Source organism: Polyodon spathula, chromosome 2 (assembly GCF_017654505.1).
Source record: "Polyodon spathula isolate WHYD16114869_AA chromosome 2, ASM1765450v1, whole genome shotgun sequence".
NCBI lineage: Eukaryota > Metazoa > Chordata > Actinopteri > Acipenseriformes > Polyodontidae > Polyodon > Polyodon spathula.
In genome coordinates this window covers 81,712,142-81,820,932 of record NC_054535.1, presented here as the reverse complement: position 1 = coordinate 81,820,932, position 108,791 = coordinate 81,712,142, and the positions used below count along the sequence as shown (strand labels likewise).

The window sequence follows — 108,791 nt, the reverse complement described above, 5'->3', positions numbered from 1 at the left end:
TCGACACAAAGAGTTGCCTCGCTGGAAAGGTGTCTCTCCCTGTTCAGGTTGAGAGAAACAATCAGCATGGAGCTGTGTCAGCGCATGCTGGGGCTGATGGCTGCCGCCTCACAAGCCCTTACCTTGGGTTTATTACAACAGAGACCTCTACAGGCCTGGTTCAATGCCTTCGCGTTACATCCGCGGAGAGACAAACGCCGCAGGTTGACGGTATCCCGAACCTGCTGGGAAGCACTATGCTGGTGGAAAGTTCCAGCAAACATCCGCCAGGGTGTTCGCCTGGGTCCTATCTTCCGGAGGGAAGTGGTTACGACCGACGCTTCCAACCGAGGAACCGCTGGAGCGGTTCAGGGACCCGCGGAGTGTGGTCAGGACCCTGGAGGTCAGCCCACATCAACGCTCTGGAACTCGGAGCAGTGGATCTCGCCCTCCGGCACCTCTTGCCAGTGCTTCTAGACAAGCACGTGTTGGTGCGGTTGGACAACACCACGGTTGTGGCGTACATCAACCGCCAGGGTGGCCTGCGGTCCCCCCGCCTTCACCGAATGGTAGCATGGCTGTTGCTATGGGCACAGCCGCTCTTGACCTGCGCGCGGTTCACCTACCGGGCAGAATCAATTACGCAGCAGACCTCCTATCCAGAGGAGGCCTTCTTGCAAGAGAATGGTGTCCCCACCCTCAGGTGGTAGAGCGCATCTGGGAATGGTTCGGCAGAGTGCAGGTAGATCTCTTCGCTTCGCAAGAGACCACGCACTGCACCCTATGGTTCTCGGTGAGGGATCCTGACAGCCCTCTAGGAGTCGATGCACTGGCTCACTATTGGCCACCAGTCCTCCTATATGCTTTTCCACCGACTCCGATGCTCCCCGCCTTCTTAGAGAAGGTCAGAGTAGAGCGAGCAACAGTGATTCTGAGTGTGGTTCCCGAGTGTGGTGCAGTTACTGCATGGTCAACCTCGGGAGCTTCCCCTGCGAGCAGACCTATTGTCCCAGGCCGAAGGTCGGCTTTGGCACCCGAGCCCCAAGCTCATGCAGCTATGGGCTTGACCCCTGAGCGGGAGCGCCTGTCAGCCTTAGGGCTTTCGACAGCAGTGATCTCGACCATTCAGAGCGCCAGAGCTCCCTCTGCCAGGTCGCAGTACACGTACAAATGGCAGTAGTTCCAAGATTGGTGTCTGGCTGGGGGCCATGTCCCAATATCTTGTCCTATGGCAGTAATATTGCAGTTTCTGCAGAAACTGTTAGATGAAGGGAACTATCCCTCTACACTTAAGTGTATTTAGCCACCATATCAGCCTGCCATGTACGCATTGACGGATTATCACCGGGTTGCCATTTTTTGGCATCTCAGTTCCTTAAAGGCACAAGACGCTTGCGACCTCTAAGAGTGACCAACTTACCGTCATGGAGCCTTGACGAGGTGCTAGAAGCCCTGACCAAGGCACCATTTGAGCTTCTCCACTCAGTGGATATGAAGCTCATGTCTATAAAAACCGTGTTTTTGCTGTTGGTAGTGTCAGCAAAACGCATCAGTGAATTGCATGCACTGTCAGTGCACCCTTCATGTATCTGTCCTACTGCCTAGAATCCTCCCTCTCAACAGCTTGGGTACACTGTTCCCATACGTTAATGGTTATTTTCGAATTGAAAGGGAACGATAGGTTGCGGATGCAACCCCGGTTCCCTGAAAGAGAAAATAACTATTAACCCGCGAGGTCGCTCCAGAAGCCTTCTCGGCCCAAAGAGCAAAAGAGAAAGAGAGTCTCTGCGCGCTGCGTATAGTAAGCTCCCAGGGGAGCGGGCTTACACGGCAGCTCGCACAGAGGCCTATCGGCAGCTTTGCTATAAAGCTCAGCCAATCCCTACTGCCTGACGGCAATGTCCCATACGTTAATGGTTATTTTCGAATTGAAGGGGAACCAGGGTTGCATCCGCAACCTATCGTTCTGCAGAAATTCAGGCTCGCTGCAAAGCCATGAATCAAGCTCAGTACAATACTATATCCAGTGCTGCTGGATAGCTACCGACTGCTGCCCCCCTGAACATTGAGGCTTTGTTTTACATTAAAACACAATAACAATGTTATTTACAATTATGGAGGATATAATTGTTAATCAGTCAATATTTGTTTTATTTAAGCTATTTCAATTTATTAATAAAATAATTTAAAATTAGTTTTATTTAAATGGCAATGAAAAACATCAGTTTATGAGTAAAGGAAACTGATCCTTTTAAATGCAGTAAGGTGAGTAATAAACTGGCTCCATTGTGATTTAGCAGTTGGTTCAAAGAATTTAACAACAAATGCTGGATTGTAGATAAATATAAAACTATAAAGAGGGACCAACAGGTAGGACCCAGAATCCAGAAATAGGAAAACAGGGTTTTTATGCTGTGTTGTTTTTTAGATGATAATAATAATAATACCAACTTATATGAGATGCAGTAACTGTATCAATTAAATATGCGATTAGAACCAAGTTAAATTTTTTTTATCTAAAAAATAATCGAGATTCATTTTTCTTTAATCGTTGACAGCCCTTATATTCACGTAGAACAGATGGCATTTGAGTATTTTTGGTTTGCTTGCAAAGTGAAATGCAAATCTGACTTGATCTGATATAACAGTAATGTCATGTTCTAAAAAATTTTGCCAAAAGATTAAAGATAAGCAAACTAAAGCCTTTTGGAACACATGCAAAGTTTTTTTTTTTTTTTTTTTTTAAACTGAAAATTAGAAAATTCCATGCTCTAATTTCCTCAAATTTTGCATTGGCTAAAATAAACCAGATTATGTGGTCATGAAAATGTTACAACAACAGAACAAAAAAGAGAGTGAAAAATATTGCCATAACATACATGCCACGATCACTGACATGAGTTTGTTGAAAACGGGTCAGGTGTGGATGTTCTTGTCAATTGCTTGATTTGGCATGAAACAATAGTACTGAGGTTACAGCAGTGTGACCTTGAACTTACAAATGCATGGATAAGCACCAAAGAAATATTTTCGAAATACAGCTTGTTAGTATGGATATTCAGACATTAATTGTACACACAAATATATATATATATATAAAATCTTGGCACTCAAACCCTTGCTTTTATAACACATTCACGCTTTGTTGTTGCTGATTCCTGTATGGTCTTGCTGCAAATCCCTTTTGAAACACTGCTGCAGTTGGTCGGCTCTCTGTATGCACGTCTTGGGTTATTAATCTGTTGGGGGAATTCCGCCAGTCATTTCACTCCCCACCACTCTCACTGTGTTGGAGGACGCATCAGTTTACTTTTACTCTCATTATTCTAATGTCATATTGCATGAAAACGAAACTGCCTCACAGCCACAAGGGGATTTTTAAAACAAACAAACAAAAATCAATCAATTAATTAATTAATTAAAGCCTGTTCTATAACAACGTTCAGGAAACTTAAGACAGTAGTGGTAGGTGGTTTAATTACTGAATAAAAACAGAGGACGTGTGCAAATATTAGGTAATGTGGCGCTTCTTGAAGACATGCACAGTAACAGTATCCAAATGTTACATTGTCATGTAATTGTCTAGAAACATTTGAGGCGAGACTCTTCACAACGCTGCACATTCCGTGCTCGGCTAAAAAGAGGGTCAATGTGGATGAATACATTCTATGTTGTGTTTTCTCAGTAAGGGACCTGTAGCTCACTGCAGATGTAAGAATAGTGTGAATATCCTGTCTAGTCAAAGTTAAAGCAAAATAATTACCAGTATGCTTGATGAAGTCATAAATTGCACGTTGTCATTAAAAACTTTCATACTTACTGAAAATCCCAAGATAAAATTCAATCTGAATTCAAGGGGAGGATATTTTGGCAATTAAACTCAAGGGTCACAAGATGATCTTATGCCCTGGCAGAGATGGGATTGTACTGTGTTTTTGAGTGACGTGGCATTGGAAAGTGTTTGAAAAGGGTCGTAAATTAACCCAGGATGTCTGTAGCTCAGTTAAAACTACATTTAATAATGAATCTATAATAATAATAATAAAACAAAATGCAAAGTTGCATTTTCCAATACAAGCAGATGTCATATCTCAAATGAAAGGACACAGGATAAAAAAATGAAATGGCCTAGTTTCTAAATAACCATTTATTCTTCATAAGACTGGTAATGTAAATACCATAAAATAGTCTTTGCAAAGTAAATGTGTGCTTAGTGTTACACCTGCTTATTAACATTTATAATGTTACTATCTGCCACAAGATACTCTGGCAAAGCTTTAATAAGCATACAACATCTGCCATTGAGACATGACGAGATATGAGGCAGGGGAACCAGAGGACAAGCTGCTGGATTAAAATGCTACAGCTGTGGTTTCTCTGGGGAGTGAAGTTACAACCTGGGAAATGCATTGTATTCCTTGGTGACAACGTGATTATATATGTGGTACTGTGCCACTTCACAGCTGGTTCACGATTAATTGGGCCTTTCCTCATTTCACTGTCATGTCATTTGAAATAACAATACAAAACTATATCTCCCAAAGCTCAATACAAAAAGTAAATACACTTCAGCAGGTTTATTCCTTCACTGCCTTTGTCAAAATGGAGGTGTGAAGAAGGATGGACTTCTGTAGACATCTATCTGTTGGTTAGTGTAGTTAAAGAAGTAAAGATGTTTTCCTTCAATAAAAAAAACTTGCTGCTAGGATACACCACTAATAACAATTAAAACGTTTTTGACCAAAACAATGTTATGCACATAAATAGTGTTTAATCATATTCTGAATCACTTGATTCGTTGTCCACCATTACTGCTTTACTCTCAATGGTTTATTGTAATATTGTGACCAGACATAAAAAGCACATGTTTCTGTCAGTTGGTTATACTAATTACATATTTTTGCTAACTATTAAGGTTTATTGGAATAATTTTATCTGTAATATACAATGTAATTCTTCCTGCTATGATGAAATTGAACAATCAAGTTTACACCATAAAAAGTAGATCATGATATTTAAATGTGATAAAAACAGTTTCCATTTTGGTCAGAAAACAGATATATAAAGAACTCCTTTCCCTCAACGCTGTAGCTCTGAGGTGGCTGCATGGTGGACCTGCAACGTGTAAAAGAAACGGTCAGCTGACGGCACACGTTTCGGAGGACAGCGTGTGTTTGTCTTTGCCAGTCTCGAGTTAACGCTGGGGTGGTAGAGATGAGCTTAGCCTAAGAAATAATTGTTTATAATAATTGTTAATAATAATTTTAAAAGATTAAAAAATATAATGTACCAGAAAACTATGTCCTGTCTTAAGAACAGAATTGTTGAATGAACCCGAGATTCTGCTTCATGCACTGCAGCCCATCGGCTTTGAGCAGAATGTATTGTATGCATTACTTTGTTGTTGGGATCAGTGAATGCCCTGCAGAGATGTGTGTGTGTGTGTGTGTATGTGTGTGTGTGTAGTAGTAGTTGTAGTAGTAGTAATATTCTTCTTATACATGTAATCAGATCGAATCTTTCCTTCATTTTATTGCAACCTTACAATACAACTGTAGAGAGATAGCAGTTAATTAATTGAGCCACTTACCCAAAACTCACAGCACCTCTCAGCATCTCAATAGCTTTGTGCCAGTTGTACGATTGTCTTTGGTTGTGAATACATTACAGAACGGCTCAACAAAACCCCCTAAGTCAAAGTATTTGAGCTGCTTTGCTAAACCATTTCATGACTGCAATTGCTTATCCAAAGCTGTCATTATAGGTTTCCATCTGGATACATAGATTGTTGATCAGTGTAATTAATGGTGACTTACGGGATCATGGATATATCTAAGATGTTGCTGCAGTTGGAGGTGAAAAAAGTACTTTTGTTTCTTAGGCCCCAGTGATCTCCACATTGAATGGGAGAGGAGTGGAGATAAGTTAGAACACTTTATTACAGAGCAAAAACACCTGCTGCTCAGTGGAAGAGTGCACTTGATCAGCTGGGTAAGGGATACGTTATTATATGATGCCCAGTATAAGTGCACAGCCTCAACGCGATCAAGAAACGAAACATCCAAAGTCCTATTCCTTTTGGGAAGTAAAGGTCAGTGATTTAATATTTACTACAACATTACAAACATCTTTTGTTAGGATTCTGATATCCAACATATAATTTTTGATGTCAAAATCAATGAATAATAATATAGGTAATGTGTGTTTCTGTAACATTAATGGGTATTTTATGCAAATACATGAACAGCAAAAAAATACTTTAGTGACTCATTCATCTCTTTGAGGAACTATAGGAGAGTACTCGGTGTGATTATGTCAAGCAGTATTATATAAGGATCTGGCTGTATCAAAGTAGTTTACTGGTACATTTCTTACCAAATCTGTGATTACATATGGTTACCTGTATTAAGACACCATTTCGAGTAACCGTACAAATTCAAACATTCACGAAGTTGTGTGTTTTAAAATGTTTTTTTTTTTTTTTTTTTTACAGATTGTTACAAATGACTTTGGTTTAAGGTGCAATCAAATTAGTTTCATGAAAAGATTTCCTTATGTGTATGTTTACATTACATCACTGAGAAGCAACATGATGATCTAATATTTCCCTATAGATGCAGCCATGGAAAATAGCTGGTCAAGAGAATTCAGTAAATGGAGAAGTTCCTTAAGTGACCATGAGAAACTGATACAAAGTTGGGAGAAAGCATGGGTATGCATTAGTTGTGCATGTAATTTCTGTTACTTTGGGGGGGGGGGGTGTTCTAATAGCTGCAGTACCCATTCTAACTGACATGAAAGCAAGCTAGATTGAAATCCTCCTGAACTAACCAGACACGTTTTTACAAATATAACTGCACACTTTTTTTTGTTGTTGTGAGTATATTTTACAAAGTCAGATAACCCTGAATTCATTCAAACTTTACTCTGTGGTCTGAAATTACTAAAAGGTTCAACTCTTGGTAAACATACTAAAAAACAAAATGTGTTTTTCTTTACATTTTTGTCATGCAATTTAATATTTCTAACTTTAAACTGACCCAATTGGCAGTGGATAGTTATACTTTGCAAAGTTGCAATGCCGTACAAACTATGTATTTGTTTTCTTTTCTTTAGGAAAGCTGTGACCAGGATGATGTATAGTGCTCTCAACAAATTCCAATGGAACTGGAAGAGAGAAAAAAAAAAAAAGCAAATTTAACTCTTTGAACACTGCTGACCTCTAGAGAGGACAAGGGAAAGCGACTCAACAGATACCAGTTCACTGGGTCTTCCCTATGCCCCTATTTACTTTGCTTTACTTCTTTCCATTTCAGAAACCCAAACTATTTGATTGGTTATGGTCGGGTTGTCTTTTATAGTAAGTTTCCTTGTGCTGAAAGAGTTTAAAAACAGTTGGTATGGAGACCAGTCTAGCAATACAAAGTGCCTACCATCAACTGATATTTTGTTGCTTGTACCACATAAACAGATATTTGCTCTGGTCTCTACATTTACCAAAAAGTTGTATAATGGGTGTATTTGCACAAATTATATGACTATTGCACATGCACTGTGGATTAGTTAATTGCCTTAATTGGACTAGTCAAGGTTAAATGTGTAAAATCTTAGGGACAGTACTTTTAAAGGGAATTTACACAAACTTAGGAGACCACCTACTGCATGTCTCTTAATGACACTGGTGTAGTCAAGTCGGAATGCCATTCCGGTACTTTTTTTCTATAGGTAGAACCTTGACTTAAGAATTAACTTAAGAGTTTTTACTGATTCTTTTGAAAATGCTTATAGCGCTTGACCAGTCTAATGAAACGATCTATTTTCCGTGGGGAAATACAGTTAGTCTTTCCATTGAATAGGCACTAGGAACAAAAAGAAATCCTTGCCAATTCCCTACATACCAGTTTTGATGGTACACTCTGAATCTGATTCTCTGATAACCAGCATGTACTTTAAATGTTTGAGAATGGGACGTGATATATTTAACCAATAATGACTGACTGACAGAGAGCATTTCCTGGCCGTTAATGCCCTGGCTCGGAAAGTTGAAGGCACAAGGCATAAGTTTTTTCTTAACAAACAAATCAAACATTAAAAAATCTAAATACAGTTTAGTTTTTAATTTATTCAAGACAGGGAAAATATTTCAGACCATGGCGTTTCGTCTGTTTTATTGAAAATTTGAAAATAAATTTTAAATGGGTAAATACAACAAACGGATTCTATAACTAATAGTATTATTAAACAAATTAATTTATTTTTAAAAGAAATGAATTAGTACAAGCACATGTCTGCCCTGCACCTGCTGTAAAAAAAATTCTACAAGGCTAGAAACACTGCCTGCAGTTCCAGACCCTGCCACGGGAATCTCCATACTTGTTGCGCTCCCCTGCCATTCCACATGGTGCCCCAGTCGAGGCTGGATGCATCTGTGGTGACGACCTCTCTCCTGGTAACACTACCCCCAGCTCTATGCCCAAGCGTAGGTGAGCAAGCTGTGTCCACCAGGACAGTGCCTGCAGACAGTGCAGCGACAATGTCAGCAGACAGCCGCGGTTCAATGTGGGTTGAAAAACCCTGCTGTTGAACCAGCCTTGGAGAGGGTGCATGTGCAGAAGACCTAAGGGGAGGGCCTGGGAAGCTGCTGCCATCTAGCCCAGAAGCTGCTGAAACATCACTGTGAGCTTCTTGCTGAGCTGAAAAGCTTCAGACAAGCCGTTATTCTCTGCAGTCTGTCCTCCAACAGAGTTGACAACATGGTCTTGGAATCCAGACACACTCTTAAGTAGGAGGCTGTCTGAAGGCGTGAGCTGGCTTTTTTGAATAGTTCATTGACAGACCTAACTGGAACAGATGATCGGAACAGTTTCACGTGAGCCCCTGCCTGCGCTGGAGATTGTGCACAAATGAGCCAATCATCCAGCTAATTCAGCACTCTGATGCCCTGGAGTCTGAATGGGGCCAGAAAAGCTTCCATGCCCTTTGAAAATGCACAGGGGGCTAAAGAGAGACCAAACGGTAGAACTTGAAACTTGTACGCTGTACCTTGGAAAGAGAACCTGAGGTACTTCCTGTGCCCTGATTTTATTGGGATGTGAAAGTAAGCGTCTTTTAAATCCACCTAAAGTGAACCAGTCGTCTGGCCTTATTGACTGTAACAACTGCTGTATGGTTAACATTTTGAACCTCCATCGACTCAGATATGGGTTGACCTGTCTGAGATCGTGGATTGGTCTGAGGCCATCATCCTGTTTGGGCACCAGGAAGTACCTGGAGTAAAAACCTTCCAAGTGAAGAGGATGAACTGTGCAAATAGCCTGCTTCTGCAGCAGGGCTGTCACCTCCTGAGACAAGACCAATGTGTGTCGTAGATCCATGACTAATGTTCTAATCACACTCCGAAATGGAGGAGGACCGTGTTTGAATTGTAGAGAATAACCGGTCTCTACAGTATTGAGCACTAAAGGTGTCCGAGGTGCATGGCCGCCAGTACAGGTGACTCCCTGAAAAGGGGCCCTGGGCCTTTGGCAGCAAATTGCTAGGGCTGCTGCTTTGCCTGAGGCTTTTGCCTTCGCGCTTGACAGCAAAATTTATTGAAGTTCACCCTTTGTGCAGCCGTGGGTTGTATTGTTCCCCCTCTGGCTTTAGCAGGAGCCAGCTGTGCCGGTCTCTGAGGCTGCTGGAACCTTGGTCTCCAGTTTGGTGCCAGTCTACGTACTGGAGGCGGCCTCTTTGGAAGCAGGTGAACCAGTTCCTTTGTAGACTCCTGCGCCCGATGAGAGTGCTTCATCATGTCATCTACCGCAGGACCAAAAGTGTGTCCTGGAGTAAATGGGCATCCAGCAATGGTGCCTTGTCACCATCCCCTATGCACACCTGAGACAGCCAGAGCTGACGTCTTGCAGCTACTAAAGCAGCCAGATTCCTACCCACTGCTTGCCCATTGAATTTTGAAATATTGATAAGGTTTATTCACCAGCAGCAGTTCCTTGAGCTGCAGTGGCGTGGTTCTGTAATTCTGTGAAAGAGACTTCAACAAACAGCTCTGGTAACCAAGATACTGTTGCAATTACCCAGCCGCACAGCAAAAGCGCCAGCAGAGTAATCCTTTTTAAGTGTAATTTCAGAAATTCTGCATTGCTTATTCGGGCAGGTTGCATTTTTATTTAAAAGTGCTAACTTTGGGGCTTGCAACAATGATGAGATAGCGGCATCTACTGGTGGAAAATCAGCCAAGCCAAAACTTTCCATTTGTTATCTACAGGCCATGGAACATCCCTGGCCTTTTTTATAAGTAACAAAAGCTCAGCTGATAATGACACATGCACTATAGGTGTAGCGCCATCTTAGTCACCCTCCTCAGAGGGGAACTCTTGATCAACTGCCTCCTCAGAAGCAGCGATAGACAGCAGATCCTCTTGCCACTCTGCATGTACTCCTGCCTGTGACTGTAATGGTGCAGATGGAGCAGCTGTACACAATGCGGCCACGAAACAGCTCAGCTGTGCACAGTGCAGTACAGTATTATGGGCAATGCACAGTATACACAGTACGGTATAAACAATACGGTACAGTACTAATGACATATAATTCCCAATGTACAGTATATACAGTCAGTATATAGCACGCAGTAGCCCTGGTATGGGGTACGGTATAAGAACGGTGCACATGGTATGGTACATTGCAGAGCACGGTCCACTACCATTACAATAACCTCGTTCGCTAAGAACGGTAGTAGATCAGTGACCTACAGTTAGACGCAATATGCGGGGATTCCCAACTGTATAGCTTTTGGCTTAACACAACACAGCCCTAAGACTGGAGGAAGCCTGCTGTCACGATGGCAGCCCTCGCAATGGTACTGCAAGCAGAGACCAGAGCAACAAGGAAACACTGTGGGAAGGACTGCATGCAATCAGACCCAAAGCAGAGCTGAGCCCAGCAACTGCTTAGTGAATCGGAAAGGTAACTTCATTCATTGTACAAAGTACTGGCAGGAACGGTACCAGGCCTGACAGTAACCTACAGTTACCACTGGAGCGATAGAGGGATCCCACCTATAACGCTTTTGGGCTAACCAATAGATCGAAACCCAACCCATACATGATAAAAATAGCCACAACATAACCAAACCACCAGAGACAACATTTACCTGTTAGATACTTTTAAAACAAGTCAAATTTGGCTAGAAAAACACCTATCTGGAATATAGCAAATATTTCTTTAGAAATAATTGATTATTGGGGTTTTGTATAGATACTTGTAATATTAAAGCAGTTAACAATATGAATTTAAAAACAAAAATATAATAAACACATTTTTGAAAAAAGCAAATAACTAGTACATTTTTTTTTTTTTAAATGGAATAAATACATTTTCTTAAAATGTTTTCACCCATGTGCAGTATCCACATTCCAGCTGTATAAAGTATGTGTAAAGATGGGTGAAATTCTCAGCAAACAAGTGCATGTACTCATGTGTACTGCTGGGTATAAACATTTAAAAAATTGAGACTATTTGAGTGCCAATTAATAGATACTTAAAAAATGCATACATATTGGTACATGATGAATATAATATAAGCGTATATAACTGATGTAAACGTTGGGTTACTTGCCATAACCCTGGTTCCCTGAAAGAGATGATGACCACCAACCAATACTATTAGGATATGCCTGCCTTAGGTAGGTATTCGCTGAGCATTTTATGTCAGAGCTGCTGATAAGCCCCTCCAGGGAGTCCCTCTTACCGAGGGAATACGTAGTCGATTTGCGGACCTTGCTTCCTCTTTTGCATTGAACCTGTGAATGCAAGTGATACGACCTCGCAAGGTTTGGTGGTTGTCTTCTCTTTCAGGGAATCATGGTTACGGTAACCTAACATTCCCTTTCAATTCTAAGACAAACACCAACCAATACTTTTGGGGGGGAAAAAAGCCGTCGTGAGGGAGCGTGAGTGGACAGCATTTGAGGGACGCCTCATTACCACAATCTAGTGTTGGTGGTGTGTGCGTACAACCTCAAGGACCCTTGTACCTAATAAAGGTGTATAGGGATCTACCACATTAAGTCGGTAGAACATGTTGAATGTATGAGGGGTAGCCCAGCTAACCGCAGTACAAATGTCAGTCAATGAGGTACCTCGAAAGAGGGCCCATGACGCAGCCACACCTCTGGTAGAGTGCGCGACCACCCTCCCAGGTGGGGTTAGGCTGGCATTAGTATATGCAGTCGACACTGCGTTGAGGTGTCTCAGGTCTAGAATTGGGAGAAGGCATGTGGCCTTTTTTAACTAGAAAGTATGCGTAATACAAGACGGATGGCTTATCTGAGTAGTAGTTTCTCGTCTACTTCATGAAGGTGTAACCGTGATCCCTCGAAAGGGAGGTCCCATGCGGAACTGTGTATGTACAGTGGTGAGCACCCAGGAGTCCAAGGTGCAATTGTGCCAGTATTGCAGCTGATATGTGAATGCACACATAAATACTGCACAGTCACACTCAAATGTCCCCAGCCATTTAAAGTAGAGATATCAAAAACACAACCCAAGTTTCAAGAAACCACTGGGGCAGCCTTGACCAGCACAAAGCAAATAGACACAACTGTAAAACCAACGGGGGTCAAGGTTGCCCAATTGTTACTACTATGTTGGTGTGTGTTTTTCAGATACAATAAAAGCAGATCATGCACATTTGTTTTGTGCTGGGCAAGGCTGCCCAAATGGTTTCTTGAAACTTGGCTTGTTTTTGATATCTCTACTTTAAATGGCTGGGCACTTTTGACAGCTTGCTGTTTTTTTCACATTTCCAATGTGTTTTTGTTTCAGATACAGTACATGTGTAATAAATAGAAAATTAATATCCTCTCTACAGTACCTTCCTTAGCATAGATAGCTGACTAAGACAACAACAGTAAATTAACTGGTAGAGGAAGAAACTAGAAGATTCATCACAGACCAAGTTATTTCACAACTTTCCCCACTTCTACAGGTTTTCGGTGCTATAATGTGATATACCAGCAATTGCTTAAAAAAAAAGAAAAAGTACTAAAATCAGGAACTTACTTTATGCAGTACCTATGATGAACAAAGGACTCAACACAATCATTACTGAACAACCTTCAGTATTCAGATCTTAGTCAGTCACTTAACCCATTCAGGGTTATGGGAAAAGCAGACCACGAGGAAAAGTCAGATAGTTCTTACTGCTGCACTATGATGAAGCATGTGTTCGGAGCCTGTTGTGTTCTACAATTTTTTTTTTTAAATAAATCTTATAGTGCTAAACAGGCTAATGTAAACCATTTTAAAAAGTTTAAAAAGTCCACAGGTTTTGTTTGTTTTTTTCCCCCCCTCCACATTATGTGACTTCCCCAGTTTTCCCTGCCAACTTAGTGTATCCATTTACTAAATCAAATGTTTTCATTTTAAAAGACAGTATCAGGTACTACATTAGGGTAAAGCAATCCCATTGGCTTGTACTGCCTTGATCATTTCCTCTGAGAGAGTAATGCTGTCCCCAGTCCTGCTCAGCAAGTTGTTTAGACCCTGAAGACACAGATGCGGTGAAATTACCTTCATGGAAAGAAAAGGAAGCATTTTCTTTAACCTAGTAGTATCAAAAGTCATGTGTTTCTTTCAAAATTTCACATTTGAGACATACACAGTGAATAAAAGTGCAAGACAGGTTAGATTTAAGATAGATTTTAGAAACTCAGATCTGTCAAAAGGGACAGGATATACAGTATTAGAAAATTATACAAATAAAAATACCAAGCATTAAGTAGTGGTTTCAATCTTCTTTAAATGTATCTTATCATTTAATAGAGCAATAACATCTTTACATATTATCACATTTTGCCTTTGAATACCTGATAGTGATGTTTCCATAATTAGTTCCAGTTAATTCATTTAATAAAGAGAAAGGACTTTACTAGGACACCAACTCCATGTGCTTTTGCTATATATTAGTAATTCTGAAGAAATAAGAAATATAACGGAATACACTAATATATAATTGCTTCAATACAATGTCTCCAAATTAACCATACAAGTGTGCAGCATGTTAAATGAATGGAACATAATCAAGTACGAGAGATTAATTAAAAACAAATTTGTTAAATTACCCTGCTCTTTTTTTCATTACTTATATATACTGAGCATCAAAGAAGCTTATCACTTATATCTGAGCACTAAAAGAAATGTATCACTTATATTTGAGCATCAAAAGAAACTCATCACTTAAATAAAATTCACTAGATGTGATCGCAAAATAACAAACTGTTTTAGAGCAGGTGCAGTGACTTTTTATTGTGATTAACAATTTATATCATCGGCCAGTGTTGTGACTGTTGGTCTCCCAGGTCATGAACTGTCATTGACAGAGTGTGTCTGGTTATACCGTCTCACCAGGTTTGAGAGTGCTGGCTATGAGCACCCAAGACGGCGAGCTACAGTACACTGCCCTTATCCAGCCTCTAACACACTGATTGCATGAAGGTGTTGATCTCTTGACAAAAATGGCATTTTTTTTTGTTTTTTTCTGTGATTTTCTCTATTGCTTTTATTCAAGATTGCAATTCAACAGCCGAAACCACTCCATATCCAGTGTCCAATCAACTGTCTCACTAATTAGGTGATTAAGTGCATATGCTTTAGTCATAGTCACTCAAGCGTGTTATGGTCAAGAATGAATGATCGAGTGAGTAAAAAGAAACCAAAAACATTTCGTCAATGTCCATCAATTATACACCTATTTCTTTCCGAAAATAAATGCATTATAATAGTGATAAGTTTCTTTTGATGCCAGGTATGTAACACTTTTTTTTTTTTTTTTTAAATTACAAAATTTGAATTAATTTGAAGTTTGAACCCCTATGGCTATGGACAAAGGTTTTGCATCAGCAGAATTTTTGGACTGACACAAATTAAAAAAAAAAAAAAAAAAAAAACTATGAACATAATTCAGATCTTTTATTTACATCATGTAATCAATGAAATGATATCACAAAAAAAAAAAAAGTCTTCCAGAAGTCATACGAATAGTACAGTATTTCACATTGAAATGTCACATTTTTTAATTGTGAGTTTTTCATTTAGTATATGGAAAACTACAAAGTGGTATGTAATTCAATATGTTAATGTAACATTATTCAGCAGGTTTCATTCAACTGTGAAGCAAAGCTAGTTAATTCTATAGGTTGATGCAAAACTTTTGGCCATAGCTGTAGTTTAAAAAGTCCAGTAGGTGATGTACAGTAGTAAGACTCATCAGCTCTCCACATTGTCATCAGAATGCAGTTTTAAACTGCAGTTTAGGGTCCCGGTAGTCGTGTCTTCAAAGTTTAGAAATTGAAAGTTACACTCATTTTCAAGCATTTTCTTCCAAGTTTTTACTATAAAATGAAAGAAAACAATTGATTACATTGAATAGAACATATATATATATATATATATTAGTAGAATCTAATAAATGTGATAAAGCTAACAAAAATGTCAAGACATTATAGGGTACTGTATGGTACAAGTGGACACCCAACTAATTGCTTAGCTGCTCTGACCTTCAGTGGTTTAAAATCATTATATCTTACAGAGCACCCTATAATAAGAATTAAACAGTATAGCCAATTTTAATGTGATGTCATTTGCATCAGATAAAGAAATATCACATCAATAAAGGTTTACAACATATTAAATATGGTTATCATAAAAGCAAAATTCTCAGAGGATTAACCTTGCATATTAGATCATTTAGCTTCTTTACAAAACAACCATATGATATTCTATACAGTAGATTTCTTAATAGGCTGCAGATGCTTGTGTACATAATTCTTCATGTTCTAAACTTCTGAAACATACTGTATTCTGGTTCATCAGATTCAGAGGTCGGCTGAGCTGTGTCCTGCAAGGCAGGCAGATTTTGGGGAAACTCATCCTGGTCATCATATCCTTCACCTTTCTCCAAACTTGCAACCATCGCTTCATAAGCGTTCCTGGCTTCAGACGAAAGTTCAATGGTTTTATGAAAATGGTCCTATAAAAAGAACATATACCCTCTTTACTGGTACGGATGGGTTACCTACCACAGCTCTGTCAATACGGCTTTCAGTTTTCTATATTAATATTAATAGTGGGTGGGGGTGGGGGTGGGTAGATGACAAAATGTTATTTACTTAGTAGGGGTGCACAGATAATCGGTAGCCTATCGGCATGGCACCAACAGAAAAGAAAAAACACAAATCTGCTATCGGCAGTTTTTGTTATTTTAGCTGATAATGTACACTTACACAGACATTCATGCTTGAATTTCTTCCAGCACAGAATTTAATGTTTGGTCAGGCGCGCTTACTAATGACACAAGTACACCAAGACACAAATTTTCCCCGACTAAAATGCAGTAAATACGTCTCAAAATAGCGGTGCTTAGATTTTTTTTATTTTTTTAAATCTTTGACGACAACAATAGGATAGAGAATTGTCTGCAGAACAGACTTGATGCTACATTAACTCCAACGATGAACTGCTAGTGGAATGTTATTCTGATGCCTAAAAAAATAAAAATTGGTCGAATTCTAAATAACATTGATAGTTTAAATTGTTGATGTAGTTTAGAGTACATGTAGCCTAGACAGTTACCAGACTAACATTCATCCTAAATAATGCTTTGTAGTTGGTTTCAGGCTGACAAAACCGTAATAAATATAGGTGTATTTATTATTCGTAAGAAAATAGTAATAACCAGGCAAATTATTGTTCAAGTGCAGCATCAATGCGGGGTAGTTACAAATCTGCCACTACAGCAGCAACGGCAACAATCTCCCTAACTTCCAAGGAGTTATGGGCTCTCTAAACATTAAGTGGGAATTACCTTTTGTAATTTTTGTTTATCTTGTCTGTTTACCTTAATCTGCACTGGTTGCGGGTGTATTAGGCGGCATTTTGAAGCTGGACTTGTTTACTGTGCATCTTGTTTAGTAACAATTTAAGTTGGGCTGCAATTTTAAGCAGTGTATGCTTAAAATATGAATTTAACGAACGTTGTTGTAGTTGATATTGCGTAGGCTAATTTGTTTTCTACTCTTAAGTACAGGTTGAAGTTATGATAAGCAGCATTTGACAGCAAGTGGCTATAAAAAAATTTCACATTTTTTTCTTCTACAGAACTGTTTTTACTAGTACAAATACAAACTGTTATTTTTGTGACTGTTGTAAAATAACTGTATAAATTGCTGACAAGCACAAAATATAATACTGCGTTATTCTTTGTATTATTTTTCTGTAGTAAATGCAACAAGTAAACAATACCTGTTCGTTTTTGGTCAAATACAACAAATAAACGATATCTTAAATGTTTAACATAAACTATTTTATAATTATAAATGTTAAATATAGGCCCCATGTCGTCTTCTAGTAGTTTACCTGCACTGTCTATTTATTATCAGCATCAGCCGATATGGGTAGATAACCAAAGGCTATCGGTATCGGCCAAGACAATCTCATCGGTGCACCCCTATTATTTAGGTAATAAGTTTTATTTGAAAAATTGCAGCGTTTCATAAGTGCATTTTAAATTATTGAGCATTCTCTTTTGTTGAACTTACCTGGGCACCATCGTAACTGAAAATACCTACAACACTAACGGGCACAGCCTTATTTACACAGCGCCCGAGGGTTTTCCGAGCGAGAGCAAACACAAACGGGACATTTTGCTCACGGCAAGTGTCAATAATAGTGTGCAGAGCTTCATCCAACCCCCCTGTCAAAATGAAGAAAAAGTAGTTGAACTGGCAGAATCAAATATTCAAATCCATAAGACTGGTTTGTTTTTGGTTACCTTCCATGAAAGCTATTGGCCTTAATTATTAGTTTGCATGTCCTCCCATGATAAAGCACCCTATTGTAAGAATTGTTATCTGACTAACTATACTTGTATTTGAATGTGTCCCTTCCATCTCAAAATTAATTTATCTAAATAAAGCAAAACTACTAACACCTTCAGATTCCTGCTTTTAGTAAACAAATCTCCATGTTTAAACACTTCCAAGTTTTTTATTTTATTTTAGGAAACCGTTTATATTCCTGTTGTCAGCCCCAGAATGGAAACTACCTTTGGACTGTACTCTTTCACAGTTGGGGGAGATGATGACACACTTCAGTTTTTTGAGCTTTAAGTGCTTAAGGACTTCTCGGAGACCCATGACTAGCCTGCGCTTCATCTTGGCTTTCAGGGGGTCCTTCAGGTACAAGCGATCTTGGAAGCGTACCAGCTCCTTCAGCAGGTCTATCACAGAATTATCAATTTCTTTACTGAGGACTTGGCTGCAGTACCTAGACGCATTTAAAAGAAAAAATACAACTCCAAAAAGCATTTCAAAAGTTAAAATTTGATGATGATTCTCACTAATAATGAATTGTCACAAACCAGTCAAGGCATTTGCTGGCATTGAACAGTAAGAGTAACCGACAAAGAAAGTGGCGTTTTGTTACTTTTTGCACCACTTGCTGGGAAAAACAAGTTTGTCGGTAGCATGAGAAAGTAGATCACCCAAGATCTTTATCCACTCACTATATCTATCTGTCTATCTATCTATACACAATTATTGGTTAAAATGCTAGTATTCAATGGAAAATGATTCATACTCTCTAAATCTCCTGCTGTGTATTTTGGGCCTTTTAGAGCCAGCCTGGTTCTCAACAGGAGTCAGTTCATCGGTCTTCTTTTGCTCTTCTTCTAGCTGATCGGGCACATCAGGAGTGCTTTGACCATCTGTAAAATCTGCACAGGAAAATAACATTTGTTGTTTATCCCCGATACCGGTTACACTGCCCAGCAAGCACAAAGCATTATATACAAGATACATTATATCTCCTTTGGTGAAGTGTTCTATGTAGAGACAGAAACGAGAGCCCTGAGTGTTCAATTGTATGTGCAGATATCTCAATTATCTCTGGTGGATACCCAAGTTGTTCAGATACCTGTGGTATTTAAAGATTCATGACCCTCAAGTTCTTCTTCAAACTGCTCCTCATTCTGTACATTTGATACTGCGAGTTCAGTTGCTGGATTCAGTCCCTGTTCTTCCAGTAACCGACACTGTTTCCTTTCCTCCCTTTCCTTTAAAATGATCTGCAGTGTAAAATCAGAAGTATTTCAAATGAATAAAAATCTGTTTTGGAACAAAAACAAAAGTTTTCTTGGGATTAATTTCCCCAAAGGATTAGTCTTAGCAGCCCTATCCTTTCTGTATTTCTTTACAGTTGACAAAAGAGATAAAATGAACCACCAGTTTTACAAAGATGAACAAGTTTAAAAAGTACTTTCTACCTTTAACATGACAGCCAACAGATGTTGACTAAATTCCAATAATATTTTTTGCATATAGACATCACCGTGATGTATACTTTGCGCTCCAGTGGTACTAGTAGCATACATGGAATAAGTTGCCGTGAAAGAACAGTAACCAAACAATGCTTTCTTTATTTGTATTAATGTACCAACAGCAGCAGTACACAAACTAACCTTTTTCAGAGGTGATGGTTTCTTAGCTTTTGGAACCTCCCTCTGCTTGCCTTTCTTTACCAAAGGACTTGTGGAATCCAGGGGGTTGTGAGCCACTTTTTCCAGCTGTCTGGGGTGTTTCTTCTGCACCAAGGGATTTTTAGGAACCATTGGAAGTGCACCTCCAACTGGAATTAAAAAAATAATAAAAAAAATCAGAAACACACAATGAGAACTGTTTTTTTTAATTATTTTATTTTGAGAATACCCGGAATTTCATATGGCAAGTCACATATTCCCCATTTGAACTACTTTACATGTTGCACTACTGGCCTTTGGTATGTACCAGAAGGAATGCTGTCTGCCAGGTCGGCTTTGACACTGGCTTCTACAGCATTTATACATAACACATTTCCACGAATATAATGAAATAAAGAAAACGCCACACAAGACGCACACTCAGCACAGAAAGTTAATTAAGCAGAGGGGATTACTACTTTACTATTATCTTTGACAATCCATTATTTTTGGCTTGGGAATATGAATATGATGCAGAAGCAAGCAAAATATTACCCTAATGCAAAATTCCACGCAACCCCACATAATGACATTCCATGAAGAGGTTTCAAAAGCAGACAACTTGCTTTTTTTCACAAAAAAAACAAAACAGCATATCATTTACAATTTCGTGCCCACCTGAGAGTACTACTGGTTTTGCATCCTGCTTGGATTTCTGAGCTTGCTGTTTTCGTTCCAGTACCTGTAGCATGTCACCAAGATCAAACTGCACTGGATTGTTGCTCTTTTTACCACTTGTCTTCACAGCTTTCTAAACAGAGAAAAAACAAACAAAACACAAAGGATATGTCAATGTTCATTTTAACCTCTAGCTGGTGACTGAAGTATGAAGATACATCAAATAGGTACAAATACATCAAAATCTAGAAGTTTTAAAACAATACATTTAACGTCAATAGATATACAGCTTTAAATGACAGGCTATCATCATACATTGCCTTTAGTAACAGCATTTCACCACAAGACATACCCTTTAAATGTTTTCAGTTAGTACGGAAGCACACACCATCTTGAAGCAACAGTGAGTTTTCTTAACACTGACATATGCTGCCATCTTCTGGCAGACAATAAAACTGTCCACCCTTGTTTTAATATAAAGATCCAATTATACTTGAAATAGTATTATAGACTAAACAAGTTTCATTAAAGCCCAAGTAACACATTCCCTGCTCTTCATGAAGAGCATGTTTAGAGGCTGTAAGCTTCTTTCCTACAGACATGTACTGCACAACTGAAAATTAAAATGGAAGCTGCTATTTTAGTAGGGCATTTCTCTTCTCTCCAATTACCTGTACTATCTTTGTTTCTGTAGTGTTACAAATAGCCTGACTTGTTGGTATCTTTGCAGTCTTTTGGTCTTTTGATGACACGACTCTCTCGGCAGTTGAATGAACAGATGTACCAACACAACCTGTATTGTCTGGTATCTGGAAAACAAGGAGGAACAAACAGAGAACACGTGAATTAACTTTATATAAGAGATTATACAAGTGTCTACCTTTGAAACTACATATCTGTTAAATTAGATATGTATGTTCTGTTTGTTTATTATACATTGAAGGAAAAAAAAAAAAAAGTGACCCTTTTTATTTCAGAAATACTAATTAGTGGTGCAACACAGCTCAAAATATGGGGAACTGTGCTCTTTTTCTGAGAAACTGTATTTGGCACACTTACTGACCCAACAAGTAATTCCTGATATAGTGCCAAGCACTGCATGGAAACCACCATTATATAATAAAAATGAAAACATCGCCATTATAACCAGCTGAAGTCACTTATTACTGCTGTACTAACCACATAAGCTGGTTATTTCTTATTTTTAGTGCTATGGAATCTAACGGCACACTTTACTGACCTGTGTTGTAAGATGGCCTCCGATATTGGGTTCATGTAACTTTCTCTACAGATAGTCACATATACAAACTCACAAAGATACATGTAGAAACTTGAAAGAAAGTTATATGGCCTGTTACACAGCATAGCTTAAGTATTAAAACATGAAGATAAAGTATCAAATGAATTAACTGGAGTCTTAAGTTGATTTCTGCAACTTAAGAAGCAATTAAGGAGAACTTTAACCCTGTGCCGTCTACGAGGTATGATCATATTTGGGCAGAACTATATGACAACGTTGTGTTAAAGCTTGTAGTTTGGTAACCTGAAGTCAGAAATTAAAACCCAATATATCAACAGAAAGGCATTACGTAGACCTTTCCAATGATATATGTTTGGTTGTGGGATGTGTTATAGTTGTTTGTATATAACCCACACTTCCTAAGAAATATTAATTGTATAATAATATTTGTAAAACATACAAAATGTACTATTTTTTATAAACTATGTAGAAAAAAAAGAGAATATAGGAGCTGCGCAAATTTTATAAGGATTTCAAATCTGAAATTAGAATTGAAATTGCTTATATAGTTGCAGAACTATACAGGGTTTTGAAATGCGTGTATTTTACAAAAAAGAGCCGAAATGGCGAATGCAGGTCATCTGTGAAATGTAACTGGAAACGTAATATTATCTTGTTTGTGATTTTATTTATCTGTATAGAGGTAGCAATATATATCTCACACAAGATGTTGAGTATTTTTTTTTTATTGTTATTTAAAAAGAAAAAAATCTTGCGAATACAGTATGCTACTGTATTGGTAAAAAAAAGAAAAAAACATACTACCAATAAAAAATAGCTAAATCATAATACAAGTAATAACTACATCTAAATAATTATCCATTGTTTTACATACACAGAAACTATGAAAAACGTAGGGAAAGTACACTAATAATTGAAATACTCAGATGAATGCAACTCGTTTACATTAGTTCTGCCTCCGCCCGGAGAAACATTTTCAAAAATAAACAAATAATTAAAATAACAGTAAATAATTAAATAAATAAATAAATAAATAAATAAATAAATAAATAAAGGGGGATCTCACGTGTCTGTAAAGTAACTTAAAAAAACTATTAATTATTCCCAATTCTTAGATTTTAGATGGGTTATAGATCCCCTTCTAAACAGGCATTTAGAAGGCGAGACAGACGTTTCAAATGTGCGAGTATCCCATTGAAGTCAGCTGTAATAGCTGATGCAAGTTAATCATCCTTGTAGTTAAAACAATGTGTGTGTGTGTGTGTGTCTGTATAATATATATATAATCTCCCCCACACACCCCTAAACCAATTACATGGAGACATTCACCATAGTCATGGCTATGACTCAATGGGGGAAAAAAAAAACAAATAACCATGATTGCTAGTTGGACAGCAGAGAAATGATGTGTTTTGTAATCAACATCACAGTATCGAAATTAGAGCACATTGACAGCAAAGGGTTAAGTTAAGGTGTTACAAGCAACTGGCCACTGGGCTGTATATTCTGTGCTGACAGGTGGTAATTGCAGCACTTGGTTCCCATGGTAACCAAATCAAACTCAGTTTGGTAAATACCTGTAAGTATTAACTGTCTAGTAATAACCTGGGAAATGTGGAAAATGTTATAATTCTAGGTTACAGTACAGAATTTTTGGTCTTAGCTGCTCCACTAAAAGATAATACATCAGTCAACATTAAATATCAGATTTGATAATTAAATGAAAATAGCTTGTCTATAGTAAAGAAAAGTAAACTAACTGTATAAAAGTTATTTAAAATTGACAGTTAAATAGAATAAAGAAATTAGTGCAGGCCCAGGGCACTGCCAAAGATAAATAGGTCATTTAAATCAACAATTCTGTTTAACACCTACCTCATGTTGCTTCTTTGCAACGCTGCTGCAGAAGATGCTCTGGTTTGCAGAACGATGTGCTTTGTTAGTATTGCCAGACGCACCTGCCAGATCAGGGAATTCATCCTCGTCCTGTTACAAACACAAAACACGCAGCATCTTAAAAGAGTAACAACAACAAATAAGTATTCCGGTAGTACTGAAGTGCTCATTACATTTAAACTTTGATGCAAGATATTTTTTTCAGGATTCAGGCTTCTTTATAACCTGTTTATTACAGCATTACTGTATTTGTAACCGTTCCTTAGAAAGGTTTCATTCAATTTAACTTCTAACGGTGGGGTTTAAATTTACCCAACAATTGACTTTACAGCTGTAAATGGGAAAGCAGTCCTTTTCCTATTTGTGTTAGCATTGAGAAGCAAAGCAACATGTTACTATTAAAAAATTAATAAAACATTGCATGTTACATGCTCTTTATGTTACATGATTGGTTTCATTATCTAAACAATGATAGAATTTAGATGAATCAGTTAGGTTCAAAAGCTCAATAAGTTCCTACTGATTGCAGGAATAGGTTTTGGGCTTGCTTTTTGCTAGTGAGCTTACCACCACCCACAGTGGAGGGTCCAACAACAGCTGTGCTTTAATTCTGTGGACGAGCATTAACTACAGTAGCTGGCAGAGGACAAACTTGTCAAATATGACTGTGGAAATAACTTATAGAAGTAAAACTACTGTACTGTCCCCTTAATTTAATTTAAAAAAAAAAGACTGGGGAGGTTTTTTTTAAAAAGCAGTTGGTGGCTATGTGCTCCAGCTACCAAGCAGGAAGACCTAAAGCAAGCTTGGGAGTACCAGCACGTGGGACATGATTCATGTTATTTAGGGTAAACTAATTTACTCCATACATGCAAATACACTGAACTGAAGTCTACAGTTCTAAATGTACAGCTGCTTTCCCTCCTACCTCAAACTTAGGCAGCTCTTGAACTACAGCTGTGGTCTCTTCGGGCACTGGAGCATTGCCTGGTAGCTTTGGTTTCTTCCTTTTCTTCTTTTTTTTCTTCTCAGTGGGTTCTTCCATGTCTCCTTCACCTGGTTTCTGCTGAGTATAGAAATTGCATGCAGGCTTCAGGATTAGAAACAAACACTAGTTCTGCACCAAGCCCTGGAGTTCAAAGCTACCCTGGAATAAGTCCCATTTGTTTCCATCAAACTTGGATGCAACCCAAAAAATGTAAACTAAACAGTCTGCATAAAATAAAATGTAACTGAAAAAGCAAAAACGCCAAGTTGGTAAACTGTTAAATAAGCAATATCCAATTAATATTTATTTAAATAATCTGAATTCTGTATTATTAAATTGGCTTAAATAAACTATACGTACCTTCAGGTGGTATGGCCACATGGACTGCCCTAAATAGCAAGTTACACTCTATTGTGTAAAGAACAGCAGCAGTCCCCGTGTGATATTGGAATGAGATGGGATTGTGTATAAGATCAGTTTTAAAGACTAGGTGGTGCAGACAGAAATGTAGCATTATTGTTACTTGTTAAGGGCCACCTGTTCAGAGATTTAGCAAGGTCCTGATTGCTATATTCCTGGCAACTGACTTAAAATAATGTACACTGGCAACGTTGCAAGTTATGGGATGTCATGGATGATTGCTTTGGGAGTAGAGCAAGGGCCATAATGGATTTAAAAAAAAAAATTATAATAACACATTAAAATGTTCCATTTGTTTTTGTTTATCCACCCTTCCCTCTCAATCACAACAAGCATTTGCAGTCACAATTTAATTTTAAATTGACTTGATTACCATCTTTTTGAATCCCTACATATACACATTGTGTTTATTTAAAAAGAAGATTTAAACCAGTTTATCTGAAAGGTCCAGTGGGACAGACAGATAGTCTATCTTTACCTGTATAGCTCCTGGTTTTTGTTTGGGATCTGTCACACTACGAGGCAATTCTTTTGGAGCAGGCTTCTTGGGTGGCAGTGAAGCAATGTTAGCCCAAGACGATGCAGGACGAGAACTAGGCAAGGAGCTCTCCGAAGACTGGGCTGCTAAAATTAGACACATACTCTTTTTAAAGCACTTGGGAGTATTAGTTACAGTCCCATCCAAGACAATGACATGCCTTAGAAATAATAATCACAGGGGCTTAAAATGTGTACATTGCACATTACATTGCATCATAAACTAAAGATTGCACATGGTTTTTTTTTTTTTTTTTTTTTTTTTTTTTTTTCAGTGCCCTCCATAAGTATTGGGACAGCAGAGTCAAAATTGTTATTTTTGCTGTACACTCAAGCAATATGAAAGTATAATTAAAAGATGAATGAGGCAAAAGTACAGAATGTCACCTTTCATTTCTGGCTGTTTCAACACACATGTGTCTTACCAACTAAGAATAACAGCACCGAGTTCCATCCCCCCATTTTATGTGAGCATAAGTATTGGGACATTTGGCTCACAGGTGTTTCTAATTGATCAGGTGTTTCCTGTTGCATTGACTGTTCACACAAAGAGCTGTGACTGTGTAGTCTCAGTTCTATCCTTTGCTTTTGCCTTTGGAGTCTGCGTTTGGGTGTCAGTTGGCATAATCCAACATGAAGACTAAGGAGCTGTCTATGAAAGAAAAGCAAGCAATTTGGATGCTAAAAGAAAAAAAGAGGAACCCAATTAGAACCATAGCACAAAAAGTTGGGCATTGCCAAAGCAACAGTTTGGAATGTCCTGAAAAAGAAAGAAACCACTGGTGTCTTCAACAATTGGCAACAACCAGGTTGGCCAAGGAAACAGCAGTTTGACAGAACAATGACCAGAGCTGTAAAAAAAAAAAAAAAAAAAAAAAAAACCCTTGCACAAGTGTCAGTGAAAACACCAACAACCTCCAGAATGCTGGGGTAAAAATGTCAATCTACTGTTCGCAGAAGACTTTGGCAGCAGAATTACAAAGGCTACACTGCAAGATGCAAACCTCTGATCAGCACCAAAAACAGAAAGGCCAGATCAGAATTTGCTAAAAAGTTCTGGAACAGGGTTTTATGGACAGATGATACGAAGATTAACTTTTATCAAAAGAGATTAGAAGGCAAAAAAGTGTGGAGAAAAAAAGAACTGCAGATGATCTAAAGAATACCACCTTATCTGTGAAGCATGGTGGAGGTAGTGTCATGGCAGGGGCATGCATGGCTGCCTCTGGAACAGGCTCACTCATCTTTATTGATGATGTAACGAATGATGGCAGCAGCAGAATGACCTCAGAAGTGTAAAGAAGCATCTTGGCTACCGATGTACAAGGAAATGCCACCAGACTCATTGGGCAATGCTTCACAATGCAACAGAAAAATGACCCAAAACACACTGCCAATGCAACCAAGGAGTTCATCAGGGGAAAAAAAGTGGAAAGCTCTAGACTGGCCAAGTCAAATCTCCTGATTTAAATCCGACTGAACATGCACTTCATTTGCTGAAGAGGAGACTGAAGTCAGAAACTCCACAAAACAAACAGCTGAAAATGGCTTCAGTAAAGGCTTGGCAAAGCATCTCAAAGGACGATACCAAGAGTTTGGCGATATCAATGGGTCGCAGACTCGTTGCTGTTATTGCATGCAAGGGATTTGCAACTAAATACTAACTTTTATACTTCTTCCATTTGCTTTACGTTGAATTATCCCAACACTTATGCTCACATAAAATGGGGGGATGGAATTCTAAAAGTGCTGTTATTCTTAGTTGGTAAAACATGTACTGAAAATGAAAGAAATAAAAGGTGACATTCAGTACTTTTGCTGGATATTCATTTTTTACTCATTTTTTTCATATTGCCCGAGTGTACAGCAAAAATAGCAATTTTGACTTCATTGTCTTAATACTTATGGAAAGCATTGTAAATGGTACTGTATTAGTTAGGCTGGCACAAGATATTACTTTAAATTCAAAGTACTTGTTACTGCAGTACAAAGTGCATGCAAAACATATATTGTTTAAATCCTTATGTGGTGCACTGGATGTACACCACATGAAAGATTTAAACAATTATTTCATTAGTTGTTTAGCCACTTTAAATGGAATGCTTGCTTGTACGTTATAATATTCATCCTCCCATTCCTACCTTGCAATGAAATGGAATGTGTACTTGAATCCACATTTTCATTTGTAGAATTTTGTGGAGGGAGGGCAGTTTCTTCTCTTCTTGGAAGTTTATTCTAATAAGACAAATTATCAGTTTTTCATGAAACAAACAATGTAACATATACAGTTATAAAATGTATAAGCAACTAGGATATTTAAGAAAGAAATACAGTGTGTTGCCATAAAAATTCTGTGTTCTGGTTCTGTTAAGTAAAACCTGGACAACTAAAAAAAGAATAATTCTGATCATACTTTATTAAAACAAACACATACTCACTGAGGCCACTCCTGACAGGTTAGTGAGATCTGAGTGAGAACGCAGTACATTGCTGTCATTGTTAAAGTAAATGAATGTTATAATATAGTCTGAATGAAAACCATGTTTAATATAATAACCACCTTATTTGAATGAGGAAGCAGTGTGTCTGGTCTAACAATCTGACTGTGGTTAGTACTCGATGGTAAAGCTGAAGCCCATGTTGATTTAGGATTGTGTTGGACTGACTGAACAGGGCTACAAATGGCAGAAGTCTCCAGTTCAGGAAAATCTGCAAGTGTAACTTCAAATGAGTCAGCCTCCTTTGGATGAGTTTTAGGTTTTCGACTTCTATCTGGAAAAAAAACAAAAAAAATAGAACTTCAGTTTGCAGGGACAATTTAAATAAAAACTGAAAAAGGAATCAATACTTTTTGTGAACATGTGTATCTTGTGATTAATAAAAGCAGCAGAATAAGCAGAACTGCATATTAAATTGTGAGGACGTCTGCCTGTCCTTACATAATGTCACTTACCTGTTTCCATGTACATAACGTGGATGTTGGTCATGGTGATCTACTTTTTCCACTCAAAGCTACATTTGTATTGACAGCCATGTGTAAGAGAAATATTACAGAAAAATTGGATTTGCTCAGCGTGGAAAAGTACTGGCATCTCGATCGCATAACCTTGTATGCTTTGCTTAAGATATTGCCTGCCATGGAAGAGTACTGTAATCTTGCTCCTATAACCTTGTACGCTTTGCTTAAGAAAGTTTTGCCTACATTGCAGGTGCAGCTGTGAGACAATGGATAATAAGATGAGCTAGACTTGTCTTTTTTTTTGCTATACACACAAAACAGCCATTCTGTTATTTGCTTGCTTAGCTATATACCACGTATGCATAGTTATAAATTGTTTGCCTTATATGCCAATATCTGAATCATCATTGGCTAGCCTTCTGCCTTACTGATAGTTTTAAGGTATATAAGAAACTGATCCAACTCTATGTTGGAACACTACTCGATGATTATCTAGCACCCTGTGTGCTGAGAGTGTTCAGTTTGCAAACTTAATAAATAAAGGCCTGTGTGTTTGGAACTCGCAGTCTCTCTTTATTAGAATTTCCATGACACATGTTGGGGAACATCATTACTAATCCTTGCAATCCATTACATCAGAGCAGCACATACATATTTCTCTGCAGTCGTGATGTCATTATGCATTGGCAAACAGCTCTGGGTTTGTCATCAACAGGTCTGGTCAGAACAGGCAGCCAAGACAGTATTTAGTTAAACATATGGGACTGCTCTTTTACCCAATGGTTTCATTCAGAACAAGCAAGCCTATTTATACCCTAAATAGCAGCAGACGTTTACCTGATGTAATCACACCTGCTTTCTGTGGGTTTACTTCACGCAAAGATACATCAGCTGGGTTTTTATTTGATTCCTGTCCCCGAATGCCAGATTCAAACTTTGGATTTCGTGCCTGTAAATGAGATACAAAGGAAAGATTTCTGGCAATTTCTACATATCTAAAGAAATGCATGTTCTTGAAACAGTAAATGCTAAAACAAATACATTGTGTAGCGCTGAACAGAAATGTGTTTCACCAATTATCTGAATGTCATAAACAGACTATTGCAAGAACTATGAAAACTGGAGAGGACCTTTGATGACTGCACAGAGGCTGAAAATTCCCCTGATGAATCACATGGCCCTTCTGTGTTCTTGTTTTGTCTGGTGTTACTGCAATTTCTGGTGTAGCCATCTCTATTTTGGAACGAAGCATGTGCACGCTTGTTTATTGCAGGCTTCGCAGAGCAAGGAGGAGAATATTCTGCAGCAGAGGTAGCTGCCAAAGACAGTGCAGAGAGATTCTGTTGAGATCTGTTGCAGTTGATGTTCTCTGTGTATATCTGCCTAAGAAATAATAATAACAAAAACACATTAAAAACACAAGCACTGCTCAGGATATAAATATTTATTTACATGGAACAGAACATCCAGTACACTTAGCATTTGTACGTTTTTGGCTAAACATGGTCCTTGGGACAAAGCACTACCGGAGCAGAAAGGTTGAAGCCAATCGAGTCACAGTTGCAGATTTATACTGTGCCGAGGCTCAAACGTGACTCGTAATAAAACCTGGATTGGCTTAAACTGTTACTTCAAGTCTAAAAAGAGTATAAGGTAGCTGGAGGTTTAGTATAAGCTTCTATCCAAAATCAGTGTGTTTTTTTTTTTTTTGTACAAATATTAAAACATCCTTTTCCAATAAGATTCTATGTTTGAGATATATGTCACTTTGTGATTAGAGTCTGGTATCTCAGATTCTGATGGGTTTACACGCTTTAAAATAATTCTTAAAACTGGAATGAATACTGGCCACCACACCCGTCCTCCACTCATTGCAAAATCTCGCTTTCATTTGGAGTAGTGTTTTAACTTCTACTCCTTAATTTAAGACCCTTTGTTCACATGTTCTCCTCTTTACAGTATCCACACCTCTCTCATGAACTGAGGGTACCACCTTCCTGGTTAAAGTCTCAGGAGAGACATTAGGCCTATGTCTATTTTTGTACAGTTACCTTTATCTTGACAGGATTTGAAACATCCTCTTTTCCAATATTTAGGCATGAGGTGTTAGTTGGGAAGGCACTAATTACATTTTCAATAACTAATGATTCAAATGAACTAAAACATTAACAATTTTTGGAAGCTAGCAAAACCTAAACCATGTACTGCAACAAAACAAAAAAGTACATTCTGCAGATACTGCACTTACTCTTCTGCACATAGCCCCTGGACATATGGGTTGCAGGTAGTCAAGTAGGGGGGCAAGACATCTGCTTCTGGGGGTTCAAGTGTGCTTTTGTAACAAATTTGCTTTGGAACAAAAGGTTTAACATCAGGCGATAATTTGCTTCCCTGTGGGCAGAATATTATACATTTTAGGCTTTAAATGTACAACTGTTCACATAAATTACTGTGTTATAAATGTTTTATAATGGTGTGCCCCGCATAATACTGTTATTAATAAAAATATGCACTGTTGACATTACTATACTTTTTTTTCTAGAAATGTCTAAGGTCAGGTATTCTAATATATTGTAGATAGTTAATATGATAAACTCTAATGTCCTTGTAAATTCTAGTAAATGTTGATGAGCTGTTGCTTGGAAGTCCTGATGGTAAAACACAAACATAGGTTTGGCAATTATATTCGTTTAAGAAACCGTAAAGCGACTTTAAAAGTTGCATAAGCAATTCTTCAACCAGCCTTTTGAACTAGGGTGACCAGTTCAGCACAATTGCCGGGATTTGAAACAGGCTTGGCACTCACCTGAAATCCCTAATCTATTCTCTTTTATCATACTGATTGTTAACCTTTGCTCCCCATCCACACTTACATACTTTTTACCGAAAGCATGAATGTTCGTGAACAATATTTTAGAACACACGCAAAATACCTGTACAATAAAAGTACGCAAAGGCATACTTTTAAATTGATATCTACATTAAATCACAAACACCACGGTAAACTTGGACTTTTGTTTTCAGACGAAAACTGAATATTAAAAATGACAGCGTCACAATCTACTTCTAACTGTGTTACTGTAAATTGATCGTTTCTTAATCCAAACTAATCTAAAATCGAATTTTAGTAAAGAAAATAATATCTTCACAATACCATGGACAAATGATCAATTTACCTTGGTCTGTGCTTTCGATGCCATGGTTTTCACTTAACTACTACAAATCCGTAGTGAAATAGTGAAACCAAAACGCCATTCCCTCGTCACCTCTATTAAGTTAAATAGCCCTACTTACAGTCACAAACATCCGTGTTCCTCTGCTCGTGACTACGGCATGCTGACAGGCACAATCTGCGTGCTAGAAAGGAAGCTTTAAAAAGCGGATTGACAAGAACCAATTGAAAGTCTACTGGCAGCAGCCTTTTTGTATTACCATATAAATCATACTGCCAGTAGTTTAACTCCGGGGCTGGTGAAAGACCAATATATCTAGAATAAGAGATCGGCTTCAGTGAATTATAGGACAATAATTTCATCAAGTGTTTCTGTGACGTCACAAATTATGAGACTGGGCAAAGGTCGAGTAATTTATAAACTGTCCGAGATGGAATTGTTTTCCTGTAACTCACTGAAGAAGCCCATCTATTATTATTATTATTATTATTATTATTATTATTATTATTATTATTATTATATGGATACCCCTGTGATGATAATATTATAGAAGCGAGGTTCAGCAGTAGAGTTCGTTTTTTTTATCGTAGCGTTTCAGTGCTGTACAGACGTCTATGTCGTTATCCGTTCTCCAGTTTTCCTGAGATACGAATTTTTTTTTTTTAAGGTATTCTCATTTTGTTGATCATTAATGAACATTTCTGTACTGTGGGTGTTTTCGAGTGACTGAAAACAATACATTTTGTGTTCGAATTGAGGAGCCGAATGGGTCAAAGTTCAATCACTTTTTAACGTCACTACTGTGATATTGTGTTTTTTTTTTTTTTTTTTTTTAAGAATGTCTCAGGATGCAAATAATAGCCTTCATCGAGATTTAATCAATTTAATTTCGTTGTCAGGGGCCGATTTAGGTATCTTTGACCCCGGGACATCATTTTATAAAAATGAAAAATACATAACCCTCGCTGCCGGGTCGCACCCCAATGCAAGCATATGGTGAAAATACTGTACAAGACTAATCGAAAATATACTTTACAATCAACTTTAAGCTGAGATACACACTTAAACACATTAAAAAAAAAAAAAAAACAAAAAAAAAAACAAAAAACATAAAAAAACTCTAAAGGAGGAATATGAAATACGATCGATCAAACACTAGAGAAACAAATTGTATACAGGGTTGTAATACTATATACTATAGAAGTGAGAGGTCGTTATTACCGCCCACCCCGTTTCTCCATATGCTCATCAGTTAATGACTTGTATACTCCAGCGACCAAAATGTCAATGCCAAAATCATTTTAAAAAGATATTTTTTATGTTAATTAATGTTAAGAACGTATTCCATAAATGTGATCATTCAAAACAACAGCTATAATACAACCAGAAACTATCTAAATAAATCACCAAACATTTCGACTTCTGATTTAAAGGCACACTAAAGATGAAAGTCAAAAATTTGTTATTCATTTTCTATTCATTTCTAAATTAATGTTAGGAACTTTTTACAAAACAATTCATTTAAAAAAAAAAAAAAAAAAAAACTAAATAACACAGTATTTTAATACTCCAGGTACACTACATTACATTACAGAGCACTGTGAAAGCAATGGAAAAGAGGAAAATAAATTGTATTGTATTCTTGACAGAATCCCAAGGAAAAGACATGGCATTTTTCTTCAGCACTTTTTGGCAGTGCTGCTGTTCCTGCTTGAGCTGGACTTCCAGTGAGGTGTCAATTTTTCCAGCCTTCTGTCTCCTTGTACACAACAGTCAGAAGCATAGATCGCATATGTTCAGGTGAGTGTTATGCTCCCCCACTCGTATTGCATCTGTCACCCAGTGCGCTAGACGTTGCTTTGATAGAGCCTGACCTCTAGAGCGGGACCCGTAGCAGACAAACAGCTGGTTGGACTGTCTCCAGGATGCCATCCTATCCAAATAACAGTGCAGAGCTCGAACTGGGCATAGCATGTTTTGTCTACGGTCCTCCTCTGACTTGTGCGGGGGAGGTCTGAAAGTTTCCAAAACCACTGTTTGGTTAATATGGAATGAGGATACCACCTTTGGCAAAAAGGATGGATTTGTTCTTAATGTACCCGCGAGTCACTTCCAGTGAAAGCCATACATGTGTCATCGATGGACAGCGCATGAAGCTCACTTACTTGTCTGGCAGATGTAATGGCTATTAAAAGTGTCACTTTTAATGAAACAGGGCGCAGTTATGCTGACGCCATGGGCTCAAATGGAGGGCCCATAAGGGCCCGCAGTACCAGTTCTAGATCCCTCTTGGGGACCATACTTTTCATGGGAGGACAAAGCCTCCGAGCCCCTTTAAGAAACTGCACTGCCAGGAAATGTGCCCCAGGGGACACCGAGTCAATTTTGTCATGGCACACTGATATTGCTGCCAGGTATTGCTGCCAAAGTGGATGCTGATTTTGCTGCGTCAACCAGGTGTTTTATGAAGGTTAATATCATCTCAATCAAGCAAGTCACCGGCTCGTGACCTTCAGCAAGGCACCAGCCTTGGAAAACGTTCCATTTATATGAGTACTGGGCTCTAGTGCTCGACGCCCTAGCAGACTGTAGTGCAAACCTCGTCTGAATAGACGGCTCCGTTCAACGGCCAAACCCAGAGTTGGAGCTGGGCTGGGTTTGGGTGCCATAATATCCCCTCCACTTGGCTCAGGAGGTCCTTGCGCTGATCTGACAACATGTCGGAGAGGAGAGCAAACCAGGGGGGTCTCGGCCATCTGTGCGCAACCAGCAGAACCTGTGCTCGCTCCACCCTGATCCTCTCTAGTGCAGGGGTATCAATGGTAGGAGAGGGAACGCATACAAGAGCCCCTGTGCCCAGGGGTGAGCTAGCGCATCTACTCCCAGAGGACCCCCGTCTTTCTCCATGGAGAGCCATAGGGGGCAATGAGTGGACTCGGCTGTGGCAAAGAGGTTGACTCGTGCCGGCCGAAACCTCCCCCAAATCTGTTCCACCACTTGAGGATGCAGTCTCCACTCCGAGCTGTCTGGAGCTCCACTGGACAGAAGGTCTGCTGCCATGTTGTCCACACTGGGGAGGTGAACTGCCCTGATGGGACACAAGTTTCTGTGCGTCCAGGACAGGAGTGCGCTGCCTGAAGGCCCGGTGAGCACAGGACGCCTTGGTGATTTATGCAGGCTACCACTGTGGTGTTGTCCATCCGGACCAGCACATGTGTGTGCGCCAATTGCTGGCGAAAATGTAATAACGACAGACTCACTGCCTGCAGCTCTTGCTCATTTATATTGGCTTGCTGCCAATGTGCCTTCCAGTGACCTCTTATGACCTCGTCCCAGACTGCTCCCCTGCCCAGACTGGAGGCGTCTGTAGTGATCACTTCCCTTCTGTGAGGGGATCCGAGGGAAGATCCGAGGCGCAGATTGCCGGGACGGAGCCACCACTCCAGTGTCTTCCGGCATTGTCTGGACGCTCGCACCAGCCGGTACCGATCTCGGACTGGGATCAAGGAAAGCATGCTCACAGAGTTCAGTTTGATCCCGAGGAACACTGTGGACTGAGACAGTACAAAGTTGCTCTTCTATTAATGTATTGAGAGCCCCAATGATTTGCCACATGATCTATGACCTGTTTTGTGTGTGCCTCTGCACTTGGTTGATTTGTGCGCAGTCAAAAGCAATCGTCCAGATAGTTTAGGATCCGAATACCCCGCAGACTGAGTGGAGCCAGTGCTGCATCCATGCATTTTGAAAATGTGCGGGGCGCCATTGAGAGGCCAAATGGCAGCACACAGAATTCGTACGCGTTGCTTTGAAGGGCGAAGCACAGATATTTTCTGTGCGCAGGATGGATCGAGATGTGAAAATAGGCGTCTTGCAGGTCGATCGATGTGAACCAGTCGCCCGGTTGGATGGACTGGAGGATACGCTGTGCTGTCAACATGTTGAACTTCCTCTGTTTAAGGAACAAGTTGAGGACCCTCAGGTGCATAATTGGTCTGAAACCACCATCCCTTTTGGGCACCAGGAAGTACCTGGAGTAAAAACCGCTGAGGGCATCGCTTGGACTTACCAAGCGTACAACATTCATCCTTTGAAGATTGGCAATCTCCTGTTGAAAGAGTATCGCCCTCACTGGTTCAACGATGGTGAGGAGCACACCCTTGAAGGGTGGCGGACCTATGCGGAATTGTAGAGTGTATCCGTGTCTCATAGTCGATAGCACCAAGGAGTTCTGGGTGCAGCCTTGCCATGGGTCGTTGCCGTTGGTCAGTCCAGATGTGGGGGGGTTTGGTGGCACCCGGGGCCCCTCAGGGGTGGCCTCCCTTGGGCTTGGGGATGTGGGTCTTTCTTAGGCCCCCGCCTCGGTCTCCAGCCGGAGAATCGGTTACCCCTGGCCTGCGGTGGTCCTCTACCGCTGGCCCTGCCTGTGCCTTTGCCTGATTGTCTACTCTGGAGTGGAGGGCGATGTTCAGACCCTTTTACCCCAGCAGGCTGTGCATGCTACTTTGGGCGCTGGCTGTACGCTGAAAGATGCGAGAACTTTGAGGTGACCTCCGTGGCCTTGTGGGACCTCTCAAGGCTCACATCAATGGCCTCCCCAAAAGTCTGCCCTTGATGTAATGGGGTCATCCAGCAGCGCCACCTTCTCACTCTCCATGACCTCGTGTAGTGAGAGTAATGGCTGCTCGCTAATCCATGAAGAGGGGTCAAAACCAGCTCTAGCCAGAAAACTGACTGGGGACTATAGCGAGAGCAGTGTTACTAACCTTCGAAAGCGTGATATCGTGATATATAAAATTTATTTGGAGCACCAAATAAACCAGCCAAATTCGGACGCAAACGCCGAAGCACTTCACGACCTGGCTCAGAGATATGAGAGAGAAAATTTCGATGTGCTACTGTGAGGAACGTCCCTCTTCAGCAGGAGGTGGGCGGAACTTCCCCCTCCCTGATAAGGCAGCTTTTGTATATTTGCTCAGATTGACGGTCAGACTGGCTCTTCTCATTCGGTAATGGTTGTCATTTGAATTGAAAGGGAACACACACCCTTTTGAAGGAGAGTACAGCAATCACTCATGATCAACTCCTTTCTTATTCTGCAATGTGCGTTTAAAAATGCTTATCGGAAGGTGGCGAGTTCGACCTTGTTCTCATTTTCTGTGAAGCCACATACTTTTCACTGCAATTCTGACAATCAACTGGTCTCACCCTCTCCCCTCTCTGTCCAATATCCGTGAAGTGACGCCTCAATTTTCCATTCAGTTGGGTCAATACTGAAGTTAAGTGTCACAGCAGCGTCAGGGATACAAGTTGGACTAGTTTGGCTAGGATTAGCTAGTTGTTTCTACACCGGTGTTTGTTTCTCCTCGGTGCTGGTGCTGTTATTGACAGAACATGGCTTTGACCTGTTGCAGTCGGTGCTAAACTATCCTCTTGCAAAGATTTAACCTGAAATTTGACAATCTTTGTATTTTTGTAAGCAAACTTTTTTTGCTTGTTTGCTTTTATTTAAGTTTCTGCGTTTAGCAGCGCCACTCAGTTTCTTCATAACCATAACAACACAGTAATACCAAATTGTACCACTGTTGAGTCATTGTGACATCATTGTACAATATGCAATGGGAGAGTGGGGTGAGTTTGTTCAGCACGAGTAATGGGAACATACAGGAGATTTAATCTGTCAAACAAGGAAAAATTGGATGATAAAATGAACCTAATAAAACAGTAATTCATGAAAATAGTATTGTTTATTCATATTTAAACATTAATATAAATACACCATACTACTTTTATCAATTAAAAAAAAAATGTAATGTATTTGTTTCTTGAGCCTCGGCATACCTATCAAAATACAGGAGCTTTTGCAAACTGAAATCTCATACCTGTCAACTTTTGAAAATACAACATCGAGAGCGGGGGGGAGGGGGTGATGCAGGTGCATGGCTAAGTATGTGAACTTGCCTCGCGCACTGAATGCATGCCTGCCACAGGACTTCCCTGGGTCCTAAACCCTGCTGAGTAGACAGGGATTGAAGTAATAACACATCGGCCATGAATTTAGTAAAGCTTTGCTGACATTAGGGGTTTAACAGTAGAATATGGGAGAAAATCTGTCCTGGTAAAATGTCCGGGAGAAGGGACCAAAACACGGGAGAGTTGACAGGTATGTCCTGGACAAATGTCCTGTTGGCCCTCCCTTAAATCAGGCTCTAACCCCCATGCAGTTATGCATTCCCTGCCCCAAAGCATATGGGCAGTTTATGTTTTTGTAATTCTGCCACTGCATTTCAATATTTCAATATTAAACACTTATTTTTTTTCAGAATTTTAGATATTTACTTCGTCTTCAGTATGGCACACAACTGTCTTGGCAAATGAAGTGATGCCTGTTTCAGCATGATAGATACAGAACACTTACATTGTATTCATATTTGGTCCACTGCTATATTCTTTTATTCTCCATCAACTATTACAATTGTTGTCCACATTGTTTCAGCTTCTGGCCATATCACCGATAAAGCACACTCACGGATGGTGGACTCTCTTCATCAATGTGTCAGTCCCAAAATATCTCCATTTGCTCCATTGTGAACACTGATCAATCCATCTTTAAACAGTGGTAGCCTTGTGTATTGGAACATCTTACATTTTAAAATGCCCAAATTCACTGAACCAATTCCACTGCCAACAGAGCATTCAGTAAATTCTCATAAAAGTTTATGCATTTGAATATTTTAAAAAGTAGAATATTCTAAAATAGCCTACAATGTGCATGTTACTGTTAGTGTATAACATTTATTTAACAGATGTGCTTGCATTTAAATAGTTTCACCAAAACAGACATTTTGTTGTTAGCTTTTAGGCTAAAGGTTTGTAAGGAAGGAAGACTGTCTGTTCTAATCAATTCGTTTGAGAGAATATGTTTACTGAATCTTGGCTCGGAGTCACTTTGACAATTGTAAAACAACACTCTCCTAAAAATAACCCAATATAATTGTTTAATAAACACAAAGTCTGGCTAAATCAGTGTATTTTATTGTAGTAGATTATTCACAAAGAATTGGATAAGAGTAGAAGGTGGGGGGAGGGGGGGGGGCGCTACCTTTTCTTCTGACAGTTCAAAAAGGTAAAAAGAAACAGAAAAAAAAAAAAAGCCTGTATACTAACACCTAAATTATTTGAACGGACTTGCACAATGCTGTGTTACTATTAACAGCTGTAACAGTTAAAACTGACTGGGAAAAGAAAATGACAATGGACAGAACTAGAGAAACGGTTAAACACACTTTCCAAGATAGTCAAATGTTTCTTCTAGCTAGACAACCTAGTTTTACACATCACCATTAAATGCACTCAGCAATGGTACATTATTACACATATGGATGTACATGCAACAATAGTTTTATTGAAAACAAAACAAAAAAAATGATATATATATATGTAAAGCTGTTTAAACAAATTTCACAAAATAAGCCATTGAAGACACATGGTAACACAAATCTGATATCTGATGTTTGTGTATTTAATGGTTAGTTTCTTCCCCTCACACACAAACAGAATACATTGCCAGACTCCTCTGTATTAAACCAAGCTCTGTTGCTGTGAAGAACACAGCCCATGCACAGGGGTTGACTAAGTTGTGCACTCCCAAGTATTCACTGAATACCACATTACACACAATGTCCCAAAAGATTGAAATGAGGATTCCAGAACATCACTCAATTTTTTGGAAGAGGTCTTCTGAATAAAAGAATGTGTGGTTCTGAAAAAGAAGTAAAAACAAATAATGAAATTAGAACTTCTAGAAAATTCCAAAAATTATATAAATTGTACTTATTCATATAGCTCAAATAATGGTAACAGAATTAAAAGTCCAAAGTGCCATCAAATCCAAAAGTAAATCAAAACAATACCAAGTTAAAACGGTACAAGTTACAAACATAGCAGGACTCGCAAAATGTTGGCAATGGTACTTGCCCTTCGGGCAGTCCATTGTAGACATTTGGTTGTCCCAAAGAATGTCAGATTGCCCATAATTGACCTATGGACTGTGATTGTACAAAGTACACTGTACTCAATATAGGTACAGTATCTCAGGGTTCACACACTATCAAAATGCCATACATATACCAGATTTCCATTTGTTTTCCCCAGACTTGTGTTTTAGTTAGTTTCTACTAGTTTTTGATAGTTATCCACATACGTGGGCAGCTGCAGAGCATTATAGCTTTTTGATCCACAGCAGAAGTTGCGCCTGGTTTTCTAAAAGTATTTGTCAGAATCTGGAGGTGCATATCTAGCAAGAGACAATGCAGGTACGCAAGAGAGAAGTAAGCTGTCCAATAGTTGAGAACTATATTGCAATAAAGAATAAATGCAAAAAAATAATTACAAAAAGAATATACGAAGTTGTACACTGCAAGTATACTTGTGTCAAAATAGAATAGTATAATGGTACCAATAGTATACTAAAACTAGACAATTTTGGCACAAGTATACTTGCAGTATATTACTTTTGTAAGGGATGATATTGGATTCTGATCCAAACTTCTTTATACCCTCTTAAATGTTGAACACCATGGGAGGTGAAAAATAAAAATGAAATAACAAACGTGCACACATTATAAATTAAAATGTGCAAGTGTTGTATATTAAGCATATAAGTGAAATACTTAATACAGTACACCCTCGCTCTAACAACCTTGTTTGGGTCCAAAGCCTTTTGTTCGCTATAGTACAGACAATCCAAAATGAACACTATAAGCTGCTGGAGTGAGTTAAGGAAGTCACCTTGGATAAAGGCATTAGCTAAATTATTAATATTAGTACTGTTCTTTGATTTTCTTTATTACAGTATTTGTCACTACTAGCAGATAATAACAACAATAATAATAATAATAATAATAATAATAATAATAATAATAATATCAATGAGATTACAAGTACAGTACCAAATTTGTGGCATGCTGCACCCAGTATTCTGGCTATATCCTATTAATTGTAGAACACAGTACAACAGTTTTGTTTCAATAGGAAATGTTAATTGAAATCTTGGTTCCTTATTAAAAAAATAAATAAATAAAAATAAAATTGCTTTGCCCTGCCGGTTGCATAGAGCTGTACGAGCCAACATCAGCAGCACTGATTTTTTTTGTTAAATCATTATTTTATTCGTATAATGAAGACCTGTAGCGAGATGTAAACAGTATATCTACACTCGGCTAACGGTTTGGACCCGAAACTGCTGCTGCACTCGGTACTGTAAATTACAAGCAAGCACCATACATTTAAAATAATGACCTGTACATTTTATTAATCACATTAAAGAAATGAAAAAAAAAAGCGGCGTCAACATGTTACGTGCGAAATCTGAGTCGGTGATAATAACTATCGTATTCGAGCCCCCCCTCGGGTTGGGAAATAACGTTAATGATTTAATAAAGGTAACACGATAACACAAAATGTGAATCTTGGTGAGCATAGTACTGTAGCTTATAATTCCAGTCTGTAACTTCGTTAAAAAAAAATCATAGCCTTCAATATAACAGTATATACTTTGGCTGTCCATTTACCGTTCGAGCAGACCCAGTTATGTGACACCAGTGCGCTGACTAGATAGGATTGCTTGAGTTGTCAGGGCACGGGGCAATCCTCGCGGATTTGGTCACAAGCAACGCGTACATCCACGTCATCCCGGAAATCACAAAAGCATTACCAATTAAAAAGATTGATCGTGTTTGAGTGAAAAATCAGATTTTCCGTCGGGCAAGCAGCCAAAAAACACACAAAAAAAACACGTTGTTCGGGAACGTCTTCCTAGCCCTGCACAGTACCAATAAGTGACAGGGAAATCATTTGTGGGGAGGACGACAGTATTTGCGGAAATCCACAGCTTATGCTACTTGTTGTGTTTCACTGGCATGTAGTGATGCATGTCTAGGTGTGTATTTCCCCACCAATCAAATAAAATACAAACTGCCCATATAAAAGCAAAGATTCAATAAGTCAGGGATTCTGGGAATTGTGGGTTGCATCAATGGCACCCACATCTGCATACAAGCTTTAAGTTATCATCAATAGCTTTACGTAAACGGAAAGGTGAGCATTCTCTACCCATCCAGCTGGCCTGCGATTCAGAAAAAAACGTTTCTTGGACAGTGTAGCGGTACCTGTTTTTTTTTTTTTTTTTAAATTCATTAAAAAAAACGCATAGTTCTCCATTTTAGTGTTAGCGTATATTTTATGTTTCATACTTTTTCTACCTGAACACATTTTACAGCGTACTGTACACTAGGTATTCAGTACATATTTTATTGAAGCAATACATGCTTGGTGTTTTACACTGACTGCCATCAATTTTGCATGCAATAAATGCAGCCCAGAATGGCCACTTAACAAGCTTAAACATTTTAAAAAGAGAACATCATTGCAGGCAAAGGTGAACAATATTTGGGTGATTAAAAACAGTTACCTATTCTGGGACTAATGTATTTAGTCTAAAACGCTCTGAACAACAACTTGAAATGTGTTGACAGTTTTGGAGAGGAGATCCATTTATTGTTAGACCACAACACAAAGCTATAAAAAAAGACTAATCAAAGTAAAAACAGTAAGAGACATTGGATATTAGTCATTCGCATGGCTGAGAACATGTTAAAAAAAATATTCAACTCCCACCCCACCCTACCACACTATTAAAAAAAAAAAAAAAAAAAAAGCCATTACAGACTAGCATACTAATGTAAGTTGCTTACTATTCTAAGTTAAAGACTCATACATAACACGTTAGTATACATTTTAAAATAATGAGGAGTCTGTGGTCCAAACCTGGAACAACATGTTGCCCACATGAACAGAGTATAAAAAACTAGCCAAATAAATTTTCCGAATATTTGTTTACAGCTACTCAATATGGTTGGGACCAACTGCAAAAGTTATATTTCAGTGTATTTACCACGTTATTAAACTAAAAATAAAAGCAGAATAGCTAAAGTTTGGCATGAATGAAAGTAATGCACTAGCCTGTAGTAAAAGTTATAACTTGGACAACATTTAACTCTGTTGTTCTTTAAAATCGCTTTTAGACTGACTTACAGTTGTGACAGTTGCTATATTGTTAATGTCCCTTTAAAAGTCTCCACACACCAGATGCCAAGATTTCTCTGGCGATAAAATTGTATTTTACACCAGTGGTGATGTGATGAAAAATTTCAGCCATCCCCCACCCTATAAAAATATATTAACCAAAGTTATTAAAATGCGTCAAAACAATAAAACCAGCACTACTGGTGTGTATGAGAAATTAGGTTCTGGTTTTTCAATATAATACTAAATAACTGAGTTACGTGTAAAACAAATCATGCATACCAGCTATATCCAATTCCTTGGAAACAGACTCCCAGACATTCTCCCTCAATGCTGTTTCTTTAATTTTTTCTTTATTCCTTTATTCTACTGCTCCGGGTATTTTGCTAGTACAAAAGTGATCTTTCCTCTGCCATTACTGAAGGCACGCAAGGGAAGCTGTTCCACATTGGTCAGTTCCCCAGCTGCCACGCGATAATCGCATAATTAGACACCAATTCTAGCTTCTGTATCGCTCCAGTGTCCCCCGTCACATCGCAGGTAATGAACGTCTAGTATCAAAAATACAATTTTTTTTTGTCGTGGTGCAGTGTGTCGTACGACTTGTTCACTTGTAGCATTGCATCTGATGTGTTTTAGACCTTAAGACTGATATGCAGATCATTGCACTCACAAAAGGAACATTAACAATGTAGCTAATATCAAAGCTTTGAGAATGAAAACTCAAACATTTTCAATTCTCACCAATAATATTTATACACACATTTGCCATACCTTATCCATGGTTGCCCTATCGTAAAGTGCTTTGAGATGTTCTTGTAATAGTATTTTAAGTAGGGCCCTACCAAATTCATGGTCATAACATTTCAGTTTCAGCTATTTAAATCCAATTAATTTCAAGGTGGTGTAACAAAGTACATATAGTTAAACAGCAAAATAAACATTTAAAAGCCCTTTAGTTAACAAAAGCAGGTGCTAACAAAGTAGAAAAACGCTAAAACAAAATGAAACAAATCCAGAGGATCGCTCTTACGATTGCTGCGTTTGTTTAAAAAAAAAAAAAAAAAAAAAAAAAAAACACACATTTCTGGTTTTAAAACGTCACTATATGCAACAGTAACTTGAAATTCTGAAATACTGAGCATTAACAGGTCACATTCTTTACTTAAGGGTTAAACGTGAGCAATGAGCCTGCTGCAACTGTGTTTTACTTCACTATTAGGCACTGCTGGAGCAGGGTATATTATGCCAAAGCATAGTGGTTGTAGTGCTTCAGTAAAATATACATGTGACGGAAAGATGAGTTCTGGTGATGAATCTTCCTCCCAACCTGTGAGGACGCTAAAGAACGGGAGGAGAAGTATCTGGAAGGGCTGGCCTGACAGTTCGTTTCCGGGTCAGGGAAGTGGGTCAGCCTGGAGGGAAGCGCGACTCTGTTGTAAGACCGTATTGATTTGAAAGGTAAACGAGAGGCAGCTGCAAGTAATAAGGCAGCTGCAACCGTTTATCTCGATATCATGCGGGATTACATATAGGGGCCAGGGTAACGCTGATCTTCTCCTTCGTTTGGGTTAAACGAGTTGAGAGAGAGAAGGACTGAGAGAGGAGCTCTCAGAGTGGATTGTGTTAGTGTTTTGTATTGTTGTGTCTGTCCGTGTAACTGTCTGTTTTTGTATTCAGCACTAGACAGTTAACGCACGTCTCCGGAGCTGTCGAAAGGAGAGCACTATCCGGAGCACCACTGCACTGAGCACCTGCACGTTTTCGATCACCCAGGACTGGTGACCGTACCGCTGTTTTTGTTCAGGACTGTGCCCTTGGTTTCATTATCCCCGTGCTTTACACATTGTTGTGTATTGCCGGGGATTTCTTATTTTTGACGGTCGCCAGACCTGGAAAAGAGCAATAAAGCACTTATTCACTGAATCACTGTTGTCTGTTCATCACTCCTGCACCGCATCACCGCGACATCTGTTCCCCTTACCAACCACTTTGCCACACGTGGTGTCAGATCCGGGATGGACCGCAACGCACTGGCGGAGCTGCTGCAGGCACTGGAGATCAGACGGGATGCAGAGGAGAGACGGAGGGAGGAGCGCTATACGGCGCTCATTGAACGGGTAGGGCTGATCGTTGCTGCAGGAGCGACCCCTACCGGAACATCATTGATGTCGGCCCCGAAGGCACGGGCCATGAAAATGACGGCGGAGGATGATCCAGAGGCATTTTTGGTGGCGTTCGAGCGGCTGGCAACCGCGGCGGGATGGCCTCGGGAGTTCTGGGCAAGCCAGCTGGGACCTTGCCTGGTCGGGGAAGCGCAGGCAGCTTACCAAGCCCTGAGCGACCAGTACGCCACTGACTATGACCTAGTCAAGCAGGCTATCCTCCGTCGTCTCAACATCACCGCGGAGACCCACCGGACGCGGTTCCGCGAATACCGGAGAGCCCCGGAGACACGCCCCAGGGTGGTGGCACAGCGGTTGTGCGACCACATGGTCCATTGGCTGACCCCAGAGAAGAAGACCGCTCAACAAATGGGGGAAGCCATTGTGGTGGAACAATTCTGCCATGTGGTCGGCGCCGAAACTCAGGCGTGGGTACGGCGCCACAACCCTGACACCCTGGAGGAGGCGGTCAAATTGGCCGAAGATTTTGAAGACTCTTTGACGTCAGCCCGGGTCGGGATCCTGTCAGCCCCTACCCTGCTCAGGGACCAACCTCTCCCTCCCTCTCCTCCAACACCACCACCATCACCCTCGGTCCCGGCACCCAGACCTCCCAGACCGCCGACCCCGTTGGGCCCCCTTGCCTCCCCCCCATGGAGACCAGCTGGGGTAGAGGTGTTGCCCCTGCCCCGTTGCCCTACCAGCAGCGGGACAGATATTTAACCTATGCCCCCTCTGTCCCTCCACTCTGTTTTAGGTGTAACCAGCCAGGACATAGGGCCAGGTCATGCCCCGCTGCTATGGAGTGTGACGTGGCTGCATGCAACTGGACACCTGGAACGGGTAAGCAGGGGGAAAACGGTTGGGAGGGGCCCTGTCTGATTGACGTGGTTTTAGGGAATGTGAAAACCCACGCGTTAGTGGACACAGGGTGTGAGCAAACCTTGATCAGGACAGCTCTCTTGGGCGGTATGTCGTGGCGGCCACAAGGTCAGGTGGCCATCTCCTGTATCCATGGAGACACGGCGGCATACCCCACCCTAAAAGTATATTTATCGGTAGGACCGATAAAACGTCACCTTGTAGTCGGGGTGGCGGAAAGGTTGCCGCACCCAGTTATTCTGGGCCGAGACTGGCCAAAATTCAAAGAATTGGTGCAAATAATGGCAGTCTCAGCCACACACGTAAACGTGGCAGAAAAAGGGAAAAAGGAACGGATTGGTGATGTGTTTCCTTTTCATCCTGAAATGTTTTCCCCTCTGTTCCGTCCTAGAAAAACAAATAAGGAGAGACGGACCGCGAAATGGGAGGGAGCGTCTTTGAGACAAGGCTGGGGTCTGGTGGGAGAGTGCTGTAATGGTAACAAACGCCAGTCGAAGGGAGTGGGAACGCAGTGCGACCGAGAGAGCGAGGTTACTGGGCCGACTAGGGCAGAGGTTATTCCAGCCCCTCTCAATATACCGGACCCGTGGTACTCAAGCGCGGACCTAGTGTGGGGCCAAAAGAACGACCCGTCACTGGTGCACGCTTGGGGGCAGGTCCGGTCCATTGAAGGTAAGGATGTTGATGGCGCTGGGCCGCTAGTATATCCACATTTCAGTATAAAGGGGCAATTACTATATAGGGTAAACCTAGCCGCGGGCACAGGACAGCCTGTAACACAATTATTGGTTCCCCCGTCTTGTCGGACCGAGGTCATGAGGCTGGCGCATGATATCCCTTTTGCGGGGCACCTCGGAGCCGAGAAGACGAGGGAGCGAATATTGGCTCGATTCTATTGGCTCGGTCTTCATACTGATGTGTCGAAATATGTAGCCACATGCCCAGACTGCCAGCGAGTAGCGCCAGGTCGAGTGCGCCCCGCTCCTTTGGTCCCACTGCCGATTATTTCCACTCCGTTCGAGCGCATTGCAATGGACATAATGGGCCCTTTGCTACCTTCTGACTCTGGGTATACGCATATATTAGTAGTGGTGGATTATGCAACGCGATACCCAGAGGCAGTTCCATTGAGGTCCACTAGTGCAGCTGCAATAGCCACCGAGTTAGCGCAGATTATGGCTAGAGTAGGGATCCCCAAGGAGATTTTGACTGATCACGGAACCAATTTTTTGTCCAATACGTTACAGCAGGTGTACAAAATATTAAAAATACGTCCCATCAGGACGTCCGTTTATCATCCACAATCGGACGGTTTGGTTGAACGTTTTAATCAGACCTTAAAGTCGATGCTGAGGCGATTTGTAACACAGGAGCAGAAACATTGGGCATCGCTTCTTCCCTACCTCCTTTTTGCGGTGAGAGAAGTGCCGCAGAGTTCAACGGGGTTCTCCCCCTTTGAGCTCCTGTACGGCCGGCAGCCTCGCGGCATTCTCGACCTGCTGAGAGAGGGGTGGGAGGAGCACAAAGGCTCGTCTAAAAATGTAGTGAAGTATGTGCTCCTACTACGAGATCGGCTGGATTTGGTCGGTCGTTTGGCCCAAGACAACCTCAGATCGGCTCAGCACCGACAACAGCAGCATTACAACAAAAATGCACGGATTCGAACCTTTCGACCAGGGGACAAGGTAATGCTGCTACTTCCCTCATCTGAATCGAAACTGTGTGCTAAATGGCAGGGGCCGTATGAGGTGATTCGGGCTATAGGGAAAGTAAATTATGAAATTAGACAGCCCGATCGCCGAAATGAACGTGAAATTTATCATGTCAATTTGTTAAAGCCCTGGCAGGCAAGGGAGGTCTTATTTATAGCCCCAGGCAATATGGAGGATGATTTAGGTCCCTGTCCAGAGACCCCGAGCACAAGAGCGATTTCTATGGGGGAACAATTGGTTCCGGATCAGCAAAGAGAGCTGCGTAAGCTTATTGAGGAGTTCAGCGATGTTTTTTCTGACGTGCCCGGCAGGACAAACTTAGTTGAATATGACATTATCTCTCCACCAGGTGTCACAGTGCGAGAGAGACCGTACCGGATCCCGGAAAGTCGACGAAGTGGCGTTCGCAAAGAGGTATGGGATATGCTCGAGCTTGGGGTGATTGAGCCTTCCAGGAGCGAGTGGTGCAGTCCGATCGTCATAGTGGCTAAGAAAGACGGCACCAACCGCTTCTGTGTGGATTTCAGAAAGGTGAACGCTATTGCTAAGTTCGATGCATATCCCATGCCTCGGGTCGACGAACTTTTAGACAGACTGGGAAAAGCGAGGTTTATTTCCACTCTGGACCTGACGAAGGGATACTGGCAAATCCCTTTAACCCGCAGCTCCAGAGAGAAAACCGCATTTTCAACACCAGAAGGGCTGTTCCACTTTAAAACCATGCCGTTTGGGCTACATGGTGCGCCCGCTGCCTTTCAGAGACTGATGGACCAGGTTTTACGCCCACATCATGAATATGCAGCAGCGTATATTGATGACGTGGTGATATACAGCTCCACCTGGCGAGAGCATTTGGCTAGGATTACAGCCGTTCTTCAGTCTCTAAGGGCAGCCCGGCTGACAGCTAACTTGAGGAAATGTGCGTTTGCCAAAACAGAGACTCAATATTTGGGATTTTTAATGGGGAATGGAAGGGTGAGACCTGTAGTCACCAAAATCCAGGCTTTGGTTGATGCAGCGATCCCCAAAACCAAGACTCAGGTGAGGTCACTACTGGGCTTAGCCGGTTATTACCGCCGCTTCATCCCCGAGTACGCCACAGTGGTTAACCCGTTAGTCGACCTCACCAAAAAGAGTGCTCCAAATTTAATTAAATGGTCAGCTGAGTGTCAGGGGGCGTTTGATACTATTAAGCGTACACTTTGCCAGGCCCCCACTCTTATCACACCGGATTTCACCAAGAGATTCATCCTCCACACCGACGCATCGGATGTAGGTTTGGGTGCAGTCTTGTCCCAAAAAGTAGCTGGAGTAGAACACCCGATATTATACCTCAGTAAAAAAATGTTACCTCGGGAACGCAACTACTCCGTAGTCGAAAAAGAGTGTTTGGCCATTAAATGGGCTACTCACTCTTTACGATACTACCTGCTGGGACACTCATTCGATCTGGTCACAGACCACGCCCCACTCAAGTGGTTAAGCACAATGAAGGACAGCAATGCCCGGATAACTCGGTGGTATCTGGCATTGCAGCCCTTCATGTACCACATGGTACACCGTGCGGGGAAAGACCACCAAAATGCGGATTATTTTTCCCGGGAGGGGGGAGTAATGGGGAAGGTAGATTTAGCCGAGTGTTCCTTCGGCTCCACTCTGAGCGGTGGGATATGTGACGGAAAGATGAGTTCTGGTGATGAATCTTCCTCCCAACCTGTGAGGGCGCTAAAGAACGGGAGGAGAAGTATCTGGAAGGGCTGGCCTGACAGTTCGTTTCCGGGTCAGGGAAGTGGGTCAGCCTGGAGGGAAGCGATACTCTGTTGTAAGACCGTATTGATTTGAAAGGTAAACGAGAGGCAGCTGCAAGTAATAAGGCAGCTGCAACCGTTTATCTCGATATCATACGGGATTACATATAGGGGCCAGGGTAACGCTGATCTTCTCCTTCGTTTGGGTTAAACGATTTGAGAGAGAGAAGGACTGAGAGAGGAGCTCTCAGAGTGGATTGTGTTAGTGTTTTGTATTGTTGTGTCTGTCCGTGTAACTGTGTTTTTGTATTCAGCACTAGACAGTTAACGCACGTCTCCGGAGCTGTCGAAAGGAGAGCACTATCCGGAGCACCACTGCACTGAGCACCTGCACGTTTTCGATCACCCAGGACTGGTGACCGTACCGCTGTTTTTGTTCAGGACTGTGCCCTTGGTTTCATTATCCCCGTGCTTTACACATTGTTGTGTATTGCCGGGGATTTCTTATTTTTGACGGTCGCCAGACCTGGAAAAGAGCAATAAAGCACTTATTCACTGAATCACTGTTGTCTGTTCATCACTCCTGCACCGCATCACCGCGACATCTGTTCCCCTTACCAACCACTTTGCCACAATACACCAACACTAATCATTTTCATTTAGAAAACTGAGCACCGTCTGCCCATCCCCCCTTCAGCTCCTGTTATCCAGTGGCAGAACTTAATTTTTTCATTCACCATCTCGACAGCAAAGGGTTGTATAGCGTAAGCTGTATTGAAAGAAATGTCTCAAACCCTTAAATGCCAAGATGACCAAAATAAAAGTTGAATGAAAACTGTACAAGCACTTGACAAGCAGAAGTTCACATTACTATTCTTAGTACTATTAGTAGTAAAATGTGACTGACTTAAATAAAGCTTTGTTTTGCATAAGTCTGCTGCAGTTCCATTAAGTGGCTGCAATGAGGTGCTGCTGCAACGCTTACTGTATATATCGCAAGCAGAATCAATTACATGTATATAAACGTATTTATTAACTGTTCTATAGAACGTATTTTTAAATGAGACGTGAATTGTTATTCCATTATATGGATTACCTGTAAAACATTCAATCACATATAAACAAGTAATTGTGGTGATGTCACCACTAAATTATGCAAATTAGTACCACGAAGGTTAAAATGTACCCTTCACTGCAGGTCTAGTTCTAGGAGGCTGTGACTGTGGGGTTTTAACTTGATTGTATGCAGAAGCTATGCTTCACATCTATTATCTTCTATACTGTCCTTACCACAACCTTCCCTAAAAGTGTAGCAAGCAGCTTCTTTAAAGTTTATTAGACAGTGACAAGTTGAGCCATTAAATGCTGCTTCACATTAGCCTAGAAAAAGACATGAAACTTAACATTTAAAGTATCCTGGCAGTCTCAGCCTAGTTCTTAAGAGGATAGGGGGGAAATTAAAAAAATAAATAAAACAACAAACACACATTATTAAACCTAGCACCTACAGTGAAATATAATTGATGTTTTTCACATCCAGCAACTTTTATGAGCAGAATTTTTATAAACACTATTTATGACTTTGAACAAGTCTGTACAGATCATTTTGTAAGGTTTTGGTTGTACCTGGCTCATGCATCATGTAGTGAATCCATCCAAGACTCTGTTGTACACCCAATCGCCTCCATTCTTCTTCTGACATTAGATGGGTTTTTGGTACTTGTTTCGCAAGTTCCTTTGGCAACATAACATGCCTGTAAATTTAAAGAGGGGTGTTATGATGTCACTTGTACAATATCTTCAAATAGTCTTCTTTCGAATGATCTTCCTTTGAGAATTCTTAGTCTCTTTTTAAAAGTTTAAAAATAAAAGTAAGCAAACATGTAGGCCAAATCTAGCCAGACAAGGCTTTACTGCTCATTCTATGCAAAGAAAATGTGATAACAGCAAACTATTTATTTTATTTACATATATAACAAAGCAGACATGAAACTGACCCTTTCAAATGCCATCTATGAAAATGACTATTCCAAAGTGCTTTAGGCAAGAACTTCCTGTACTTCCCAACCTCTCTACAGGGTCCTGCCCTACTTTTAAGAACCCCTTATTCTAAACTACATACTACAGACTGTAAACAAAGAAATTACAGTAGCTCAATTCACATATGAACAGCCCCTGTAACAACTTTAAACGTTATGTTCAGCGAATAAACACAGATGTTAACACACAAGTACGCTGGCATAACAATGTCAATCGTGTGACAAGTCTGCAAGATGTTTCCATTGTTCTTGAAGGACACTAGCGATATTGACGGGGAGATGCAGCTTTTTATATAATACATGTAATGGCCGTCATAGAATTACTCGGGAATGTGAGGGGTCCATACGGTTGGTGCTTTTAACAATCACATTATGCTTCACCTTTTAATATTATACTGTATAATGTGTCAGAAGGGTACAATACGCACTTTAACAACCGGCTGTGTTTCTACAGCAGTTCTCACTAAAAAAAAAATCTAAAACAAACAAAACTTAACGTCAGCCCAGTTCATTCAACCCGGGTAACGTCATCCGGCCGACAACCGAGTTTCCCAGAATTCTAGGACGGCTTAATTTGCAAGAAATACTAACGACTTAAAACAGTCACCAACATTAAAGAAACATAACTTGAAAAGGTTGTTTACAGCACCATCCACAATCTTTCTTGGCGTATCTACCTATGTGTACCTGCCGTTTGAAGAAACAAACAAGTGTGCTGCTCATCACAGCGGTACAGCATGGCGGACGGAACACACACTGCCTTTTTGAACCGGTTTCATTAATCGCCAAAGGTTTTACAGTGTTGCCTATTGTAATTATTTATATTTGTTTTTGCTAGTGACATAAGCGGACTAAATAATAACAATAGCAAACACTTTCAGACTGTTTTATATTGTGCCCCAAGAACAGTTTAAAAAGTTTTGCATTACCCACTGGTATTGTTTAATACTACTTATATGTATAAGTTAATTTCTTCTAATATATATATATATATATATATATATATATATATATTATATATATATATATATATATATTTTACTAATACATTCTCCCATTCATTTCCGTTGCTTACAAGCACTTTTTTAAAAGTTACCAGATTATATTAAACACAAGCTTACCTGTATTCGTAGTGCTCGTCGGCATATTTATCAGAATAGTAGATTTGTTTATGAGCCATGTCTTATGGATGACAGATTTAAATTAGAACGCGTCGTGTTTGGAAACGATGCGTGAAAAAAAAGTCGTTTTAAAAATGTTCTCTATCTGCTTGCCTCTGCCGTGTTTCTAACTGACACAGTTTCAAAAGTAAAGTGGAACTGCATCTTGAACAAGGAGGACTATCATCTGATTGGACCGATAACATCACGTGACACCGCTCCCGTTCTCTTCGTCGCTGAGCATCACGGGAACATTACAAGCGGATAAGAAATTATGATGCTGTTAAAGTGAGGTGTGGGTTGAAGTCAGTTGTTATTATTGCCAGTTACCGTATGGTGCAAGACTGTAGTAATGTTACTCCTTATAAATAAACCCTGCAATGTGCCCATGCCATGAACAACTCGGGTTTGCTATGTCATTTTAATTGTGTTATCTGAATAACTAACTTATTAAACGTGTTTAGTTTGGTACATATCACATACATTCACGAACTGGAAGGACTAGGCTTTGAATGAAAGATTTAAAACCATGAATATTCCCACCACTATGCGGTTCGTGTATCTGACTATGCTTATATTCTATATTTCACTGTATTTTGTGAGGTTTCTTTGTGAAAACAACTATAAATGTTTTCACTGTCTTTTAAAAGGAAAACAAAACCCTAATTGATCAATTCTCAGAAATCACATAGATTACAATCGTACTATTTTAAGTATTAGTTACATTTCTCAGTGGAGTTGGTAGCAATGGGATATTATATTGCTAGAATTTAATACATACCCTGACAGAAGACAACGATGAAGAATACAGTATTTGACAGACAAAGATAGAACTCTGGAGAACCTAGGTCTAGCGTTGTAAACCGGATTTATTTATTTATTTATTTAATTTTTTCTCATGTGAATTTATAAAAAAAAAAAAAAAGTTACATTTCCAGCCATAAAGATATAGCATTGAGTAAACCTAACCACTGTAAAATATCTATGTGTGTCACTGCTGCTGATTTTTTGTTTTTTGTGAATGTCGCATGATTTTAGTTGTATCATGAGAACTGCTCACCTAAACTGTGAATATATGGACACATATCCCCTGAACAAGCCTATAATGTAAGTTCTCTCCACATATAACTCCTAACTGTTAACCCTGGAATTAAGTTCCCTCTTTGGGCACTCTCCAAAGCTGCAGTGTGCTTTATGTAATACAGTGACATAAAATGAGCACAGTATTCTAAGTGTTGTCAGTTGAAAAACAGCTGCTGCAGGTATGTTTGCAGAGATGCCAAATGCTACGGTTTGGCCGTAGCAACTATGGTTTTAAGGTTCTGCTACAGTGATACGGGACAAGTTTAACAAAAAAAAAATACGTTTTTTTATTTTTTTTTATTTTTAAATTAGACTTGCGTCAGTGCTCCTGTGTTAATAATGGTGTGAGTTTCCGCGTTGCCATTTTTTGTATCCGATTCACGCGCTGTGATTGGCTTGTGGTTAAAAAAAACACAGTACCTAGACCATTTACAATGGGACATGCACGGTAGTCAAGGCTTTGCAACTATTGAAAAAAAAAAAAAAAAAAAAAAAAAAAAAAAAAAAAAAAAAAGACGATCAGTGATTGGACGACCAAGATATAACAAAAAGCGCCGGGGAAGCAAGCAAATGGTAAAAAGCAGCGGTAACTTTTTCATTCAATTTTTAATAAAGGAAATGGCAACACAAAAAAGACCGCGGCTGAATTCACAAAGGTTCAAAGAGGATTACATCAAGAAGTATACATTCATTAAACAAAAGTAAGATATCGGAACATCATGCTTACTGTGAGTACTGCAGGTGCGATTTAAGTGTCAAGCATGGGGGAATAAATGGTATTGACGAACACGTCAGAACCTTGAAACATGAGAGAAATTCACGGGGAGCTCAGGAAAATAGATCATTGGATTGTTTTTTTTTTAAAAACAGATGGCGAAAATGACGTGATTAAAGCGGAGGCTCTTTTTACGAACTTCATTTTATAGCACAATTTACCAACTGCTGTTGCAGATCACATAGACCCATTTGTGAAAGTGGCTTTTCCTGATAGTAAAATTGCTTCCAAGTATGGCTGCGCGAGGAGCAAAACGACAGCAATCGTTGAAACTTTAGCATCTGTTTCAGCTACTGAACAGGCCTCGGTTTTGAAAAGTATTTTTTTTTTGCCATTGCAACCGACGGCAGTAGTGACATCGAGACTCAGTTGTACCCAGTTGTAATACGTTACTTCAGTGAAGAAATTGGCAAAGTGGTAACGCAGCTGCTTGCTTTACCATCATGCGAGGGAATATCTTTAAGACTGTGGATACAGTATTGAAGTCATTTGAAATACCGTGGAAAAATTGTGTTGAATTTGGAGCAGATAATGCAGCTGTAATGCTGGGTGTACATAAAGGTGTAGCTGTCTATGTAAAAATGGAGAACAATTCTGTCCATGTACAGGGTTGTCCCTGTCATTTAATTCACATTGCTGCCCAGTCGGCTGCAAAGAGATTGCCAGCAAGAATCGACGAACTCCTGATTGTCATATGTTACTATCTACACAAAAGTGGCAAGCGGCACAAGCAGTTGAAACATTGCCAGGACTTGTGTGGCACAGAAGCAAGAAAGATTTTGAAACATGTGAACACCAGGTTTGTGCTTAAGAATAAATTGTATGTGTATATGTTAAAAGTATTGTACAATTAAGTCCCTGTCTACACACACAAACCGCTTTCTAGAAAAGCATTCTAATTAATCCAGGTCAGAGCGACCATACTAAATACTGTTTCTGATTTTAATGTGTCGATAAATTACTAAAATAGTTTGGTTGTAGTTCCTAGCAGCGCAATGTAATACCATACATACCATTTGATTTTATTTAAATAACGGAGATGACTTGCCTTTTCCATGAATTACTGTCGGTGGCTCAGCCTGGGCAAGTGTATTGATAGATTGCTCCAGCAGTGGCCAGCACTAGTGGAATTCTGCAAAGTAAACAAAGGTATAGACCTAAACTATGCTTTCATTATACTGTATTATATCATTTTAAATCAGTGTTTTATAGTTTGATGGTCAATAATGAATGGTAATTGTTTTCTGCATTTCATCAGGTCCCAGCAAGATAGCTAATAAAGCCAAGTCTAGTGAGCCAGCCATGACTAAAGGGCATCCACGCAAGCCATCCTCTGCAGTGGCAGAAGCTAGTAAAAGTATGTGTAACTATTTTGTGCTACCAGACTAGATTTATTTTCAAAATGCCCCGTTTGTTTGGTGTATATTTATGCACATGGAAAACAAATAATTTGTACTTAATTTAATCAGAAAATACATTTTGTTTTTGACTTGTACTTTTTATAGACAATTGTACGTTTGTTGGTGAAAACGCCTTATGGTAACGTGCTTTCAATTATTGGTAGGCCTAGTTGTGACCTCAAGTGAATCGTTCAATGATTCTGTCAGTGTGAAACTGAAGGCTGGTAAGGTGTCTTCTGCACCTAATCAAGGTACCATTTAATCTGTTAGTACAGTCTAGTCTATTATAATGGAAGATTTTAAAAAGAGTAGTTACACTAATCTTTCTTTTAAAAATAGTAGCTTCTATTTTTTTTCTATTTGTGTGAAATTACATTTGTTTTATTTTAATATTTGTTTTTAAACATAGTCACTGTACAGTCTATATGTGTTTTTCTAGTATTAAATGTCAGCAATATTAATTAATGCAAACTAACACTACATTACTAATGATTAAATGTCAAAATGAAGATTACAGTAAAATAATAACATAAGTATTGTATGCAAAGGATGGAAGTATAAGATACCTATCTATAGACTTAGAAAATCTATTGCTTGTTTTTCAGAAAGGTTGAAGGAGAAGATAGTTGTTAGCAAGAAGAGTGGTGTAAAACCTACAATACCAGCTGGCAAGCCAGACACCAGGTTCTGTAGAATACAGCGCAGCCTAGAAAATCCCCTAGTGAAGCTAACCTGTCTGTTTCTCCAAGCTTCCTGACCATGTTTTGAAGGCTTAAATGCACATCTGCAGAGAGAAGAGCCATTTATTCAGGTTCTAAAATGAGAACTGGATTCCTTTCATTTACTCCTTCTCAGTAAATTCATTAAGCCTGTAGTAATCACTAGTGTGAGGTCTACAATCACAATTAATGTAAGGGACAGAAAGAATCAGAGGGACAGAGAAGATCTAGTGATTGGCACCAAAACCAGACAGTACTTGCAGGAATGCAAGGAGGGAGGGAAGCTCTCTAAAGAGGAGAAAATATATTTTTTAACTCTGTCAGAGAGTATTACGCAGAGGCCAGTTCTTATATTACCAGCAAATTGCCATTGCATGAGGAGCTCTTAAAACATGCAGAAGTGGCTGACATCAGTCAAAGGACAAATGTCAAATTTGAATCTGTGATGTATTTTGTCAGAAGATTTGATTTGGTCTCAGTTGATAGGCTCGATCATTTGGAAAATGAGTTTGTTGCATACCAAGTAGAGAACATTCCTGAAGATATTCTTCGGTCAGACAGGGCAGATCTTTCCTGGTGCAAGATAGGGAGGATCTTCAGTCCTGTAACAAGCCAACCAACGTTTGCATTGTTGGCCATGGCGATGCTAACTATATTGATAATACCCCACAGCAGTGCAGACACAGAGAGAATATTCAGCATTGTGCGTAAAGTTCAAACAGAGTTCCACCCAAATCTATCTAGGAAAACCCTAGAGGCTATTTGTGTACAAAAGCTGAAACTCTTGTCTGTGGAAAAGAAATACTATGAAGCTGTGTACAATAAGTCTGTACTGATGAAGTGCAAGAGTGCCACTTATACTAAGTTACATATGTGAATAAGCCATAACATTGACCGGCCATCACCGACACTGAATTGTGTACTTTAGTTTACATTTTTGTATCCTTAGCATAATAATCTGTAGTGGTAAAAAGCAGACATAAAACTATGATTTTAATAAAACCTGTGTTTTTATGACAATTAAATAATTAGCTCTGAGTTACATTTCTGTCTAAGCATTATATTGTTGGATATCGATTGATTTTCTCCTTAAGTGCGTGAAGCGGGCATGGTTAGGGTATGCTAGGGTTTACTAGGGTTTTCTTGATGCTTCGCTCACCAGGTGCTAGGACTTCCATTTTCAAATGTTGGCATATCTGATGTTTGGTTGATGCAGGTTTTGGAAGGAAGTTTGTGTGAGGAATAAACTGATGCAAAAATGAACATGATTATGAGACAATGCATTTAGGACTACCGGTATTGTAATTACCTTTTAAACCAAAAAGACTACCTAATGTAAAAATAAATAAATAATAATAAAAAAAAATCTATTGGTCCCCATTTTTAACTATGATAAACACACTTTCTATATCTTTCCAGCACCTCTGACACTCATGCGCTGAAAATGAGAATCTGCACTGGTAAGTGTGATATTTTGTACTTTTTTTTTTTTTTTTTTTTTTAATAACTGATTGGGTTAATAGGATTATTTTATTGTGGCTCCTCAAGACTGACAGGTTTTTGCAGTGGTGACTCCAATGCAAATAAAGAGCCAGTGCTGCACCCAGTCATTCTACATTGGTAGTAAATGAATGAATGTTGGGGTACCATTGCAATTTTGATGGATTCTTGGTTTACCTATTACCTTTTTTTTTTTTTTTTTTTTTTTTTGATGAGATAACTATTATCTGTTGAGGAACAGTAAACTACAAAAATTGATCGTGAACCTTTTCAACTACAAGTCTTTGTCTTCATTTAGTCTTATCTGTATTGTATTTTTAGAGCTATTTGGTTGCAGGATTTGTATTTTGATCATAATGTGGTGTGAAAATAAGGCTGCAAGCACTTATAGGAAACATGTGCTAAGATATAACAAGAACAATGTGACACCCAAAGAAATAAAGAAGTCCAGTTTTTGTAAATAGTAAACAAGGTAGGAAAGTCTGCTAACAAACCAGAAGTAAAACAATACACATGCACACTTGGAAGAAATAAAAAAAAAAACTAAATTAGGGAACATTTTACTTGATATATTTTTTTTTTTTTTTTTCTGAAAACATAAACACTATTGATTTGATTTGAGACCTAGCTTTTAGCTACTGTTCAGCATCCGGAATAATTTTCATAGATATGCAGTCCAGGTTTTTAACATCACATTTCCTAGCAATTATGTCAAAATAAAAGCTCACTGAAAACTAATTAAATGTTTTTCTAAAGGCAGTAACTTGAAAGAGGGTCATGGTCCAAATAGCGGATTCTGTTGTCCCACCCTAACTTAAAGCTATCCATAATGCATTGCATTGCTCATTGCATTTTCAACTATTGAGAGAAAAAATAAATCGATTACATAAATTAAGTAATAAACATTTTCTTAAAATATATAATGTGTAATCTAGGTGTGTTTCCACCTGGTGGTGCTGTTTTATAAACCATAAGGAAAATAATGGAATTGAATGACCTTGGCATAACTTTTGGTAGTTTTACCTCCATTAGTTTTGTATGCCGTTCTGTGGTGTGAGTCCTGCAGTAGTGTAGTTAAATTGTCCAACTATACCATAACTTTTCGCCCATATGTAACAGCAATTACAGTGGTGTTAAATACAAAAAGTTCTTCCAGTCTTAGATACTAACACATGAGAAACATGTCTGTGGTGCGAGGGAACTTTGTAAGGAACTTAGAACAAAGCCCTGATTTTTTTGCATTAGTTTGCACCAGAGGTCCGGCAATATATCTGGAGATTCTCAATGGAAATTCACCATGCAGAATCTACAATTAATTCAAATTCACACAATTGTGTTTATCTTGTTTCATCATGTCACACAGACACACACACACACACACACACACACACACACACACACACACTTGCAATACTTGAAATGTTGTGCTATCAGTACTGGTGTTTAAAAGCCTGTTCTTTTCAGTGCACTTAGTGCCTGCTTAGTATCCTCGGAAATGTATTAGACCAACCATGCAAGCTGATTAAAAAAAAAAAAAAAAAAAAAAAAACATTTCCACAGATGAACTCCATTAAAACCATTTCTTCTGTTGGATGATAGGCGCAAGTCTAGTTGTGAGCAGGGATCATTTTTAATTGCGACTGTGCAAACAGGCCGGTGTTTGCTGCTTGTTCAGATGTGCAGTAAAAAGACACGTAGGTGCTGTTTTTGACCCATGGTCTTAGAAAATTGTTTCTCTTGCTGGTTTGACACTGAGATGTTGTGGACTAAATCTAATATAATGTGGTGGATTAGGGTGCAAATAACAGGATGATGGAAGTTTTTTCTTGTACAAATGTGACGGCGAAATTAAAGTGCACTTTTAAAAAGGAGGTATTGGGATATTTATTTATAGTCTTTACCTATTGAGTGTGCAGATAAAGTAACTGATTGTCTCAGATAGGCAGGGCTGCAGTGGTTTCTTGTGTCCTGGTTATTGCCATTCAGTTAGATAACTGAATAAGTGAGAGCGCCATCATTTGCTAACCAAGTGGCCTTCAAAGGAAAAGCTGAAGTGGCTTTTATTTTTTTAAAGGATTTGATTTTTACTGTGTGTGCCAGTCTATGAAGATGTCATATTGCATTGGTTTCCTAAAATGGCTGACAAAATTTGCAAATGAAAACTCAAAAAAGGTAAGATAACAACCTATACTTAAATAAATAAATAAATAAATAAATAAATAAATAAAACAAGATAATACAATTTGTTTTTGATCATCTATTGGTTTTTTTAAAAAAAAAAAGGTGAACATGAAATAGTTACAATTATCTGAACTGCTTTTGCCATTTTCTAATATTTGTATAAACCTATGTATATTGATAGTGAAGTTATGGTGATGCACACGTTTATATGTTTATTTTTTTTGCTGAATTATTCTCTGAATGTACATATAATACACACTATATCAAACACCTTTTTAAAGTCAATCCAGTACACTAAACTAAAGAAGATGGAAGGAAGGGTGTGTTTGCACATTAATTTACTTATGGCATTTATCTATGTAGATTTGTGTGCAGGAATAAAACAAACTTCTTAAATTTGTTATTGTATTATTATTATATTTGTGTTATTATTTCTGAAAATGGCTGCACCTGTCTGGAGATATTTATAAACAAACAAAAAAAAACAAAAAACAAACAATATATATCTACAAGGCAGAGCCTAATGTTCTCTGTCACTATTGCAACAGCATCTCACTGGTAAAGACATTTCAAAATCAAGAGCTCCCAGTTTGGCAGTCAAATAAGTTTTATCACAGCTCCTGGACTAAAAGAGCAGAAAAGAGCAAAACCTTTTCAAATAAAAACATGTAATCAATTTAAGGCTGGTTAAATTTGTTTGAAATTGCATCTGGTGGATATGATTCAAAACATAACAGATGTACCTAAATTCTGACTATAACAGGAGGGTTAAAAACATGAGGACTGTATTTTCAGTGTGTTTATTTGGGTCTTTAGTTTAATGGTCAAACTAAATGTTTTGAATTAAGATTGAAAGGTAGAATGTTTCTTCAGATTGGTGTGGTGGTGGTGGTAGTGACAAGAAAAAAGTACTAATCAGTACCAAGATAGTACCCAGAAGTCCTGTTGCTACCACAGGTCTCTGTCAGTAGACACACCTTTTTTTTTTTAATATATTTGCCTGATTTTTTTTTAAATTTGCTGTTTTGAGTGTGTACTATTACTTAGAACATTTTCTGTAAGAATGCACTTAACCGGTATTAGTGGTATATTAATCTCCCCCCTTATATGATGGTACTGATTTTTGAATTTTACGTTTTTATTTTCCACAGAATTGTAAGTAGATTAATTTTGCAATTAGAACCACTCTCAGCTTCTCTGTTTTATGTTGGTTTTATGGATCACAAATTTGAACTCCATTTTCTGTTAGATTTGATACAGTTTTCTACAGATTAAGTTAACGATTTTTAAGAAATTGGCTGAATTTTATTTATTCTATGTTTTTTTAAAAAACAAAGTTGCAATAAGGCTATTCAAAATCTAATGACAACAGGGGAAGAATCGAGAAATATGAAGGATACAGTGGGCTTGTTGTGATAGACCTTTGTGATTTTCAATTCTGTAAATGCTGAATGTTTAAAATATGCTTGTCTGAGGCGGTAACAGATTGTGATGTGCTTATTTTTAAAGCACTAAGATGTCTGCTTTTATAGTACTTTGGTAACTCCACATACACACAGTATACATACTGTACATATAGATTTCACACTAGGGTACTCCAAAATTGTACATTATCCACTTTACATAAAGCTCATTAACAAAAGCAAATGGCACTTGCTACAGTATATGGTTGGGCTGGCAAACCGTTCATCCTGCTTGTTGCTATGCTGCCTTTGAAACTATGGTTACGACGAAGAGGCTTTAGGGATTGATCTTTGTATTTCTTCATTTAAGCAGGCTTTGGGGTTGGGAAGGACAGCATGCCCATTAATAGCAAACTGTTAGTCACAAACCCTCATTTCTGTGTACTAAAGGGAAAGTTAAATGTAGCATAGGCTATAGAATTGTTTTTTGTATATATGTGCAAAATAAGAATCAGTGTCAGGTTGCATACAGTATTGCCATGAATGCTCATAGTTTTGCTGTGTTTATATGTCGTAACCATATTTAGTTTTTAGACAAGGATATTACAAGCCTTAGTTTTGTATTTGCAGTAAGAAATGTTTAGGACATTTTTACAGTTGTATTCATATTTTGCCAAGACATTTTGACTTATAATGTACAATATAAGGTTCTGTCAACAAACTTAAATTGGCAGGTTTTGAATATAACCACTGAATTTGCTACCAGTAAAATATGCGGATTGAAAGTATCATTTTTTATTTCTGCACGTCTTGTACTTTTTTTTTTTATCTTGAAGTCTTAGTCTGACTACTTTTTACATGCTGGATGCTTCTGTGATATATGGAAGGTGTTCAAATGCTACTGCATGTAAAAGTTTTGAACAGGTAGGAATGGGAGGTTTCCCCCTAGAAACGGTTTTAACAACTTGAAAATATGTGCCTCCAGGAAAACCTCTAAAAACTCCATGACTCTCCAGAGAAACGCAAAAAAATGGTTTGAAAAGGAATTCACAGTTTAATCCACCTTCCCACTTTAACATTTCCTAGTAATTTTTAAGAAATAAAGTTACCATTTTATTTTTATTTCCATTATGCATTCAGTAGAACCAGTTAAGGAAAAACAGCATTTGGATCACATAGGGGACAGGCCAATAAAATGATTGTACACAAAACACATATCATGAAAACATTGATCAATACTTCCTGTGAAAATTAATCTATATTATGAAGATGTTTTTTGTACTACTATATGTCGAGAAAAATATTTTCATACAAAATGTCACAGTGTTTTTAATCATTTTATACGAAAACTTTTTCCTGTGCAGTACAGTCTCCAACAAAAGTATTGGCATCCTATGCTTATTATACCATAATTCAAGGTAACAGATAAGCACAAGCATTTAGCACATGTTAACACTTATATATATATATATATATGGTTGTTTGTTAAACTACCAGATATTGTGCATTTTGGTCTTTGTTATATTAATTAGTGGCTAATGTTCACTAAATGCTTGTATTTAACAAGTTTTCTTGAGCTATCTGATATAAAGTGTAGGATTTGCAAACAAGTCTGATTAATACATGCCCAGATGGTCTTTTTGTTTCCCACTTGAATATATGCGTTATCGGTGTTGTGGGTAGTGTTTTTGAAGCGAACAAGAACAAATTCTATTAGCTGATGTTGGTTAATCTCAAGGCATGTTGAGAATCAGTTTATGGAGGAGAATATACATACTGTAACAAATGTGTTTTTAAGCTGTGGATGAAGATGAAGAGGGAGAACGGGTGAAAGTGTTTGTGTGAGTGTGTGTAGCTGTAAACCAAGTATCCTGTGGTAAAATGTTCACAAGCCTCTGAACTTTGGTTTTGAGTGTCTCGCGACAACTACTGCCAAATTGCATTAAGGTACTAGCAATAAAGGGATATGTTGTACCATTTACATTGTCAGAAAGTATTTATTTTCTAGAGGTCATTTTTCATACTACTTCACAAACCTCAGCTTTTAGAAGTTGATAAAATAGTTAGTAAGGATAGTAAATATAAAAGCACAAACAACAATAGGGAGTCATAAGCCCCTTTCACAGTGGCTACCCGGATCACAATCTCATGTAGTGTGAAACCATGTACCTGGGTCGTACCTGGGCTGACCCAGGGTCTCAGAGACCCATCTCAGGATGTGGGTCGACACACTTTTAACCTTACACTTATTAAAGGATTATGAGGACCCTCTATGTGCCTGCAGTGGTTTTGAGTACTGTAGTTGTTATAGGCCAGTTTAAAACTAATTCTGGATTTTCCATCAAATAATATAAATTAATAATATAAATTAAAAAAAAAAAAAAAAAAAAAAAAAAAATACATCCAATTGCTTTCCATTTCGCTTTGCCACTCAGGTGTAAATTATATGAAGCTGCAGCAGGTATTTTTATATTTTGTAATGTAAACAACAAAAAAAAGGTTTTAAAAAGGCAATGTGGCCTGCATATATTTACTTTCTTTCCCCGGCAGAAATTGTGACCTGTAATTAATGAATGTGATTGGTCTGTGTCTGTGTAGCATGCATGTCAAATCACTATGTTTCTAAGCCTGCACTTTTTTTTTTTTCTATTCAGTCTATATTATGGGACATTATACCCTATTTGAATAGTAGTTTGCTTATTTCTGTTTTAAGTGTTTCCTGGTTCTGCATCCCTGTTCCTATCTAAATGCTGCAGTCCCTATTGTGGTGCAAGTCACGTTGCAATGAATGAGCAAGATTGCAGGAATATTGCACTCTTTGTTCAGCGATTGGATAAAAACGAATGCCCTCCACACCTACATACTGTAAATCCAATCTCCACAGCCTCCTCTGTGTTCATTCTTCCTGCAGTTTTAATTATGTATCCTTGGAGAGGGTTATATAGATACAAGTAGTCACGACTATGCAGATTAACTCTCTGAGCTCTGTAGTTAATTTCCAACAGAAATTAAACACCATGTTTTTCTGTTTTTTTTCTTGTTTCAATGACCATGCCATTTTCACATTGTTTTTGTTACATAAGAAAGCTGTGACTTTTAAGAATACTGTAGCATGAATATTTTACAATCCAGACAAAAAGCCTTCTAGCCAGCTAAACATTTCTATGTGTCAAAGAAGTAAACATTATTTCAGCAGAAAAAAAAAAAGCTTATCATTATTGGTACATCATTTGTAGAGGGTGTGTGGCAGTGCGATTGCCCTGCACAGTGGTAAATTAGTGTTGGTGTGGTTTATATGTGGGAATGGGTTTATTTTGTGACGTTTTGGTACTTGATTAGTTTGATTGTATTATTGTTTACAGACGGGCGCTCGATTGAGACTTGCTGCCTGCTATGCTTGGTTGAGGGAAGGGCAGCAAGTGATTGGCTGTGCTGGTCCTCAATCAGCAAGTGGGCGGGTCTCGACCGAGTGTCCGTCAGTTTAAAAACATCCGCGGGAGATTGCTCGGGGCTGCTGCAAGGCCTGCCGTTTTCACGGCACCTTTTGAGTTATAGTTTGGGGTATTGTGTTTTATTTTGCACTTTTTGTACGGTTTACTGTATTTGTCCTCTGTGTGTTACCATCGCTGGTAACGTCACATGACCGCCTTTATTTTACTTTCACTTTCTGTTTGTTGTTAATAAATCCTGCGCGCCTGTGCCGGCGTTTCAACACCCACCTCTGTCTCTCTGTATGCTTGAACAGCGGCGACCCACACGCGTGACTCGAGGAAGACCCTGTCACAGGGTGTTATGTTGTCTTTCAGATAATTAATGTAGTGCTTTGAAAAGGTGAAACACTGGGGGCTGCAGTTAATAATAATAATAATAATAATAATAATAATAATATTTGTTTATTTAGCAGACACCTAGAGTCACTTACAACAAGCCAAAAGACAGAGCACAAGGAGGTTAAGTGACTTGCTGAGGGTCACACAGTGAGTGAGCTGGGATTTGAACCCAGGGATCTCCTGGTTACAAGCCCTTTTCTTTAACCACCAGACCACATAGCCTCTTATGTCCAGTTTGTGGTCTATCCACAGAACAGTTATAGCAGCCCAGGGTTCCTTCTTGCTTAGCTTGTTTGAGTGTGCTTTAACCCTTTGCAGTCCATTTATTTAGCGCTTGTCAGGCGCGTCAGGTCCAGTTTATTTTCAAACACGCTGTTTATTTTACACACACTGTTTAATTTTTTTTTTTTTTCAAAGTAAAACAGGTTTAAAAGGCACTGCATGGCAAAAGAACATCAGTACAGCATCTCCAGCCAAGCCCCACTCCTTGTTCGCTGTATTTTTCACATACCTCTTTATAGACCTCTCCTGATCACTCGTTTTTATCACCAAACTCCTCAGTAACGCGATCCAAGTCATTATTTTGTTCCTATAATATCTCAAAAGCTCTGCAAATGTCTGTGATATTCTTTGAGCGCTGGATGTGGAAGCAGCTATCTCCTTTGTTTGTGTCCGTGGTGCAGGGGCTATCTGTATTGCTCAGATACTCCCCCCCCCCCCCCCCCCCCTTTTTTTCCGGCTTCATTCGGCTGCTATCGGTCTTACTCGGCCATTGAAAGGTTTTCTCGCTTTTTCCAGAGAAAAAATGACTAGAAACCTGTACTTTACGTCATTTTGATGACATCAGACTGGAAAGGGAAAATCGTAATGCTGGGCCTGGTCTGACATAGTACCACAAAGGGTTAACCCTGAAATACTATAAGTAACCTCTATGGAATGAAAGGGTAAGTAAGTCTTTATGCTCATCCAGTGACTCTTTTAAACAATGACTTTTGTGAACTTTGTTTTTATTTTTCTAGAATCTGTAGTTTGTAGAAAGCAGTTTTTTAGGGAAAGGAATGTATTGGTTTTAGGTTACTAAGATTCAAAAAGAAGATTTAAAATGGTCTCCCACACAGTTCCTTCATTTAACTGTCATCCATTGAAGTCCAAATGGAAGTTTTGAATTACATTCCAAAATACCATTGAAGCCTAAAGCAGATTATTTTAGAGATCATACAGTAAAGCATGTAAATAACTGGGGTTAACACAAAAAAAAAAAACATGCCTTCATTGGCAGTTATAGTTATGGGGTTTGTACTGGAAAAGCCATCTAAAAAAGCTTTTTTGTTTTATGGTGTTTTTATGAATTAGGTTTGATGGTTTATCTGGAATATTTGCATTGCAATATATTGTAAATATTATTTTACCCTCAGTTTTTCTTCCCAGTTTAGAATGGCCAAACTCTGAAAACAAGTGAGTTGTTTCTGCACTCATAAAGAGGTCACATGCTTGACAGGGGATAGATTTGATGATATAATGCAAAGGGGCAGAACTCCAAAACTACTGGAGCCGTTCTGTATATCAAGGGTAAATGGAGCCAAGATTAAAAGTAAATTGAGGTTTGATTATTGCTTCCAGAACACCTTTCACAACGCTTTCTACCACCCATGTGCGTTGGTAACGTCACCAACAAACATCATGGAGTAGTTTTGCAATCAGAGTCCAGTGAATAGGAACAATAGACACCCTGCTAAATTTGGGATACTAACCTATGGCATTAATGTTATGAAGACAAACCATGAAATGCAGTATTTATTAAAACTGAGCTGAATTTTTATTTGGATTCCTATGCTTTGTTGCTTATGTTTTGAGCCAGCTTAATTTCTGTATTAGTGTTTTGTGTTTTGTTTTTTGTTTTTTTTAAGCTTGTAAGTTCATGCCTTTTCTAAATCAGCATTTTAAAGTTGACAGTGGTTGTTTTTTCATGATACCGATGCAGCTCTAATATTTATTTATTTATTTATTTTTTACAGCCATGGAACCGGTATATTTTACTACTATACTTGTATGTCAGTCTGATAGGTGCGTGAGTGAGTGTGTCTGTGTTTGTGTGACTCCACACAGTATATACAGTATAGAAAGTCTACACCCCCTTTCAAAATTTTCACCTTTTGTTGCCTTATGTATAGCCTGGAATTAAAATGCATTAAAATATTTTTTTTGTTTGTTTTTTTTCATTCATCTACACATTTTACCCACGACTTCCAAATGAAAAAAATATTCTAGAAATTTGCAGAAAATAAATTAAAAATAAAAACTGAAATAGCTTGGTTGGATAAGTGTCCACCCCCCTTGTAATAGCAATCCTAAATTATCTTAGGTATAACCAATCACCTTCAAAATCACACACCAAGTTAAGTGGCCTCCACCTCTGTTAAATTGTAGTGCTTCACGTGATTTAAGTATAAATTTAGCAGTTCCTGCAGGTTTCTTCTGCTGGGTAGTGCATTTCAGAGCAAAGACTCAACCATGAGCACCAATGTGCTTTCAGAGAACTCCGGGACAAAGTTGTTGAAAGGCACAGATCAGTGGATTGGTATAAAAAAATATCAAAGGCCTTGAATATCCCTTGGAGCATGGTCAAGACGATTATTAAGAAGTGGAAGGTATATGGCACCACTAAGAACCTGCCTAGAGCAGGCCATCCCTCCAAACTTGATGATCAAGCAAGAAGGAGCCTGATTAGAGAGGCTACCAAGAGGTCAGTGGCAACTTAGCAAGAGCTACAGGCTTTTATGGCCAAGACTGGTCAAATTGTGCATTTGACAACAATATCCCAAGCACTCCACAAATCTGGCCTGTATGGTAGGGTGGCAAGAAAGAAGCCATTACCAAGAAAGCCCACCTTGAATCCCGTTTTGAAATATGCAAAAAAAGAAAAAAAAAAAAAAAAAACAGGAGATTCTGTAGCCATGTGGCAAAACGTTTTATGGTCTGCTTAAACTAAAATGGAATTTTTTGGCCTAAATGTAAAACATTACATTTGACGCAAACCCAACACAGTGCATCACCCAAAGAACACCATCCCTACTGTGAATCATGGTGGTGGCAACATCATGGTATGGTGGTGTTTCTCATCGGCAGGGACTGGGGCACTTGTCAGGATAAAAGGGAAAATGAATGGAGCAAAGTACAGAGAAGTCCTTGAGGAAAACCTGCTGCACTCTGCAAGAAAACTGAAACTGGGACAGAAGTTCACCTTTCAGCATGACAACGACCCAAAGCACACAGCCAAAGCTACACTGGAGTGGCTAAGGAACAAAAAGGTAAATGTCCTTAAGTGGATTTAGGTCGGGGCTTTGACTGGGCCAATCGAAAATTTGTGGCATGACTTGAAGTTTGCTGTCCATCAACACTCCCCAAGGAATTTGACAGAACTTGAACACTTTTATAAAGAATGGTCAAATATTGCCAAATCTAGGTGTGCAAAGTTGGTAGAGACCTATCCCAACAGACTGACAGCTGTAATTGCTGCCAAAGGTGCTTTCACCAAGTATTAACTCAGGAGGGTGGAGACTTATCCAATTATGAGCTTTCGGTTTTATATTTTTAATATATAATTTTTTTCTCAATAAAAAGTTTTTTCCCCTTAACAGTGTGGAGTATAGTGTGTAGATAAGTGGAAAAAAATCCTCATTTAAATGCATGAAACTCTGAGGCACTGACACAACAAAATGTGAAAAAAGTTCAAGGGGGTGTAGACTTTCTATATATATATATATATATATATATATATATATATATATATATATATATATATAGTGCCTTGCAAAAGTATTCAGACCCCTGACCAATTCTGTCATATTACTGAATTACAAATGGTACATTGAAATTTCGTTCTGTTCGATATTTTAAAACACTGCTGAAACTGAGAATCAATTATTGTAAGGTGACATTGGTTTTATGTTGGGAAATATTTTTAAGAAAAATAAAAAACTGAAATATCTTGCTTGCATAAGTATTCAACCCCTGTGCTGTGGTAGCCCCCAGTTTGCACCGATGAAAGAAACTGCCCTAACGAGGACACAATTACCTTACCATTGGCCTCCACCTGTGAACCATTAAAGTTGCTTGCTGTCACAGAATTGGTCAGGGGTCTGAATACTTTTGGAAGGTGCTGTGTATGTGTGTGTATGTATATATATATATATATATATATATATATATATATATATATATATATATATATATATATATATTGTGGGCGGGTAGGTGCACACGAAGAAAACAGACAGTAGTTTCCAAAACAAAGCAAGTCTTTATTCCAGTATTCTATGCAGCTGGCTCTTATATTGCAATGTCCAAAAGAAAATAAACAGTTCAAACAAGGTTTCAAACAAAAACCAAACCACCAAAGCAAAATTGCTGATGTAAACCAACCGGACCAATAACCCCATCCAGTTGGTGAATAGGTAATTCCACCTGGGTTTTGGGTTTCTTCTTTAGGAACCCTTCTCCTACCCTTATTCCGCAGTCCAGTCCCTTTGCGAATCTCAGCAGCAGACAGGCCGTTCCTCATAGCCCCTGCAGAGAACAGGGAATTGCAGATGCAAAGGACCACCACGTTATCCCGTTCCGATCTTATTGTAGATAATCCTCAGAAGTTCTCAGGCAGGCAAACAAAACAAACAACCCAACAGACTAGCGGCACATGCTCCCTTTTACCAGCCAGGCATTTGGCCGTTACAGGCTACAGGTGTGGGCCAATTAAGGCCAATGATAGTCTAACAATAGTCAAACCCTAATTGCCTACCTAACCACACCTGCAGCCTGTCGGTCCGTTAACTCCTTGACATCATGGCAGGCATGTATGCTGCCCACAGGTCCATCTGATCATTACTGGCAACCTCTGTGGGCTCATACCAAGCCTGCCATGAATGACTCCTGGTGGTAAACTTGTGAGCTGGCTCACAATATATATATATATATATATATATATATATATATATATATATATATATATATATATATATATATATATATATATATATAAAATATAGAGCTCTGGAAAAAATTAAGAGACCACTGCAAAATTATCAGTTTCTCTGGTTTTACTATTTATAGGTATGTGTTTGGGTAAAATGAACATTTTTGTTTTATTCTATAAACTACTGACAACATTTCTCCCAAATTCCAAATAAAAATTTAGAGCATTTATTTGCAGAAAATGACAACTGGTCAAAATAACAAAAAAGATGCAGTGTTGTCAGACCTCGAATAATGCAAAGAAAATAAGTTCATATTCGTTTTTAAACAACTCAATACTAATGTTTTAACTTGGGAAGAGTTCAGAAATCAATATTTGGTGGAATAACCCTGATTTTCAAGCACAGCTTTCATGCGTCTTGGCATGCTCTCCACCAGTCTTTCACATTGATGTTGGGTGATTTTATGCCACTCCTGGTGCAAAAATTCAAGCAGCTTGGCTTTGTTTGATGGCTTGTGACCATCCATCTTCCTCTTGATCACATTCCAGAGGTTTTCAGTGGGGTTCAGGTCTGGAGATTGGGCTGGCCATGACAGGGTCTTGATCTGGTGGTCCTCCATCCACACCTTGATTGACCTGGCTGTGTGGCATGGAGCATTGTCCTGCTGGAAAACCAATCCTCGGAGTTGGGGAACATTGTCAGAGCAGAAGGAAGAAAGTTTTCTTCCAGGACAACCTTGTACTTGGCTTGGTTCATGCCAAAGCTGCCCGATTCCAGCCTTGCTGAAGCACTCCCAGATCATCAACGATCCTCCACCACATTTCACAGTGGGTGCAAGACACTGTGGCTTGTAGGCCTCTCCAGGTCTCCGTCTAACCATTAGACGACCAGGTGTTGGGCAATGCTGAAAATTGGACTCATTTGGGGGGTGCTTCAGCAAGGCTGGAATCGGGCAGATTTGTCTTTGTGAAGGACGTGTGAATCAAGCCAAGTACAAGGTTGTCCTGGAAGAAAACTTCTTCTGCTCAGACCGTTATTATTGTTTTTATATATATTTTTTGAATAGGGGAAGTTAGCAGGCAGTGTTCCTCCATGTGGTAGGGGTACAGGCAGGCATGAATGTGTTTAAGTTCAACACTAATCTTAAATAAAATGTTGCTCCTGTTATTAAGCAGCAGTATAATCAGAAGCAGTGGTATTTAAAAATAGCCAGTTTTCACTTTCACTAAAAAAAGTTTTCATTAAAAACTTGCTTATTGAAGTTAATGTTCAGGTTTCGTATTGAAGCTTGTTGTGTACTACTCATTCAATCAAACCAATTTGCGTGTATTGTTCAAGACATTTTTCAAATCAAGTAAGCTTATTTCATCTGTGTATAAAAAATGACAATAGAGTCGCAGTCCTTCTTTCGCAACCAGTGTCATCTTTATGGCACCTAAATGGTAAAGTAATTAAATGCCCCTGGCAGTGGACTGTCACTGTTTAGTGCACGCAAGAACTTGCAGAATGGATAAAAGCATGTTGAGAATTATAAGAAAACGCATTTGAGAGCAAAACATTTTATGACATTTTTAACTTTCATAGCTGAAGAGGTGCTGAGGCTATGCCTCATCAAGCCCAAACACTGAGTCTTCATTTTGCAAAAAAGTTGCGATGGTTATAACTTGTGAGAGTTGTGGTTGATTTCCTATGTTAATTCATGTTAGTGTATTAATTTCTACAGTGCTGTGATAATTGCAGTTTCTCCAACTCTTTTAGATTTCATTCACTTGCGATTTTACACAAAACATTTGCAGAGTTGCGCGAAAGATGAGAAAATTTGCAAGACTTTTGAATGTTTGCCCCCTAGTGCTTTGAGATACAGTCATATTTTTTTCACATGAGTGCAAACAATTCAATCAGGTTTGCCATGCATGCCCTTACATTATGACAAACTTTTTGTTTAATTTTTAATTAAAAAAAAAAAAAAAAAAAAAAAAATAATTATGCAGCACATTAGGTCTCCTTGTTTTAGGACTCTTACTCCAAACTGGTCTGTTTTAAAACTGAAAGCAAATCATTTATAAAATGCAGTTTTTGGGGTTCTGGTTGTGCAGTTAGGTTTGACGTTAAGGTGTTTATTGATATATATATTTTTTCCAACTTTACCAGGGTAGGATTAGATTCCAGTGAAATATGTAGTTGATTAATTTAGAACAACATTCTGCTCTGCTTTTTGTACAGGGTTGGAAAATAATTTAGCAGGCAGCATGCAGTGGCTACATATTTCAGAAATTATGAATATCATTAACTAGGACAAATCTGTAATTTTCAGCATGTCAATTAACATTCAGAGCATTCAGGGAGCCAAACAAAGAATCTGTATATTCAATTTGCCTATCTTCATATGAATGAAATTAGAGATGCTCAGGTGAAATACATTGATCACATTAATGACGCTAACCTGCTGCTTGCTTACTGTACCTTCCAATGCTGAGGTTGTTAAAATGTAATATGTGGTGAAAAATAAATTGTCTTTGAGAAACTTTCAAAATCTATATATTTTTATTTAATTTTGTGCAAAATATGTTCACCTGTATGAGAAATTGATTCTTCCACTACTCTGCTAGCCTTCCCTGAATGACTCATGCAGGTCCTTTCTTACTGGATAAAACCATTTTCTCCCAGGGGATTGCCTTGCAGAGACTGCAAGGCCCTGCTTCATTCACAGAAACATTGGTATGCGAGACAGCCATTTCATTCACATATACAATATTTTCATTCACTTTATATTGTTGTTGTTCTTCCTGCTGCTTGTATATCATGTCCTACATCTTATATATATATATCGCTTTCTTTCTGGTATATAAGGTCTGTCGTGCTATTTGTAGTCAGGCAAGCTTTTGACAAGATAATAGAAAATACTGCAGTGTGAAAGCTAAGGCAGGATTAGCGAGCTCTTATGAATGAGTGTCGATCACCAGAGACCTTTTCCTCTGGAAATGTTCATTAATCGTTGGATCTAAATATAGACTATAGTAATGTCTTATGAAATTATAATTTGTTTTCTATTTTAAGCAAGTGTGTTCATTGTGCTTTTTTTTTTTTTTTTGCTGTGTTTAGCATTTTACATTCAAGTGTGTTTTTTTTTTTGTTCAGCAGGATAATTATAAATACTGGAATATAAACACATGTTCAGGGTTTTTTGAAACCCATAAATTAAGGAAATGTGCTTCTGTTTTTTGTTTTGTTACTGAAAATGGCTGCAAATATTGACTTTGGAATATAACGGAACACATTTACATGAAACATACAATATTACTGGCAATGAAATAAATGAAGAGAAATTAGATCAGTGGCTGTTTAATCTAAACGACTCCTTATAACAGAGCAGGCATTCATTTAGATTCACTGAGCTCCTAAAATACATTTTCGGTATTAACAGGTGTAAATTATTTTGCCAATGGGAAGTTATCATGAAATAAAAATAACCCAATAAATGTTTTTAGTTGCAGCTCAGCAATATTGCCTTTACCTTGCAGAAAAACAGTAAACCACTTATTGAGCTGGTTTAATTTTTTTTTTGTTTATATATATATATATATATATATATATATATATATATATATATATATATATATATATATATAAATATATATATTTTTTGTATAAAATGATACAGTAAAAGATTACTGTTTTATGTATTGCAGTTAGGAATTTTTTTTTTCAGCCTCTGGTTTATCATGTCATTTAATCCTTTAGGACATATTCAGGGATTTAAGCATCTATATCACAGCTGTGAGGTGCAGTGCAAAATATTTTCATAGGCAGCTGGATCTACAAGACAGAATTGCACTGTAATCTAAAAGCAAGCAGATGGAATAATTCTGATGAAAAATAATTTGCTGATGATTACAGCTTTTTTTTTTTTTTTTTTTTTTTTTACTTTCTGTGAAAAAAAAACAAAAAACACATTCCTGCAGTAGAAAGGAAATATCAGTCCTGGAAGATTGGAAAGGACAATTTGAGAATTGATTGGTTCTAGTGTGCTGTAAGTGGGTGGATTTTTTTTTTTTTTTTTTGCTACAGGAAGTGATTTGCAGTGTTCAATGAGCCTTTTGTTGAAAAGGGTCTTCTCAGTTGTGTGACTCATGCTTTAGCTGTGAGCGGCTTGGCAGCTCTAGTAGGACAAGAGATCTCTGTCACAGAATACTGTTCTATATTTCCACCTGGACACCAGCTGTGGAAGCATCCTTGCTGTTTTTTTTCCATTTATTTTTCTCCTTTTCTCCTTTTTTGGTGGATTCTCTTTTTCCTTTTCTTTTGTGTTGCCTCTTTGAATTTCATCCGTGGTTCTACAAAAAGTCACCTCCCAGTGCTTGCTGCTGATGTGAGGCATCTGCTATGTTAGAGCAGCCGCTCTGTAGGTTGGCATCGGATCTGCCAGTACATATGCAAGAAACCTGATAGAAGGGCATGCTTCATCGTACCAAATACAATCGCTTCAGGAATGAGTCTGTGACATCCGTTGATGAGCTTCTCCACAGCAAGGTCTCTGCTGCCCCCACGGCCACTGCTGCGCCCCCCTACCCGACCTCGGCTGAGGTTCTACATGCCGACCAGGAGGATGGACCCACCACCCTCTGCACCCTCATCCACAAAGTGTCACACTTGAAATTTTCTGGCACAGGCAGCCTTTCGGGCATCAAAAACCTCTCCTCTGCAGTGAAAGACCTTGCCATATCCAAGCTGCAAGGCAGCTCAAGTGCTCCTAGCACAACAGCAGGTGCTGTAGACAACACATGTAACCCTGCCTCTACCACTCTGTGTTCACAGCAGGACATGAGCAAAATGAGCACGGGGAAAAAGACCAAGTTAGAGGAAATGCACCTGGGAGGTGAAGATTGGAATCAGATTGGCAGTGTTGTCAGTAAACCCTCCAGAGGATGGCTGCACTCGAATGAGAAGATCCTAGGTCCTGGCGTGACGTACATTGTAAAGGTTGGTCTGTTTCTGTTCTGTTCTGTTCCATTCTTTCTTTTCCCCCCAATGAAAATCGCTTTATTATAAAAAATCAGAAGGGGACTAAGGCTGCATGCCCTTTGTTGTTCAAAAATGGCATTTAAATAATTTAGGAAGCTGAGGGGGTCAACAACAAAACATGGGTTAGTCTGCCTGCTTTGGGGAAAATAAATACTTAACCCTTTAATTTCTGTTCAACATTCATTGTGCTTCTTGCATTCAGGAATGTTTATTTAATTTATTTATTTATTTATTTATTTTTACATTTCTCATGTATATTGCTCCATGGAAATATGACCGAGGACAGCAGACACCGATGTACCACAGATGTATGTAGTGTCAATGTTTTCTTTCACTAGCCGGGGGCCCCCTTTTTTCAAACAGCAGTGGGAATAGAAAAAAAAAAAAAAAAAAAACGACCTTTTTTATGCAGCATTTTCTTTGCTCCATTAATCGTTTTGTAAGAACTCTAAGTACGTTGCTCAGTGTTTATAATACATCTTTATGCATAGATAGATAGATTTAAGCTGTATATAATTTTATTTATCTGACTACCTACCTGTTTCTAAGAAGACGCAGAGATCCCAGATGTGGCATGTCTGTATAGTCACTGAAGTTGACATTTTTCAAGACTATACACAGTACAGTTTCATATCTATTAAGCCTATGAAAGCACAATGTTATTAAATATATAAACAAAGAATAACTTATTGTGAGCTTAGAATTTAAAAAAATATGAAGAACTGCATCTGAAGAATTTTTAAAAGTCTGTTGCTGTGTTACTGTATTAAGCACCATGTATCCATTCGCTTTCCTACTTCAATAATATACAATCCTTGTTTGCAGCGTTTGAGCGTAAAGGCTCAGATAAAGCTAGGTTCTCATCCTGTCAGAGCTCGTTCTCCTTAACAACCTACATGTTCAATGGCAACCCTTACATAAAGAAAGGCAGTGCCTCGAGTGTTGTTCCCACACCATTAAACACAGTTACTGTAGTGCCAGAGCTACAGTGCATTTGAAGCATCCAGTCAATACATTGAATATGTACATATTGCAGAAAAGAATTTCTGAGATACCTTTTGGCTGTACGTTGGGTTCAATTTCGCTTCCAGCGTTTTTAATTCGTGCCATGTGCCTTGCCATAAACTCCATGCACCATTAGTTAAATGAGACAAATGGTAATTGACTGTCAGTACAGCCATTTGTCATGATCATTGTACAGTTGTTTGTAGGTATGTATGTTAAGCTGAGCTTGTACAATCAACGTTAGATTATTCTTTTTTATTTGCACATAGTACTTTAGTACATTTTCTGTCGTTGTATCTTGTTAACTACACAGTTTTTTTTTATTATTATTATTATTATTATTATTATTATTATTATTATTATTATTATTATTATTACAGTACCAGTATGCATTTATTTGGTTTTAATATAAATATTTTGTGTAAGTGATGAAAAAGGCATTCCAGACCATGTACTCTTTAGGATTTTATTTTTTTTCTGCTAGTTTTATTTTACTGTAAAGAATTTATGTCTGTGAACAATGTTTTAGCTATGTCATACAGGATACATTCACCTGTATAATGTTTTTCAAATCAAAATCATAATACTTATTTTATTTTAACATGTGTACTGTATCCTATATTTCAAACATTGTAGAAATACAGTAGATATATGCATCTTAAAATGATATGTATTTATTTGTGCTGATTTTGTTACAGTGCATGCCTTTTAAAATATTAATTAGATGAATCAGGATGATCTAATATAAAATTGGGTTGTTATAATAACACTTGCCTTTTCACAGGAGCTAAGAACACTACCAGAAATATATGTTGTTCTGTTATTTATTTTAATAACCGCCATTTTCTAGCACAACCGACTAATTCTGCAAACAAAGCTACAGGCTTAACAATATAAGTGATTTATTTGAAAAATAATTTGTGTAACCTATACTGTAGTGCATTTACCTTGTCAATAACTGTAATGTAGGAATTTAGCACCTGTTCAATCGGCACTGTTCCGTGTTTCTGAGCACTGACACTAAATTTCAGTGAAACTGGGGAAAGGCAAATGATTAAAAAAAATTAACATTACATATAAAGAGAAATAAAGCTATAAAACCATATTTAAGGATAGAAAACATAGGCTACATCTATATTTTCTTAATACTGCATTTCTTATCTGCTTAATTTCCTATTAACTGTGTTCTGTGTGATTTGCTGAGAGATACATAGGAATATCTGCAATTTGCTGTCTGTTGGATCGAGTAATATTTGACAAACCAGTATTTGTTTTCTCTGTCACAATCTGCTTTGGTGTTCCTCAGGGTTTTATACAAGATCCTTTTGTCGGTTAAATGTTTTGCTTGGATTAAATTATTTGCCTTCATGAAGAGTGTTTCCAAGCCAATGCTGGAGGCTCCCAATGCTATAGGCTTGTTCTGATAGGAGGTTATGCTTTTTGGATCTTGGCATCGCTTAACAAATATCCCTCCTTTTAACAGGGCCGTTGGAAGACATGAGATCAGCTAAATAGCTGGTCTGAAATTTGGGTTATTATTATTATTATTATTATTATTATTATTATTATTATTATTACTAAGGCCCAGTTAAAAGTATTGCCAAGGTTTATTTTATCCACCATTGGGATTTTGCTTGTCTTCATTGTTTTTCTATGTGTGATCCATGCCGTTGTCATTATTGTATTACCTTATTTGCTGGTTCTACTACAAATGTGTTAGTCAGCCCATCTTTAGTACACTGAAAATCAAGCTGATTGAGTTTTAACTAAAATAAAACATGCAGTCACGTTTGCTCAGTTCTACCTGTATTACGTTGGCTGCCAGGGCGTTTCAGGAAAATTATGTTTTTGACTGACACAATTGTGTTTTGCTTTTTTAGGTTTTTTTTTTTTTTTTTGGCTTGCATGCCAAACCATGCCTTTACATAATATTATGAAGCAGGTGGAGTCAGCAGAGTTGAAAGTTCACTGAAACGTGTGATTTCTGTTTTTTCTGTGTACTTTTAAAGCACAAAATATTGAGCTGCTTGTGCTACACTAAAATAAAATAAATAGCATTACACATTTCTAACTCATTTGATTTTTATGAACAAGTGTGAGAATAAAAGCACACACAGTTTTTTTGGCAAGCTGAGTAGGCTAGCAGGTATTATAATGCTTAATGAGAGGAAAGCTGAAAAGCTGTTTGAGCCACTTAGACCCAGAAGTCTTTGAACCCTTAAAGTTATTATAAAAATGTACCACAGTAAAAGTGTAATAAAGCATAGTTAAGCATTGTAAAACCCAGAGAGGTATGGTAAAGCATATTAAAAGCACAACAAACCACAGTAAACTATGGTAAATGCATTGTATATGACCTTGAAAAAACACAAGGGGAAGGCGAATACAAAATTACTATGCAAATATACTTTAGTAAGGGACTAAAAAATTGTGTGCTAGCGATGAAAATGTCATCCAGATGTGTTTTGGAATTCTTGGGAACACTGTACACCAAAATAAAATGTTCATATATTATGTATAAAGGGGTTATAGTTAATAAAATAGTTCAGAAATATTATCTGTCAGGCTGCGCTTCCATCAGCAATGTAGATTTTGTATATATGGGTATTTTTAAATTTTTTTATTTTTAGTTAAAGAAAGTCTCTACACTACACTTGCACTGGTTAAATTCAGGAAAGAAGGCATTGAAGGGCTAAAAAAAGTTTAACTGTACAGATTAAAATTATCTAGGCAGTGAAAGACCACATAAAAGTAAGGAATGCAATTAGACATTTCTTCAACCTATTATGGTATAAGAATATTTTTTGCTTAGTAAATTGCTCAGATTAAGGCTTCGTAACCTATGTTGAAATGTATGTATGGTCTTTACCAATGTGTAACTTTAGACTTGATTGAAACTTACTTCTGAGTAAGGACCTGCTAATTTTATGGAAGAACTGACCAATAATTTAATGACCAATAATAATCTGTGGGTTTGCAACACACTTTCTTGAGTTTTTGTGTTGCTGCAATTCATTATGGGATTGGTATACATATTCAGAAATACATGCAGTACTCAAGCAGAGAGGATAGGACAGAACACATTTTCAGAAAAACAAAACAAAAACAAGGTTAAGCTTGAGTTCATCAATAGAATTCCTGGTTTTCTGTGTTTGTTTTCTTTGTCATTATGGTGTTTATTTGTTTTAACTTCTACACAGAAATTCTTAACGTGAAATACAATCTTTTTTTCACAAAACAAACCCCCTTGTGTGTGTCGCCTGTACACTTAGATATTTTTTATAAGCATTCCAGTTTTATGCTCATGTAATATGAAGCAAGGTTATCCTAAAGAAAATGAAATTATTAGTAGTTATTTTACTTACAGGTAAAACTGTATTCCCAGGTACATTGAAAGCACTATGTGCATAAAAAAAGCTACCAGGCTATAGTGCAATACTCTATAGCACAATATAGCATTAGGGCTAAAATTCTTTTTAAAAAAATCCATTAAGGCTAGACAGCTTTTGGGTCTCGTTTCAGGAAATATTTAAAGATTTACAGTAGCTGAACTGGTGAATACTATACCGATGTTTGCCATCAGTTTTCACAATTTCTATAAAACATTGCTGTTGACTCTAGTGTACATTGCATCACTCTTTAATAACAGTTCTCCATGTGCACAAGCTGCATGCACAGCGAACATACTGTAATTATGTAAAGTAATTACTACATATAGTACAGCTTTACAATGGTGGGAAAAAGAAAAAGGTTACAGATTAATATCAAACCTCTCAAATAAATATTTAACGTCTATTAGAAATGACATACTGTACTGAGCATGTACTACTCAGCCCCCTACACAGTATAAACAGTGGCAGTAACATGGTAGGGAAAATAACCGCATACATATGAATGAAAGAACAACTGATTTTTTTTTTTCTTTTCCTAGTTACTGAAAAATACTGCACTCATCTGTGAAGGATAAAGGTAGTATTATGTGTTATGCCTTTTATCCATTTAGCTTTCACAGCATTAACAATAACACAGCACAAAGCAACCTGTTGTTTTAAAAAGGTGGATGTATTTGAACTCTTTGATTCTCCTGAATTATTACTGTTTTTATTTGTACATATTATTATTATTATTATTATTATTATTATTATTATTGTTGTTACTTTAGTGTTGATTTTTGGTTTTTAAATGTACTCACGTCTACCAGTCTGCTTTGCGTTTTATATTTGAACTTTGTCATGCACTTTACATAAAGATACAAAAATGTGATGTTTTTTTGTTATCTGAAATGTAGGTAAAATTAAGAATGTCCCTTTTGGCACCTACATCTTCCTCTTGTAATGTCAGCGTGTTGTATTTTCACTGTTGCCATTTGCAGTCACTGCTTAGCCTCATTCACTGAGGCGGCTCTTTGTAATCTCTGGCTAGGTAAACAAATAAACCCCCTCCCCATAGACAACACACTATAATATCTACAGTATGTAAAGTTGGAAATAAATAGAGTTTAACATGATTCAGGTTTTCTAAAGAAGGTTACAGCAATCAAGTTCATACGTGTGTTTTTGTTTAATCAAAACAGATGTCCCAAAAAACAGTCTTTTAAATAAGCTACCAGTTGAAGCTTGGTGAATGGACCTGTGCAGAAGTTGAGGACTTGGATAAACAACGAGTTAGCCAGCAAAGCTTTAACAGCCCATATAATTTCAGAACACTGGTACTTTAGTTTTGCAAAACCAAACTCGACATGACTCCATTTCTATATTTGACTTAATCCTTCTGGTCAGTAAGAGTCTAACAATAAAATATACATGGAGGCACATGCCCGCTGTTTATGGTATCGGTTTGTACTTCGTAAAAACCCTTTTCCCAACTAATAGGGGATTACATTGGTTTTATTTTTTGCATGTTACAGGCATGGTTAATGTGAATTTAGAATTCTTAAATAATAAAGGACTGTAGCTGATTGTTTATTATAACTGAATTGTCAATTGTAAGTATATTTTAGGTAATTATAATAAAAAAAGGTATGGTAAAATACAGCAGGATTAACTTATTGCTTTTCTTGCAGTATTTGGGATGTATAGAAGTTTTACGCTCAATGAGATCGCTAGACTTTAACACAAGAACACAAATTACAAGGTAAGACCCAATTTAAATACCTTTTGATCATTCATATCAGAGTATGTAATATAATGCATTGTTACACTATTTTTGTAATTCATAAAATGTTGTAAGAAACAAATCTGTTTTGCACTTAAATACCAGTGATATTTCTCCTTTTAAAGTGGTTCTAGCTAAGGAAATAATAAATCAGTTGTGCACTTTTCCAGTTTCATTTCAGTCATTGTGTAGTTAAGGTTGCATTTGCATTAGCAGTGGAGTTATCTTGTAAATAAAAAATACATGTGGGCCAACTTTGTTGTATTTCAACCTTAGCATTGTCATTGAAAAGCTCATGCTCACACTTATTCATGTCACATGGAATTACTGTGTCTAGCTGTAACATGCCAGTATGCCTGCTTTGCAATTCTGTGTCATTGGAACAGTTGAAGTCTAATAGGCTTGCTTAACAGTCTTCCAAGGTTGTTAAGAACATAAGTAAACAATACACAGTAGAGAAGTAAACATAATACTAAATCAAAAGCAAAATTATGTTTAAAAGGTTAGCAAGTACACCTTTAACCTGGGCTATATGTTATAATAACTAATTGTAATTTTGGATTACATGTTTGAGTGATTTTACTGTTAGAGAAAACACTTAACGCTAGATGTACTAAAGTGTTGCGCCTGTTGCAAACCAGTTGCAAACGAGTCTGAAGTCTAGGGTGAAATGTACTAAACAAGGCCAATGCTATTAGTGACTTTTTAGGGAATGCTTTGCAGCAGCAGTTTTTCTTTGCTGTTCAACCTTAGATGAATATGTAATTAAGGGCATTCCTGAATATGTAGTTATGGGGTGCAGATGTGCAAATCAGGGTTTTCAAATGTTATAATGAGATGTACTAAAGCAGATGGTAATTGCAACACTTACAATTGCATCAATTTGTTAAGAACTTTTGAAAGCATGTTTTAAACAGTCGCAATTGTTGCTGGCATTTCCCAGTTCACTTTCTTGTGTATTGCCAGTTCAGCTAAATGCATTTTTGAGGTGAACACCCAAGTACCTAATTTTCACTAAAGGCAAGGTGTACTACTTACAAGCATTGAAAACAAATTTCTGTGATATTTTTGGTTTCTCGAACGTCTTGGGAACAATGCCACTAACCCCTCCAGCTCATTCTGAGCATCTGTATAGATCTGGATCTATGTTGTTTTAATTGTCTAGGCTACTAAGTAGCCCAAGTATTATTATTATTATTATTATTATTATATAATAATAATAATAATAATAATAATAATAATAATAATAATAATAAAACTCTGCTAAAATAATTTAGTTTCAATTTTAATATATCTTTTATTCACATTGTACACCAATGTGTACAATGCAACAGCATGATTTATTTTGTGTTATTGGTAGTCTACAGGCTAAAGTAAAAAGGAAGTGCGCTAGGTATTCATTTGATTTTACTACTGTACTGTATACTGTATAAGCCTACTGTACAGATTTATTTTTACATAATGTAATGTGTAGCCTTCCCAAAACACATTTTTGTTATTTCAGCGCAATGCTTTTCATTTAATAGCGTTGAGCACTATAAATGTGTGTGTCGGACAAACATGTCTGGTTTAGGGAGGGGCTACTGTGTGATTATGAAAAGCTTTTTGGCGGTGAAGGGGCCCCACCACGTTAAATGAAGACGGAACAGAATGCGTTGTAGAGAGGACGTTTACATTTAACAAAAATAATGCAATTTTGATTCTTTGATGTCGCAATGCTAGAGATCGCGCAGCAAAGAAGACGCAACAAATATATAACATTTAAATTAGTATATTGTGACTCTTTTCATTTAACATATTCTTTCTCAGTACATATGCCAATGTATACTTTTGCATTTTCGTTGCGACAATTCACAATTGTGGTTTGCTTGTAGTGCGACTGGCCCATCTTGGTACATCTACCCTTTAGTGTCATGAGCTATGAAGACAGGTGTAGCAGGACAGCGCTGTGGGTCAAGAATTTACTGTCAAAAAGGAAGACTCGGAGACAGGAAAGCTGCAGTTTAAGTGCTTGAGCACACATTTATTAATGAACAGAACAAAAAACAAACAATCAGGGCAAAAATAAAGAGTTAAACAAAAAACTAACAAGGATACAATATAAACACTTACAGAAGTCAGGCTGGACACCTCCTTCACTGACTTCTCTCCTCCAAACACCACATCCAGCAAGGGTTTTGTCTCACTATATACATGTGGCCATTCCCCAAATAGCACAATTACCTAATTGGAGAATGGCCACACTTGCCTGTGATTATTGGCAGGGATGGATGTAACACTCAATGGTTAATTCTCTGTTCCAGCATTTTTACTGTGTTTCATTATACTTTTCAAGAAAATAATTGGTATAAAAAGGCATTATGAATTCTGATTTTACATTTTTTCCAGTGAAGCAATTAGTCGGGTCTGTGAAGCTGTCCCAGGTGCCAAAGGAGCATTTTATAAAAAAAAGGTATGCTGCTTTTCTTTTGACACGAGTCTAAAATAAAATTTACAGTAAATTTTCTTTGATGCAATGCATTTTCTGGCATCGTTTTTGTGTAAATGATAATATAGTGGGGTAGAAGTTATTTGCCTAATTATAACAGTGCTTTTTGTTGAACAACAGTTACATTTGAGGTATGCTATATTAGTGTGTGTAGTTTAACAGAATAAACACACATGCGTCGTCCCTCAACTATTGTCATGGAAGTCGTCAATTTTGTAACATTCAATACTAAACTAAACTTTAACCACTTGAACTGAACAATATTTTGTGTAAACGAATTAGAAGATTTGAAGCCATAAAAAAACAAGACTTGGATGCAGTAGTTTTAGTTATCTGTAAAAAAAAAAAAAAAATGCAAGACGTTGCTATAATATATTAACTTTAAACATGACACTTTTAAGTATTACTTTTTACACTACAGCCACCAAGTAAAGCATTGTCAAGTATTCTGGGAAAGAGCAACCCTCAGTTTGCAGGGATGAGCATCACTCTGAACATCTCCACCAGCAGCCTGAACTTGATGACTCCAGACTCTAAACAGGTGGGATTCACTTGCTCTATTTTCTGTAAGGAATTATTTTGTCATTGTTTTAACACCCAAGTACAATATTTTGACATGCTTAACCACTTGAGAAATGAGCAAGTTATCTCAATAAATTTGTGAAAACTACTTTATGTGAACAAAAAAACATGTCTTTCCTTTTCTATTGTTCTCTTTCCAGTGAGCCATGAACAAAGTTGTAGTCATAGTGTTGGAGAAACATGCTCTTTTCAGATTATTTTTGTAGCTTGAAACACATAACTACCATGCAATGATAAATACTTACACTTATTGTAATGACCATAGCATGATAGTTTAGAGATACACCTATTTGCAGGTTTGTACACTCTGTTTATTTTAAAATAAGAGGAGGTATAGTAACTGGTAAATGCGAGATTACAAGATTACATTTCATTGCACTGACGATGACTGACTAACTGCTGGAATAAAAACAATCGCTATATAAAATTTATTATTGCACTTCCACAACATGAGTCATAGGAAAAGCTGGTTACTAAGAAGGGAGGCTATAATGTTGAACTTTTGGGGTTTTGTATTCTTGTAAACCTCACAGAACAAACTCCAATGACTCGCTAGTGCATTAGTCATTTAGCAGACGATTTTATCCAGAATGACTTACAGAGACTAGGGGGAGAACAATGCATCACAACTGCTACTGCAGAGTCACTTACAGTAGGACCTTGGTTTTACATCTCATCCGAATGTTTTCAATGTGTCCTTTTTCCTCTTTCATATTACCTTCTGAGGTGTAACATGAAGCTATGAGGTATTTGCAAAGAGCAAAAATGTTATGCATTAATAGCTTTGAAATAACATGTCAAAAGTCAAACCCACTTTTTACCATAATACGAGCATCATTTATACAGGACAAACATTTTATTTGTGTGATGGTTACACATAACTGTACTGGTCTCCTGGAATTATTTTAACAGATTTATTATTAAAATGACATATTTGATTGCTGTTGAAAAAAACTGAATTGTATTTAAGTGACACAATACAAATGTTAATTTCACATGTGATTTCCGTAAATAACAAATTCAGCCCTATTGGGATCTTGGGAGTCATTTCGCATTCCTGATTCATGTAAATGTCTACACTACTCAGTTAGTGTACATGGAGAACCCACAATATGTTTTGTGCTCGAATAATCACCACAGATTAGTTATTCAAATAAAAAGCTCTAAGTAAAACCTAGACAGACTTTGAATAACATACAAACACGCTCTCACTGATTTGACGTGAAAATTGAATTATTTATTTGTGTGCCATGTTAGCATCTACAGTTCCTAAAGGAGGATTATTTCAAAACAAATTGAACTTGGGGCATCGTAATCAGCCTTGCACTCTGTGGTATCTAGAACTCACTGCATGGAATTGTTCTGTAATACTTTTATTTAGAGACATTAAGTGTAAGTTTAGGGCTCTGAGGGTTGTAAAAATACAGCAGTTTAATAAAGAGCTGTACAACAGTTTAATATATACAGTGCCTATAGAAAGTCTACACCCCCTTTCACAATGTTCACCTTTTGTTGCCTTATATCCTGGAATTAAAATGCATAAATTATTTTTTTTTTTCTCATTTATCCTAAATTAGCTCAGGTGTAACCAATTGCTTTCAAAATCACACACCATGTTAAATGGCCTCCGTCTGTGTTAAATTGTAGCGATTCACGTGATTTCAGGATAAATTCAGCAGTTCCTGTTGGGTAGTGCATTTCAAAGCAAAGACTCAACCATGAACACCAAGGCCCTTTCAAAAGAACTCCGGGACAAAGTTGTTGAAAGGCACAGATCAGGGGATGGGTATCAAAAAATATCAAACCTTGAATATCCCTTGGAGCACGGTCAAGACGATTATTAAGAAGTGGAAGGTATATGGCACCACCAAGACCCTGCCTAGATCAGGCCGTCCCTCCAAACTGGATGATAGAACAAGAAGGAGACTGATTAGAGAGACTACCAAGAGGCCTGTGGCAACTCTGCAAGACCTACAGGCTTTTATGGCCAAGACTGGTCAAAGTGTGCACGTGACAACAATATCCCAAGTAGTCCACAAATCTGGCCTGAATGGTAGGGTAGCAAGAAAGAAGCCATTACTTAAGAAATCCCACCTTGAATCCCGTTTTGAAGTATGCAAAAAAAAAACACTCAGGAGATTCTGTAGCCATGTGGGAAAACATTTTGTGGTCTGACAAAACTAAAATGGAACTTTTTGGCCTAAATGAAAAGCGTTATGTTTGGCACAAACCCAACACAGCGCATCACCCAAAGAACCATCCTTACTGTGAAGCATGGTGGTGGCAGCATCATGTTATGGGGATGTTTCTCATCTGCAGGGACTGGGGCACTTGTCAGGACAGCAGGGAAAATGAATGGAGTACAGAGAAGTCCTTAAGGAAAACCTGCTGCCCTCTGCAAGAAAACTGAAACTGGAACGGAAGTTCACCTTTCAGCATGACAATGATCCAAAGTACACAGCCAAAGCTACACTGGAGTGGCTAAGAAACAAAATGGTAAATGTCCTTGAGTGGCCCAGTCAGAGCCCCGACCTAAATCCAGTCGAAAATTTGTGGCATGACTTGAAGATTGCTGTCCATCAACACTCCCCAAGGAACTTGACAAAGCTTGAACAGTTTTGTAAAGAAGAGTGGTCAACTATTGCCAAATCTAGGTGTGCAAAGTTGGTAGAAACCTTTCCCAACAAAATCACAGCTGTAATTGCTGCCAAAGGTGCTTCCACCAAGTATTAACTTGGGGGTGGAGACTTATCCAATTATGATCTTTCAGTTATGTAATTTAATATGTAATTTTTTCAATAAAATTTTTTTTCCCCTTAACAGTGTGGAGTATGCTGTGTAGATAAGTGGAAAAAAATCATTTAAATACATGAAACCCTGAGGCACTGACACAACAAAATGTGAAAAAAGTTCAAGGGGGTGTAGACTTTCTATAGGCACTGTAGTTTAATGTTGGATGATTGACATGCCTTGATGTGTTTTACGAGCTCTTTACTGCAAAGTATTACTTGCGATTGATGCTTCATGTGTATGGTTTTGATCCAAACAGATTATAGCAAATCACCATATGCAGTCCATTTCCTTCGCATCTGGTGGTGATCCGGTAAGACATTACCTTAAACTGTATGTTTGTCTCCTTGAGTATGAATGGAGGCAGCCCAGGACTATAGATGTATATCTTGTCCAGTTAAAAATAAAAGCTCCTCTTTCTTGTTCAGTGAGCTACAACTGACTGCGGTAAACCTCCTTTGCTCTTGAGCTGGTGACAGAACAAATTCTGAAATGGGATTTGGCCTGGTGTCCTGGTAGTCTTTATCATTTCATAAGTTCTGCATCTGACAATTGTCATACATGCACATTTTAATAGGTAGCTATATTATTTATTTATTCATTTATTTATTTATTTATTTATACTTTTCTATCTACACTTACTAAAGGGTCATTCCGTGACAAATCACCCAACAGCTTACAACCTACCACCTCTGATTTACACCAAACTTGGTTCCCTTTCAAGTATGAAATGTAATCATTACCATATGTGTATTTACCTGCTAAAGACCCAAATACGTAATATGATATGCCAGAGCTGCTGTCTGAGCTAGTGACTCTGTCATGGCCTGCCCTCGAGGGCACAACAAGACTGCGCTCACAGATCTCATCACCATTTTTCCTTTCAAGATTGGAGAGTCTTGTTCAGATAAGTACATTATTGCTCCTGTCTGTATATATTTCACATCTATTGTGTTTTTACACACATTATATGTGATATTTAAACTAATCGCTGTAATAGTTTTACTAATTACGTTTATTGTGTGCACTACAGCCTGTTGCTTGTTACGTCCCGCTGCAGCCTTATGCCCCGTGTGAAGTCAGCGGCTTCCTTCTCAGGGATCTAGCAACATAAGTTGGCTGACTTTGTGCTGTCCCCCCGGCTGCATAGATCTGGCTAGAGTTTATTTTAATTCTCATTTTTGCTTTTTAGCACCATACAAGACATTTTATATTATTTATGTAATTATTTAATTACTGATTTTTGTTGAGAAAGTATTGAATTATTTATTTTGAAATTTAGTAGTCGGCAATTAATTTTACCCCTTTTTTCTCCAAAATTTGAAATGTCCAATTGTATTGAGGCTCAGCTCACCGCTACCACCCCTGCGCTGACTCGGGAGTGACAAAGACGAACACATGCTGTCCTCCGAAGCTTGTGCCATCAGCCAACCGCTTATTTTCACTCTGCAGGCCTGCCATGCAGCCAACCCAGAGCTACAGCATTGGAGGACAACACAGCTGTGGGCAGATTACAGGCAAGACCGCAGGCGCTCGGTCAGCCTACAGGGGTTGCTGGTGTGCGATGAGCCAGTCTGCAGTGGAATAGCCTGGACTCAAACCGATGATGTCCAGTCTATTGGACGCATCCTGCACTCCACGTGGAGCCCCTTTACCAGATGCGACACTCTTTTTGTGTGTTGTCTGTAATTTTACAGATTCTACACACAGGCATGTATGCAACGTGGTGATCAAGTACACGTGTAGCAAGAGCAGCTGCTGGGCTCAGCAGCACTGCGCAGAACCGAGGTACTCGCTTCGGCTGTTGTTGCTTTAACCCTTTTGCAGTCCATTTATTCAGTGTTGTCAGGCGCGTCAGGTCCAATTTATTTTCAAACGCACTGTTTAAAAGATTTTTTTTCAGAGTAAAACAGGTTTAAAACACATTGCATGGCAAAACAACATCAGTCCATTAGTCTATCTTCCATTGGTTGAGGCCTCTATGGCTGCCTTGGTCCAGGCGCCAAATTTAACGCGCCTTTCTAAGAAGGCTGCCTGCCCTAACAAGCAGTGGTGGGTCCCTGAGGTGATCCTCAAGAGAGCTTATTCAGCCAGTGGGTTCGCCGCAAGACCTAGGCAATTATAACAGCATTCTGGTAGCCTACAAGTCGCATTTGCTGCGTTCCCTTTCGGGGAACCACAGGCCCTTGCCACAACATCTGCATGAGCTGCGTCTGGTTAACAAGAACCTGCTCCATGTGTCACTGTCAATGGACAGACTTTAGGTAGAAACCTGGATGCACTGGTAGCTATATATAGTCAGCTTGCCTGATGGTGACAAAACACCACTGTTGGACACCCTTCTCACTCCAGGGCATGTGTTTGAACCTGCGGTGGATAAGATGCTGCAGCAGCACTCTCACCATGTACGGGAATCAACTAAGGAGGTGGCTCGTCTGCTTTCCAAGCGACCGCCTCCAGTATGTAAACCAACAGCAAACTTGCGCCCCAGGTCCCAACAGCCTCAAAGATCGGCAATGTTCTGAACCGGCCTGCAACTGCTCGCCGTGGAGGCTTAGCCACAGGCTAAGCAGCAGCCCTAGGAATTTGCTGCCACAGGCTGTCACGAGTGCCGGCAGTGTTTCTTTAGACCACACAATTATGGTAAGTTTTAAGGCCGATGAGACCTCAATTCCCTTGCCAGGAGGAGGGACAGTCCCGACACTGATGTTGTAGTCAGTACCTGGGCGTTCTGTGGTAACACCACAGTCGCAGGGTCGGGTTTTACCCGATAAACGAACCATCACACCCCACCCCCCACCCCCCCCCCCCCACCCCCAGTTGGAGGAAGAGTTCTACTCCATGTACTTACCAGTGCCCAAGCGGGATGGTGGCCTCAGACCGATTCTCAACCTCAGCCAGGTGAACCTGTAACTGAGCTGAAGGAGGTTCAACATGTTGACGATACAACAGATGTTGCAGTCAATCAGGCCATGTGACTGGTTCACAATGTGGACTTCAAATATGCCTATTGCCACGTCCTCATAAAAACAGTGCACAGGAAGTACCTGCGGTTTGCCTTTCAGGGAACAGCTTACAAGTTCCGTGTCTTGCCATTTGGGCTCACCCTAGCTCCCCGCGCCTCAATTGTGTGGACGACTTGGCTTATTTGCGCCCAGTCTCCAGCACAGGCAGAGGCCCACACGGAACTTGTCACCTTCAATGTTTGGGCCTTACCTGAAGATTAACTGGGGCCTTTCTGAAATTTTGCACAGTGAAGCGGAGACTTTGACCTTTTCTTGATCATTGAGATTTGTTGTTTTGGGATTTCACCCCAAGGTCAAAGGCCAAAAACTTTAAGGTGCAACTTCCATTTGGTTTCTTTTAAATTAATTTTTCATACATCTTTTTGGATTTGCCATGCAATTTCCAATAAACCTCCTACAAGTCTGCAGCACAAACCGTTTTTGAGTTAAAGGTTGGTTAATGTTAACGGGGGTACCCATCAACCACATTTTGACCTCTCTAACTTGACCTAATCAGTCTAAAATTTCAATTTGAGCTTCTTTGCCTGAAACAAACCTAACAACCAAGTTTGGTGTAAATTGGAGACGATAGGGTTTAAAAATCCAACTTTTGGGGGGTGATTTGTCATGGACTGACCCTAATGTGCCATTATCAAATAATTAAATGTCCATTTAAAAAAAAAAAAAAAAAAAATTTGAATTTGTATTTCAGATTGTACATTACTCTTCACATAACGGTATAGTATGCAGTACAATATATCATCATCATATACATGAATGATATCCTTATTAAAAAAAAAAGTTAATTTATTAAAATACAAAAATGTTTAGAATTTGAATTTTCATTTAACATTAAGTGTTTTTAAACAATAGCATCCTTTCTTTCTTAATATAATAACCTTTTGCCTACATCTGTGTGACTTTGATACCTTGGCTTTTTATTATACATGCAGTTCCACCTGTCTGTCTTCATGCAAACATCATAACAATATTAATCTTTGTTCCTATATAGCTGAGTAATGTTGCAAGGTGCAAATGTTATTATCTTAGTATATTTATATTTTTTATGCAGGACATGACTGACTATGTTGCTTATGTAGCAAAAGATCCTGTAAACCGCAGAGGTAAGACATATGAATCAAAGGGATTTTACTCCTCTCTCTCTCTCTCTCTCTGTCTCTCTCTCTCTAATGTATTGGTTATTGTAAAGTTGCTGCTGTGGGAAATTATAAAACATACAAAACAATGCATCAGTCTGTAGGCAAAGTGAACCTAGCCTACACACTTGGAATATTGGAATTTCAGTATACCCCATGTTGCAGGAGAGGAACCACGCTGCTACGACGATAGGGTGGGGGGTGGAGGGGGGTTCTGCTGGATATTATGCATGTAATTGTAACACTAAACTATTGACTATGACCAATAAAATGCCATATTTTGTTTTCATTATATCAGAAAGTACTACTACATGCATATGTTATATCACATTTTTATTTATTGCAGCGTGCCATATTCTAGAATGCTGTGAGGGTTTGGCTCAGGATGTCATTTGTACCATAGGGCAAGCGTTTGAACTTCGATTCAAGCAATACCTGCAGTGTCCTTCCAAACTCCCCACACTTCAGGACAGGTGGGTAGTGTTGATTTAAAACATTACAAAACAAAGTATTTTGGACAGGTTGTAGCCCCACAAAAAAAAAGTGCTGTATGATGTTGCTTCATTGTCATCAATTCATTTCTTTTTGGGTTTCATTTTTAGGTTTTGATTCTTACTGATTGTGAACACTTGATATTTGTCAAGTAGCAAGGGCCAGTAACTCTTGCATTACATTGTGCCGGACCCACATGGAGAAGCCATAATGCTTGAATCTTCCATTTAGAGATTCATTGTAAGTTGGATTTTATTTCACTGAGGGTGAAAAAAAAAAAAAAAAAGACTAGTATGTGATACAGTAAGATGCCACTAAAGAAGGTCCAGCCAAATCATACTCTTTGCTGTTTCAATAATATATGAAGGAGGGGTCATTTTATTGTTTTTTCTTTTATCCAGAATGTTAAATTTAGAAGAACCGGCATGGACGGAAGAGGAGGAGGAGGAAACCGCAGAACATCCATATTACAACAGCATTCCAGGGAAAATACCACCTCTAGGCGGATTTAATGATGTTAGAATGAAGAACCAAGCAGCATGTCCTACAGATGGCGCTCAGGTCTGTTTTCTGTCAAGCCACACTTAAAGTAAAGACTACTAGTGTAGGAGTTACGATACAGTTTAATTAAGTTATATCCGTAGATTACATTTTAACACTGTAATTGCAGACTCTGCGATTGAAAATTCAGTTATAATTTGGGCTTCTAACCGATAAACGCTAAAACATCACTGATACAAAAAAATATTAATTGGTGTATGCCAGATAAACATCAGAAAAAACATATTTGAGATGGTTACTTATTTCATTGGCTTTACCCCTTTTCTCACGACAAAATGAATGGTGTGCATGTAACTGTTCATGTATTACCAGTCAGCCTCGCGCAGGTAGCCGTCGGGCAGCCATGGACGAGACCTGTGGCCAAATTTATCTTTCACTCTGGCCCTGAGCGCCCTTCACAGTTCATAAATCATCTGCAATTGCAACTGCAATCATTCGATAAATCATTCGCAATCAACTGCAATTGTGATTGCAATTGCCATTCATTCAAAACGTACTCTCTGCGATGAAATAAGGATTTAGTTGTGGAAGACAGCAAAGGAAAGAAGGTACAATTGAAGAAAAAAACTAAAAAAATAAGCACCGAAATATGAAATTTATAACAACAGAAAAACAGAAGCCCCAGTTATAATATAGCGATAGTTCAGATATAGTTCACTTCAGTGGCAGCAAATTAGTGTTATTTTTTTTTTTTAACAGCTGATTATTCAGTAATTTCACAGCAGTTTACTTCTCATGGGGTAAATGTGATTGCAAAGTGGGTTTTTCTGGAATTTTACGCCATTTTGGTTGGACAAACTGATCTCTTATCTGGTAAAGGGTTGTCCCTCTATGGATCATTGGGTTCTGCCTCCTCCTCACCTTCACAGAAGTTGAGGGCCATGATCTCCAGGGAAATGATGCTTGAGAAAGTTCCCCATAAAACATCAGTAACGTATAGTTTTCCAGCCAAGCGCTGCTTACAGTCAGCCATTTATCAAAGTCTATTTGTTCTGCTATCTTGTCGGAATCAACCATGGCATAACTAGCCTGTTTAAACAAAAGTATGTGTTTTGTAACAACTTTTTGACCAACCCTATAGCAAGTTGTCTTTCTAGAGTTCACAGTTTATTCCAAATAATGAAAAGTCTTTATAGAATGGACAGTAGGAGTAGTAGTAGGAGCTGTGGACCGTTTGTAGACCACAAGACCTCTACAACCACAGCATAACTGATACATCTATTATTGCTGTAGATTTGATTTGTGTTATTGCTAAATGAAAGCAGCTATTATTTGTATGTTATAGCCTACCACGATGACTGGAAGAGACCAAACCTATTATCAAGGACGACACTTGGTAGAGAACCAGAGTGATGATCGGAAGCCTGCACCTGTCAGGCAAGGTAATCCGGAATGCTGAAGCAGCTGTTAACTTTCATTACTGCTGTCATGAGCATAAAAACAAAAAAACAAAAAAAAGTTTACATTTACAAAATTACTCAAGCACACCATCACACTTGCTGTGGTGTATGTACCGTGCCTTGCAAAAGTATTCAGACCCCTGACCAATTCTCTCATATTACCGAATTATAAATGGTATACGTTCTGTTTGATATTTTATTTTTAAACACTGAAACTCAAAATCCATTATTGTAAGGTGACATTGGTTTTATGTTGGGAAATATTTTTAAGAAAAATAAAAAACTGAAATATCTTGCTTGCATAAGTATTCAACCCCTGTGCTGTGGAAGCTCCCAGTTTGCACCGAAGAAAGAAATTGACCTAACGAGGACACAATTACCTTACCATTGGCCTCCACCTGTGAACCATTAAAGTTGCTGTCACATTTTCTGGATAAAAACCCCACTGTTGAAGGATCATTGGTAAGGCTGAGAATCTGGAGGAAAATGAAACAAAAAGGAGACTTGTGAGAGAAGCCACAGAAAAGCCAACAATCACTTTGAAGGAGCTACAGAGTTCAGTGGCTGGGAGTGGAGTAATGGTGCACCAGTCAACCATATCAAGAGCTGTGCATAACACTGGCCTGTATGGGAGGGTGGCAAGAAAGAAGCCGTTACTCAAAAAGTACCATCTGAAAGCACGTCTGGAGTTTACCAGAAAGCATGAGAGTGACCCAGCTGCAATGTGGGAAAAGGTTTTGTGGTCAGATGAGACCAAGGTGGAGCTTTTTGGCCAAAACTCAAAGCGCTGTGTGTGGCGCAAACTTAACACTGCCCATGCCTCAAGACACACCATCGCTACAGTGAAGTATGGTGGTGGCAGCATCATGCTGTGGGGATGCTTCTCATCAGCAGGGACTGAGCATCTTGTTACAGTTGAAGGAAGAATGGATGGAGGAATACAGGAAAATACTGCAAGAGAATCTGCTTCAGTCTGCTAAAAAACTGAAGCTTGGGAGGAAATTCACCTTTCAGCAGGACAATGATCCCAAGCACAAGGCCAAAGCAACATTGGAGTGGCTCAAGAACAAAAAGGTGAATGTCCTACAGTGGCCCAGTCAAAGTCCTGATCTCAATCCCATTGAGAATCTGTGACACTATTTGAAAATTGCGGTCCACAATAGTCGTCCAACCAACCTGAACAATCTGGAGCAAATCTGCCAAGAAGAATGGGCCAAAATCACTCCGACACTGTGTGCAAAGCTGGTACATACTTACCCCAAAAGACTTAAAGCTGTTATTGCAGCGAAATGTGGCTCTACCAAATATTAATGTGTGGGGGTTGAATACTTATGCAAGCAAGATATTTCGTTTTTTTATTTTTCTTAAAAATATTTCCCAACATAAAACCAATGTCACCTTACAATAATTGATTTTGAGTTTCAGTGTTTAAAAATAAATATCGAACAGAACGAAATTTCAGTGTACCATTTGTAATTCAGTAATATGAGAGAATTGGTCAGGGGTCTGAATACTTTTGCAAGGCACTATATATATATATATATATATATATATATATATGTGTGTGTGTGTGTGTGTGTGTGTTTGTGTAACAAATTTATGCACTTACCCATCACACGCGATTTCCGACTCCGTCACCAGTTTTCCGATAAAGTACCATCTCCACAATGTTATAATTTATCTGAATATCCGGTCACACTCCGTGGTTTTTTTTTTTTTTTTTTTAAATTCTCTCTCTAGCCAAATTGGTCTGTCTTATATTGTGCAGTTACACAGCGCTTCCTCCAGTTTCACCAGATGAAAATGCAGCCAAAACAAAACGAAGAGACAAGCTAGGGTAATGTAACAGTTAATCATTAACAGTTTTAGATACTGTGATGTATTTTTTTTTAAATCTGTGATCTTTTGTTGCTTCTGTGCATTTTCAAGTGAACTCTGACATTAGGGCCTTATCGAGCACTATATTCTGCGAGTTTGAATACAGGCTTTGGATACTGTTTTAATTCTGGAAAGTGTTGTGTGTTTTTTTTTTTTTGTAATCTTTTGGTTTCGCTAAATTGCATTGTCTTTTACGTTTCATGCAGGTCTGTGCATGGATAACATTTAGAATTAATTCTGTTGTTGGGTCATTAATGGGAAATTTTACATACCGGTACAATACGTAGCGGATTTAAAACTATGTACTGTATTACAGTTAACATCATGTCTTTTATTTTCGGCAAGTGATGTTTTCAGAATCATACAGTTCTGAATTAAAATACTACTTCTGTTAAAAATATAGCCTGTACCAACAAAACCAGTACAGTACATCTAAATGGAAGCCTACTTATTTTAAAACACGGTGCTTTCAGATTTGTATTTTTGATGTCCGTTTTTCAGGGAGTATAAAAATGATACAAGGGTTGGAACGGGCCAAAATAAAATAATCAGATATGCGTCACATGCGTTTAACCGTCACTGAAGTAAAAATATTATAGGGTCTGATATGCGAGTGCTGACTTATTATTATTATTATTATTATTATTAATAAGCAGTCCTATAGTGGGTGATTGTATGAGTTAACCTCAGGTAAGTGAAGAATTTGAGAAAACAAAAACACTGCAATAAAATGTGAGTCAAAAAAAAAAAAAAAAAAAAAAAAAACAGCTACACAACATTGCAGAGGTTAAATTGTGATACTAGCTCTTTGAGAAAATGTATTTAAAAATAAACTAAACAAGGGCCAGTGAAACTGCACTAAATGTATGCAAACTTTATTTCTTAAGTTTTAATTTTCGTCTACTCTACACCATGGAGGCTACAGTAGAATTGCCAACACAAGCAAGTAGTTTGACAGCTGGATTAACGGAACTCAGATCAGCACTAGCTATGGACTACTGTACCTTAACAAAGTTAATGTTGGGTATTATAGTGCTAACTGGGGACTATGAAACCAGCATTAAAGGTTCAAACATTTGGTATTGCAGTATAGATAATTGTTTCTCTTTCCATGTAATCTTTTTTATCTAGGTTCTAGTGATGTGATTTGTCAACCAGAGGGGAAAACGCAATTACCAAAAATGGGGGAAGTCGCTACATACGTGAACACCCAGCACATAGATGTCCAGGCTCTGGTAGCATTGCAGGCCAACTCTGACACTGTGATCAGTGGAACAGCAGGGATTGCCAAAGACAGTCCTAGAAAAGATATATTTGATATGAGTAAGTACTGTTATTTGTATAGAAACCTTCCAATTGTTCTTGCAAAAATAATTATAGCAATGCCATATGATTGTCTTTGCAAAGTTCTTTTTACATTTAATTATACCTTATCCGTTTGGGTACAAAAATTGCCTGGACTTATTAGCTTCCAACTACCAGGGCTTCAAAAGCAGCAACATGTTAGGAATATATTATGTAAGCTGAATCTCCGATACACTTTAATTGGAGTATTAATTGTACTTATGAAATAAATTGAATATTGTTTGAAAATAAATTACATCGGTTCTTGTAAGTATATCATAATGCTTAGAGGATCAGTAAAAACAAAAAAAACAAAAAACAAAAAAAAGTCCTTTCAAATTGCCCGAACTCATATTACCCTTTTAAAAGGAAACCCCTATATAAAGTTCTTACTCTCCAGTGTGCTCACCTTATAAAAACAGTGCTGCTTGGAATTCAGTATTTGAACTTATCTTGGTCTACCAACAGGAAGCTTAGTTGAAAGGTAATCGGACTGACAGTGGCACCACCTGGTTACTTGCAGTCTGAAGAGTGGATAAATATCAATTCTAAACAAGTGGCCTTAGTGGTGGGGAGTGGGGGGGAACGTAGCGAAGGCAGCACAAACTAGCACGTGTATTATGTTTGTTTTTTTTTGTTTTTTTATGCTAGGATACATTTCATCACCTCTAATTTTCCAGAAATGTATAAACAACTGGGAAAGTAAGGTTAAAGATACTAATGGCTATTGCCTAATGTTACACATATTTTAATTTTCCTTCTGTTTAAGTAACCATGAAAGGCACACTATCAAGAAGTTCCTATATTCACAACATACAGATTACTCTGTGTACACAGCCTATATTATGACAAAGTGGACTGGTTTTCTTTTTTAGAAAACATGGGTGTTCATTCCAAATGTGCTAATGTTCACTACCCTGTACTTGTACTAACTTAAACATATCCATTTTTTAGTTTAGGATTTAAAGGCCCAGCATTCCATAATACATTACAATAGATACAATGCACATCTAGCTTCTTAACTTTGTTCTGCATCTTTTTTTTTTTTATTTGTCTTTCAATTAAGTTAGTTTAATTTCGCAATTTTTTTTTTGTACTCGTTGATCTAAGATCTGGTTGATACAGCAGCAAATCCATCTGACAAGGTCGATAACCAGAGCAGCTAAATGTTCTTCAGTGCTTGGAATGGCATAAAAATAGCTACTAAATGTCAGAAAAGCAATGAAAACAGGAAAGAGAAGAGTTAGGATATGACTTGATGGAACTGTTAAACATAAACAAGATAAACGAGCGCTTATCCTGGAGCGCACGTTTTATAATTACATGGAAATATACTGTGTTAACTGTATTACTAAAAAAAAAGTACAGTATACCATATTAATGAATTACACGTGATAGTGGTGTCATTTGAATTGTTTGAGGCATCTACAATTGTTCTGCATGGTAAGGCATCAGTGCAACTCATATAGCAAACTCATATAACAAATGACATGCCTCAAGGTTTTGAAATCCATTTCTTTATCTAGCTTCAGCACCATCTTTACTGACCCCTTATTACTGCACAGTTGAATCTTTCATTTTAAATTGCAATTTCTCAATGAAACCCTTTTATGAACAGTTCTGTTCTCCATTTTGTTCTGCTCTTATATGAATGCTTTCATTGTTGGACAGAGACTCTATTAAACCCTGCTTAGCACACGCTGTGAAACACTGCTCCACTGAAACTGGGGCAGGATAATGGCATAAGAGCTTATTTTCTAATAGTTTAATACATGTTGTTGTGTTATGTCCAGAACCCTTTGAAGATGCCATTAGGAATCGGAGCCCTGTTTTAAACAAAACTGCATCCATTGATAACAGTAGCCCTCTTCTAGCGAGAGCAGCAGCCTTCAATATGAAAGAAGAACTGAAATCAGAGCCTTGGTATCATGGAGAAATGAGCAGGAAAGAAGCTGAACAGTTGCTGAAAGGTGATGGAGATTTCCTGGTCAGGAAAAGCACCACCAATCCTGGCTCATATGTACTGACAGGCATGCACAATGGCCATTCCAAACATCTTCTTTTGGTAGATCCAGAAGGGGCAGTAAGTATTGCTTGCTAATCCTGGCACATTATATGTGTGGACAGATGTTCAGTAGTAAGTATGGCTGTAACAATAATTCATTAGGTTTTTGCCTTTTAATAATGATTACTTGATCATGTTACACATTGTACAAGTATCCCATCAGAACCATAACATGCATGATACCTCAGTGTATCATTACATGCCTAGTAGTATGTGGTGTTGATCGTGACTGCTGAAATGCAACGTCTGTTATCAGCGGAGTCCTGATTCCAAGCAGTGTTGCAGCACGGAAATGGAAAGCACAAAACATGTTTCTTGCCCAGAGCCATACAGTGTGTATGTGTCTAAACAGAGACTTGAACGCTGAAAGTTTCATATTCTACTTCCATATCCTCTGCACATAGGCTCGTCACTTTTTTTATTTTTCTAACAATGAGTACATACCTTCCGTACAGTTTCTAAAAACATTGATGTAAAAAAAGTCAATTTTTTTGTACATTTTTTAAACATTAAACTTAGAAAAGCATTATATAATGTAACCACTGGGGGGGGGGGGGTACTTACCATTATAGGGCTGTCAATTTAGCAACAAAACATTGATCATGATAGCAAAAAAGTATAACTGAATTCAGAGCAAATCAGGTGTTTATGTACCTCTGCTAAATCCATAGCTTTTTCTATTTGCCCCCTGCTTTTGCTACCCTTCTATGACGTTTGCTATGACAGGCTTTGTTTGCTGTCTTGAGGAAGAAAGATTTGTTGGTAACACAGTAGGTTAAACAGTGGTTTTATGGCAAAGCGGTTAATTTATTCAATTTCACACGTTAAAGCTTATTTTAGAATAATCCTGACCTCAGCGGTAAACTTAGTTTTGCCAATATGTAAAATTTACCTTCCTTAATTAAAATAATCGGACTGGCTTTTTGTTGAAAGCGTACCGGGAGCTCTCGCACTAGCAGTGGCCACGACTGCATCCCCACAGTGCTATGCAGCACACTTAAACGTGAAAGGGCTTCGTGTTTTATAAGAAACCAGCCAGAGAACAAAGTTAAAGCCTACAGCAGTGGGTCTCAAACTTATTTAACATTACCAAGTCATATTATTGTTATTCAGATGGACTTTAGTAACCCAACTCTTTCCATCTTGTGGTTTTCAAGGAGTGGTACTGGCAGGTGCAACCACCCTTTTGTGGCTGTATATTGTAATGTAGAAACATTTTGGGTATTGAAGTAATGCATCATGCCAACTGTACCGAATAAACAAAAACAGTCTATAAAATAATACAATTCAATTTGTTTTGAAGTTGGTTACAAAATCCAAGGGCAGTGAACACTTAAAAATGTAAGCTTTTTAATGTTTCTGTGCTGGGTGTTTTAGTGTTAGCATTGTTAGCATTGCTGATGCTAAATTCATGGATTGTACCATGACTGGAGCAGAAAGAGTCCATTCAATTATCAAGTGAATAACAACGTAATTTCTTAGCAACTTTAGTTCTTCTGCATATAAGAAAGTGTATGGTACGAAGCTTTTTATAAAGCTGTATACTGTGTGTGTTCAGTTCAATTCACATTTATGGACCAGTGAAGTTGCATGTGATTTTATAATTGAAGGTCAGACTAATGTCTACGTGACTTTAGGCTGAATTTTGACTATGTGACTTAAGTTTTAATTTATAATTGAGTGTTCGCCAAATTACTAACTATCTTTTCAACTTTTATTTTTTTAAAGGTGCGGACAAAAGATCACATATTTGAGAGCATAAGCCACCTCATCAGCCATCACCGTGACAACAATTTGCCAATAGTTTCTGCTGGAAGTGAACTGTGTCTTAAACAACCAGTCAAGAGAAGACAGTGACAAGTAAATACTTTCAAATGGAAAACAACCGAATCACTACTTTCTCCAAAAAAAGTCAAATATAAGATACCAGTGTCTTTTACATTCTTTCATGATTCCCCAGTTTCCCTGCTTAGGACAACTGGAAGCAGTCTGTTGATCCAACACACTTGATTTTTAGAACTGTAATTATTTTATTGTAATTGTTGAAATTATATATTTTTCAAGCTGACATATTGGTTTTAATGAATAGATGTTCATTTTGGTGTGTTTATAAATGCAGCTGTTAATTGTTTAGATTAAACGATCTATGATCTCACTGATGATGCGAGAATACATAAAAAAAATCTTTTAGGATGAAATAATGTTCTAGTCTAACAAGCACAACCATATTTACAAACACATTGGTTAAAGTTGGAGTACTTCAAATATGGAAAAGTAAAAAGAAGAAAAAAAAAGCAGCAGCTAATATTTTAAGAAAATGCGTTTTTTTAAATGATCAGAATTAACTTTAACTGCAGCTATTATGTAATAGTTTAGTTTTTAACACAGTATAAGATCGTGGTTGGTTCTGCTTCAGAAATGTGTGCATTTGCTTTACTCACAAAATACTTTAAAATGTCCATAAACTGCACTGAGTTCTCTGGACTTAAAAAGTTTAAGAAGTGTTGCTCATAGTACTATACAAAACACACATTTGTCATCAAAGTTGCATGACTTGAGAATATGGTAAATGTGTAGACCTTTAACCCTTTGAGAATTGTTTGTGTATGCGCATAATGTGAAAGTTAATTCTTAATCTGGCTGTATAAAAGTATTTATTCAAGACAAAACTATGTACATTTTTGATACTGTGGGACAGATCTGATGTACAGGACAGTGAACATCACAAGCGTACCCTGACTGATAATATGCGTACTGGAGGTGAATTTATAACAGGAAAAATACAATAATAATATAAGAATGCAAAGGATTCATATTTTGGCAGGCAGCACCTCCTACTTACAGTAGTTGAGCCATTATAAGGATTCAGGTTTTTCAGTCTGATTCTTTTTTGCATATTCACTTTGGTCAAGGGGTTAAATTGTGAAACAGTGTGTGGTTAATGAATGCACCCCTATTTAAAAACATAGTAATTTATTAGAAAATCAATATTTTTTGTAAACTTTACACTGAATTATCAAATGACTTGTTAAATGAAGTTTCTGCTAATGACATCCAAGAACAGCGAGTCCTTTGATGCTACTGTATTTTGTGATATTAAAAAGAAAAGTTCTTAATTGCATAGCGGAGAACATTTTAAACAGCTGAAGAAAATCTTTTACTTGTGCAATATAACGCGAGCTGGGTTCATAACATTCAACTGCTGCAATGAGCCTGGCTCAGATGCTGCCCAAATAAAGGCAAATACCTCAGTCATTATGAATGAAAACCTTTCGCTTGAGTATAGAATCATGAAACCAACAGTTCTAATGTTTATTCCATATTTGTAATACAATTTTGCCAAACAGTAAAATATACATCCTTATTCTATGCGTGCAATTTAAGTCCATATTTAATTTAAAAACAGATTTGTGAAGCATTGGTTTAAGCAACTGATTTACCTTTAATAACACACCCTTAAAGTTCATAATAAAATAAGAAATAAAGACATTTTGTTTGCGTAGCATAGTCTGTTAAAATATATATATATATATATATTTTTTTTTTTTAAGACTGCTACAGTATTGGTCTAAAGTAAGTAAGCACACGCTATTTAACTTGGTTGGGATGTATTATAGTGTTAATGTAACAAATCGTTTATTTGAGAACTTAAGTGAACTTAAGTTTAGAACTTTAGCTAGAAACATTTATTTCATTGTAAAACAAAGGGGTTCATTTTAGTAATCTAAATGGCAGGAGATCTTATTAATGCTCCATAAAAATTAGAAACCCTTGTTATACAGTATTTTTTTTTTTTTTATAACTTAGAAAAGTTACTTAAGGGGTCAACCCCCCCCCTAAGGATAAGCACCAGTAATATCAATATAGTGTTAAAAAGTAAGGGTATTTAGATTTGAGGCTCTTTAGATCATTAAAATGGGGCCCATGGTCTTAAGGTCTTGCTAAGGTCTTTTTTTCATGATTAGACAATGCAAGATTTCTATGTTATTAGAAAATGTGCCTTTTCAATGTACTTTTAATGAGTGTTCTTAATAACCCTTGGGATGGTAACGTTTCTTTGTGGACAGTTTTCTTTACTCTGAGGTGTTTTACAGTTTTAAAATGTTACAGCATGAGATTAAACAGTCGCACCCTTTCTTTTTAGATTTTTCTATACTGAACATGAATGGTACTATACTGACATAGAAATAAATGGGTTGGGAATAAAAGGGTTAACACAAAAGTAATTTCCTGAAGATGTTTACAGGTTTAACCTTTGATTATGTCAATTACCATAACTCTGTAAGACTGTTGGCAATAAAACAGCAAATGTGTCTTTTTTTTTTTTTCCTGCCATTTTCCGTGTTTGGATTTATATGCATCTCAGCAGAGGAGTTTGTTCACCTCTAACGGACACAGGTTAGTATGTACACATGTATTAAACTTCAAAAACGGTAATAAAAAGATTTTATATGTAGATCAGATCTTCACTGGGCCCAAATTGACTAAGGGAGCTGGTTAGGCTGTAAAGGAGAATACGTACAATGATAATCATTCATCCAAAACTGCATTATACTGGCTTTTATAAACACATTTTACCTTTTGTTAAAGATAAATAAAATAAAGTAATTGACCAGTAAGAAGTAATTAAAAACAAATTATTACAAGTAAGAAACTGGAGTGAAAATGGAGTACATTTTTCTCTTTGTCAATACTGAAATGAAACACTAATAAAGAAGTTTGCAATGATACTTAAATTTAAAGATTTTTTAAAGAACTGAAAAGAGGAAATCTGTAGTTGGGTGATCATTTTTATAATGTAACCTCTTATAGATCACTGCTCAGGTTCTTCCCATACCAAACTGTCTTTTTGAGAAGGGTCGCCCCCAGGTGAATTAAAATAAAACAAAAATAGACAAAATGTTTTGACAAGATGAGAACCAACAAGTCCTGTTAACACAATAGGACAGCCATATTAGGACACAGGTCAAAGTGAAGGGTACTCGTGTCAAGGTTCCAAAGCACTAAAAATAAAGTTGGTTTCTTAAAACAGTGTATGAACTGTAGAATAAGCGGACGCTTGCATTGTGCAGCTACTTGTGAGATCCCTTGCACTTGTGTGTTATGTTTGGAAATGTTATAGCACTTTAATATTGTTTGGTTTAGTGATATTTTAAATGTTATTACCTTGTTATAATCATGATCTTGATAGCGGATGTCAGTGGACTACCAGTCCTCGGGGACAAATCGCCCCATAAAAGTGTCTGCTCAAAGTTAGGCTAAAGGATAATACACAATAATATTCCCACACAACTGAAAAAAGTGGATGTCAGCAGATTACTGGACAGGTATCACCCCTGAGCGTCTGGTCAGTAGGGGATGCTATGGCATGGTGAGGTGAAGCCACATACCTATGTAAACCAGGCTAGATCTCCAAACCTGCCTTTAAATAAACAACAGCCAGGCCATGTGGTGACAGCAAAACAAAAATAAACTATAATACCTGCTCACTAGATGAATTAGTGGCAGGCAACTAAAACAAGCTCCTGAACTCTGCTTAAAGCACCTAAACCCAGAATATATCCAAAAAGTTTATATATATATATATATATATATATATATATATATATATATATAGATGATAGATAGATAGATAGATAGATAGATAGATAGATAGATAGATAGATAGATAGATAGATAGATAGATAGATAGATAGATAGATAGATAGATATAATAATTTTAGAATTGCAATAAGAGTCACTCAGAAGGATTTTAACAAATAAATGTACATTTCTTATAAAACAAGCGCCACCGACATGTTTTATTTCACAGGCATTATTTTATTTAATAGATAACAAAATACTGACCGTTTCCATTTTAAATGACCTTATTACATATATTTTATGTGCACTATATATTACATGTATCGTGTCAATAATAATACGCATTTACTGAAATAAACAAGAAACATTAAGGGGTCTATTTAATTGATCTAAATGCTGGCATAAATACACAGGTGACTCAAATCACGGTTACTAAGCTTCATAGCCATAAAAGGGCTATATATAAATCTTCAGGTATTTAAACCACTGTAATTTAGATCAGTTCAACAGACCATTAAGTCTTGGCTTGTCTCCCTTTTCATCAAAGGCCCATGCACGTGCTGTATGTGTTCAATTCAAATACTTCACTTTAATACAGTACTACTTAAAAACAAACCAATAACATTCACATACGTATAACTAGCTTAGTGGCCAAAATCAGGAATTGTACCACTGACTGGTGTTCTTGAATACCATATGACTTGATGTTTTACACATTTGAGCTCCCTGATTTATTGAAATTGACAATAAATGCACTTTAATTCCAGAAACCCATTTTATCCATCAGATGGAGTTAATTATGCATTTCATAAGCACTTAACATATTTTAATATATATCATAAACAATAGATCTTTATAATGCTTTTAAGGCATACCAGTAAGTGCTTTTCCTTCAACGGTTTGTCTATAATCAGTATACTTTTTTATTAAGTTGTAGAGATATATTTTCCTGTAATACATAATAATATTAAAAAAGCAAAATGAACATAAATAATAATAAGTTGCTTACATCTAACTACATCTACTACACTACAACAATTTTCTTATACAGTACTATATTTTTAACAATGCAATGTCATTTACACTTTTATTATGTCCCCTCAGGTGTACTTAAGACCTGACATTTCGTAAAATAATGTTTTAAAGGCATACTTTTAACATCTAACTGAAGAAAGTGTTTTAACAGTAAGAGTGTTAAAGTCCTTTAGTAAACCTCAAAACTTGGAAGTTTTGTACAGCTGTTGTATGTGTCTTTAGGCAATAAATAGAGTGGAGAGGCAAGTTCTTGTTCAGATTTAAGTGCACACAATTAAAAGTGTCTCCGTGGTTGTCAGCACCCTTCACTATTATGTGCAGGCTCTGGTTTTGTAACAGCATTCGGCAATACAGCGATTTGTGGAAAATCTCCTTCTTTTTGTTTCTGGGAATGGCAGCTGCTGGACTTGCTTCGGCTGTTATCCGGCGTTGGCTGTATTTGAAGGCTATTTCCTGCTTTGGTCTTGAAGAGACAGCCACACACAAGGTAGAAGAAAGCCCGGCGCATCTCCTTGCTAGCCAGTGTGTAGATCAGAGGGTTCATGGCAGAATTTAAAACAGCCAGGGCGATAAACCAGTGGGCCTTGTACAATATGTCACATTTTTTGTTCTCACAAGCCACATCTATGAGAAGCAGAATAAATATTGGGGACCAGCATGCAATGAAGACCCCAACGACAATAACTACGGTTCGAAGCAGGGCCATTGACCTCTCTGAATTGTTATGCTTGGTCACCTTTCGACTGCTGGACTTCACGAGTGCATAGATGCGGGCATACAGAATAACAATAGCCAGCAAGATGGCAATGAAAACAATGATGCAGAAAGCAACATAAAACTTGGAGTAAAGGGGTAACACAGTGGAGCAAACAGGAAGGTTATCAATGCAGTTCCATCCTAGGATGGGCAATGCTCCCAATAATACAGCAATAAGCCAACAGGTCCCAATCAGGAGAAAAACTCTGTATTTCCTGTTTGCATCATATGGCCTCATTTTAACCATGGTCATGTGTCTTTCTATGGCAATAGCCAGTAAACTGAACGTGGAAGCCCCCAGTGCTACAAACATGCTGCCTTCCCTCACAAACCAAACAGTCAGAGACAGGCTCAGTGTCTTTTTTCCTGACATAAGGATGTTTACTAAGTAAGCTATTCCCGCCAATAAGTCACAAAGTGCTAGATTGCCAATGAAGAAGTACATTCGGTTGTGGAATTTGTGGTTTTTCCATATGGAAACTAACACCATCAAATTCTCCAACACAATCAAACTACATATGATTAAAAAGGCCACAGAGGCTGAGTCCATGCCATCCGTTCTCTTCTCTCGTATGTCAAGCTTCCCTGTGTAGTTGTAGTGAAGAGAGATAATGTAGCTGTTAGGCATGTTTGATTCTTTGAAGAAACAATAAATGTGCCCAGAACTCAAAGTTCAGTGTTGGTCACTTGAGGATAGCAGCGTCCGAGATTTCTCATTTTTTTTAGGTTCCAGATTCTTTAAAACTGAAAATCTTGGAGAAAAAAAAAATATAACAATTAAAAGCTACAAATTAGCATTATGGGTTGAATGTACACAGACCTGTCACTAATTGGTCACAACCTAAATTGTAAAGATTGAAGTTTATAGGACAGTACAGGGCTACATTTTATTGGTTTACTTTACAAAGCCCTTACAACTCGTTAAAAATCTGAGATTAGAAGCACATAGTAAAGCAAAAGTATCTAAAAGTACTGTATGATTCAATGCAATTACACAGTGTTAAAAAAGTTAATAGTATATTTTGCGTGCACATTAGCACAGTAATTACTAATGCTTTACACACGTTTACTCTATATTTATGCCGTTTTTTTTTTTTTTTTTTTTTTTATACAGGATATATATATATATATATATATATATATATATATATATATATATATATATATATATATATATATATATATATATATATAGTCTAGTAAATTGACACGATAAACAAAACAGTTGGTATTTTTTTTACTCAGATATGAGTATAAAAATAGCAAGTTACTACTCAGAACAACACACTGATCTGGATATTTTTTGTATAATATTGTTTTATACAACTCAGTACATCTGCCGTGTGCTTTCTTTTGTGTCAAACACTACGCATGAAGTCTATTCGTTGTGATTGTATTAACAGGCTTTTGTTATACTGCTGGAATACTCATAAGCATTTGCTCCGTTTTCACTGTCATTTCACCAGAGTTTCACTGTCACCCATGTTCAATGCCTTTTCGTGGATGTTCTATATTGTATATTTTAATCGTTCGGTAAAGAAAAATGTTGATCAAATGCTTACCGTTTTCTTATGGCAATTCCAAGTTTTTAAGCATGAGCAAAAAACAACAACAAAAAAAAAACTAATTGGTTTTAAATTCTCCAGTCTTCATATTTTTACATATCCTTCAGCAAAGTTCGTTTTTTTTTTTTTTTTTTTTTTTTAATCTTGGTATCACTTAACAGTTATATCTCTCTTCCCCAGCACTTTCTGTTTAAGTGCGGTTAGATCATCTGTCTATGTGTTAGTCCCTCAAAAGTTCTGTAATAAAACGATGTCTTCCAAAGCCATGACCAGTTTCTTGCATTCTAGTCCGCAACAACCTTCTCAATACAGCTTTCCCTCCTTTCAAAGTATGGCACGCCTCTTGTAACCAATGAATACAGGCGTGGTCTAGTTCAGCGATTCTCGAGGGGAGAGGGGAATATATATAATTGATTATTTGATAAGGCTGTATTGGAACTGTTTGGATGCCACTAAATACAGTAGCATCCTTTATGAAGTAGTTATTAATGTGAATATATTAAGGATATGAATATAAAGTTTCTGCTATTTTGGGTATTAACAATTAGTACAAATAATAAAATGGAAAACTTTGCCTCATAGCCAGGGGATGATGTCCTGTATAAATTTTGTGTGCCAGCATTCCAACACTAGCTCACTGAACAAACTCACTGGTGAAATTCTGAATACAATCATGTCAACCTTGATCCCTGCTAACACTTTTATTTCTCTTATTTACCACTAGTTTCCTGCCATTAAGCTACCATTAAACAATGCAGTGGATATGCAGCATGGCGTGAATATATACCGCCTGTGAGCGCAGTGTTTCTCAATCTTTATCAAAGTCAAAACAAAAAGGTACTTGTTCAACCAAACA

The 108,791-nt window shown here is 38.0% G+C and overlaps 4 protein-coding genes across 11 annotated transcripts; 1 reads left to right on the top strand and 3 right to left on the bottom strand.

The window, feature by feature from the left end:
• Positions 1–15,130: 15,130 nt before the first annotated feature.
• On the bottom strand, positions 15,131–31,685 carry LOC121302057 (selenocysteine insertion sequence-binding protein 2-like). 5 transcript variants are annotated; one of them, XM_041231874.1, is made up of 18 exons: positions 31,523–31,685; positions 30,477–30,619; positions 29,359–29,611; positions 29,066–29,177; positions 27,830–28,041; positions 27,411–27,504; positions 25,211–25,356; positions 24,253–24,390; positions 23,304–23,414; positions 20,839–20,976; positions 20,168–20,300; positions 19,493–19,659; positions 18,949–19,099; positions 18,613–18,748; positions 18,080–18,300; positions 17,574–17,728; positions 15,832–16,006; positions 15,131–15,368 (listed from the first exon to the last, which is right to left on the bottom strand). In XM_041231874.1, exons 1-18 carry the CDS (start codon positions 31,532–31,534, stop codon positions 15,244–15,246), a joined length of 2,622 nt encoding a protein of 873 aa, XP_041087808.1. In that variant the 5' UTR covers positions 31,535–31,685; the 3' UTR covers positions 15,131–15,243. The 5 variants fall into 5 exon arrangements, with proteins under 5 accessions (XP_041087808.1, XP_041087787.1, XP_041087792.1 ...); XM_041231853.1 differs by lacking the exon at positions 31,523–31,685 and adding an exon at positions 31,405–31,516; XM_041231858.1 differs by lacking the exon at positions 31,523–31,685 and adding an exon at positions 31,405–31,516 and having other exon boundaries at positions 24,253–24,387.
• A 6,549-nt stretch (positions 31,686–38,234) lies between these two features.
• Positions 38,235–52,361, bottom strand: LOC121302045 (cyclin-dependent kinases regulatory subunit 2). The gene is made up of 3 exons (XM_041231843.1): positions 52,154–52,361; positions 50,620–50,747; positions 38,235–39,163 (listed from the first exon to the last, which is right to left on the bottom strand). Exons 1-3 carry the CDS (start codon positions 52,210–52,212, stop codon positions 39,120–39,122), a joined length of 231 nt encoding a protein of 76 aa, XP_041087777.1. The 5' UTR covers positions 52,213–52,361; the 3' UTR covers positions 38,235–39,119.
• Positions 52,362–53,802: 1,441 nt separating this feature from the next.
• LOC121302023 (SHC-transforming protein 3-like) lies at positions 53,803–102,117 on the top strand. 4 transcript variants are annotated; one of them, XM_041231828.1, is made up of 15 exons: positions 53,803–54,849; positions 55,309–55,407; positions 57,589–57,629; positions 74,869–75,033; positions 81,143–81,213; positions 83,623–83,686; positions 84,144–84,263; positions 87,354–87,407; positions 91,172–91,223; positions 91,603–91,729; positions 92,150–92,309; positions 93,595–93,691; positions 96,719–96,910; positions 98,725–99,014; positions 100,725–102,117. In XM_041231828.1, the coding sequence occupies exons 4-15, from the start codon at positions 74,875–74,877 to the stop codon at positions 100,851–100,853; spliced, it is 1,515 nt and encodes a 504-aa protein (XP_041087762.1). In that variant the 5' UTR covers positions 53,803–54,849; positions 55,309–55,407; positions 57,589–57,629; positions 74,869–74,874; the 3' UTR covers positions 100,854–102,117. The 4 variants fall into 4 exon arrangements, with proteins under 4 accessions (XP_041087762.1, XP_041087770.1, XP_041087756.1 ...); XM_041231836.1 differs by lacking the exon at positions 55,309–55,407; XM_041231822.1 differs by lacking the exons at positions 53,803–54,849; positions 55,309–55,407; positions 57,589–57,629 and having other exon boundaries at positions 74,148–75,033; positions 91,660–91,729.
• A 2,692-nt stretch (positions 102,118–104,809) lies between these two features.
• LOC121302016 (sphingosine 1-phosphate receptor 3-like) lies at positions 104,810–108,267 on the bottom strand. Its single transcript, XM_041231801.1, has 2 exons — positions 107,933–108,267; positions 104,810–107,122 (listed from the first exon to the last, which is right to left on the bottom strand). The coding sequence occupies exon 2, from the start codon at positions 106,996–106,998 to the stop codon at positions 105,910–105,912; it is 1,089 nt and encodes a 362-aa protein (XP_041087735.1). The 5' UTR covers positions 106,999–107,122; positions 107,933–108,267; the 3' UTR covers positions 104,810–105,909.
• Positions 108,268–108,791: the final 524 nt, after the last annotated feature.

Bases quoted from the DNA above. Each gene is read 5' to 3' on its own strand.
- LOC121302023 (XM_041231814.1), top strand. From the start codon at position 74,509: ATGCTTCATCGTACCAAATACAATCGCTTCAGGAATGAGTCTGTGACA. The intron at 83,687-84,143 runs GTATGCTGCTTT...TTTACACTACAG, and splicing joins GAGCATTTTATAAAAAAAAG to CCACCAAGTAAAGCATTGTC. The intron at 93,692-96,718 runs GTAATCCGGAAT...TTTTTTATCTAG, and splicing joins GCCTGCACCTGTCAGGCAAG to GTTCTAGTGATGTGATTTGT.
- LOC121302045 (XM_041231843.1), bottom strand. From the start codon at position 52,212: ATGGCTCATAAACAAATCTACTATTCTGATAAATATGCCGACGAGCAC. The intron at 50,748-52,153 runs GTAAGCTTGTGT...TTAAATTTACAG, and splicing joins GACGAGCACTACGAATACAG to GCATGTTATGTTGCCAAAGG. The intron at 39,164-50,619 runs GTACAACCAAAA...CTTCTTTTTCAG, and splicing joins CTACATGATGCATGAGCCAG to AACCACACATTCTTTTATTC.
- LOC121302016 (XM_041231801.1), bottom strand. From the start codon at position 106,998: ATGCCTAACAGCTACATTATCTCTCTTCACTACAACTACACAGGGAAG.
- LOC121302057 (XM_041231853.1), bottom strand. From the start codon at position 31,428: ATGGCATCGAAAGCACAGACCAAG. The intron at 28,042-29,065 runs GTAAACGTCTGC...TTTTTTTTCCAG, and splicing joins AGCAGGTGTGATTACATCAG to ATAGAAGTCGAAAACCTAAA. The intron at 24,391-25,210 runs GTAAAGATAGAC...TTCTATACTCAG, and splicing joins AAAAACCAGGAGCTATACAG to CAGAAACCAGGTGAAGGAGA.